This window comes from Triticum aestivum, chromosome 4B (assembly GCF_018294505.1).
Source record: "Triticum aestivum cultivar Chinese Spring chromosome 4B, IWGSC CS RefSeq v2.1, whole genome shotgun sequence".
Taxonomy (NCBI): domain Eukaryota; kingdom Viridiplantae; phylum Streptophyta; class Magnoliopsida; order Poales; family Poaceae; genus Triticum; species Triticum aestivum.
In genome coordinates, this window is record NC_057804.1 from 84,954,787 (window position 1) to 85,098,965 (window position 144,179).

At 46.3% G+C, this 144,179-nt stretch overlaps 3 protein-coding genes, 2 long non-coding RNA genes and 1 pseudogene across 13 annotated transcripts in view; 2 read left to right on the plus strand and 4 right to left on the minus strand.

Annotated features, from left to right (window-relative positions):
- Positions 1–582, minus strand: part of LOC123091161 (uncharacterized) — a 7,189-nt gene extending 6,607 nt beyond the window's left edge. For all 3 annotated transcript variants that reach the window (XR_006442933.1, XR_006442932.1, XR_006442931.1), the window contains exon 1: positions 1–582. This exon is cut by the window's left edge. This is a non-coding gene — a long non-coding RNA (uncharacterized lncRNA).
- A 41,037-nt stretch (positions 583–41,619) lies between these two features.
- LOC123094521 (uncharacterized) lies at positions 41,620–42,470 on the minus strand. The gene is made up of 3 exons (XR_006445863.1): positions 42,412–42,470; positions 42,204–42,272; positions 41,620–41,681 (listed from the first exon to the last, which is right to left on the minus strand). It is a non-coding gene; the product is annotated as an uncharacterized lncRNA (long non-coding RNA).
- A 14,064-nt stretch (positions 42,471–56,534) lies between these two features.
- Positions 56,535–61,103, plus strand: LOC123091162 (chaperone protein ClpC3, chloroplastic). The gene is made up of 11 exons (XM_044512573.1): positions 56,535–56,649; positions 56,867–56,984; positions 57,241–57,357; positions 57,746–58,149; positions 58,248–58,376; positions 58,466–58,651; positions 58,824–59,039; positions 59,134–59,351; positions 59,418–59,493; positions 59,604–59,693; positions 59,805–61,103. The coding sequence occupies exons 2-11, from the start codon at positions 56,897–56,899 to the stop codon at positions 60,846–60,848; spliced, it is 2,568 nt and encodes an 855-aa protein (XP_044368508.1). The 5' UTR covers positions 56,535–56,649; positions 56,867–56,896; the 3' UTR covers positions 60,849–61,103.
- Positions 61,104–67,762: 6,659 nt separating this feature from the next.
- LOC123091163 (chaperone protein ClpC2, chloroplastic) lies at positions 67,763–73,454 on the plus strand. 3 transcript variants are annotated; one of them, XM_044512576.1, is made up of 11 exons: positions 67,763–67,873; positions 67,956–67,971; positions 68,182–68,833; positions 69,720–69,835; positions 69,937–70,065; positions 70,161–70,346; positions 71,125–71,340; positions 71,429–71,646; positions 71,780–71,855; positions 71,953–72,042; positions 72,126–73,454. In XM_044512576.1, exons 3-11 carry the CDS (start codon positions 68,224–68,226, stop codon positions 73,305–73,307), a joined length of 2,823 nt encoding a protein of 940 aa, XP_044368511.1. In that variant the 5' UTR covers positions 67,763–67,873; positions 67,956–67,971; positions 68,182–68,223; the 3' UTR covers positions 73,308–73,454. The 3 variants fall into 3 exon arrangements, with proteins under 3 accessions (XP_044368511.1, XP_044368509.1, XP_044368510.1); XM_044512574.1 differs by having other exon boundaries at positions 67,779–67,971; XM_044512575.1 differs by lacking the exon at positions 67,763–67,873 and having other exon boundaries at positions 67,956–68,079.
- On the minus strand, positions 70,155–80,865 carry LOC123091164 (endonuclease III homolog 1, chloroplastic). 5 transcript variants are annotated; one of them, XR_006442934.1, is made up of 14 exons: positions 80,597–80,865; positions 79,499–79,623; positions 79,116–79,224; positions 78,278–78,402; positions 77,915–78,023; positions 77,572–77,619; positions 76,545–76,663; positions 76,025–76,091; positions 74,913–75,004; positions 74,418–74,555; positions 74,236–74,340; positions 74,067–74,150; positions 73,677–73,892; positions 70,155–70,323 (listed from the first exon to the last, which is right to left on the minus strand). XR_006442934.1 is itself a non-coding variant. In XM_044512578.1 (13 exons), exons 1-13 carry the CDS (start codon positions 80,721–80,723, stop codon positions 73,752–73,754), a joined length of 1,383 nt encoding a protein of 460 aa, XP_044368513.1. In that variant the 5' UTR covers positions 80,724–80,865; the 3' UTR covers positions 73,501–73,751. The 5 variants fall into 5 exon arrangements, 4 of the variants coding, with proteins under 4 accessions (XP_044368513.1, XP_044368512.1, XP_044368515.1 ...); XM_044512578.1 differs by lacking the exon at positions 70,155–70,323 and having other exon boundaries at positions 73,501–73,892; positions 76,545–76,657; XM_044512577.1 differs by lacking the exon at positions 70,155–70,323 and having other exon boundaries at positions 73,501–73,892.
- Positions 80,866–82,514: 1,649 nt separating this feature from the next.
- Positions 82,515–86,756, minus strand: LOC123091166 (eukaryotic translation initiation factor 3 subunit B-like; annotated as a pseudogene).
- Positions 86,757–144,179: the final 57,423 nt, after the last annotated feature.

Genomic DNA, 144,179 nt, shown 5'->3' on the forward strand with positions numbered 1-144,179 from the left:
CGCACGCAGAAAGAATTGCTAGTTCGCAAACGAGATGGAGAACCCCGGCGAGAGGAGACGACCAAAGAACATGCGAGCGAGCGAGCGCACGCATCGGGACAACGGCGAGGACGAGCAAAATTGAATCGGATGCGACTCTACACGGACGACGGCGAGGACGAGCGAAATCGAATCGGACGCGACTCTGCACAGACGAGGGCGAGGGACGAGCGAAATCAAACCAGGCGCGGCCCCAAACAGGCGACCGCGAGGACGAGAAAAACCAAACCACGCGCGACCTGTGAACCAAAGAACCGAGCACGAGCAAAATCAAATCGGGCGCTCGCTCTAAGCCTAAGCGGACGGACGACGAACCGAGGAGGAGTGAACCCAAACCAGACGCGAGGAGGTGACCTGGGGCCCCGGACGAAGAGAGGAGGAGCCACGGCCAGAGCGCGGGGAGGAAGGAAAGGGCGCCGCCAGGGAAGAGGCGGTGTCGCCGGTCGGGTCCTCGCCGGAGACGGCTTCGACGGGCGGCGGGAAGCAAAGGGGAGTGTGGAGCTGGTGGTGGTGGGCGGGGGTTGGGGTTGGATCCGGACCGGGTGCCGGGTGGGCAGGACAGGAGAGGTCGGTCGGTCGGCAACGCGGGGCGTCGATATTTTATTACCGTTGGGAGCCTCGGACTAGGATTGGCATTTGGGTGCTCGAGGGCGCTAATTTTTTTTAAAATAATACACTTCTTTTATGAATTTTCAGAAATATTACATTGGATATAAAAATAAATAAATAATACACCTAGTCAGCCCACAGCAGGCCAACTGGGCCTAATCAGCCAACAGCAGGCCGATTAGTAGCATTTCGGTCTAGGGGTAGCCGACAGGCCTCTACACCTTAGGCAGGGGGTCCAGTCGGCTTAATGGGAAGTTGATTGGGACTAATCGCGAAATCACTAATTAAGGAGTATTCCTTGCGGAGATCACTCCAACCTCCCCAGATTGCGACAAGTGGCGCGCTGCATGTGCGCCACTTGTCGCAACCTGGGAGTTTTCCCTTTTTTCGTAGATCCATTTATTCAAAATGTTTTATCTCTTAAACGTGCGCCCAAATCTCGAACCGCTTTCGCCATTGGATTCCTCGCGTCGAAATCTTCAAAACTAGATCCCATGTTGATAGGTTTTAACAAACTTTTTTTTCACGAAAAAACCGGACGAAAAAACCGACGAAAAAACTGAACCGGGAACACGGGTTTATTTCCCTTTCCGGAAGAGGCACGCCCGTGCCTCTGACGAAATCACAACCGTGCCTCTCGCGGAAACAAAACTGTGCCTCTCACAAAAGAAAAAAAACAGAAAAAGCATTTTTTTCCTTTTCCGAAAGAGGCACGTCCGTGCCTTTCGCGAAAGCACAACCGTGCCTCTGGCGGAAGCAAAACCGTGCCTCTCGCGAAAGAAAAAAAACAGAAAACGCGTTTTTTTTCCTTTTCGAAAGAGGCACGCCCGTGCCTCTCGCGAAAGCACAACCGTACCTCTGGCGGAAGCAAAATCGTGCCTCTCGCGAAAGAAAAAAAAACAAAAACGTGTTTTTCCCTTTCCGGAAGAGGCACGCCCGTGCCTCTCGCGAAAGCACAACCGTGCCTCTGGCGGAAGAAAAACCGTGCCTCTGGCGGAAGAAAAAATAATAGAAAACGCGTTTTTTCCCTTTCCGAAAGAGGCACGCCAGTGCCTCTCGCGAAAGCACAACCGTGCCTCTGGCGGAAGCAAAACCGTGCCTCTCGCGAAAGAAAAGAAAAACAAAAAACACATTTTTTTTCGTTTCCAAGAGGCACGGCCGTGCCTCTCGCGAAAGCACAACCGTGCCTCTCGCGAACGCACAACCGTGCCTCTCGCGAAAACAAAATCATGACTCTCGCGAAAAAAATGTGTTTTTTTGCGCAAAAAAAAAATTTTGAATTTTTTTTGGTCGAAAAGCTAGGGAAGACCGGTAAAAAAACCGGAAAAAAACTTTTAAAAAGCCGAAAACGCGTGCGTAAAAATAAAAAAACAAAATCCGGATGGAGCGTCCAGAGCGCGACACGTGGCGAATGGCTGTGAGCGCGCCAAGTGGCACTGATCGTTGCGAGGCTCCCGAAGGAGCGCTCGTTAATTAGTTGCTCCCGACTAATCGGCCTTCCGTAAGCCGATAGGTGCATGGCCAATGCAATCTTACGTGGGTTCAAGTCCTGCGCTGGTTAGCGTGGCTTGTGAGGCTAGCTAGCTGGCAATACCGTATGGTGCATGCGGCGACGGGGTAGAGTGCCTGAGCGCGGCTACCCGTGCGTGGCCTGATGTCGTTGTTGACTAGGCCCGATCGCTCCTCGCGGCTACTTTTCGCCGGTCGATCGAATGCGTACGTAGCGTACACAGGTACACTGGCTAAGTACTACGACCTGCGGATTGCTTTCCGGCAAGACGTCCAAATACACAAGTCACGCTTGATCGAATCTTCTAGGAGACAACACACACGTACGTAACAAGCTAGCTACCGAAGCCTGTTGTATCGATCTTGACGCTAGCTAGTTGATTCATCGGTATTGCCAGCTAATGGTGTCACGTCTAAACCGGCTAGCTCTAAACCGTATGTATTATGGAATCGGTATTACCAGCTAGCTTACCATAAACCGACTGGACCCCTGCCTACGGTTGAGATACTAATCGGCCTGTTGTTGGCTGATTAGGCGCAGTCGGCCTGTTATGGGCTGGCTAGGCCCAGTCGGCCAGCAGAGGGCCGATGATGTATTATTTTTGAAAAATTTGTATCCAGCATAATATACATGATCATGAACTTAATACTTTAGATGCATGCTGGATAGCGGTCGATGTGTGGAGTAATAGTAGTAGATGCAGGCAGGAGTCGGTCTACTTGTCACGGACGTGATGCCTATATACATGATCATGCCTAGATAATCTCATAATTATTCACTTTTCTATCAATTGCTCGACAGTAATTTGTTCACCCACCGTAATAATCATGCTATCTTGAGAGAAGCCACAAGTGAAACCTATGACCCCCGGGTCTATCTCTTATCATATAAGCTTTCAATCTACTTTTATTTGCATCTTTATTTTTCCAATCTATATCATAAAATACCAAAATTATATTTATCTTATCATATTATCTCTATCAGATCTCACTTTCGCAAGTGGCCTTGAAGGGATTGACAACCCCTTTATTGTGTTGGTTGCGAGTTCTTGTTTTGTTTGTGTAGGTGCATGGGGCTTGTGAGGAGCCTCCTACTGGATTGATACCTTGGTTCTCAAAAACTGAAGGAAATACTTACGCTACTATGCTGCATCACCCTTTCCTCTTCAAGGAAAACCAACGCAAGATCAAGATGTAGCAAGAAGGATTTCTGGCGCCGTTGCCGGGAAGGTCTTCGCTCAAGTCAAGACATACCAAGTACCCATCACAAAATCATCTTCCTCGCATTTACATTATTTGTCATTTGCCTCTCGTTTTCCTCTCCCCCACTTCATCCTTGTCGTTTTATTCGCCCTCTCTTTCCCAATCTCCCCTTCTTTTCGCTTGCCTTTTTGTTTGCTTGTGTGTTGGATTGCTTGTCGCAATGGCGCAAGACAATACCAAATTGTGTGATTTCTCCAATTACTCCTCTTAATGATGTTGAGTCTTGTGAAATCAATGCTGCTTTGCTAAATCTTGTTATGAAAATTAATTTTCCGGCCTTCCTAGTGAAGATGCCGCTACCCATCTAAACAACTTTGTTGATTCGTGTGAGATGCAAAAAAAGAAAGATACAGATAATGATATTGTTAAATTGAAGTTATTTCCGTTTTCACTTAGAGATCGTGCTAAAATTTGGTTTTTGTCTTTGCCTAAAAATAGTATTGATTCGTGGAATAAGTGCAAAGATGTCTTTATCTTTAAGTATTTTCCACCCGCTAAGATCATCTCTCTTAGGAACGATATTATGAATTTTAAATAACTTGATCATGAGCATGTTGCCCAATCTTGGGAAAGAATGAAATTGATGATTCGCAATTGCCCTACTCATGGTTTGAATTTATGGATGATCATACAAAAAATTTATGCCAGATTGAATTTTGCTTCTGGAAATTTTTTAGATTCGGCCGCGGGAGGCACGTTTATAGAAATCACCTTAGGAGAAGCTACTAAACTCCCTGATAATATTATGGCTAATTATTCTCAATGGCACACCGAAAGATCTACTAGTAAAAAAGTGCATGCTATAGAAGAAATTAATGTTTTGAGTGGAAAGATGGATGAACTTATGAAATTATTTGCTACTAAGAGTGATCCTATTGATCCCAATGATATGCCTTTGTCTACTTTGATTGAGAATAATAATGAATCTATGGATGTGAATTTTGTTGGTACGAATAATTTTGCTAACAATGCTTATAGAGGAAACTTTAATTATAGACCGTTCCCTAGTAATTCCTCTAATAATTATGGAAATTCCTACAATAATTCTTATGGTAATTTTAATAAGATGCCCTCTGATTTTGAAAATAGTGTGAAAGAATTTATGGTCTCTCAAAAGAATTTTAATGCCTTGCTTGAAGAAAAAATGCTTAAAGTTGATGATTTGGCTAGGAACGTTCATAGACTTTCGCTTGATGATGATTCTTTGAAACTTAGATCTACTCCTATTGAGCATGATATCAGTGAGTCTCTCAAAGCTATGAGAATTTCCATTGATGAGTGCAAAGAAATAACTACTAGATTGCGTCCTAAGAAAGATTGCTTTGTTAAAGCGTGTTCTTCTAGTTTCCATGAAAATAATGATGAAGGTCTAAAAGTTATAGATGTGTCACCTATTAAATCTTTGTTTTGCAATATGAATCTTAATAACGATGGGACTGGAGATGAGTCAACTTTAGTTAAAAGGCGTCCCAATGATTCAGATTTAAATCTTAATGCTAAATTTGGTAAAAGTAGGATTGGAGAGGTCAAGACTTTAAATAGCATTGAACCCACTATCTTGGATTTCAAGGAATTTAATTATGATAATTGTTCTTTAGTAGATTGTATTTCCTTGTTGCAATCCGTGTTGAATTCTCCTCATGCTTATAGTCAAAATAAAGCCTTTACCAAACATATTGTTGATGCTTTGATACAATCTTATGATGAAAAACTTAATTTGGAAGTTTCTATACCTAGAAAACTTAATGATGAGTGGGAACCTACTATAAAGATTAAAATTAAAGATTATGAGTGTTTTGCTTTGTGTGATTTGGGTGCTAGTGTTTCCACAATTCTGAAAACTTTATGTGATATTCTAGGTTTCCATGAACTTGATGATTGGTCTTTAAATTTGCACCTTGCGGATTCCACCATTAAAAAGTATATGGGAAGGATCAATTATGTTTTTATTATTGCAAATAGGAACTATGTGCCCGTAGATTTTATCGTTCTTGACATTGATTGCAATTTTTCATGTCCTATTATTCTTGGTAGACCTTTCCTTAGAACGATTGGTGCGATTATTGATATGAAGGAAGGGAATATTAGATTCCAATTTCCATTAAGAAAAGGCATGGAGCACTTTACAAGAAAGAAAGTCAAATTACCTTATGAATCTATTATGCGAGCTACTTATCAATCAAATGCCAAAGATGGCAATATTTAGATCTATCCTCGCGTTTATGCCTAGCTTGGGGCGTTAAACAATAGCGCTAGTTGGGAGGCAACCCAATTTTATTTTAGTTTCTTTGTTTTTTCTCCTATTGTGTAATAAATATTCAATCTACTCTCTGGTTAGATGAGTTTTCTTGTTTTAATTAGTGTTTATGCCAAGTAGAACCTATAGGATAACCTATGGTAAGAGTTAATTTGATTCTGCTGAAAAATAGAAACTTTGCGCTCACGAGAAAAAATTCAATAAATCACAGAAACGTGATTTTGCGTTGATTCTTTTTGTTGTAGATCAATAGACAAATTTCCTAGGATGTTCTATTTTGGTAGGATTTTTGGATTTCCAGAAGTATTCGAAAGTTACAGATTTCTTCCGACTGTTCTGTTTTTGACAAATTCTGTTTTTCGTGTGTTGTTTGCTTATTTTGATGCATCTATGGCTAGTATGTAGGGGTATGAACCATAGAGAAGTTGGAATACAGAAGTTTTAACACCAATATAAATAAAGAATGAGTTCATTACAGTACCTTATGTGGTGGTTTTTCTTTCTTGCACTAACGGAGCTTATGAGATTTCCTGTTGAGTTTTGTGTTGTGAAGTTTTCAAGTTTTGGGTAAAGATTTGATGGATTATGGAATAAAGGGTGGCAAAAGCCTAAGCTTGGGGATGCTCATGGCACCCCAAGGCAATATCCAAGGACAACCAAAAACCTAAGCTTGGGGATGCCCCGGAAGGCATCCCCTCTTTCGTCTTCGTCTATTTGTAACTTTACTTGGAGCTATATTTTTATTCGCCACATCATATGTGTTTTGCTTGGAGCGTCGTGTATGATATTAGTCTTTGATTTTTAGTTTACCACAATCATCCTTTCTGTACACACCTATTGGGAGAGAAATACTTGATTTGAAATTTGTTAGAATACTCTATGTGCTTCACTTATATCTTTTGAGCTAGATAATTTTTGCTCTAGTACTTCACTTATATCTTTTAGAGCACGGTGGTGGCTTAATTTTGTAGAAATTGTTAGTCTCTCATGCTTCACTTATATTATTTTGAGAGTCTTTTGGAACAGCATGGTATTTGCTATGGTTATAAAATTGGTCCTAGAATGGTGGGCATCCAAGTTGGGTATAATAAAAACTATCATAGGAAGTGAATTGAATACTATGATCAACTTGATGCTTAATAATTGTTTTGAGATGTGAAGGTGGTAATATTAGAGTCATGATAGTTGATGTAACTGTGAATTTAAGAAATACTTGTGTTGAGGTTTGCAAGTCCCATAGCATGCACGTATGGTAACCGTTGTGTGACAAATTTGAAGCATGAGGTGTTATTTGATTGTCAACCTTATGAGTGGCAGTCGGGGACGAGCGATGGTCTTTTCCTACCAATCTATCCCCCTAGGAGCATGCGCGTAGTGCTTGGTTTTTGATGACTTGTAGATTTTTGCAATAAGTATGTGAGTACTTTATGACTAATGTTGATTCCATGGATTATACGCACTCTTACCTTACCATCATTGCTAGCCTCTTCGGTACCGTGCATTGCCCTTTCTCACCTTGAGAGTTGGTGCAAACTTCACCGGTGCATCCAAACCCCGTGATACTATACGCTCTATCGCACATAAACCTCCTTATATCTTCCTCAAAACAGCCACCATACCTACCTATTATGGCATTTCCATAGCCATCCTGAGATATATTGCCATGCAACTTTCCACCGTTTCGTTCATCATGACACACATCATCATTGTCATATTGCCTTGCATGATCATGTAGTTGACATCATATTTGTGGCAAAGCCACCATGCATAATTTTTCGTACATGTCACTCTTGATTCATTGCCCATCCCGGTACACCACTGGAGGCATTCATATAGAGTCATACTTTGTTCTAGTATCGAGTTGTAATTCATGAGTTGTAAATAAATATAAGTGTGATGATGATCATTATTAGAGCATTGTACCTCATAAAAAAGGCCAAAAAGAAAAAAAAAGGCAAAAGAAAAAAAAGGAAGGCCCAAAAAAAGAAAAAAGAAAGGGGACAATGTTACTATCTTTTTCCACACTTGTGCTTCAAAGTAGCACCATGTTCTTCATATAGAGAGTCTCATTTGTTATCTCTTTCATATACTAGTGGGAATTTTTCATTATAGAACTTGACTTCTATATTCCAACGATGGGCTTCCTCAAAATGCCCTAGGTCTTCATGAGCAAGCAAGTTGGATGCACACCCACTTAGTTTCTTTTGTTGAGCTTTCATACATTTATAGCTCTAGTGCATCCATTGCATGGCAATCCCTACTCCTCATGTTGACATCAATTGATGGGCATCTCCATAGCCCATTGATTAGCCTTGTCAATATGAGACTTTCTCCCTTTTTGTCTTCTCCACATACCCTCATCATCATATTCTATTCCACCCATAGTGATATATCCATGGCTCACGCTCATGTATTGCGTGAAGGTTGAAAAAAGTTTGAGATTACTAAAGTATGAAACAATTGCTTGGATCATCGTCGGGGTTGTGCATGATGAGAGCATTCTTGTGTTACGAAAATGAAGCATGACCAAACTATATGATTTTGTAGGGATGAACTTTCCTTTGCCATGTTATTTTGAGAAGACATGATTGCTTAAGTTAGTATGCTTGAAATATTATTATCCTTTTGTCAATATGAACTTTTATTTTGAATCATTTGGATCTGAACATTCATGCCACAATAAAGAGAAATACATTGAAAAATATGCTAGGTAGTATTCCACATCAAAAATTCTGTTTTTATCATTTACCTACTCGAGGACGAGCAGGAATTAAGCTTGGGGATGCTTGATACGTCTCCAACGTATCTATAATTTTTTATTATTCCATGCTATTATATTACCCTTTTTGGATGTTTATGGGCTTTACTTTACACTTCTATATCATTTTTTAGACTAACCTACTAACCGGAGGCCCAGCCCGAATTGCTGTTTTTTTGCCTATTTCACTATTTCGAAGAAAAGGAATATCAAACCGAGTCCAAACGGAATGAAACCTTCGGGAGCGATCTTTTTGGAACAAACGTGATCCAGAGGACTTGGAGTGCAAGTCAAGAAACAAGCGAGGCGGAAACGAGGGTGCCTGGCGCGACCCCTACAGGTGGGTGCGCCCCCCACCCTCGTGGGCCCCTCGAGCATCCACCGACATACTCCTTCCTCCTATATATACCCATGTACCCCGAAAACATCAGGAGAGCCACCGAAAAACTATTTCCACCATTGTAACCTTCTGTATTCACAAGATCCCATCTTGGAGCCATCGCCGACGCTCCGCCGGAGGGGGAATCCACCACGGAGGGCCTCTACATCAACTCCAAGGCCTCTCCGATGAGTTGTGAGTAGATTACCACAGACCTTCGGGTCCATAGTTATTAGCTAGATGGCTTCTTCTCTATCTTTGATTCTCAATACAAAGTTCTCCTTCCTCTTCTTGGAGATCTATTCGATGTAACTCTTTTTGCGGTGTGTTTGTCAAGATCCGATGAATTGTGGGTTTATGATCAAGTTTATCTTTGAGAAATATTTGAATCTCCTCTGAATTCTTTTATGTGTGATTAAGTTATTTGTGCAAGTCTCTTCGAATTATCGATTTGGTTTGGCCTACTAGATTGATCTTTCTTGCCATGGGAGAAGTGCTTAGCTTTGGGTTCACTCTTGCGGTGTCCTTCCCCATTGACAGCAGGGGCAGCAAGGCACGTATTGTATTGTTACCATCGAGGATAAAAAGATGGGGTTTATATCATATTGCATGAGTTTATACCTCTACATCATGTCATCTTTCTTAAAGCGTTACTCTGTCTTCATGAACTTAATACTCTAGATGCATGTTGGATAGCGGTCGATGTGTGAAGTAATAGTAGTAGATGCAGTCAGGAGTCGGTCTACTTGTCATGGACGTGATGCCTATATACATGATCATGCCTAGATAATCTCATAATTATTCGCTTTTCTATCAATTGCTCGACAGTAATTTGTTCATCCATCGTAATAATTATGCTATCTTGAGAGAAGCCACTAGTGAAACCTATGGCCCCCGGGTCTTTCTCTTATCATATAAGCTTTCAATCTACTTTTATTTGCATCTTTACTTTTCCAATCTATATCATAAAATACCAAAAATATATTTATCTTAACATATTATCTCTATCAGATCTCACTTTCGCAAGTGGCCTTTAAGGGATTGACAACTCCTTTATTGCGTTGGTTGCGAGTTCTTGTTTTGTTTGTGTAGGTGCGTGAGACTTGTGAGGAGCCTCCTACTAGATTGATACCTTGGTTCTCAAAAAATGATGGAAATACTTACGCTACTGTGCTGCATCACCCTTTCCTCTTCAAGAAATACTTACGCTACTGTGCTGCATCACCCTTTCCTCCACCACTACTCTCCTTCTTGGGTTATGATCCCTTCTCTCATAATTGGTTTCTCTTCCTCTAGTGTTCTTTCCAGTGGTCGAGGTAGGATTTTCTCAAGTCCTAGTCTTTGAGGGAGGGGGTATGGAAGGAAAATTAAAAAATTGCTAGTGCATATGTGTATATACAAGCAAACACATCATGTTGGGGAGGGCCCTATCCAATGCTGGCCACCATGTCTCTGCCAATAGTTGTTTCTCCCTATCAATTCTCTATTCCTATTCTCTCTTGATCGTTCTCTCAATCCCTGGACTCCTTAGTCGCTCTGTATGCCAAGAAGAACCACACTTGGCGCATGTGTGTTGACTACCAACCCCTGAACAAGGCGTGCGCCAAGGATCCTTTCGCGCTGCTATGTATCGACCAAGTGATCGATTCCATGGCCAGTTGCGAGCGTTTGCATTTTCTGGATGCATATTTAGGCTATCATTAGATAAAAATGAAGTAGTCGGACGATATCAAGACTTCCTTTATCATCATCCTGCCCTATGGAACTTTTTGCTACATTTTCATGTTATTTGATCTGAAAACGCTGGTGTGACTTACTAGTGGTATATTTGGAAATCTTTACACTACCAGGTCAGCAGGAACGTCCACACTTATATCGACGACATCGTGGTAGGTCCAAGTGCAGGGATGATCTCTTGGCGGATTTGGCGGAAACCTTCGCAGACCTCAAGCGGATCAATTTGAAGCTTGACTCATAGAAATGTGTCATCAGACTACCTGCAAGGAAGCTCCTTGGTTTTGTCATTTATGGATGCGAGATCGAGGCCAACCCAGAGAAGATCGAAGCAATCCTGAAGATGGCCACACAAAAGAATCTGAAGGACGTGCAGTGATTCACCAGGTGCATTGCAACCCTCAGTCGGTTCATCTCCAAGCTTGGAGAGAAGGGTCTGCCACTCTACTAGCTCCTCAAGAAATTCGATTCTCTCAAGTGGACTGATTGGGCGTAATCGTCCTTCAATGACCTCAAGCGCTTGCTCTTCACGCCACCAATGCTCTCCGACCGGGCCAAGAGGGATCCCATGATCCTTTACATCGCCGTCCACCAACCGTGTGACCGAGTGTTGTCCTGGTGGTCATCGTCTACTACGAAAGTGAATTTCTCTCCGAGTCCAAGCTGACATATCCACATTACCAGAAACTTGTCTATGGCATGTTTATGTCATCAAAGAAGCTACTCCATTACTTACAAGCCCACTCGATCATCGTGGTCAGCAGTACCCCCTTGTCAGACATCATCGGCAATAGGGACACCACTTGTCGGGTGGCGAAGTGGGCCATCGAGCTAGGGGTGCACAATGTTGGAAATATGCCCTAGAGGCAATAATAAAAGGATTATTATTATATTTCCTTGTTCATGATAATTGTCTTTTACTCATGCTATAATTGTGTTATCCGGAAATCATAATACATGTGTGAATACATAGGCCACAACATGTCCCTAGTAAGCCTCTAGTAGACTAGCTCGTTGATCAACTGATAGTCATGGTTTCCTGACTATGGACATTGGATGTCATTGATAACGGGATCACATCATTAGGAGAATGATGTGATGGACAAGACCCAATCCTAAGCATATCACAAGATCGTGTAGTTCGTTTGCTAGAGCTTTTCCAATGTCAAGTATCTTTTCCTTAGACCATGAGATCGTGTAACTCCCGGATACCGTAGGAGTGCTTTGGATGTACCAAACGTCACAACGTAACTGGGTGACTATAAAGGTATACTACGGGTATCTCTGAAAGTGTCTGTTGGGTTGACATGGATCGAGACTGGGATTTGTCACTCCGTATGACGGAGAGGTATCTCTGGGCCCACTCGGTAATGCATCATCATAATGAGCTCAAAGTGACCAAGTGTCTGGTCATGGGATCATGTATTACGGTATGAGTAAAGTGACTTGCCGGTAACAAGACTGAACGAGGTATTGGGATACCGCGATCGAATCTCGAGCAAGTAACATACCGATTGACAAAGGGAATTGTATACGGGGTTGCTTGAATCCTCGACATCGTGGTTCATCCGATGAGATCATCGAGGAGCATGTGGGAGCCAACATGGGTATCCAGATCCCGCTGATGGTTATTGACCGGAGAGCCGTCTCGGTCATGTCTACGTGTCTCCCGAACCCGTAGGGTCTACACACTTAAGGTTCGATGACGCTAGGGTTGTAGAGATATTAGTATGCAGCAAACTGAAAGTTGTTCGGAGTCCCGGATGAGATCCGGGACGTCACGAGGAGTTTCGGAATGGTCCGGATGTAAAGAATTATATATGGGAAGTCGAGTTTCGGCCATCGGGAAAGTTTCGGGGGTCACCGGTATTGTACCGGGACCACCGAAAGGGTCCCGGGGGTCCACTGGGTGGGGACACCTATCCCGGAGGGCCCCATGGGCTAAAGTGGGAGGGGAACCAGCCCCTAGTGGGCTGGTGCGCCCCCCCCCCTGGGCCCTCCTGCGCCTAGGGTTGGGAACCCTAAGGGAGGGGGCGCCTCCACTTGCCTTGGGGGGCAAGGCACCCCGCTTGGCCGCCCCCCCCCCCTAGGAGATCCCATCTCCTAGGGGCCCCCCTGGGGACCCTATATATAGAGGGGCGAGGGAGGGCAGCCGCACCCTTGCACTTGGCGCCTCCCTTCCCCCTTGCTACACCTCTCCCTCCCGCAAACGCTTGGCGAAGCCCTGCCGGGATCCCTGCTGCATCCACCACCACGCCGTCGTGCTGCTGGATCTTCATCAACCTCTCCTTCCCCCTTGCTGGATCAAGAAGGAGGAGACGTCACGCTGACTGTACGTGTGTTGAACGCGGAGGTGCCGTCCGTTCGGCGCTAGGATCTTCAGTGATTTGGATCACGACGAGGACGACTCCCTCAACCCCGTTCTCTTGAACGCTTCCGCTCGATCTACAAGCGTATGTAGATGCACTCCTCTCTCTCTCGTTGCTAGATGAACTCATAGATTGTTCTTGGTGAAACTGTAGAAAAATTTTATTTTCTGCAACGTTCCCCAACAGTGGCATCATGAGCTAGATCTATGCGTAGTTCTCTTTGCACGAGTAGAACACAAATCTGTTGTGGGCGTAGATGTTGTCAACTTTCTTGCCACTACTAATCTTATTTTGCTTCAGCGGTATTGTGGGATGAAGTGGCCCGGACCGTGTTGGGGAACGTAGTAATTTCAAAAAAAATCCTACGCACACGCAAGATCATGGTGATGGTATAGCAACAAGAGGGGAGAGTGATTTCCACGTACCCTCGTAGACCGCAAACGGAAGCGTTAACACAACGCGGTTGATGTAGTCGTACGTCTTCACGATCCGACCAATCCAAGCACCGAACGTACGGCACCTTCGAGTTCAGCACACGTTCAGCTCGATGACGATCCCCGGGCTCCGATCCAGCAAAGCTTCGGGGGTGAGTTCCGTCAGCACGACGGCGTGGTGACGATGATAATGTTCTACCGGCGCAGGGCTTCGCCTAAACCCTGCGACGATATGACCGAGGTGGAATATGGTGGAGGGGGGCACCGCACACGGCTAAGGAACGATCCGTAGATCAACTTGTGTGTTATGGGGTGCCCCCCTGCCCCCGTATATAAAGGAGGGAGGGGGAGGTGCGGCCGGCCCCCTTGGGGTGCGCCTGGAGGAGTCCTACTCCCACCGGGAGTAGGACTCCCCCTCTTGCCTTGGTGGAGAAGGAAAGGGGGGAGGGGAAAGAGGAAAGGGGGGCGCCGCCCCCCCCCCTTCCTTGTCCTATTCGGACAAGGGGGGGGAGGGGGGGCGCGGCCTGCTCTGGCCAGCCCTCCTCTTCTCCCTCATGGCCCACTAAGGCCCATTAACCCCCGGGAGGGTTCCGGTAACCCCCCGGTGTTCCGGTAAAATCCCGATTTCACCCGGAACCTTTCCGATGTCCAAACATAGGCTTCCAATATATCAATCTTTATGTCTCGACCATTTCGAGACTCCTCGTCATGTCCGTGATCACATCCGGAACTCCGAACAAACTTCGGTACATCAAAACTTATAAAGTCATAATAAAACGGTCATCGTAATGTTAAGCGTGCGGACCCTATGGGTTCGAGAACTATGTAGACATGACCTAGAACTATTCTCGGTCAATAACCAATAGCGGAACCTGGATGCCCATATTGGTTCCTACATATTCTACGAAGATCTTTATCGGTCAAACCGCATAACAACATACATTGTTCCCTTTGTCATTGGCATGTTACTTGCCTGAGATTTGATCGTCGATATCCAATACCTAGTTCAATCTCGTTACCAGCAAGTCTCTTTACTCGTTCCGTAATGCATCATCCCGTAACCAACTCATTCGGTCACATTGCTTGCAAGGCTTATAATGATGTGCATTACCGAGAGGGCCCAGAGATACCTCTCCGACAATCGGAGTGACAAAACATAATCTCGAAATACGCCAACTCAACATGTACCTTTGGAGACACCTGTAGTACTCCTTTATAATCACCCAGTTACGTTGTGACGTTTGGTAGTACCCAAAGTGTTCCTCCGATAAACGGGAGTTGCATAATTCTCATAGTTACAGGAACATGTATAAGTCATGAAGAAAGCAATAGCAATATACTAAACGATCAAGTGCTAGGCTAACGGAATGGGTCATGTCAATCACATCATTCTCCTAATGATGTGATCCCATTAATCAAATGACAACACATGTCTATGGTTAGGAAACATAACCATCTTTGATTAGTGAGCTAGTCAAGTAGAGGCATACTAGTGACTATATGTTTGTCTATGTATTCACACATGTATCATGTTTCCGGTTAATACAATTCTAGCATGAATAATAAACATTTATCATGATATGAGGAAATAAATAATAACTTTATTATTGCCTCTAGGGCATATTTCCTTCAGTCTCCCACTTGCACTAGAATCAATAATCTAGATTACATAGTAATTGAAAGGATCGATATGGTTGACTAGAGGGGGGGTGAATAGGCAACTAACAATTTTTAGACTATTCTTTAACAATTTAAACCTTGCAATGAAATAGGTTGTCTAGATGTGCAACTATGTGGACAACCTATATGATGCAAAGACAATAAGCACACAAGCAAGCAATGGATATAGCACAAGTAAGCTTGCAAAAGTAAAGGGATAAGATAACCAAGAGTGGAGCCGGTGGAGACGAGGATGTGTTACCGAAGTTCCTTCCTTTTAAAGGGAAGTACGTCTCCGTTAGAGCGGTGTGGAGGCACAATGCTCCCCAAGAAGCCACTAGGGCCACCGTAATCTCCTCACGCCCTCACACAATGCGAGGTGCCGTGATTCCACTATTGGAGCCCTTGAAGGCGGCAACCGGACCTTTACAAACAAGATTGGGGCTATCTCCACAACACTTGGAGGCTCCCAACAATACCGCGAAGCTTCACCACAATGGAGTATGGCTTCGAGGTGACCTCAACCCTCTAGGGTGCTCAACACCCAAGAGTAACAAGATCCGCAAGGGATAAGTGGGGGGAATCAAATATCCTGTGGTGGAAGTGTAGATCGGGCACTTGTCACCCAATCCCGAGCAAATAAACAAGTTTGATTGGCTAGGGAGAGAGATCGAGTGGAAATGGAGCTTGGAGCAACAATGGAGCTTGGAGATGGAAGAGGTAGTCAACTAGAGGTAGAAGACACCCCTTATATAGTCGTGGACAAATTCCAACCGTTATCCACATGTTCAGCCCGCGACCCACGGTACTACCGCTCCAGGGGCGCGGTACTACCGTGAGGCTGTGCGGTACTTCCGTGGCTAACCACAGTACTACCGCGACAGCAACACAGGCCGGAACTAGCCTGATAAGGGGGCAGTACTACCGCTTGCGCGGTACTACCGCACCCACCTGCGGTACTACCGCAAGGCAGGAAAGTCACGGCCTGGGAAGGGCGCGGATGAAATAAATTACATCCGTGCCTACTTCCGCTGAACCGGAGGAGGTACAAAAATCCGACGCGGTACTACCGCCCGCGAGGCGCGGTACTACCGTGCGGGCGCGGATGTAAAAAATTACATCCGCGCCTACTACCGCGGTACTGCGGTACTAGGTAGGAGGGCCACGGTACTACGACTCCTAGGGAGCGGTACTACCGTGGGCCTCCGCGGTACTACCGCGCTGGACGAGCGGTACTACCATGGAGGGCGCGGATGTAAAAAATTACATCCGCCCCTACTACCGCACCGGAGCGGCATAAGTCCAGGGAGCCGCGGTACTACCGCTCCAGATGAGCGGTACTACCGTGACACCCAGCGGTACTACCGCATGTATCTTGCGGTACTACCGCAAGCACAACAGTAGTCGTCAGATTTTCGCACAACCACGATAACAAAGGGAAGCTTCAAAAAGCAGGGAAAGGAGGAACAAGTGTACGTGTTGATTCCACCCAAAACTTTCTAACGCAGACCCCCTCTTAATAGTACGGCTCTCCTACGACTCAAATCCACCAAAGAGAAATGTAGAACAACACCGACTTCAATAGTCTCCGAGGGGCACCGAATCGTCTCGTGCCTAGATATGAATAACCTGAGAAACTCAATGCACACGATTAGTCCGCAAAAGCATTGTCATCAATCACCAAAACCCTGAGGGAAAAATATGCCCTTACAATCTCCCCCTTTTTGGTGGATTGATGACAACGCTGGATTTGCATAAAGATAAGATAATTTAGAGCAGGGAAAACCCCACCTCTCTAAAATATAGACGGGCTCCCCCTAGATGTGTGCACTTTAGATGAAAGCTTTGGACTGCATAGCACACAGACTAGGATCAACACTCCCCCTATATTTTAGAGACTAAGACATGATAATAAGCAAAGCATAGCATAATTAGTACAATATAACACAAGCTTGCTAGGATAGATAGAGTGCATATGTCTTACACCATACGAAGAAAAGCTACCGAGGTTCAACCGAGAAAGCAGCAAACACATGACACAAACGAGAAAGCAGCAAACACACGACACACTCGCAAATCCCTACACTCTCTCCCCCTTTGGCCTCGAGACGCCAAAAAGGCAGAGAGGACACCTACACGCAAGAGGTGGCTCAAGCAGAGAACTCGTCCCAATCCTCTCCATCGGTCCCCTCGGCAGTAGGGATGGTCTCCTCGACATCCTCCTCGGACTCTGTCCACCTATAGCCCTGCTTCTCCATCCACTCGGCTTCTGGAGTGATGTGCTCCTCAGATCCGCTAGACACTGCCTCACCATAGAGCTGCAAGATCTTGTTGTCCCGGCGACGACTCTCCTTGGACGCGACATGAGTCCTGTACTGCCCCTTGGCTTGCATGCAGAAAAGAGTCTTCATCTTGTCCTTCAGCTTCTTGGCCCATGATGGCATAGAGGCACTCTGGGAAGGTCTAGCAGCACGACCCTCAGCAACATCCTCGACGCCAGCATCCTCCTCATCAACAGAAGTCCTAGCAGCAGTCGCCTCGGCACGAGTAGCGGTGTTGGCCCAGTTGGGTTTGATACGCAGGCAGATGGGCTCATGGCGAACCCAGTCAGGAGCAAGAAACTCGGCATCAGGAAACATCTTCTCCCAAGTCTTCGAAATCAGTAGAAACAGATAGGGCCCATAGATAGGCACCTTGCGGTTGAACACTACAAACCGGAGCTCACACCACATGATGTGTGAGACATCAAGTGGCTGAGACTGAGACGAACGAGCATCCTCGCAGATGAGCATCATGTCCACCATATAGGCGTGAACCTTGTCTTTGTCACCGATGCGAGGGAACAAGGAGTTGCGGAAGATGCGATACATGATATCCAGGAAGGGGTTGAGCACAAAAGTTTTCTTCCCATTTGTGAGAGCCTTCTCAACCATGAATGGGGCAAGTCTGTCCTTGCTGGCAGAATCAGCATTCGCATGGGGGCGAACACCCACTGGAGAGTCAAGTCCATCATCAGGAACCTGGAGAAGATCCATGAACTCCTTCCAGGTAGCAGACAGCTTACGGCCATTGGTCATCCAGGTCATCCTCCGTTCCTCATTGGAGTGGAAGTAGACTGAGGCAAAGAACTGACAGATAAGCTCAGGGTCATAGTCGAGGTGGAAGGTTATCACATGCTCAATCCCAAACTGTTCCACCAAGTCCAGAGACTCTCCAAAGTAGTCACGGAACTTGTCCTTCCTCATGTGATGCATATCAATCCACTTCACCTCCACATAGGTATTCTGCTTGTTCTTGATGACATCCAGATAGATGTTGGTCTGTTGCTTGTTCCAGAACAGCTCACAGCCTCTGAAAGTGGCACGTGGGTGCACATAAGGGTGAAGCTGCCTGAGACGGACATAATCAGCTTGGGCAATCTCATCCATGCCCTTAGTGGGCTCCTTGTGCTTGCTAGCTATGTGCTTGACATTGCGCTTAGAGGCAGATGAGCCTTCTGGCACTTCTCCTGGGTTGCGCAGACGTTTGGAGCCAGTGTCACGACTGGGGTTGGACCGGCGAGAGCCACCACCTGAGACACGCACGCAAAACACCAAAGACACGAAGAGATCAATGCAAAGGCCACGAGAAAGCACAAGAAACACATAGAAGGCATACGAGAATGTTGGCATGCGATAGATGTGAGCCACGGTAAAACTACCACTGCTGGCGGTACTAAAATGTTAGTACTGATCCAAACGCGGTAGTACCGTGCAAGGACACGGTAGTACCGTGGTTGGAGCGGTACTAAAATTTTAGTACCGCACAGAACGCGGTAGTACCGCACCCGAAGGGCGGTAGTATCGTGCACGCGGTAGTACCGCGCCAGACGAGCGGTAGTACCGCGTCGCGTCAGATCCAACTGGCGGTTTGAATCTAAAAAGAACCGCGAAACAATGGCGGTGCTACGGTGATCCGATCTAGCGCAAGACAACAATACAAGTATACATCCTATGCAATACCACGCTCCATCATCCTACTCTTGCAGATATTAAGCCTAAGAATCTCAAGAACACACAAGCTTCCCCCAAAACCTAGAAACACCAAGCACAAGCAACACGGAGAGGGAGTGGGGAAAAACCTTGGTCCATAGCAAGAGCACGAGGTGGGGAACGATCCCACTGGTCGGAATCACGGGAGGGCAGTCGGTGGAGGAGATCCGGCGAAGAACGTCGGCTCCGTTCTTGAGCGAGGGAGAGAAGGAGGCGACATGGAGAGATAGGACAGCGAATGGGTATGGGGAGTTAACCTCCCCCTGTCCGTCCTTATCCCCACGCGCTCGAACCGGCGCGGTAGTACCGTGTATCATCGCGGTAGTACCGCTCGGGCGGAAGTACCGCGCCGACGCGGTAGTACCGCTCAACCAGGCGGCAGTAAAAAATTACTGCCGCGTGGTGACGGTAGTACCGTGCTCCCGCGAGCGGTAGTACCGTGGCTGGCTGCGGTACAACCGTAGCTGGCCGCGGTAGTACCGTGAGCTCAAGTCACCGCACGAAACAACACGAGAAGAAAAATGCCTTTGCACGGAACTTTCCACACTCAAGAAACCACACGAACACGCACAAACCAGAGACAAAAGACAACAAGAAACCACCAAGCGACAAAGCCTCTCAAGGAGAGAGGGCGGTGGCCGAAGCCACCTATGTTTGAGTTGGATGGTATGGCACCGCGAAGAATTATCCTTGGGCCCATGACCAAAACTCGTCCTTGAGGCACAAGTACCATAAAAATGGCTAATGTGAAAGAGGTGATCGATTTATGCATAATGGGGGGAGGGAGAGTTCATTGAGAGAACAACACTCCCCCTATGTCCATGCCTACACCTAAACTAGACAACACGATAAGTGTGGTGGGGGGTGCACGGGTTCAAGTCACATTGCTCAAATCAATGATATTTAGCTCATGCCTTAACTCGCGAAATCTTGCTTCATCCAAGGGCTTCGTGAAAATATCTGCAAGGTTATCATGAGTGTTGACATACTTGAGCTCGATCTCTCCTCGCCTAATGTGATCCCAGATGAAGTGATACCGAATCTCAATGTGCTTCGTCTTGAAGTGTTGTACCGGGTTGAGAGAAATCTTGATGGCACTTTCATTGTCACACCAAAGAGGCACTTTGTCACAAATGACACCGTACTCCTTTAAAGTTTGCCTCATCCATAGGAGTTGAGCACAACAACTACCGGCCGCCACATACTCTGCTTCGATGGACGAGAGAGACACACAACTTTGCTTCTTGGAGGACCAACTTACCAAAGAGCAACCAAGAAATTGGCACCCTCCGGAAGTGGACTTCCTATCCACTTTGTCCCCCGCCCAATCGGAATCCGTGAAACCTTCAAGCTTGAAATTTGCTCCTCTTGGGTACCATAAGCCAAAGTTTGGGGTATGAGCCAAATATCGAAAGATTCTCTTGACTGCCACATAGTGACTTTCCTTTGGTGCGGCTTGAAACCGTGCACACATCCCCACACTCAACATGATATCCGGTCTAGATGCACAAAGGTAAAGCAAGGAGCCAATCATGGAGCGATATACCTTTTGATCCACCGCTTTACCATTGGGATCGATGTCAAGTTGGCACTTGGTAGGCATTGGTGTAGGAGCCGGCTTGACATCACTTAGCTTGAATCTTTTAAGCATGTCTTGAGTGTATTTGGCTTGGTTGATGAAGGTTCCTTCTCTTCTTTGTTTGATGTCAAAGCCAAGGAAGAACTTCAACTCTCCCATCGAAGACATCTTGAACTTGGAGGTCATGAGAGCGGCAAATTCCTCATTGAAAGCTTTGTTAGGAGAACCAAAGATAATATCATCAACATATAGTTGGCATACAAACAACTCCCCTTTGACCTTCTTAGTAACAAGAGTGGGATCGATTTGTCCTACTTCAAATCCACGATCCTGTAACAACTCGGTAAGGTGGTCATACCACGCACGTGGGGCTTGTTTAAGGCCATAGAGTGCCTTATCGAGTTGATACACATGATCCGGGAAGTAGGGGTCCTCGAACCCAGGGGGTTGCTTGACATAAACCAACTCATTAATGGGACCGTTAAGAAAAGCACTTTTCACATCCATTTGTTGCAACTTAAAGTTGTGATGGGAAGCATAAGCAATCAACAAACGAATGGATTCAAGACGAGCAACGGGAGCAAAGGTTTCACCGTAGTCGATACCCTTGACTTGGGAGTAGCCTTGTGCTACCAATCTTGCCTTGTTGCGAATGATGTTCCCATGAGCATCTTGCTTGTTCTTGAAGATCCACTTTGTTCCAATGACGTTGTGGTTCCCCGAAGGTCTTGGCACCAATCTCCACACCTTGTTGTATTCGAAGTTGTTGAGTTCTTCATGCATGGCATTGAGCCAATCCGAGTCTTCGAGCGCCTCATAGACCTTTTGGGGTTCAACACAAGAGACAAACCCATGATGTTCACAATAGTTAGCTAATTGTCTACGAGTGCTTACCCCCTTTCTGAGGCTTCCAACCACGTTTTCCATGAGATGGCCTTGTGTGGTGAGTTTGGAAGCAATCTTCGCGGCACGACGCTCTAATTGTTCCTCGGATGTGGAAGGAGGAAGGTTAACTTGATCATCTTGAGCGTCGTCTTGAGCTTGCTCATGATCTTGAACTTGCTCGAGGGGGAGAACTTGACCTTGGGCATCATCTAGAGGTTCACCACCATCTTGAGGTTGATCTTGCCCTTGGTCTTGTTCATGAGGGTGAGGGCCTTCACTTTGTTCTTCGGAAGCGTGTGGGTCTTGGGGAGGTGATGGCTCCACTTGAGTGGAGCATTGTCCTTCTCCTTCGGCCACAAGGGGTTCCTCAATGGGTAGGATATGACCAATACCCATTCTTCTTATGGCTTGGGGAGGAATTTCATCACCTACATCACAAGTACCACTTTGCTCCACTTGGGAGCCGTTATTTTCATCAAACTCTATGTTACACGTTTCCTCAATGAGTCCATTGGACTTGTTGAGAACACGGTAAGCATGAGAGTTTGTAGCATAACCAACAAATATGCCCTCCTGAGCTCTAGCTTCAAATTTAGACAAACGAACACCTTTCTTGAGAATGAAACACTTACACCTGAACACCCGGAAGTACTTGAGATTGGGCTTGTTCCCGGTGAGTATCTCATACGGAGTCTTGTTCAAGCCCTTGCGGAGATAGAGCCGATTGGATGCATGACAAGCTGTGTTGATGGCTTCGGCCCAGAAGTTGTATGGAGACTTGAACTCCGCCATCATGGTCCTTGCCGCATCCATCAACATCTGGTTCTTCCTCTCCGCAACACCATTTTGTTGAGGGGTATATGGTGCAGAATATTGATGCTTGATCCCTTCATCACTAAGAAACTCATCCAAGGTGTAGTTCTTGAACTCGGTGCCGTTGTCACTTCTTATTGTCAAGATCTTTGCATTGTGTTGACGTTGAGCTTCATTTGCAAAGTCGGTGACGGTTTGTTGAGTCTCACTCTTCCTCTTGAAGAAGTATACCCAAGTGTATCTTGAATAATCATCCACTATCACCAAGCAATACTTTCTACCCCCAAGACTATCAAAGGATGGAGGCCCAAAGAGGTCCATGTGCAAGAGCTCCAAGGGTCTCTTCGAGTAGATGATAGTCGTGGGAGGGTGAGCCGTCTCATGAAGCTTTCCTTCGATACAAGCACTGCAAGCACGATCTTTGGCAAAACTAAAATTTGTTAGTCCATGAACGTGGTCCCCCTTGAGAAGACTTTGCAGAGATCTCATATTGACGTGGGCTAAACAGCGATGCCAAAGCCATCCCACATCAACTTTAGCCATTAGGCATGTCGCGGTCTTAGTGGGTTGCTCCGAAAAGTTAACCACATAGAGACCGTTCTCGACATGCCCAACAAAGGCTACTTTAAGAGTCTTGCTCCACAAGAGGGCCACGGTATCAATATCAAAGAAGGTGGCAAAACCCATGAGTGCGAGTTGACGAACGGAAAGTAAATTGAACGCAAGGGACTCGACAAGCATGACTTTCTCGATCGTTAGATCATGAGAAATGACAACCTTGCCAAGACCCAATACCTTAGAATTTGAGGCATCACCCCATTCGACATTGGTGGGCATAGATGGGATCTTGTGCAAGTCCACCACCAATTCCTTGCTTCCGGTCATATGATTTGTTGCTCCACTATCGAGCAACCATGATCCCCCACCGGAAGCAAACACCTACAAGAGATCAATGCTTGGTTTTAGGTACCCATTGAGTAATGGGTCCTTTGATGTTAGTAACAAGGGTCTTAGGAACCCAAATAGACCATTCAATGTACTCATAAGGAGAACCAACAAATTTAGCATAAACATGTCCATCACTAGCACGGCATAACACATAAGAGGGGTTAAAGTCGCCGGCTTTGTTGTGAGAGATGGCGTTGCTCTCTTTGGCTTCACCCTTCTTCCCATTGTTCTTCTTCTCCTTAGGAGCACCTTCTCCCTCCTTCACAAAGGTTTGCGTGAGCGGAGGAGGTCGATCGGTCTTGCTCTTCTTTGCCTTGTTCTTCTTCTTGTTCTTGGACTTGGGTGAGAACCCAACTCCCTCCTTACCCACAACTTCCTTTTGATTGCTCAAAAGGTCATTTAGGTTCTTCTCGCCTTGTATGCAAGACACAAGACCTTTCTCGAGTTGTTCCTTCAACTTGGCATTCTCCTCCACAAGATGCACATGCTCACAACAAGGGTTAGTAGAATTTGCATTATCAATTAAGACCATGTGAGGAAATGTGGCCTTTTCCTTGGTTAGCTTGACTTGGAGTTGAGCATGAGACTCCTCGAGGGTAGCATGAGCACCTTTCAAGACCTTGTGGGCCTTGTCAAGTACATCAAACTCCTCCGTGAGTCTAACATGATCAACCCCAAGTTTAGCCTTCTCGGAAGCTAGAACACGAGACACAACAAGAGCATGATCGAGATCTTTCTTTAGTTTAGCATGACCATCGTTGTGTGACTCCTCAAGAGCCAAACGATGCCCACGCTCTTCCTCAAGAGCATTAGAGAGATCCGATATCTCATCGGCATAGTCACGACTATGACTTTCCATCTTAAAGATGGTTTCTTCATAAGCCTCGATCATGTCATTGGCTTCACCAAGTTGTTCCAAGAGAGCAACAAAGTGCTTCTTGGATTTGCCCTTGAGCTTACTCATAAAGGAATCAAATTCATTGATCTCCTCATTAGACCCCTTACCATTATCAAAGTCATCCGTTGAAGGAGGGTTAGGGATAATGGTGGTTTTGATGTTGGGGGTTACCTTGTTGGTGGCCTTAGCCATGAGGCACTTGGCGGTGATGTTCTCGTTAGGTGCATCGAAGAGAGACACCCGAGGAGTGGTGACAATGGCAACGGATGCCATGGCCATTGTTTCCCCATCTTCATCATCATCGTCATCCTCACGGTATTCTTCTTGAACCACCAACCCGCGAGAAGGAGTCTTCTTGGTGAGGTTGTTCTTGTTGGGGAAGGACTTGGCTTTGTCTTTTTGGATGAACTTGCCACCATTGTCTTCCCGCTTCTCGTATGGACAATCCGCAACGAAATGGCTAACATTGCCACAGTTGAAACAAGTCCTAACTCGTTGCTTCCCCTTGAGGCCACTTGAGTTGTTCTTGTTGAAGTTGGGTCTTGCACTCTTCTTACTCCAAAACTGTCTTGAGGCAAGTGCCACGTGCTCATGATAATCATACTTCGTGTCCTCGGGGTTGCTCTCCTCATCTTCCTCTTCTTCTTCTTCTTCCACACTAACTTTGGCCTTCAAGGCAAGATTGGGCTTCTTTGCCCTTTGAGAACGGAGCACCACATTGTCGGCGGTCTTATCCAAGATGTTAATAGCAACAAACTCATCCAACACTTCACCAGAGGTCATGGAGTGGAAGTCCGGTCTTTGGCGGATGACGGAGGACATGGCCTTGTTGTAGGGCATCATGGCTTTGAGGAACTTGCGCTTGATCCAATTGTCATCCGTGTCCTTGCTCCCATGATCTCGGAGTGCGACCGCAAGTTTGGTCACTCTTCGAAAGAGCTCATGAGGTTCTTCATCCTCTTTCATTGCAAACTCATCGGCTTCATCTTGCACCACTTCATAGTTGGAGAGTTGAATGCTAGCACTTCCTCGATACATACGCTCGACACACTTCCATGCTTCTTTAGCCATGACATGAGGTCGAAGATGAGGGAGATCTTCGGGAAGGATTGCATCTTGGATGATGAAGAGAGCACTCTCATTGAATTGATTGTCCACTTCTTATCGAGGGCTGAAGTTGCTTGGATCATGAGGATAGAAACCTTCTTCAATAATTCTCCAAAGGTTAGTATTCACATGTTTTAAATGACGCTTGAAGCGATAAATCCAAGAATCATAATCTTCATTTTTCACATATTTAGGAGGAGGACCGGCATGATTCAAATAAGTAGAGGGGATCGGTCCTCTATACACCGGGGGTTCCACATGGGCAAAGATGCCGGTGCCATTTCTACCACTAGTAGACGGACTCTTTTCACTATTAGCTTCCCCCTTGTCGGGGTTAGCATCCGTCACCTTGTTAGTGAGATCACCCACTTTCATCGGCGAGGTAGATAGTTTGAGTCCCTCTAGAAATTCAGAAAACATGCTTTTGACCTCAGCCGTCATGGAGGTTTTCAATGTGTCTAAAGCCACATTGAATTCCTCACGAGAGACCGAGGTTCCCCCTTCGGCCGAAGATGAGACGGGATTCACACCGGAGTGCTCCTCCGCACCGTCGTTGGTTTCAACCATACTCTTCGGACGGCAAAGTCCTTAATAAAGAAACCTGGCTCTGATACCAATTGAAAGGATCGATATGGTTGACTAGAGGGGGGTGAATAGGCAACTAACAATTTTTAGACTATTCTTTAACAATTTAAACCTTGCAATGAAATAGGTTGTCTAGATGTGCAACTATGTGGACAACCTATATGATGCAAAGACAATAAGCACACAAGCAAGCAATGGATATAGCACAAGTAAGCTTGCAAAAGTAAAGGGATAAGATAACCAAGAGTGGAGCCGGTGGAGACGAGGATGTGTTACCGAAGTTCCTTCCTTTTAAAGGGAAGTACGTCTCCGTTAGAGCGGTGTGGAGGCACAATGCTCCCCAAGAAGCCACTAGGGCCACCGTAATCTCCTCACGCCCTCACACAATGCGAGATGCTGTGATTCCACTATTGGAGCCCTTGAAGGCGGCAACCGGACCTTTACAAACAAGATTGGGGCTATCTCCACAACACTTGGAGGCTCCCAACAATACTGCGAAGCTTCACCACAATGGAGTATGGCTTCGAGGTGACCTCAACCGTCTAGGGTGCTCAACACCCAAGAGTAACAAGATCCGCAAGGGATAAGTGGGGGGAATCAAATATCCTGTGGTGGAAGTGTAGATCGGGCACTTGTCACCCAATCCCGAGCAAATCAACAAGTTTGATTGGCTAGGGAGAGAGATCGAGTGGAAATGGAGCTTGGAGCAACAATGGAGCTTGGAGATGGAAGACGTAGAGGTAGAAGACACCCCTTATATAGTCGTGGACAAATTCCAACCGTTATCCACATGTTCAGCCCGCGACCCACGGTACTACCGCTCCAGGGGCGCGGTACTACCGTGAGGCTGTGCGGTACTTCCGTGGCTAACCACAGTACTACCGCGACAGCAACACAGGCTGGAACTAGCCTGATAAGGGGGCAGTACTACCGCTTGCGCGGTACTACCGCACCCACCTACGGTACTACCGCAAGGCAGGAAAGTCACGGTCTGGGAAGGGCGCGGATGAAATAAATTACATCCGTGCCTACTTCCGCTGAACCGGAGGAGGTACAAAAATCCGACGCGGTACTACCGCCCGCGAGGCGCGGTACTACCGTGCGGGCGCGGATGTAAAAAATTACATCCGCGCCTACTACCGCGGTACTGCGGTACTAGGTAGGAGGGCCACGGTACTACGACTCCTAGGGAGCGGTACTACCATGGGCCTCCGCGGTACTACCGCGCTGGACGAGCGGTACTACCGTGGAGGGCGCGGATGTAAAAAATTACATCCGCCCCTACTACCGCACCGGAGCGGCACAAGTCCAGGGAGCCGCGGTACTACCACTCCAGATGAGCGGTACTACCGTGACACCCAGCGGTACTACCGCATGTACTTGCGGTACTACCGCAAGCACAGCAGTAGTCGTCAGATTTCCGCACAACCACGATAACAAAGGGAAGCTCCAAAAAGCAGGGAAAGGAGGAACAAGTGTACGTGTTGATTCCACCCAAACCTTTCCAACGCGGACCCCCTCTTAATAGTACGGCTCTCCTACGACTCAAATCCACCAAAGAGAAACGTAGAACAACGCCGACTTCAATAGTCTCCGAGGGGCACCGAATCGTCTCGTGCCTAGATATGAATAACCTGAGAAACTCAATGCACACGATTAGTCTGCAAAAGCATTGTCATCAATCACCAAAACCCTGAGGGAAAAATATGCCCTTACAGTAATGATTCTAACACCCATGGAGTCTTGGTGCTGATCATGTTTTGCTCGTGAGAGTGGCTTAGTCAACGGGTCTGCAACATTCAGATCCGTATGTATCTTGCAAATCTCTATGTCTCCCACTTGGACTTGGTCCCGAATGGAATTGAAGCGTCTCTTGATGTGCTTGGTCCTCTTGTGAAATCTGGATTCCTTTGCCAAGGCAATTGCACCAGTATTGTCACAGAAGATTTTCATTGGTCCCGATGCACTAGGTATGACACCTAGATCGGAAATGAACTCCTTCATCCAGACTCCTTCATTTGCTACTTCCGAAGCAGCTATGTACTCCGCTTCACATGTAGATCCCGCCACGACGCTTTGTTTAGAACTACACCAACTTACAGCTCCACCGTTTAATAAAAATATGTATCAGGTTTGCGATTTAGAATCGTCCGGATCAGTGTCAAAGCTTGCATCGACGTAACCATTTACGACTAGCTCTTTGTCACCTCCATATAAGAGAAACATATCCTTAGTCCTTTTCAGGTATTTCAGGATGTTCTTGACCGCTGTCCAGTGATCCACTCCTGGATTACTTTGGTACCTTCCTGCCAAGCTTATTGCTAAGCATACGTCAGGTCTGGTACACAGCATTGCATACATGATAGAGCCTATGGCTGAAGCATAGGGAACATCTTTCATTTTCTCTCTATCTTCTGCTGTGGTCGGGCATTGAGTTTGACTCAACTTCACACCTTGTAGTACGGGCAAGAACCCTTTCTTTGCCTGATCCATTTTGAACCTTTTCAAAATTTTATCAAGGTATGTGCTTTGTGAAAGTCCTATTAAGCGTCTTGATCTATCTCTATAGATCTTGATGCCCAATATGTAAGCAGCTTCACTGAGGTCTTTCATTGAAAAACTTTTATTCAAGTATCCCTTTATGCTATCCAGAAATTCTATATCATTTCCAGTTAATAATATGTCATCTACATATAATATCAGAAATGCTACAGAGCTCCCACTCACTTTCTTGTAAATACAGGCTTCTCCAAAAGTCTGTATAAAACCATATGCTTTGATCACACTATCAAAGCGTTTATTCCAACTCCGAGATGCTTGCACCAGTCCATAAATGGAATGCTGGAGCTTGCACACTTTGTTAGCACCTTTTGGATCAACAAAACCTTCTGGCTGCATCATATACAACTCTTCTTCCAGAAATCCATTCAAGAATGCAGTTTTGACATCCATTTGCCAAATTTCATAATCATGAAATGCAGCAATAGCTAACATGATTCGGACAGACTTAAGAATCGCTACGGGTGAGAAAGTCTCATCGTAGTCAACTCCTTGAACTTGTCGAAAACCTTTCGCAACAAGTCGAGCTTTGTAGACAGTTACATTACCATCAGCGTCAGTCTTCTTCTTAAAGATCCATTTGTTCTCAATGGCCTGCCGATCATCGGGCAAGTCAACCAAAGTCCATACTTTGTTTTCATACATGGATCCCATCTCAGATTTCATGGCCTCTAGCCATTTTGCGGAATCTGGGCTCATCATCGCTTCCTCATAGTTCGTAAGTTCATCATGGTCAAGCAACATGACTTCTAGAATTGGATTACCGTACCACTCTGGTGCGGATCTTACTCTGGTAGACCTACGAGGTTCAATAGAAACTTGATCTGAAGTTTCATGATCAATATCATTAGCTTCCTCACTAATTGGTGTAGTTGTCACAGGAACCGGTTCTTGTGGTGAACTACTTTCCAATAAGGGAGTAGATACAGTTATCTCATCAAGTTCTACTTTCCTCCCACTCACTTCTTTCGAGAGAAACTCCTTCTCTAGAAAGGATCCGATTTTAGCAACGAAAATCTTGCCCTCAGATCTATGATAGAGGGTGTACCCAATAGTCTCTTTTGGGTATCCTATGAAGACACATTTCTCCGATTTGGGTTCGAGCTTATTTGGTTGAAGTTTCTTCACATAAGCATCGCAGCCCCAAACTTTAAGAAACGACAACTTTGGTTTCTTGCCAAACCACAGTTCATAAGGCGTCGTCTCAACGGATTTTGATGGTGCCCTATTTAACGTGAATGCGGCCGTCTCTAAAGCATAACCCCAAAACGATAGCGGTAAATCAGTAAGAGACATCATAGATCGCACCACATCTAGTAAAGTACGATTACGATGTTCAGACACACCATTTCGTTGTGGTGTTCCGGGTGGCGTGAGTTGCGAAACTATTCCATATTGTTTTAAGTGTAGACCAAACTCGTAACTCAAATATTCTCCTCCACGATCAGATCGTAGAAATTTTATTTTCTTGTTACGATGATTTTCCACTTCACTCTGAAATTCTTTGAACTTTTCAAATGTTTCAGACTTGTATTTCATCAAGTAGATATACCCATATCTGCTCAAATCATCTGTGAAGGTGAGAAAATAGCGATACCCGCCGCGAGCCTCAACATTCATTGGACCACAAACATCAGTATGTATGATTTCCAACAAATGAGTTGCTTGCTCCATAGTTCCGGAGAACGGCGTTTTAGTCGTCTTGCCCATGAGGCACAGTTCGCAAGTACCAAGTGATTCATAATCAAGTGATTCCAAAAGCCCATCAGTATGGAGTTTCTTCATGCGCTTTACACCGATATGACCTAAACGGCAGTGCCACAAATAAGTTGCACTATCGTTATCAACTCTGCATCTTTTGGTTTCAACACTATGAATATGTGTATTACTACTATCGAGATTCAATAAAAATAGACCACTCTTCAAGGGTGCATGACCATAAAAGATATTACTCATATAAATAGAACAACCATTATTCTCTGATTTAAATGAATAACCGTCTCGCATCAAACAAGATCCAGATATAATGTTCATGCTTAACGCTGGCACCAAATAACAATTATTTAGGTCTAAAACTAATCCCGATGGTAGATGTAGAGGTAGCGTGCCGACCGCGATCACATCGACTTTGGAACCATTTCCCACGCGCATCGTCACCTCGTCCTTAGCCAATCATCGCTTAATTCGTAGTCCCTGTTTCGAGTTGCAAATATTAGCAACAGAACCAGTATCAAATACCCAGGTACTACTGCGAGCATTAGTAAGGTACACATCAATAACATGTATATCACATATACCTTTGTTTACTTTGCCATCCTTCTTATCCGCCAAATACTTGGGGCAGTTCCGCTTCCAGTGTCCAGTCTGCTTGCAGTAGAAGCACTCAGTTTCAGGCTTTGGTCCAGACTTGGGTTTTTCTCTTGAGCAGCAACTTGTTTGCTGTTTTTCTTGAAGTTCCCCTTCTTCTTCCCTTTGCCCTTTTTCTTGAAACTGGTGGTCTTGTTAACCATCAACACTTGATGCTCCTTCTTGATTTCTACCTCCGCGGTTTTTAGCATTGCGAAGAGCTCGGGAATAGTCTTGTTCATCCCTTGCATATTATAGTTCATCACGAAGCTCTTGTAGCTTGGTGGCAGTGATTGAAGAATTCTGTCAATGACACTATCATCAGGAAGATTAACTCCCAGTTGAATCAAGTGATTATTATACCCAGACATTTTGAGTATATGTTCACTGACAGAACTATTCTCCTCCATCTTGCAGCTATAGAACTTATTGGAGACTTCATATCTCTCAATCCGGGCATTTGCTTGAAATATTAACTTCAACTCCTGGAACATCTCATATGCTCCATGACGTTCAAAACGTCATTGAAGACCCGGTTCTAAGCCGTAAAGCATGGCACACTGAACTATCGAGTAGTCATCAGCTTTGCTCTGCCAGACGTTCTTAACGTCATCAGTTGCATCAGCAGTAGGCCTGGCACCCAGCGGTGCTTCCAGGACGTAACTTTTCTGTGCAGCAATGAGGATAATCCTCAGGTTACGGACCCAGTCCGTGTAATTGCTACCATCATCTTTCAACTTTGCTTTCTCAAGGAACGCATTAAAATTCAATGGAACAACAGCACGAGCCATCTATCTACAACAAACATAGACAAGCAAGATACTATCAGGTACTAAGTTCATGATAAATTTAAGTTCAATTAATCATATTACTTAAGAACTCCCACTTAGACAGACATCTCTCTAGTCATCTAAGTGATCACGTGATCCAAATCAACTAAACCATGTCCGATCATCACGTGAGATGGAGTAGTTTCAATGGTGAACATCACTATGTTGATCATATCTACTATATGATTCACGCTCGACCTTTCGGTCTCCGTGTTCCGAGGCCATATATGTATATGCTAGGCTTGTCAAGTTTAACCTGAGTATTCCGCGTGTGCAACTGTTTTGCACCCGTTGTATTTGAACGTAGAGCCTATCACACCCGATCATCACGTGGTGTCTCAGCACGAAGAACTTTCGCAACGGTGCATACTCAGGGAGAACACTTCTTGATAATTAGTGAGAGATCATCTTAAAATGCTACCGTCAATCAAAGCAAGATAAGATGCAAAAAGGATAAACATCACATGCAATCAATATAAGTGATATGATATGGCCATCATCATCTTGTGCTTGTGATCTCCATCTTTGAAGCACCGTCGTGATCACCATCGTCACCGGCGCGACACCTTGATCTCCATCGTAGCATCATTGTCGTTACGCCATCTATTGCTTCTATGACTATCGCTACCGCTTAGTGATAAAGTAAAGCAATTACAGGGCGTTTGCATTTCATACAATAAAGCGACAACCATATGGCTCCTGCCAGTTGCCGATAACTTCGATTACAAAACATGATCATCTCATACAATAAAATATAGCATCACATCTTGACCATATCACATCACAACATGCCCAACAAAAACAAGTTAGACGTCCTCTACTTTGTTGTTGCAAATTTTACGTGGCTGCTACGGGCTTAGCAAGAACCGTTCTTACCTACGCATCAAAACCACAATGATAGTTCGTCAAGTTAGTGCTGTTTTAACCTTCGCAAGGACCGGGCGTAGCCACACTCGATTTAGCTAAAGTGAGAGAGACAGATACCCGCCAGCCACCTTTAAGCACAAGTGCTCGTAACGGTGAAACCAGTCTCGCGTAAGCGTACGCGTAATGTCGGTCCGGGCCGCTTCATCTCACAATACCGCCGAACCAAAGTATGACATGCTGGTAAGCAGTATGACTTGTATCGCCCACAACTCACTTGTGTTCTACTCGTGCATATAACATCAACGCATAAAACCTAGGCTCGGATGCCACTGTTGGGGAACGTAGTAATTTCAAAAAAATTCCTACGCACACGCAAGATCATGGTGATGGTATAGCAACGAGAGGGGAGAGTGATGTCCACGTACCCTCGTAGACCGTAAACGGAAGCGTTAACACAACGCGGTTGATGTAGTCGTACATCTTCACGATCCGACCGATCCAAGCACCGAACGTACGGCACCTCCGAGTTCAGCACACGTTCAGCTCGATGACGATCCCCGGGCTCCGATCCAGCAAAGCTTCAGGGATGAGTTCCGTCAGCACGACGGCGTGGTGATGATGATAATGTTCTATCGGCGCAGGGCTTCGCCTAAACTCTGCGACGATATGACCGAGGTGGAATATGGTGGAGGGGGGCATCGCACACGGCTAAGGAACGATCCGTAGATCAACTTGTGTGTTATGGGGTGCCCCCCTGCCCCCGTATATAAAGGAGGGAGGGGGAGGTGTGGCCGGCCCCCTTGGGGTGCGCCTGGAGGAGTCCTACTCCCACCGGGAGTAGGACTCCCCCCTCTTGCCTTGGTGGAGAAGGAAAGGGGGGAGGGGAAAGAGGAAAGGGGGGCGCCGCCCCCCCCCTTCCTTGTCCTATTCGGACTAGGGGGGAGGGGGTGCGCGGCCTGCCCTGGCCGGCCCTCCTCTTCTCCCTCATGGCCCACTAAGGCCCATTAACCCCCGGGAGGGTTCCGGTAACCCCCCGGTGTTCCGGTAAAATCCCGATTTCACCCGGAACCTTTCCGATGTCCAAACATAGGCTTCCAATATATCAATCTTTATGTCTCGACCATTTCGAGACTCCTCGTCATGTCCGTGATCACATCCGGAACTCCAAACAAACTTCGGTACATCAAAACTTATAAACTCATAATAAAACGGTCATCGTAACGTTAAGCGTGCGGACCCTACGGGTTCGAGAACTATGTAGACATGACCTAGAACTATTCTCGGTCAATAACCAATAGTGGAACCTGGATGCCCATATTGGTTCCTATTCTACGAAGATCTTTATCGGGCAAACCGCATAACAACATACGTTGTTCCCTTTGTCATCGGTATGTTACTTGCCCGAGATTTGATCGTCGATATCCAATACCTAGTTCAATCTCGTTACCGGCAAGTCTCTTTACTCGTTCTGTAATGCATCATCCCGTAACCAACTCATTTGGTCACATTGCTTGCAAGGCTTATAATGATGTGCATTACCGAGAGGGCCCAGAGATACCTCTCCGACAATCGGAGTGACAAAACCTAATCTCGAAATACGCCAACTCAACATGTACCTTTGGAGACACCTGTAGTACTCCTTTATAATCACCCAGTTACGTTGTGACGTTTGGTAGTACCCAAAGTGTTCCTCCGGTAAACGGGAGTTGCATAATTCTCATAGTTACAGGAACATGTATAAGTCATGAAGAAAGCAATAGCAATATACTAAACGATCAAGTGCTAGGCTAACGGAATGGGTCATGTCAATCACATCATTCTCCTAATGATGTGATCCCATTAATCAAATGACAACACATGTCTATGGTTAGGAAACATAACCATCTTTGATTAATGAGCTAGTCAAGTAGAGGCATACTAGTGACTATATGTTTGTCTATGTATTCACACATGTATCATGTTTCCGGTTAATACAATTCTAGCATGAACAATAAACATTTATCATGATATGAGGAAATAAATAATAACTTTATTATTGCCTCTAGGGCATATTTCCTTCAGACCGACCTTACACGTACGCTTACGTGAGACAGGTTCCACCGACTGACATGCACTAGTTGCATAAGGTGGCTAGCGGGTGTCTGTCTCTCCCACTTTAGTTGGAGCGGATTCAATGAAAAGTGTCCTTATGAAGGGTAAATAGAAGTTGACAAATCACGTTGTGGCTTTTTCGTAGGTAAGAAAACGTTCTTGCTAGAACCCTATTGCAGCCACGTAAAAGATGCAACAACAATTAGAGGACGTCTAACTTGTTTTTGCAGCAATTGCTTTGTGATGTGATATGGCCAAAAGTTGTGACAAATGATGAATGATATATTGTGATGTATGAGATCATGTTCTTGTAATAGGAATCACTACTTGCATGTCGATGAGTATGACAACCGGCAGGAGCCATAGGAGTTATCTTAATTATTGTATGACCTGCGTGTCAATGATTTAACGCCATGTAATTACTTTACTTTATTGCTAAACCGTTAGCTATACTAGTAGAAGTAATAGTTGGCGAGTAACTTCATGGAGACACGATGATGGAGATCATGATGATGGAGATCATGGTGTCATGCCGGTGAGGAAGATGATCATGGAGCCCCGAAGATGGAGATCAAAGGAGCTATATGATATTGGCCATATCATGTGACTACTATTTGATTGCATGTGATGTTTATCATGTTTTTGCATCTTGTTTACTTAGAACGACGGTAGTAAATAAGACGATCCCTCATAATAATTTCAAGAAAGTGTTCCCCCTAACTGTGCGCCGTTGCGATAGTTCATTGTTTCGAAGCACCACGTGATAATCGGGTGTGATAGATTCTAACATTCACATACAACGGGTGTAAGACAAATTTACACATGCAAAACACTTAGGTTAACTTGACGAGCCTATCATGTACAGACATGGCCTCGGAACACAAGAGACCGAAAGGTCGAACATGAGTCGTATGAAAGATACGATCAACATGGAGATGTTCACCGATGATGATTAGTCCGTCTCACATGATGATCGGACACGGCCTAGTCGACTCGGATCATGTAACACTTAGATGACTAGAGGGATGTCTAATCTGAGTGGGAGTTCATTAAATAATTTGATTAGATGAACTTAATTATCATGAACTTAGTCTAAAATCTTTGCAAAAATGTCTTGTAGATCAAATGGCCAACACTCATGTCAACATGAACTTCAACGCGTTCCTAGAGAAAACCAAGCTGAAAGATGATGGCAGCAACTATACAGACTGGGTCCGGAACCTAAGGATCATCCTCATAGCTGCCAATAAAACATATGTCCTAGAAGGACCGCTAGGTGAAGCACCCATCCCAGAGAACCAAGACGTTATGAACGCTTGGCAGTCACGTGCTGATGATTACTCCCTCGTTTAGTGCGGCATGCTTTACAGCTTAGAACCGGGGCTCCAAAAGCGTTTTGAGCAACACGGAGCATATGAGATGTTCGAGGAGCTGAAAATGGTTTTCCAAGCTCATGCCCGGGTCGAGAGATATGAAGTCTCCGACAAGTTCTATAGTTGTAAGATGGAGGAAAATAGTTCTGTCAGTGAGCACATACTCAAAATGTCTGGGTTGCACAACCGCCTGTCCCAGCTGGACATTAACCTCCCGGACGAGGCGGTCATTGACAGAATCCTTCAGTCGCTCCCACCGAGCTACCAGAGCTTTGTGATGAACTACAATATGCAGGGGATGGTGAAAACTATTCCTGAAGTATTTTCAATGCTGAAGTTAGCAGAGGTAGAAATCAAAAAGGAACATCAAGTGTTGATGGTCAATAAAACCACCAAGTTCAAAAAAGGCAAGGGTAAGAAGAACTTCAAGAAGGACGGCAAGGATGTTTCCGCACCAGGTAAGCCAGTTGCTGGGAAGAAGTCAAAGAATGGACCCAAACCTAAGACTGAGTGCTTTTATTGCAAAGAGAAGGGTCACTGGAAGCGGAACTGCCCCAAATACTTAGCGGACAAGAAGGCCGGCAACACTAAAGGTATATGTGATATACATGTAATTGATGTGTACCTTACCAGTGCTCGTAGTAGCTCCTGGATATTTGATACCGGTGCCGTTGCTCATATTTGTAACTCAAAGCAGGAGCTGGGGAATAAGCGGAGACTGGCGAAGGACGAGGTGATGATGCGCGTCGGGAATGGTTCCAAGGTCGATGTGATCGCCGTCCGCACGCTACCTCTACATTTACCTACGGGATTAGTTTTAAACCTCAATAATTGTTATTTAGTGCCAAGTTTGAGCATGAACATTATATCTGGATCTCGTTTAATACGAGATGGTTACTCATTTAAATCCGAGAATAATGGTTGTTCTATTTATATGAGAGATATGTTTTATGGTCATGCCCCGATGGTCAATGGTTTATTCTTAATGAATCTCGAACGTGATGTTACACATATTCATAGTGTGAATACCAAAAGATGTAAAGTTGATAACGATAGTCCCACATACTTGTGGCACTGCCGTCTTGGTCACATTGGTGTCAAGCGCATGAAGAAGGTCCATGCTGATGGACTTTTAGAGTCTCTCGATTATGAATAATTTGACACATGCGAACCATGCCTCATGGGCAAAATGACCAAGACTTCGTTCTATGGAACAATGGAGCGAGCAACCAACTTATTGGAAATCATACATACTGATGTGTGCGGTCCAATGAGCGTTGAGGCTCGCGGAGGATATCGTTATGTTCTCACTCTCACTGACGACTTGAGTAGATATGGGTATGTCTACTTGATGAAACACAAGTCTGAGACCTTTGAAAAGTTTAAGGAATTTTAGAATGAGGTAGAGAATCAACGTGACCGAAAGATAAAGTTCCTACGATCAGATCGTGGAGGAGAATATTTAAGTCATGAATTTGGTACGCACTTAAGAAAATGTGGAATCGTTTCACAACTCACGCCGCCTGGAACACCTTAGCGTAACGGTGTGTCCGAAAGTCGTAATCGCACTCTATTGGATATGGTGTGATCTATGATGTTTCTTACCGACTTACCGCTATCATTTTGGGGATACACTCTAGAGACAGCTACATTCACTTTAAATAGGGCTCCGTCTAAATCCGTTGAGATGACACCGTATGAATTATGGTTTGGGAAGAAACCTAAGCTGTCGTTTCTAAAAGTTTGGGGATGCGATGCTTATGTCAAGAAACTTCAACCTGAAAAGCTCGAACCCAAGTCGGAAAAATGCGTCTTCATAGGATACCCTAAGGAAACCATTGGGTATACCTTCTACCTTAGATCCGAGGGCAAGATCTTTGTTGCCAAGAATGGATCCTTTATGGAAAAAGAGTTTCTCTCGAAAGGAGTAAGTGGGAGGAAAGTAGAACTCGATGAAGTACTACCTCTTGAACCGGAAAGTAGTGCAGCTCAGGAAAATGTTCCTGTGGTGCCTACACCGATTGGAGAGGAAATTAATGATGATGATCAAGGTACTTCGGATCAAGTTGCTACTGAACTTCGTTAGTCCACAAGGACACGTTCCACACCAGAGTGGTATGGCAACCCTGTCCTGGAAATCATGTTGTTAGACAACGGTGAACCTTCGAACTATGAAGAAGCGATGGCGGGCCCAGATTCCAACAAATGGCTTGAAGCCATGCAATCCGAGATAGAATCCATGTATGAAAACAAAGTATGGACTTTGACAGACTTGCCCGATGATCGGCGAGCGATAGAAAACAAATGGATATTTAAGAAGACGGACGCGGATGGTAATGTTACCATCTGTAAAGCTCGACTTGTCGCTAAGGGTTATCGGCAAGTTCAAGGGGTTGACTACGATGAGACTTTCTCTCCCATAGCGAAGCTGAAGTCCGTCTGAATCATGTTAGCAATTGCCGCATACTATGATTATGAGATATGGCAATGGACGTCAAAACAGCATTCCTTAACGGTCATCCTAAGGAAGAACTATATATGATGCAGCCAGAAGGTTTTGTCGACCCTGAGAATGCTAACAAGGTGTGCAAGCTCTAGCGATCCATTTATGGGCTGGTGCACGCATCTCGGAGTTGGAACATTCGCTTTGATGAGATGATCAAAGCGTTTGGGTTTATGCAGACTTATGGAGAAGCCTGCGTTTACAAGAAAGTGAGTGGGAGCTCTGTAGCATTTCTCATATTATATGTAGATGACATACTTTTGATGGGAAATGATATAGAACTTTTGGACAGCATTAAGGCCTACTTGAATAAGTGTTTTTCAATGAAGGACCTTGGAGAAGCTGCTTACATATTAGGCATCAAGATCTATAGGGATAGATCGAGACGCCTCATAGGTCTTTCACAAAGCACATACCTTGATAAGATATTGAAGAAGTTCAGTATGAATCAGTCCAAGAAAGGGTTCTTGCCTGTATTGCAAGGTGTGAGATTGAGCTCGGCTCAATGCCCGACCATGGCAGAAGATAAAGAAGAGATGAGTGTCATCCCCTATGCCTCAGCCATAGGGTCTATTATGTATGCCATGCTGTGTACCAGACCTGATGTAAACCTTGCCGTAAGTTTGGTAGGAAGGTACCAAAGTAATCCCGGCAAGGAACACTGGACAGCGGTCAAGAATATCCTGAAGTACCTGAAAAGGACAAAGGACATGTTTCTCGTCTATGGAGGTGACGAAGAGCTCGTCGTAAAGGGTTACGTTGACGCTAGCTTCGACACAGATCTGGATGACTCTAAGTCACAAACCGGATACGTGTATATGTTGAATCGTGGAGCAGTAAGCTGGTGCAATTGCAAGCAGAGTGTCGTGGCGGGATCTACATGTGAAGCGGAGTACATGGCAGCCTCGGAGGCAGCGCATGAAGCAGTATGGATGAAGGAGTTCATCACCGACCTAGGAGTCATACCCAATGCGTCGGGGCCGATCTCTCTCTTTTGTGACAACACTGGAGCTATTGCCCTTGCCAAGGAGCCCAGGTTTCACAAGAAGACCAGGCACATCAAGCGTCGTTTCAACTCCATCCGTGAAAATGTTCAAGATGGAGACATAGATATTTGCAAAGTACATACGGATCTGAATATCGCAGATCCGTTGACTAAACCTCTTCCGTGAGCAAAACATGATCAACACCAGAACTCTATGGGTGTTCGATTCATCACAATGTAACTAGATTATTGACTCTAGTGCAAGTGGGAGACTGTTGGAAATATGCCCTAGAGGCAATAATAAAAGGATTATTATTATATTTCCTTGTTCATGATAATTGTCTTTTATTCATCCTATAATTGTGTTATCCGGAAATCGTAATACATGTGTGAATACATAGACCACAACATGTCCCTAGTAAGCCTCTAGTAGACTAGCTCGTTGATCAACTGATAGTCATGGTTTCCTGACTATGGACATTGGATGTCATTGATAACGGGATCACATCATTAGGAGAATGATGTGATGGACAAGACCCAATCCTAAGCACAGCACAAGATCGTGTAGTTCGTTTGCTAGAGCTTTTCCAATGTCAAGTATCTTTTCCTTAGACCATGAGATCGTGTAACTCCCGGATACCGTAGGAGTGCTTTGGGTGACCAAACGTCACAACGTAACTGGGTGACTATAAAGGTATACTACGGGTATCTCCGAAAGTGTCTGTTGGGTTGACACGGATCGAGACTGGGATTTGTCACTCCGTATGACGGAGAGGTATCTCTGGGCCCACTCGGTAATGCATCATCATAATGAGCTCAAAATGACCAAGTGTCTGCTCACAGGATCATGCATTACGGTACGAGTAAAGTGACTTGCCGGTAATAAGATTGAACGAGGTATTGGGATACCGACGATCGAATCTCGGGCAAGTAACATACCGATTGACAAAGGGAATTGTATACGGGGTTGCTTGAATCCTCGACATCGTGGTTCATCCGATGAGATCATCGAGGAGCATGTGGGAGCCAACATGGGTATCCAGATCCCGCTGTTGGTTATTGATCGGAGAGCCGTCTCGGTCATGTCTACGTGTCTCCTGAACCCGTAGGGTCTACACACTTAAGGTTCGGTGACGCTAGGATTGTAGAGATATTAGTATGCAGCAAACCGAAAGTTGTTCGGAGTCCCGGATGAGATCCCGGACGTCACGAGGAGTTCCGGAATGGTCCGGATGTAAAGAATTATATATGGGAAGTCGAGTTTCGGCCATCGGGAAAGTTTCGGGGGTCACCGGTATTGTACCGGGACCACCGGAAGGGTCCCGGGGGTCCACCGGGTGGGGCCACCTATCCCGGAGGTCCCCATGGGCTGAAGTGGGAGGGGAACCAGCCCCTGGTGGGCTGGTGCGCCCCCCCCCCTTGGGTCCCCCTGCGCCTAGGGTTGGGAACCCTAGGGGAGGGGGCGCCTCCACTCACTACAAGAAATATGTCAACTTGTGACCACAACTATTGGTCACTGAAAGGTCACAAATTTCCATTTGCGACCTTTTTGTGACCAAAAACAGAAGGTCAAAAGCTGGCCCTCATAAACTGACTATAGCGACCTTCTCTGTGAGAAGGTCGTGAACGTTTACGACCAAAATATTCCTACTGTGGCGTTTTGGTCACTAGCAACCTCCCCAGGCCACGTAGGCATCCAGCGTGGCAAGCTGATATGGCACAAGATTCAGCCCGGTCCAATTCGATTTTCTACATGGGCCGAGCCCAACAATCCGGCCTTTTTACTGTATATTTTCTCTATTAATTTTCTCTAGCTACATGGGCCTGGCCCAACAATTTGGCCTTTTATTTCTAGATGTGGCCTTTTACAGCGTAAGATCTTTTACTTTTTGCTATTTTATTTTCCACTATTTTACATTTGTCCCAAATATCATAATATCATACACTAGTCCCACACGTCAGAAATTTCAAATGTGCTCAAATTATTTTGATAAGTGGGTCGCATGAGTCATGTTTCCATTGCACACATTTTCAAATCACATACATAATTACTATTTCATATGAAACAGAAATTGTAATTCTGAAACATACATGAAATTCACAAACAGAGAGAAGATACATTAAATCACATACATAATTACTATTTCGTTCACAAACAAAGAGAAGATACATTAAATTCCCAGATAACGCAGCTATTATTACAGAACTTGCTATATAAGAATGTCTTGGAGCTTCTTTGAACATCTTTGGTCTTGAATTTACTCAAAATATCTGCCAACAAGAAAACAGAAAACAACAGGTGAGCTATTTAGTAGTAAGATCAAGTCTGGAAAGAAACATGCATGAAAATTAAGAAGAGCTAGAGTATGGATGCCCAAACAGTTTTCGTGCACGTCATGCCAAGTTAGGCAACACGTAGAATGCATATGGGCCATAAAAATGATCAAATGAGGAAGGGATGAAGCCAAACAATGGTTCCTCCTTGCAATGATCACATTTAGATAACAACGACCTACTACAGTTCATGTTACAACAACACTAGTTCATGTGAGAAACACACAGGGTCCAAAGTACAAACCAAAAACAATCTGACTTGGAATATGATGTCCACCTTATAGTACTACATCATCATCAGGATTAAAACAACACATTTATAGTCAGAGTGTTGGATGAGACAAATATCAATTGAAAAAAAGACAAGGTAGCATCAAATCAGGTTATAGTTTGTGGGAATCAATGCACACAGCATGAACGACAAGGTAGCATCAAATCAGATGATGATTGCATACATACAAATCATGTGCTGGCAGAAAAAAATCCAAGCAGGAGCTCATCTTCCCTCTCTGTTTGGTAACTAACAACCTAAATAAAATAAAATAAAAACATGACTTGTTCATACAGATCCCTCTAAAATTCCTTGGGACAAGTGCATCACATATTCATCAACTTAGCAGCAGAAGTAGTGAGCACGGGAAGAGGGGGAGGGAGATGGAGGAGCTACCTGCCGCGGTCGCAATGGAAGCAGAGGAGCAGACCCCTCCTGCCCCTCCCCCACGAGCAGGACAGGGCTGCCGGCTGGGCACGCCCCTACTCCTCCGCCTCCTTGATCAGGAGACCCCCTTCCCCTACTGCTGCTTGGCGCGCCGCATCACTAGTCACCTCCTCATGCAAGAAGTACACAATAAATAGACAGACGGTCAGTGAGGTACATTTTCACAGCAACATAAGCTTAAAATTAACACAAATACACACATCAAATGAAGTCACTAAGATACTTAAGTCCACCACATGGTGTATAATTATGTGGTATATAATTGCAACACATGAACCAAATGAGGAATAACATCATCACCAAGAGTTTCTGATGATAAGCATAGCTCCATAGTGACTAAAGCATGCAGAACACAATATTCAAAGCAGAAGCAAGCAGGTAGTATGAGCTACCTACTGGCAAAGTATAAAACCTGAATCATATAGTACACATGAATCAAGAAAACAAGAACTAACAATGAGAACTGCATACTAATGCACCAGATGATCAACATCAAGTGTGGTATATTCACATAAGTTTGCTTATTTGTTTTTGCTTGGAAACTAAGACTGAGTTACCGGCTAGCTAGTGGAGTGACATGTTTGTAATGGCAGTTTGGTACTAATTGCCCCTCAACCCATACTGCTTGCTGTTATACATACACAAGAGACAACAAGCTGTTCAAGTGTTCACTCTAGGAATGCTTTCTAAATAATTGTATAAACGAAGGCTACTTATCACCGACGAACTATAAGGTTTACAGTGCACTAGAGGAAAATTGGTGATTATCATTTTGTAATTAGATTGTAATAACCATCGAGTTTCCAGTAACAATCAAAGATGAAAGCTTGGAAACTCTTCTCTAACTACTGGATTAACAGAGCTTGCAAGCATTCCGTCGAACAGAAGACTGAAGCAAGAAAGTGACCAATCAAGCAGAAATGCATCATTATTCTGAATCCCATATCATCAGTTTGCACAAGTTGCAGCACCATGCAGCAATTTCCACTCCAATCCAGGAAGAGCACTACTACTTGCAGATAACCAGAGTTCAACAAAGATACACGTAACATCAGTTTGCCAAACATGGCAGTGTTCGGTTCAGAAAGATACAGTACAAATGGCCAAACATAGATGCGTTCAGTTTCAGAAGAATCTGAAAGCCAGATCTCATCTGGAAGCCAAACTTGCATTGTTACAAACACATGGCAGAGATTAGTACAAGCACTTACTAATCAGGTCGGACTGAAGAAATCACTAGCAGCGGAAATGCATCATTCTAAATCTTCTCAGTTTGCAAAACAAGATTCAGCAAGCAATCAACCATTATCAACAAGCAGTAGCACTACTTCTTGCAGACGCAACAAGCAGTAGCATTAGTAAGATCATGTAGTACCACAACTGCAACATTTTCTAGATAGATAATCAGTTTGCAAAAGCAACACGTTCAGTTCTTACATCCAACCAGCCAACAAAGCGTTGGCAATCACTCAGCACACGCACTACGGCTACCACTACTTTCAGATAGAGACAAGCAGAGTCAACAGCGACCATATATGAAAATCAACCAGAATTTTACCTGCCCCTGGTGGCGCCGGAGATGGATGCTTCTGCTGCTGGCCTTCACCGCCCCTGACGCTGCTGCTCATGGACGGAAACCGTATCGCGTCAGGGAAGAGGATGGAAGGGAATGCAATGGAAGAAGAAATCGAAAAGGAGAGGAGATGAGAGGGGGCTGACCGTCGGGGTTCTCCATGGCGTCGGCGTCGGGGCAGCCTTCCTGTCCATGCCATGGCGGCCCGGAGCGCGAGCGACGATGACGTGCTGGATGGATCTGGTAGCGAGAGGAGACAAGGTGAGGAAGAGAGGATCTGATTGGGATAGGAGACGAGGTGAGGAAGAGAGGGGACCAACCTTAGTTGCCGGAGACACGCCGACGACGCGGTGGACCAAACCCTATCCACGGGAGACGGTCGCGCGTGGCCGCTGGAGCACGCGAGCACCGGATCTGGGCGGAGCGCGAGGCCGCCGCCGCGCCTCCCCCGCCGCGGGGCCGGGTGCGGGTCACCTCCCACGAAAGGAGACAGAGCGGAGCCGGCGCGGACATGGATGGGACTCGGACACGCTCGCGGTCGGTGGTGGCGACCATGTCCACGACGGCCAGTGAAGGGGTGGGTGGCGGCGAGGGGAGGGATCTGGATCGGGAGCGACGATTCTGGCCGGAGGCGAGGGAGGAGTGGAGGGGGGGAAGGGGAGGGTGCAGACGAGGGGAGAGGTGGACGGCGAATGGCGGGAGCAGGTGGTCGTCCACGAAGGTGGCGGCGACGGTCCAATGGAGGGAAAGGGGAGAGGGGTTAGGGTTTGGGCTACAGGGAGAGGAGTGGTGTGCGGGGGAGAGGAGAAGAGGGGGAGGAGTGGTGTGCCCGCGAGGGGGGAGGAGTGGGTGAGTGGTGACATTTTGCCAATGACAGGTGGGCCCGCGAGGAATTAGGCCCACATGTCAGTGTCCTCAACAACATGTGGTGTAGGTGAGTGGAGCTGCTTTCGGGTGGGTGTGGGTGGGGAGAGGGTGAGGGGTGTGGGCCGTTGGATCTGGCAGGATCCGACGGTCTCTAATGCTTGATCCACGTGACATGCCCATTGACCAATCAGAATGAAGTGCAGGCTTTGATGATGTTATGACCATCTAAAATGGTCGTAATCAATTTTCCATTTTCCGAGTGCCTGAAATGAGTTTTTTTTGTGAAGGATCTACCATATATTTGTTGCAAAATTGGACCTAATCAATTTTATAAAATGCTAGGACATATTTAATGCACAATTGACAAAATGGTTGTGTGTCAAAAGTTTTGATCCACCTCTGGTGAAAAAGACAAATTCCCGCCGATTCAGCTGGAAGCGGGTCAAATTTGAACTGTAGATGCCTTATAGTTTGCTTTTTATTTTTTCCAAAAATCATTTCTAGTTACATAAGTATCTATTTAATCAGAGAAATACCAAAAAGATTCCAAGATTCAACCACTAGCTAGGAACGGTCAAGCCCGCCGTTTTGACCACATTTTGAAACAGGCATAAAAAATTCAAAAAAAATCAAAAAATGGAAAACCCTACGGATTCTGTCATTATATGTGACCAAGTTTCCAAGAAAAATAATAAACTTATAATACGGTAATTATTTTAAAAAAGTGTTCTCAGAAATGAGCTATCATGCGTGAAGATTCATGGCTTTCTAGCCAAATGATCAATCTTATGGCCACGTTCATGGCATAGTTTGTTCAAATAATCTCATATTGTGCACAAGGGTGCATATTTGGAATGGCAAACAATGTTGCCTAAGGAAGTTTTCATTTTCTTTGGACGAAAAAACCATTTTTCATTTTCCGAGTGCCCAAAAGGAGGTTTTTTTGTGAAGGACCTCCCAAATAATTGTTGCAAAATTGGACCAAATCAATTTTCTAAAATACTAGGACATATATAATGCACAATTGACCAAATGGTTGGGTGAAAAAAGTTTTGATCCACCTCTCGTGAAAAAGACAAATTGTCGTCGATTCAGCTGGAAACGGGTCAAATTTGAACTGTAGCTGCCTCATAGTTTGCTCTTTATTTTTTCCAAAAATCATTTCTAGGTAGATAAGTATCTATTTAATCATAGAAACACCAAAAAATCCAAGATTCAACGACTAGCTAGGAACGGTCAAGCCCGCGGTTTTGACCGCATTTTGAAACGGGCATAAAAAAATCAAAAAAAATCAAAAAATTGGAAAACCTTCGCATTGTGTCATTATATGTGACCAAGTTTCCAGGAAAAATAATAAACTTGTAATACGGTAATTATTTTAAAAAAGTGTTCTCAGAAATGAGCTATCATGCGTGAAGATTCATGTATTTCAACCCAAACGATCAATCTTATGGCCACATTCATGGCATAGTTTGTTCAAATGATCTCATATTGTGCACAAGGGTGCATCTTGGAATTCCAAACAATGTTGCCAAAGGGAGTTTTCATTTTCTTTGCATGGAAAATTCATTTTCCATTTTTCGAGTGCTCGAAATGAGGTTTTTTTGTGAAGGACCTACCATATATTTGTTGCAAAATTGTACCAAATCATTTTTATAAAATACTAGTACATATTTAATGCACAATTTAAAAATGGTTTGGTGTCAAAAGTTTTGATCCACCTCTGGTGAAAAAGACAAATTCCCGTCGATTCACTTGGAAGCGGGTCAAATTTGAACTGCAGCTGCCTCATAGTTTGCTATTTATTTTTTCCAAAAATCATTTCTAGGTACATAAGTATCTATTTAATCAGAGAAACACCAAAAAAATTCCAATATTCAACCACTAGCTAGGAACGGTCAAGCCCGCCGTTTTGACCGCATTTTGAAACGGGCATAAAAAATTGAAAAAAATTCAAAAAATTGGAAAACCTTCGCATTGTGTCATTATATGTGAACAAGTTTCCAGGAAAAATAATAAAATTGTAATACACTAATTATTTTAAAAAAGTGTTCTCAGAAATGAGCGATGAAGTGTGAAGATTCATGGCTTTCAAGCCAAATGATCAATCTTATGGCCATATTCATGGCATAGTTTGTTCAAATGATCTCATATTATGCACAAGGGTGCATATTGGAATAGCAAACAATGTTGCCTAAGGAAGTTTTCATTTTCGTTGGACGAAAAAACCATTTTCCATTTTTCGAGTGCCCGAAAGGAGGTTTTTTTGTGAAGGAACTACCAAATAATTGTTGCAAAATTGGACCAAATCATTTTTATAAAATACTAGGCCATATTTAATGCACAATTGACAAAATGGTCTGGTGTAAAAAAAATTGATCCACCTCTCGTGAAAAAGACAAATTTCTGTCGATTCAGTTGGAAGCGGGTCAAATTTGAACTGCAGCTGCCTCATAGTTTGCTATTTATTTTTTCCAAAAATAATTTCTAGTTACATAAGGACCTATTTAATCATAAATACATGGTTTGGTGGCGATACGTCGAGGTTTGGGCGGTGGTCGAGGGCCCCAACTCTAGAGCGCGTAAACTCGCATGCCCGCCGCGTGGTCACCGCGTGACCGTGGTGTTGCCATGTGTTCTGGGCGGCCTAGGCATGTCTAGTGGGTTGGGCACTCCCCAGGTTGGTGCTAGGAAGAAAATTACAACATAAGATTCTCACGAGGAGACCAATCGATGCTCAAACATGAATTAGCAGCCAAGTGTTTGATTAGCGGTACGGGAAATGTACATGGCTAATGGGCGTGAGTTTTAGCTGAGGATGATCAGTTACTAAGAAGACCGTCTTCACAAATTTTCAGCTCAAAGGAGGAGCCTAGGTGGTACTTGCTTTGCAAACCACCACACTGGACATAAATACGAATGTTGAAGCTCGGCTCAAAATAATAAATGGATTGAGCTGGCATTTGGTGGAGGATGGTTATTTGGTGATAGGAAAGCACTGTAGAAAATGGATACTATTTGGACATGCCAAAGTGGTACTTCCTTCACAAACTGTTACTCTGAACAGAATAGGAAAATGAATATTTTTGAATTAGTTTTGAACTAGGCAAGGAAGGTTTTTACATATTTGACGAAGATATGACCCAAAGAATTTATGAGATTTTTTGGGAATTTTGGGAATGACAGAAATATAGGTTGCTTCACAACCTAGGGCAAAAACTGCCACATGGACATGACACATAGGCAAAACTGATAAGGTGGCGCCTAGTCATAGAAACCCACCACAATTTACAAGGCTATGACCATCTATATTGGTCGTTAACAACTAGAAATAATGCAGCGGACTAGCGCTGTTTGCTTTATGACCATTTCGTATAAGGAAATTACGACCTTTCTGATCAAAATGGTCACAATGGTTTAGGGTTTGGAGCCCCCCGGACAGCTTTTGACCAATTGGTCTGAAATGGTCATAGATCTATGACCAATTCTTTCAGGGTCACTGACAGAAGGTCACAAGTTGATATATTTCTTGTAGTCACTTGCCTTGGGGGGCAAGGCACCCCCCTTGGCCGCCGCCCCCCTAGGAGATCCCATCTCCTAGGGCCGGCGCCCCCCTGGGGACCCTATATATAGAGGGGGGATGGAGGGCAGCCGCACCCTTGCACTTGGCGCCTCCCTTCCCCCTTGCTACATCTCTCCCTCCCGCAAACGCTTGGTGAAGCCCTGCCGGGATCCCTGCTGCATCCACCACCACGCCGTCGTGCTGCTGGATCTTCATCAACCTCTCCTTCCCCCTTGTTGGATCAAGAAGGAGGAGACATCACGCTGACCGTACGTGTGTTGAACATGGAGGTGCCGTCCGTTCGGCGCTAGGATCTCCGGTGATTTGGATCACGACGAGTACGACTCCCTCAACCCCGTTCTCTTGAACGCTTCCGCTCGATCTACAAGGGTATGTAGATGCACTCCTCTCTCTCTCGTTGCTAGATGAACTCCTAGATTGATCTTGGTGAAACCATAGAAATTTTTTATTTTCTGCAACGTTCCCCAACACACAACATCATCTTTGAACCACGAAAGGCTATCTAGTTGCAAGCTCTAGTATAAAGGGACGTTAATTTGTCATGTGAGTGCACTTGATCATCTTTTTTTGTCTCTGCATATTATTCATGTGCAAGACGCTCTGTTCATGTAAACAGAATTGGATAACTAACTACATAATATTTCCGACCATCTCACAATTATTTCATGCATCTAATTCGCTCGAAATTGATATGATGGGTTCTAGATAACTAAATTTAATTAGTGCATCGACATTGCAAAAGCATTAGAAAGTGCAGTTTTTATGTGACAGAATCGATAAGTTTTAATTCTGGTATTGCATCATTTCGTCGTGACATGCAGCCTCCATGCTTTAGTGTTTTCCTTTCTTTCAGGCTGTCTAGAGGAGCTATGACAAAAGCCAACTTGCTTGAACTGAATCATCCGTAAGCCTCCCTAAATTACGTACATACATCTATAAAAAGAATTGTTGATCTACCTCCTTGTAGAAATACATAAGTACTCCCTTCGTCCGAAAATACTTGTCGGCGAAATGGATGTATCTAGACATATTTTAGTTCTAGATACATCCATTTTTATTCATTTCTCCGACAAGTATTTTTGGACGGAGGGAGTATATGGTAACACTTACATGCTCATACTGTAGGGTTAGAGGTCAGAACCTCATACCAAATCTTTTATCTTGTGTGCTTCTAAAGTTATGGATTTCATATAATCAGTTACTCAGTTATATAATACTTCATCGGTTCTAAATATTTGTCTTTTTAGAGATTTCAAATAGACTACCACATACGGATGTATATAGACATATTTTAGAGTGTAGATTCGCTTATTTTGCTTTGTATGTAGTCATTTGTTGAAATCTGTAGAAAGACAAATATTTAGGATCGGAGGAAGTACAATCTTCCATAATAGTTTTTGTGAACTGAATTTAATCAGCTTCCTTTGATATATTTTTACCGAAAAAGGGTTTCCCCCCGCTTTGTATTTCAAAGCAACGAACACCATACACATAGCATTGTTGGGGCAAGCAGCACATCAAGCCCAAAAGAAAAGAAGAAATAAATGCCAACAACGGCAGCTCGACAAAGCATGGATGAACCGCCACCGCTGCGCCCTCCGGAGACAAACCACCACCGCCCGAGGCCCCGATCTGCCGTGTACCAAGCGGCACCTTCAAGAAGGAATGCGACACCGACGACGCTGCGCCCGGACGAGTCCTAGGGTTTCCCCGGTACGCGGAGGGAAGTGGAGGATGGCTACCACTGACACCCTCCAAGAAGGAATGGTGGCACCCGTCGGTGTCACCGTATCGGAGCCGGCCGAACCGGCAAGGATTTCTCCCGCACACCAACCCCACCGCCCAACCGAAGCCGACCAGCCAAACCACCACCCAACACCATGCGCCATCGCGGTTGCGCCGCCACCCAAGCTGTCTCACTACGAGCACCAACACGAGGCCAAGAAGACCGGAGAGAAGAGCCAGACAGGAGTAGCAACACAAAGGCCGAGCGGGAGGGAACCACCTCCGCCGCCGTCGTGCGAGAGGCCCGTGCCTCCGGCACAGTCGCGGTTGCCGTCCAGACACGGCAGCGGGGCAAACCAGGCCACCCTGGCCCGGCTAGGCCCGCAACAGGCCCGCTAAGCCCCGTCGGCCATGCTGCAGCAGGCTGGCGCCGGCGCCGCCAGCACCACGCCGCTCAGCGCTGTTCCCCCGCCTCCCGGAAGTCTCGCCACGGATCCGCCCCGCTGGCGGCCCGCCCAGGCCCAGATGGGGCCCGTAGGGCCCAGATCTGGGCCGAGCGCCGCCGCCAGGACCCACCGCTGCACCACCCCGCCGCCAACGGTGCCGCCGCCGTCCAGCCGCCCGCCCGCGCCGCGCCAGGGAACCCCGTCGCCACCCGGTCCATCGCTGCCTAGGAGCACCCCCCGGTGCAGCTCCGCCCCGCGCAGGAGAGCCACCGGGAGGGGAAGGTCAGGGGGCCGCCGCCACCAGCAACCCCGGGGCCAGGGCGACCGCGGGCGCCAGCGACGGCGGCAGGAGGAAGAGGAGAGGTGGGGACTGGAGGAGGGAGGCGGCGATGCGCGACCGATCGCCCGCGGAGGCGACGCGGTCGAGAGAGCTCGAGGGGGCACCTCTTGCCCAAATCACACCCTTCTCCGTTGATATATTCAACGACAAACACACACTCAATGACGATTTGATAGTCAGCGAATGCAGAACAAACTCCACAACCAAATCGATTGCTAATCACTGTTGTATATAGTCTGTTGGTAAGCTAAAACCAGACTAGGCTTCTCCTGAATGGGTTTTGCAAACTGATACACACAACACATCCGCAACAAAAGTGTTGATATTGTATAGTACTCAGCACAAAAATATTCCCAAAGCGGAAAAAGAAGCATTCCGCATGTCACATATATCAAAATATTAAACGAAGTCTTGACAGCACTTAAAATATTAACATCGCTTAATTAGCATTATTAAAAAAAGGATTTCCCCAGCTTTATATATAAAGCAACCATCACCGAACAAGGCGATACAAACACATCCCACACCTGATGTTTGCTTGGAGTTTGTTGGGATCGCTTAGCATTATTTCCGACATTGATGATATGACTGAAACCTACGCATTCAGAAGCAAGTACAAATATGAGAACATCGTCATTGCTTCCACTCACTTACACCGAACCTTACAAGCATTCAAAGTCAGTGGCCATGGAAGCTCACAAGGATAGGCCACGACACTTATGTCGGCATTCTTCTTGCACTTGTACTCCGCCACCTCCATGGTCTCAAGATCGACCGAGAACATCCACGCCTTTGTTGCCGCGGCGACGACTACAGACCCCTTGTCGGCCGCAACAATCTCCAGGGCATCGCTACCACCTCCAAAGTACTCCTCTTTGTATCCTACTAGCCCACTTGTAGCCTCTGTCAACTGGATGCTCTTTTCAAGCACCGAGTTCTCCATATTATAAAACAGCGCCACAAAGATCCGTAGAGTGCTGCCATGCAAGCAAACAACACGAATCTTGTCGTACTGACTGCTATGATCAACAAGACGGAAGACCGACCCTCGAGCGACGTCGGGCACACTGTAGACTTCGGTGTATCCATCAAAAAGCAGCAAGGCTCGATCATCATGTCTGATACCCCAATACGGAAAATGCGTCGTGCGTCCCAAAAAATAGAGAGACTCTGGGCCACGAAGATCAGGAGACGACTGTCCATGGTACTCCTTCTTAAGGTACCACCCTGGCGGACGGTTCAAGACCAATCTGCCACAATGAGTGTAGTAGTAGAACACGCAGACCCTCGCCCTGCCAATCTCCTCGCACACGCGGTCATGCCTTTGGTAAAGCAGGCAGACCACCTCGAACGTGGACCGGTTATAGCTCTTCTCCTCCCACGAGCCCACGTTGATCGCTCCGTGCCCGTAGAGGAAGGCGCCGAAGTAGCGCTCGTGCTTCATCTCCTCCATGCGCGGGATGAGCTGGTAGCGGCGCGTGGCCGGCTCGCAGAGCACCAGGTCGGGGAAGCAGCGCCGCATCCACCCCGTCTTCCTCTTGGCGAGGAGCAGGACGGATCGGGAGCTGTCCAGGAGCTCCCACTGCCCGCCACCGCCGGGGAGAAAGTCGAGGGAGAAGTGGCGGCGGTCCACGGCGGCCACCGCCAGCGGCGAAGGAGTGAAGATGGGGCCGCGGGCCGGCGCGTCGCGGTTGTTGCGGTAGCTGCCTACGACAAGGGGGTGTAGTAGTCGTCGACGGGGGATGATGACCTGAACGACGATTCGGCGCCACCGCCTGCACGTGGCGGCGGCGCGGACGAACCAGAGGGGCCAGCCGAGGCGCTCGAAGATGAGCCTGAGGAGCTTGTCGGGGACGTGGTGCACGGTCGTCGTCGTCGGAGCCACCGGCGCCGGCCGTGAGTTCTTGTTGGGCGCCATGCTTGGGATCGAGTTTTTTAAGATGTACGAGTTGATCAATCGGCAGAGATTCCGACGAGGCCGATTGGTGCTCCAATTATGTAGGAGTATCTGATCTGATTGGAGTTTGACCAGGTTTATTTATGGGCGTCCGTTCATGGATCCGGTCTTGACGCGCGCGCGGGGGACAGGCGTATGTGCTTTGAGATTCGTATATGCGCACGCGTGGATCTTTCAGAGCCTGTCTTCTTTTTCTTTTGTTGAGATTCATCTTTCAGAGTCGGTCTAGTAGTTGTTGATGAAAGGAAAGCCTATTCCCGCAAAAAAAAAAATATGAATGGAAGCCTTGGCCTGCAGGATTATGTTTCCTTACCGTACACTAGAAGAACACCCGTGCGTTGCAACGGGCCACATTAACTTTAAAAGTTCAATATTAATATTCTCATATATATCAAATGACATTGGCGACCTTTTTTATCATCAATTCCTCACACACACTCTCTGCCTCCCTCTTCCTCACTCTCTCCCCCTCTCCCTCTCTCTCTCTCTAACACACACATATCCATCTTATTGGGTACGGGACCATAATCCATCTATTTCACACACACAAGCTAGTACATAACAATATGGATTATGTGTATTATATTTGCCACCACAACTGAGGGAATTAATTTCATGTAAATCGGCCAGCCACAGCTCCAAGAATACGCGGAGGAGGTGGCCCGGGTCGGCGTCGGCGCCGTCCGGCACGGGCCACGGGCCCGCTTCCAAGCGCGTCTGCGCGTCGGCCACCCACGCCGTGTCCTTCAAGTGCCACTTCCACCGCACCAACTCACAGGGTCACGGCCATGGCCAGGGCCAGGGAAGCCGCCCTTCTTTGCCCCCTTCACCGGCCGCGGCCAACGCGGTGCCGCGGCACCCGGCCTCGCCGTCCTCGTCCTCCAGCACCGTCGCGACCCAGTGACGCAGCCCAAGCATCGGCCTCGAGAATCAAGAACGCTCGACAACGTAGAGGGAAGGAAAGATCATATACATGTCATAAGAAAGGGAGTTTATTTACTGCTCCCTCGATGTATTGTTTCCTTTGTTTGGAGATTGATTACCATCCGTGAGTTAAGGTAAGGTTTACGTGATTGAGCGATTTTTTGAAAATCAATTATTTGTTTTCTAATTAATGTAACTGAGTGATTTAAGGTAAGGTTAATTAATTTAGATTTGATCTTTAGAGATTGTTCGTGATTGATTCTACATTACTAAATAACTTGCGCCAGTATGAAAAGTTCTGCTCTGTTTAGATTTCTTTCGTTGTGTGAGAGGGTGACGCGAAAATAAACCGATGAAGTGAGGGAAGGGAACGAAAAAAATCTACGAAAAAACCAGCGAAGGTGGGAGGAGGTACCAAAAAAACCATGGAAGGTGGGAGGAGACTACCAACTGTTTCATTAGGAGTAGAAATTATTAGAGATTAGAGATTATTTGTTTCCTGAAAATCTATTATTTGTTTCCTAAAGCAAATTGCATTAATGAGAGAGATTTCGTAGATTTGGTTAAGGTAGGAAAGAATCTATTATTTGTTTGCTAAAGCAAATTGCATTAATGGGAGGGATCCGTTGATTTGGTTAAGGTAGGAAAGAATCTATTATTTGTTTGCTAAAGCAAATTGCATTAATAGAAAAGATCCGTTGATTTGGCTAAGGTAGGAAAGAATCCATTATTTGTTTCCTAAAGAAAATTGCATTAATGAGAGAGATTTGTTGATTTGGCTAAGGTAGGCGGTTTTTGCGGTTCGTGGCGGCTTAGTGTGAGGTGGGACGAGGTACCAAAAAAAACCATGGGAGGTGGGACGAAAAAAACCTAGGAGGTGGGAGTTGTCCCTGGTTAACCTACGAAATTTCGTAGATTTTTTTAGGACGAAAAAAAACCGTGGAAGGTGGGACTAAAAAAAAACCTGGAAGCGAGACTACCAACTACTCCCTTAGGAATAGAGATTTTTCTTATGTGTAGGAAGAAAAATAGAGCAATGTTGGATACACCATTGATAGGTAATTGAATTGCAGGTAGAAAGTATACCAATAATTTTACATATACATTTTGACCGAAGAAAATTATGCTTCCAAAAGGGTGGAAATTTGTTTCCAACAACAATCACTTGTACTTCCAATGTGAACAAAATCTGAATCACGTGTGGCTACTACACATATGGTATCCTTCAACCCGGCCAAATGCAAGACCGCTGGAGCACAGCCGACGTAGCACGCATGAGAGCATCGCTACCACGCAGCCACATTGAAAAGGGACCTCATGAGTCTATAGCATGCAGCCCCAATTACAGGCTTCAACGAGCAGAGCACGACCATACCACTTCAAGCAGCAACTACAAAATGTCTGACGAGGAGTAGCAGAGGAAACGAAGATCTGCACACCGGCGAAATTACAGTGCCACACCGGCCAGATTGGGGATGCAGCGCGACGAACGGATCACAAGGAGCGTTGTGGGGGCATGAAGCACACATGCACATGCTTAGCCATCAAGGCGACATGGTGTGTGCGTTCTTGCCGGAGGACTTGCTGGTCGAACGTAGATGCGGTGGTGCGATAAGAGCGAGGTTGAAGCGAGGAGGATCCAGATGGCAGGTGTGGCAGAGAGGGTGGCGAGGTAGTTGATTAGGGTTTGATGGTGGATGTGAGGATGATTCGGAGGGGTTATATAGTACAGCCAGGCGTTGTTGGATGCATGGCTCCAAAACGATTGGTGAGATGCTGGTCTGACGAAAGCCATGTATTAGACGTCTCACAGGAATAGTTTTCCTTTATATTTATAGCCTTACCATACCTGGATTGATTTATTGCCATATAATTACCATATTCGAAATTTCCTGAGTTATGACCTTACCATACCTGGATGGATTTATTACTATAATAATCATATTTGAGATTTCTAAGTTTATAGCCTTATCATACGTGGATTAATTGTGATTGATTACCATAAATACATTGGGTGTTGCCGGTTAGACGAGAAAAGAGGAAAACCGGTGAGAGGGTGGTGGTGGGAGGTGGGACGAAGAAAAATCAGACGAAAAAAAGCCAGACGAAAATAAATCGTGGAGACTATTCACCAACTCAGATTTCCTTCTCTTTCGCTGAACTCGGGAAATCCTTCCTGCATGTGACGCACGGCCTTAACTGCCCTGCAATCTCCACGATTATCTTCCCTACATACACGTGATTGTTTCCTTCTCATTTGTTAACAAATTGGCTAGCACCATTATATATCGGGAGCAAGAAAATCGCCCGAGATATCGCTCCGTTTTATTGAATTGATTGTGTCTAGTTACCTTAAGTTAATTGATTGCGTTTGGAAAGAATTGATTGTCATGCATGATTGCGTTTGGAAAGAATTGATTGTCATGCATGAATCGGGGACGTAAGGGGGGAAACGGAACCTGACTGCGTGCGGTGAATGGGGTGGGGTAGGGGTGGGGATGGTGTGATGAAAAAAACCGGTTGAAAAAAAACCATGGTAGGTGGGACGAAAAAAAACCATGATAGGTGGGACGAAAAAAAACCTGGAAGCGAGACTACCAACTGCTCCATTAGAAGTAGAGATTGCACAATCTTTCAGCGCCTTGTTTGCCGGACACGTGCGATACAGAAGACAGAAAGGGAGGGAGAGGATAGGGTCGCAGGCGCGGCTGGTGTCGGCGGGCAGGACGGCCGGCCGGAATTTGTTGAGGATCGCCTGGCCGGTTTAGGAAGGTGAGAGACAGCTCCATCGATCGGCCGGAATTTGTTGCTTGGGTCCTGTTTAGCTAGGTCGTTTTGATCCTTGCATGCACGCTGTATCATCCTGTTGCTTCTGGTGTTTTACACTTGAATACGTACACACACTTGTGATATCATCTCGTCAGCATATAGTATCTGTGGATGCGCTGGTTTTTGACCAGTTGAACTAATCATCATCTTGCATTGACAGATTTTCTGAACGTAATCTCAAGTCGCAACCATGGCCTTACAGTGCTACACCCCTCTGGTGAAGCCCCAACTGGCCCAAGTCTACATCACCCCTTCCCTTAACACGATACAGATTCCAGGTTTGCCTCGCACGAATATGCTCCTTCCATGAGTAACCGATGGTCATTTTCTGATTGATCGAGAGTTCGACACACTGGATGTTGCTAGCTCCTTTCATGCCAGCTGTGTCCAAATTTTAGTGTACGTTCGAGGAGTAGCATAATTTAGGGATTTTAAGTGTTAGAACTTCTTGTAATATCATCATATAGCACGTGTGAAAGCAACTGTGGATGCACCGGTTTATGACTAGTTGATCTAATTATCTTGCATTGACAGGTTCTCTGAATATACACGAAATAATGGCCTTACAGAGTCAGTGCTACGCCCCTCTGCTCAAGCCTAAACTGGCCCAAGTCTCGGCCAGCCCTTCCCTAAGCGCGATACAGATTGCAGGTTTAACTTTTTTTTTGTGCCACCATTTCAAATCAATGTATGTTTGAGTGGTAGCGAATTTTAGGGATCGTTTTTTTTTTCGTGTCATTGTTTCAAATGGAAATTTAAACCTCTTAATAATGGTAACTGTTGTTTACTTGAAACTATGTGTACGCTTAGGTGAACAAAGTTGAGCTATAAATTTGCCATGTTTCAGAATACTATATGGTTTACTACGTTGTCCCGGCAGTCTTTCTTCCTCAAAAGGAAGAAAAAATTCCAGGATTCTGCACAAATTATTTTGGTGTCTAGATGTGATCTGATCATCGGAATGCATGAACTGTACTGAACTCTTCCAAGGACACATCTGAATGTTGCTTATCCTGATCTAATTATCTGCAACCCACAGGTTATGGAGCTGCACTCGCAGTGGTGGCAGGAACGACCTTGCTCGGGCCACCTTCTCTTCGATCACCCCACATAACCAGGAGGCGTCCCTCCGTGGTTTCGATGGCTCACCGCCACAATGCTAAGATGCCAGGCCTACGAGTAGCACACGCTCCCGCGGTTACTCCTGGCCTCGGCTTCAGCTCAACAGAGCAAGGTTTGAGGATGTCATCGTCGAGAGGGAAAAAGGATGATCGTTTCGTCACCAGAGCAATGCTTGAGGGTTTCACTGAGCACGCGTTAGATGTCATGGCCGTCGCACAAGAGGAGACACGGCTTTTTTTAGGCCAGCACAACCTTGCAAATGTAGCACGTATCGTCGCACACACCATTGTTATAGTTGCTGTGGGCTATGCGCTTGATGAGGTAAATAAAGTGCATTTAGATTTTAGAGTCATACTTATGTATGTCTAGCTGTGAGTTCATGCTTCATTTGTGTCGTAAAAATTTGTCTTGCATCATAGATCTTCCGTAGGATTTTTCAAGCCACGCGTGGTCAAGCCGTTGGTGCTCGTGTTGTGGCAGGAAGCAGTGAAGCTAAGATGCCGACACTCGAGCAGTATGGGACGAATCTTACAAAATTAGCACAGGAGGTACTATAAACTAGATTGAATATGCATTGCAAATTAATTTCAACAGAAAATAAGAATGTTGAAAGAGAAGGCATGCCATTTTAATACAGGGGAAGCTAGCACCTGTTGTCGGAAGGGAAAAGGAGATCGAGAGCGTCACGCAAATCTTGGGCAAAATGAAGAAGAAGAATCCCTGTCTGATTGGAGAGCCCGGTGTTGGGAAAACGGTGATAGTCGAAGGGCTTGCGCTACGTATCACTGCCGGGGATGTTCCTGAAACAATTCAAGGGAAAACGGTTCGTGTGCTCGCTCCGATGACATCTCTTCTCTTTTGGCTAAAATTTTGACCTGTCTCGTACTTAAAATGTTCTGAACTTGAATTTCTGTAGTTTTAGCAGTCCTGCACGTTTTGTGTGAGATGAAGACTTAGTTAGCTGCTCTTGTCATAAATATGAACTATCATGGCAGGTTATCAGCCTTGACATGGGGCCCCTAGTTGCCGGTACCAAATACCGTGGAGAGTTCGAAGAAAGGCTGAAGAACTTGATGGAAGAACTCAAACAGAATGGCGAGGTAATACTGTTCCTCGATGAAGTTCACACCCTGGTAGGAGCAGGAGCAGCAGAAGGTGCTATCGACGCGGCCAACATTCTGAAGCCAGCACTGGCAAGAGGTGAAATTCAGGTACACCCAAAAATGTTCTACTCCATAGTTGGTCAATTGGTCATGCCGACATCGTCGCTGATGAAAAATTGCTCGCTGTAACTTTGGTTGTCAGTGTATCGGAGCCACCACATTCGACGAATACGCCAAGCACATTGAGAAAGACCCTGCGCTGGAGAGGCGGTTCCAGCCTGTGAAAGTTCTAGAGCCCACGGTTGATGAAGCCATAGGAATTCTCAGAGGGCTCCAGGAGGGGTACGAGGACCACCACAAACTCCGATATACCGACGAGGCGCTGATCGCCGCTGCTCGGCTCTCGCAGAGATACATCAGGTTTCGATGGTTTCAGTATATTTCCGTTCCGTTTGGTCTTTTTTGAACACTGCCTTCTGTTTGCAGTAACCGTTTCCTCCCGGATAAAGCCATCGACTTGATTGATGAAGCGGGATCTCAAGTCAGGATACGTCATGGCAAGGTAAACATTTTCTCTCATATGAATATATGATGCACCTAAATGTAATCCTGCACGCAGTTTAGTTTTCATGATCCGAGAATCTGAATTTCAAACTATACTGACACTGACAGGTACCTGAGGAAGTCAAGGATCTCTGCAAGAAGCGCGAGGAAATCATCAAACGGAGGGACGACGCCGTCCGTTGCCAGAATTTCGAGCTGGTAATCGCCTTCTCTTCCGATCAATCAATCAATCAGCCAAAAGAGCTTATTTCTTGTTATATGATTCCACATTTCGTTTACAATTTCCATTATGATGCTATATGATTACAGGCAAAAGAGCTTCACATGGAAGAGCTGGAGCTCACGTCCCAGATCACGTCTGCCGTGCCGATGGTCACCGAGGCGGACATCCAGCGCGTCGTCTCCTCGTCGACCGGCATCCCCGTGGAGAGGGTCTCCGCGGACGAGTCGGCCGGGCTGCTAACGATGGAGGAGACCCTGCACCGGCGCGTCGTCGGCCAGGACGAGGCCGTGAAGGCCGTGAGCCGCGCCATGCGCCGCTCGCGCGCCGGCCTTCGCGACCCCAGCCGGCCGATCGCCAGCTTCGTGTTCGCCGGCCCGACGGGCGTGGGCAAGACGGAGGTCGTCAAGGCGCTCGCCGCGTGCAACTACGGCTCGGAGGAGGCCATGGTCCGGCTGGACATGAGCGAGTTCAGCGAGCGGCACGCGGTGGCGAAGCTGGTCGGGGCGTCCCCGGGCTACGTCGGGTACGAGGAGGGCGGGCAGCTGACGGAGGCGGTGCGCCGGCGGCCGTACGCGGTGGTGCTGTTCGACGAGGTCGAGAAGGCGCACAGGGACGTGTACAACATGCTGCTGCAGGTGCTGGAGGACGGCAGGCTGACGGACGGCAAGGGGAGGACGGTGGACTTCCGGAACACCATCATCATCATGACGTCTAACGCCGGCAGCGGCGGCGACGGGGAGATGACGGGCGTGATGGTCGAGAAGGGGATGAAGGAGAAGCACGGGTTCCCGCCGGAGTTCCTGAACCGGCTCGACGAGGTGATCGTGTTCCGGGAGCTCACCAAGCCGGAGATGAAGGAGATCGCCTCCAAGATGCTGGAGGAGGTCGTCCGCCGGATGAGGGAGAAGGGGATGGAGCTGCGGGTGACGGAGAGGTTCAAGGAGCTGGTGGCCGAGGAAGGCTACGACCGCAGCTACGGCGCGCGGCCGCTGCGGAGGGCCATCACCAGGCTGCTGGAGGACAAGCTCGTGGACATGATGCTCGCCGGGGAGGCCAAGGAAGGGGATTCGCTGACTCTAGATGCTGACGCCGAAGGGAACGTGGTCGTCCACAACCGACGGGCTGGCTGACCAGTGTGTTTCCACTATGTAAGACAATAAGTTCTGGGGAACCAGCACACCCCTTTAGGGGTGACTTATCTCATTATATATAATGGTTGTGTTACAATATGTACCATATACGTACATAGGTACAAAAGCTATACATAGTCTAACACCCTCCCTCAATCTTAGCCACTTTCTAAAGAACTGAGAAGGGTAAGATTGCGCCTACAAGCCTTAAACTGTGGCAGCGGTAAAGGCTTAGTGAAGATGTCTGCAAGTTGATCCTTAGATGAGATAAACTTGATCTGGAGTTGCTTCTGTGATACACGTTCCCGTACAAAGTGATAGTCAACTTCAATGTGTTTCATTCGGGCATGAAATACTGGATTTGCAGAAAGGTATGTAGCACCGATGTTATCACACCAAAGAATAGGAGGCTGTGGTTGAGACAAACCCAACTCCTTAAGCAAAGACTGCACCCAAATAATCTCTGCAGTAGCATTAGCCACAGCCTTGTACTCAGCTTCAGTACTGCTACGTGACATAGTAGCCTGTTTCCGAGCACTCCAGGCGATCAAATTAGAGCCAAAGAATACTGCATAACCCCCCGTGAATCGCCTGTCATCTGGGCTACCAGCCCAATCTGCATCAGAGAAGGCCGAAAGGACCTGAGAGGAAGTCGGCCGAATATGCATACCAAATGTCAGGGTGAACTGAACATAACGAAGAATGCATTTAACAGCAGCCCAATGAGTATCTCTGGGAGCCTGAAGATACTGACAAACCCTGTTAACAGCATAAGAGATATCTGGTCTCGTGATCGTCAAGTACTGAAGTCCACCAACAATGCTCCTGTACTCTGTGGCATCCGCAGGAGACAAAAGCTCACCATTAACAGCTGTTATCTTGTCGGTAGACGACATGGGTGTGGTGGTCGGTTTGCACTTCAGCATGCCAGCTCTCTGTAACAACTCCAAGGAGTACTTCTTCTGCGTAAGGACAAGACCAGTAGCACGAGAAGTGACCTCAACTCCAAGAAAGTAGTGAAGCTTCCCAAGATTTTTGACCGCAAAATCAGCACCAAGAGAGCAGACAAGAGCATCAGCAGCATACTGAGAAGAGCTGACAAGGATAATATCATCGACATATACCAAAAGATACATAGTGACTTCTGGCTTCTGTAGAAGAAATAACGAAGTGTCAGCAGTAGACGGCACAAACCCATGAGCACGAAGGGCAGAGGCAAGGCGGGCATGCCAGGCACGAGGAGCTTGCTTCAAACCATATAGTGCTTTGGAAAGACGACAGATATAGTCAGGACGATCAGGATCAGAGAAACCAGGCGGTTGTTTCATATAAACCTCTTCCTCCAAAAATCCATGTAGAAAAGCATTCTGCACATCAAGTTGACGAAGTGACCAACCACGAGAAACAGCAATGGAGAGAAGAAGCCGAATAGTGGTAGGCTTGACGACAGGACTGAAGGTGTCCTCATAGTCAAGACCATGACGCTGCCGAAAACCGCGAGCAACAAGTCGCACTTTGTAACGCTCAATAGATCCATCCGAATGCTTCTTCACTTTGAATACCCATTTTGAGTCAATAACATTTACCCGTGGTGGTGGAGGAACGAGAGTCCATGTCTTGTTACGAAGAAGAGCATGAAACTCCTGCTCCATAGCCTCTCGCCAATGTGGAATGCGCAGGGCAGCCTGATATGAGCGAGGCTCAGAAGATGGATCCGCAACAGCAGCAGCCAAACAAGCAGCCAACCAAGCAACCGTACCATCCTTACGTTCCTTAGGTTTGAAAATGCCACTGCGACTGCGTGTATGTGGTCGGGACATAGGAACCACCGAGGTCGACGGAGCAGCCTGCAACGGGCTGGAGGACGGCGACGTTGACGAGTCAGCCGGTGACGAGGAGCCAGTCACGGTAGCCTCGGACTCGGTTGGCGAAGAAGGCCGACCCACCGGCGAAACCGGCAGAGCAGACGAAGCAGCTGGCGACTCCGGCATCACAGACCGGGCCGATGGCGAGCTCTGCATAGTGGGCCGTGGCGCGGCCGGTGTCGCGGGCCGGTCCGCTGATGAAGGCGACGTGAGGACCCGAGCCGCGGGCGAAGACGGCGTGACGGGCCGAGCCGCAGGCAAAGACGGCGTGACGGGCCGAGCCGCGGGCGACTCGGCGGCCGCTGGCGAAACGGACCGAGCAGTGGAGATGCTCGGCGCGACGGGCTCGTCGGGTGACCATGCATGGGCACGCGAATCGATGCCATGCAACATAGGGCGATCGACGTGCCCACCAGAAGACGACGATGATGATGGTGAATCCTCCAACAGCTCCAAACGAGCTCCACGTCCGGTTCCTGCACCATGGTTAGGTAACAGCAAAGGAGAGTATGCAACATCATCAAATTGGTCAGAAGCAACAGAGGATGAATGCAGGGATGGTGGTTCGACAGTGGACACAGGAAGGTTGGCAAAGGGAAAAACATGCTCATCAAACACGACGTCCCGAGATATATAGACACGATTAGTGGGAACATGAAGACATTTGTAACCTTTATGAAGAGAGCTATAGCCAAGAAAAACACACTTCTTAGAACGAAACTCAAACTTGCGCTTGTTATATGGACGAAGATGCGGCCAGCAAGCACACCCAAATACCTTGAGAAAGGTATAATCAGGTTGTTCATTAAGGAGAACCTCAATGGGAGTCTTCATGTTTAAAACACGAGTAGGAGTACGGTTGATGAGAAAGCATGCAGTGGTGAAAGCATCACTCCAAAACCGAAACGGAACAGATGCATGGGCCAAAAGAGTAAGACCAGCTTCAACAATATGACGATGCTTACGTTCGACTGAACCATTCTGCTGATGTGTATGTGGACATGCTAAACGATGAGCTATCCCAAGCGACTGAAAGAAAGAGTTGAGGTTGCGATACTCGCCCCCCCCCCCCAGTCTGACTGGACATGAACAATTTTGTGCTTGAGAAGACGTTCAACATGTTTTTGAAACTGAACAAAAATATCAAACACATCAGATTTGCGTTTAATAAGGTAAAGCCAGGTAAAGCGACTATAAGCATCAACGAAACTGATATAGTAATTATGACCACTGACAGAAGTCTGAGCAGGACCCCATACATCTGAAAACACAAGTTCTAAAGGATGTTTCACCTCACGACTGAACTCCGAAAAAGGAAGTTGATGACTCTTCCCCTGCTGACAAGCATCACACACTGCTACATCTTTATGACTAGACAAACTAGGAAGCTCATGACGACGCAAAATATGACGGACAATAGGTGTGGCCGGGTGACCAAGACGAGCATGCCACTGTGACGGAGAGACCCGAACTCCACTGAAAACACGAGCGACACCAGGATGCTCCAGACGGTAGAGGCCCTGGCACAACCGCCCACTAAGAAGAATGTCCCTCGTGCCCCGATCCTTAATAAAAAGATCAAAAGGGTGAAATTCACAAAGCACATTATTATCACGTGTGAGTTTAGGAACTGAAAGAAGATTACGGGTCACAGATGGAACTCGAAGAACATTGCGAAGCTGAAGACTCCTATTGGCATGTCTAGTGAGAAGAGATGCTTGACCAATATGAGAGATGTGCATACCTGCTCCATTGGTGGTGTGGATCTTGTCGGAGCCATGATAGGGTTCACGAGTGTGAAGCTTCCCCGTCTCGCTGGTTAGATGCTCTGTCGCCCCAGAGTCCATGTACCAGTGTGGATCGATGGAGTAGGACTGAGTGTGTCCCTGTTGCTTCTGCGGCGCGGGACGATCAGCCATGGCGACCTGACGGGCATTGTTGCGTGTATCTTTGTCGTCATTGCCAAGACCAAGGAAGCTTTGCTGGAAGCGCTTATGACACTTGGAGGCCCAGTGCCCATCGCGGCCACAAAGCTGACACACACGTGGACCGCCAGCCCCCGGTAAGGTCGCAGTAGGTGGGGGGGCCGAGGCGGGCGACGGTGGCAGCCCCAAGGGAGATCGGGGTGATGAAGAAGAGCGGCCACCCTTGGTGGCGGCGTTGGCCGAGAGGGAGCCAGTGCCCCTGGTGCGGCGAGTCTCGACCCGTTGCTCAGTGAGAAGGAGCCGAGAGAAAACCTCGTGTGCCAGCATGGGTGTCGAGTTGCCCCGCTCGTTGATGATCTCGACTAAGGCATCATACTCCTCATCAAGACCATTGACAATAAACGAGTTGAACTCGGAGTCGGTGAGGGGTTGTCCAATGGAGGCCAATGTGTCAGCGAGGCCCTTGACCTTGTTGTATAACTCAGTGGCAGTGGAGTCAAGCTTCTGACACTCTCCAAGCTGACGACGGAGTGCAGAGACACGAGCCTGAGACTGCGCTGCAAAGGTGCGCTCAAGGATGGTCCAGGCCTCATGAGACGTCTTCATGAAGACAACAAGGCCGGCAACTGCCGGCGAGAGCGACCCCTGGATGGAGGAGAGGTTCGCCTGGTCCTGCCCCGTCCAGACGCGATGGGCCGGATTGTAGACCGGACCATGCACGCTGTCTACCAGCGCGGGTGGGCAGGGAAGCGATCCGTCGACGTAGCCTAGCAGGTAGTGACTCCCCAAGAGCGGGAGAACCTGCGCACGCCAGAAGATGTAGTTGTCGGCGGAGAGCTTGATGGTGATGAGATGACCGAAGTGAAACGGCGGCGGCGAAGACAATCCCATCGAGGAGGCTGCCTGGGGTGCAAACACCATGGAGGCAGCCGGAGGCACCGAAGCCGATGCGGGAGGAGGCGGGACCGCAGCCAGGGCGGGCGCCGCAAAGCTCGCGGCCGGTGCGGACGCCGCAAGGCCCGCGGCCGGGGCGGACGCCGCCAACCCCGCCAGCGGGGCAGTGTGATCCGCTTGTGGCAGGAGCGGCGGGACGACGCCTGCGGAGTCCGCAGCGGACGGCGGCGCCGCGGTGTGGACCACGAGGTCACGCCCAAGCGAGGGCGCCAGCGGCGTGGAGAAGACGGAGCCGATGCTCCTTGTCCCGATCGGAGCCGGAACAGAGACGGCATCGAGCGGGAGGTTGAGCAGAGCCACAAGAGAGGCCGGGAGGAAACCCGCAGCAGTGGAACCGGCGGTGGCGGCGCTCGACATGGCGGCGGCGCGATCGGTGGCGCGGCGGCGGCGGTGAAGGCGGCAGCGGCTGCGGCGGCGGTGCGGGTATTAGGGTTTAGAAGCGGAAGCGATCGTAACCTAGCGTGATACCATGTAAGACAATAAGTTTTGGGGAACCAGCACACCCCTCTAGGAGTGGCTTATCTCATTATATATAATGATTGTGTTACAATATGTACCATATACGTACATAGGTACAGAAGCTATACATAGTCTAACACACTATTGCTATCAACAATTGTCAATGTCTTTCTTTTGTGACCGGCCTTTGGTTGAATGATGCGGGGATGCCTGTGTGGCTGAGTATTTTGTGATGCTTCCATAGTCACGGGTCTTTTAGGGGAAAAGTCATTTTTATTGATCAAATTCCACAGACAGTGGGATACAAACTGGATCATGCGGCTGGCCAAGCCATACATAACGCCTCTAAACTAAAGTATTAGCAAACTTTGCTAAACTATGAGCTTCGCAATTCACAGCTCACCCTTCAAAAGTGAAGTTACATGAAAAAAAGTTGATCTAGATCTGATTTCGCTTATGATTTCATGGGTAGATTCGAACAAGTTGATCCGGGTCTTTTTTGAAACACCAACTACACGTCGCGCACATATATACTAAAGACCAAGAGTTACAAAGGTTCAAGCTTGCGAGGTACTCCCTCCGTCCGGGTTTATTAGGCCTAAAGACAACTTCTCTTAGACCAAGACACATAATAATTTGCTCACATAAATTCTTCAATTCCACTCTCAATGCACTCTCTCACATGCATGCAGCCAATGAAAAAGCACGCATGAAGTGTATTAATTTCCCATTCATGGCACCAACAACAATGGCTTTCAAGGCAACCAATGAAATGGTTGCACGCATGCACCTTTCCAAAGCGAGGCCTTATAAAAAGGGACATGCTTATGATGCTAAGAGGCCTAATAAACCCGGACGGAGGGAGTAGCTTGCAGCTCAAAGGAGGGTGGGCCAACATGCAAAAAAGCTCATGGGCTGTTGTTTTAAGGCCCGGGAGTAGACGGATAATGTGTAAAACTTCATGGGTTGGACAGGTCACGGCCCATTCGGCCTTGCTGAAGCTCCGCAGAGGTGAGAATGACACCTCACTATCAACAAAAACTTCGCCTTCAGTTGTTGAGGGGCTCGCTGGCCATGCCTGGTTAGGTGATGTTCATGGAGCCCTCGGTTCAGCTGTGCTTGTGAAATACGTATAGCTTTGGTGCCCCCTCCACCGTGTGAAACTATCCACTACTCTCGACCGCCTCTCTTGGAGATTGACGTGTGATGGATGCTGCTCGATCAGTTCCTGCTACCGAGTGTTGTTCAGCGGCTCCACCACTTTCCTGCATTGACCTTGACATGAAAACTTGGGCACCCTTCCCGGGTGGTTCTTCATTACATGCTGGACCTTGGCGATATTGGCACGACACGGTCTGCCGCACAATGATTATTGCGCCCTCTGCGACCAAGCGTCGGAGACCATGCAACACCTCATTGGGCGCCGCCTGATGACGGGGATTTTCTCCTCTCATGGGCCTCAATCACCTATGCATCGCCTACCGGCCATCGGAAAGGCCTCGCGTCACTGGTGAACCTCATGGGTACTCACGATAAAGGACTGTCTTAACCAGCATACATTATCGTGTTGGTTTTTAGGAATTGCTATATGTGTGCTCCGAAGGACTTTCATAAAAAAAAAGTTTGCATTTGCCATTGCCCCCTAACGAACGTTCGCTGAATAGCATATAACCGATTAAAAAAAACTGATGTCCGCGGTGCAGTGGTGTCCGTCTCAAAGTCTCTGGCCCACAACTGGCCGCGGGTCCCCTTCCATGGAAGCGCGCCACCCTCGGCGGAACTCTCCCTCTCGTAGGCAACTGGGTACCTGATTCTGATTGTGGTGCGGTGGACGTGATCTCTTTCTGTACTTGTGTGTTTCTAATCAGCCCAGCCCTAATCGATCCCCCTGGCCATTGTTCCAGGATCGGAGTCCCTCTGGTACGTGAACAACAGATCGATTTAATCCCATCAATCCATGATTCCATGCATGGCCCCGTTACGTTCTTCTTCCTGTCCTTGATGAAGATCGATCCCGCGGATCACGCCGTTAATTTTCTTACCAAGATTCCAAATCCTGTTCTTGGCTGCGAAACAATGCCGATGATCGTCAATTTTCTGTCTGTTAACCTTGGTCTTCTTCTTCCGCAGGTCGCCGGAAGCTACCTATCTATCTAGAAATCTGCCGCCGCCATGGAGAGTGCCTTGCTGAGGCCACCCGCTCTGGGACTGGGATCGCCCGCCGGGCTTGGAGGCGGCACGGCCAGCTGGAGGTCCCGGAGCGCCACGAGGCCTCCCTCCGTCGTCCCGGCGCTTCCGAAGCCGGCACGCTGGCGCCCCGTCAAGATGTCAGCGATCGCCGGCCACCGGCGAGAGCGAGACTTACACACCCATCCGGTCACGCTCACGCCCGCGTCGGTGTTCGTCGGCGGCGGCGGCTTCGGACCATCGTCGTTGTCGTCGCGCGGATCGTCGTCGAGGGGCCGGCGTCGCCTCGTCGCCAGGGCCATGTTCGAGAGCTTCACCGAGAAGGCCATCAGGGTGATCATGCTGGCGCAGGAGGAGTCGCGGCGCCTCGGGCATCACACGGTCGGCAGCGAGCAGATCCTCCTGGGCCTCGTCGGCGAGGGCACCGGCATCGCCGCCAAGGTGCTCAGGTCCGCGGGGCTGAACCTCAAGGACGCCCGCGCCGAGGTGGAGAAGGTCCTCGGGAGGGGCCCTGGCCTCATCCCCATCGAGATCCCCTTCACCGCGTCCGCCAAGAAGGTGATCGAGTCCTCAACTGAGGAATCGCGCCAGCTAGGTATGTTATGCCCCGTTGCAAGTTCATCCAAAGAAGATGTTCTTGCGGTCGTCTTAGGTTATCTTCTTTTTACTAGTGAAGTTCTTCTCTTGATTTAATGATGATGCACAGCAATTTATCAGCACAAACAATTTTGTTACGAACTTATTTGTTTCGTCCACACATGGTTTTTCATCTGCAGTAAATTCCACCAAAATTGCAGATATGTTTCAGTAGGCGTAAGAATATTTGTATTTGGGTCAAAAATTGTAGGCGTAAGAAGATGGCTCTTGCTTGCGGTCGTCTTCGGTTATCCTTTTGTTATTTAGTAAAGTTCTTCTCTTGATCTAATGCTGATGCACAGCAATTTATCAGCACAAACAATTTTATTCGGGGCTGTTTTGTTTTGTCCACACATATGGTTCTCATTTTCAGTGTAATTTCAACAAAATTGCAGATATGTTTCGGTAGACATAAGAATATTTGTATTGCGTTCCAAATTTGCATCGCCGTGGAAATATTTCAGTGAACGTTAATTTCAGCAGAATTTAAACAGAACTCAAAATTTCATCCAAATTTGGTTGTATTTCAGTCAAAGTCAAGGGAGAATTTTTGTCATTCAGCCAAACTGAACCAAAATAACAATGTTGGTGATTTCAGCGATGATCGACATCGAGAATATGAATCATGGCCAGACATTCCATAGATGCAAAGTACAGTATGGTTAACTGTATTCTCTCATGATAGAATATCATTGGCGCATTATTAAGAATCAGGAATACTTATTTAGTTCTCTTATTATCATTGTTCTTTGTTGCTATTGTTGCTACTGCACATTATATATTTTCTTTAAGAACTTAGACAACCGGTTATTTTTCTCGCACTAAATCGCCTTAAAACTGTCCAGGGCATAACTACATTGGAACGGAACACTTGCTTCTTGGGTTGATCCGTGAGGAAGATGGTGCGGCAGCCATTGTACTTAAGAACTTTCAGGCTGATCTCGGCGACATTCGCAATGAGGTAGATTTACACTGAGAACTGTTAACCAAACGGTCAGTTTTTTTTACTTCCATTCTCAGTTGGCAAACTCACAGCTATGAGTTATGTGTTGCTTCTTTTAGGTTATCAAAATGATCACTGACATGTCTGAAGATCAAACTGTCGGTGCCGGCGTTGGGGGAGGAAGCAGTGGGGCCAAGATGCCTACACTCGAGGAGTATGGGACTAATCTAACAAAATTAGCACAGGAGGTACTGAACTAGGCCCATCATGTCATAATAATAGCAGTAGTTCAGAATGCAAGGAAATAGAGTAAATAACTTGTGAATCTTGATATTTTCTGTAGGGGAAGCTCGATCCCGTCGTCGGAAGGAACAAGCAGATCGAGCGCGTGCTGCAGATTTTGGGGAGACGAACAAAGAACAATCCCTGCCTAATTGGAGAACCCGGTGTTGGAAAGACGGCTATCGCGGAAGGCCTTGCGCAGCGCATTGCCACCGGGGATGTGCCTGAAACAGTTGAAGGGAAAACGGTTTGTGTTCATCACATCTCTTGTGTTAAATATGCTTTTATGTGCTGTTGAACTTTGAACCATCTATTTTATGTCATGTTGAACTTGGAACTATGTATGTACTGCCCTGTTGAACTTGGAACTATGTATGTACTGTCATTCACTGTTTATGTCAAGCATTTGGACCTATCTTCTAAATTGTTGTGATTTATGTCATGTACGAGACCATATTTGAGACTACATGCTATTTCTTATTGTTTCGAATTTTGTGTTATGTTATCGTAAAAATATATTGTTGTCATTCTATCACCATTTGTGTTTCCTGATGCTTTTCTAGAATATTTAATTATTTTATTGCTATACATTCATTCATAGTCAGATTTCATTTTTGAGTGATGTAGAACAAGGTATAACCTGGTAATGTAGCTATGCAATTCCAAAGTTTGTCATCCAAACAAGATTCTGTATTGAAATCTTAGAGGCATTTCAAGGGCCAATTCGTTGGACAACCAAACATGTGAATTCGTATTCGTCTCATTTCAGTTTCCACACTGATTTGGAATTCAGGCCAATTCAATACGGAGCTCTCCAATGGAGACATCCAAACGGAGCCTATATGATATTGGCTCTGTGTACCTTTCCTTTTAGCTCTATATATGTCTGGTACACAAAGCGAAGTCAGATATGAGGCATGATCATCATTGGCCATGTTTTCTTTTGTTTGAGCCGTCCTGGATTTTGTTTGACATCACTAGGTGAGATGAATAATGGATCTTCTTCTTGTAACCTGTCATGGTAGGTTATCACCCTTGACATGGGACTTCTTGTTGCCGGGACCAAATACCGTGGAGAGTTCGAAGAAAGGTTGAAGAAACTGATGGAAGAGATCAAGCAGAATGGAGACATAATACTTTTCCTTGATGAAGTCCACACTCTGGTGGGAGCAGGAGCAGCAGAAGGTGCTATTGACGCTGCTAACATTCTGAAGCCAGCACTGGCGAGAGGCGAACTTCAGGTACAGATATGTACACTTTTCATGCAGTGACTAGTATAGTCTGATTCAAGGAAAATGTGATAACTCATAAATCAAACATTTTTGTTAGTGTCTTGGGGCCACTACAATCGACGAATACAGGAAGCACATTGAGAAAGACCCTGCGCTGGAGAGGCGCTTCCAACCAGTGAAAGTTCCGGAGCCCACAGTTGATGAGACCATAGGAATCCTCAAGGGGCTCCGGGAGCGATACGAGATCCACCACAAACTCCGATATAGCGACGAAGCGCTGATCGCCGCTGCCCAGCTCTCATACCAATACATCAGGTTTGTGAATTCCAAGAGCGCTTGTACCATCACATACTGAGTAGTTGGTCAGATCTGCTTGCAAACTTCAGTGTTGGATAGGAGTAGTTCCCAGCATACAACGAAGTTTCCTGACAGACTATTTTGTTTGCAGTGATCGTTTCCTCCCAGACAAAGCAATCGACCTGGTTGATGAGGCAGGATCTCTTGTCAGGCTACGCCATGCCAAGGTAGTACAAGATGTTCTTGAATGATGATGCGCCTAAACATTTTTCCAAGTTGTTGCGTCTACAAGATCTGAATCTGAATTTTGGGCTATGATGACAGCTACCTGACGAAGCTAAAGATCTCGACAAGAAGCTCAAGGAAATCACCAGACAGAAGAACGACGCCATCCGCTCCCAGGAATTCGAGATGGTAATCTTTTCGACTATGATTCAACAAGAGTCAACCTGAAATGCACATCTTATAGGAGAACGTTAATTCTCTGAATGATGTAGGCCGGAGAGCTTCGCAGGGAAGAGCTTGAGCTCAAGACCCAGATCATGTCGCTGGTGGACAAGAGCAAGGAGGTGAGCAAGGCGGAGATGGAGTCGGGAGCATCGGCTGGCCCGATGGTGATGGAGGCGGACATCCAGCGCATCGTCGCGTCGTGGACCAGCGTCCCCGTGGAGAAGGTCTCCGTGGACGAGTCCAGCCGGCTCCTCAAGATGGAGGAGACCCTGCACGGGCGCGTCATCGGCCAGGACGAGGCCGTCAGGGCCATAGGCCGCGCCATCCGCCGCGCGCGCGTCGGGCTCAGGAACCCCAACCGGCCCGTGGCCAGCTTCATATTCGCCGGCCCGACGGGCGTGGGCAAGTCGGAGCTGGCCAAGGCGCTGGCAACCAGCTATTACGGCTCGGAGGAGGCCATGGTCCGGCTGGACATGAGCGAGTTCATGGAGCGGCACACGGTGGCCAAGCTCATTGGCTCCCCTCCCGGCTACGTTGGGTATACGGAGGGCGGGCAGCTGACGGAGGCTGTCCGGCGGCGGCCCTACACCGTGGTCCTCCTAGACGAGATCGAGAAGGCGCACCCGGACGTGTTCAACCTGATGCTGCAGATCATGGAGGACGGCCGGCTCACAGACAGCAGGGGGCGGACGGTGGACTTCAAGAACACGCTCATCATCATGACCTCCAACGTCGGCAGCAGCGTGATCGAGAAGGGCGGGAAGCAGCTGGGCTTCGACCACGACGACGGTGAGGCCCGCAGCAGCTACGGCAGGATCAAGAGCCTGGTGGACGAGGAGATGAAGCAGTACTTCCGGCCAGAGTTCCTGAACCGGCTCGACGAGATGATCGTGTTCCGGCAGCTGACCAAGATGGAGGTCAAGGAGATCGCCGTTATCATGCTTGCGGAGGTGACCGGCCGGATGAAGGCCAAGGGGATCGAGCTGATGGTGACAGAGAACTTCAAGGATCTGGTCGTGGAGGAAGGCTACGACCCCAGCTACGGCGCCCGACCGCTGAGAAGGGCCATCATGAGGCTGCTCGAGGACAAGCTCGCGGACAAGATGCTCGCCGAGGATGTCAAGGAGGGAGACTATGTGATCATCGACGCCGACCCGATGGGTAACGTCGCCGTCCTTAGCAGGCACAGCGACTCGCCGGAGGACCAGCCGCTGGCGTTTCCTGCCTAGCTAGTACAGTTTAATCAAGCAGTTCATTTTTTGTTTTTATATATTTTGTACTATATAGGGGATAAAGCAGATGCATAGTTAAGTTTCAGATGCCGGCCATGTTTACCATTTTGGTAAGCGGTGAATGAAAGAGAGATCTCCTGATTACTGATGCTCGGCAAACACTGGCCATTTGGCAAGCAATACAAGACAATGGGATCAAACTTCGATGATTTTCCTTCGATCACCGGAAAATCATATTGCAACTTGACAGGGTCGATAATATATTACTTCTATACAAAATGATGATACTACTATAGTTCTCCAATGGCACTGCCAAAGGAGGCTATCCAAATAATATAGGCCAACCAAAAGAACCCAGGAAAGTACCTGTACTATATACCTTCCATACCACCACATCAGTAGCTCACGCATGTTAAGAAGGTACAGAGGGCAACCCGCCGATTAGGTTGGACCTAGACCTCGCCTCTTTTGCTTCGGATTGGGACTTGACGCTTCCTTAAAAGCTGATGGGCAAATGGTGTTTATGCCACAGCTGCCGCATTTGGGCCTCAGCGGAGTACAGATTGTCTGACCAAATCCGACCTACATGAGATTTTCAGTTCCAACGTAAGACAAGCATTTCTGGGAACTACGAAGGTATAATCCAAACTTGTTCTGCTCGATCCCCACCAAAAAAAGAAGAGCCTGTAGTTACTTGGAAATAGGAAAGAAAACATTCCCTGTAACCAAAGTTGAACCAATTCAGTGGAGCATTACCAGTAGCGGGTTTATTGGCTCCCACTCATCCTTGGGCAGCCACTTCTCAAGAGACATCCTTGTCTGTTCTGGTGTAGTAGTTTTCTGTGAAAAAATAAATAAAAAACCAATGGTAAATATAACTTGTTTCCAAGCAGAAAGAGTAGACAATACGAACTTAACAAACAACCTGCTTTGTTCCTTCTCGGAAAACCCATCCAAGACGGTTGGAAATGCGATGCACATGAGTGTCCACACAGATTCCTTGAGTATTCTTCCATGCGATGCTCATCACCTGTTTCGTGAAAATAGCTATGAAGAAACTTAAGTTTAAATTCCAACTATGGATTATATGATTAGTAGATAAATTACCAGATGAGCCATTTTAGGGCCAACTCCTTTCAGAGCAAGCAGATCAGTCAAAGTATCTGGAATATCTCCTCCAAATCGCTCAAGGCAAATTCTGGAAGCTTCTTTTATGAATTGGGCCTTCCTCTGATAGAATCCAACCTGATTAAATTATGCACAGTACTGTATAAATAGTTGACCTCAATAGCTTAACGTAAGCGGTGCAAAGATGACAGTAGAAGCTAACAAAACCGTTAAGGCGCTTGCCTCCGACTAGCTAATTTAGCAACAATTGCAATTACCCACACGAGATGGTAACAAAGTCTAAAGCAGGGTTATACGGGTCTAGTCTGTTATCTATTGGCATTATGCCAATGATGTGACAATAAAAGTAGATGATCAAATTCTATTTTCATGTTCATAGCTTCAGATACTAATAAAGTAACAGTTACCGTTTAAACTAAATCAGGAAGGTGCCATTACTTTTGATCCTAATTAAGCAAAAGGCTGGCAACTTACAGGTTTGATAAGATTTGCCAGTGTGGCCTCATCTGTTCTGACGATAGCATCAGGGTCAAGTAAACCGTTCTCACCGAGACGCTCCACAGCAGCTGATAACAATTCAGTCCAAAATACAATCAGCATTCGTCTGAAAGAGAAACGCTACTAAGTACAGTTACAGCTAGGGAAAATAATTAAGTAGAGTCAGACTTTTTCATGACAAGATTACCTCAATTCAGTGGAATATGTAGTCATGTAAATATTGTAATTTATTTTGGTTCTTTAATAGAAAATATACCGTAGGGGGCTCCCCTACTGTTCAGTGGTTAAAAAATCAATTCAGTGGACAAACAACTTGAAAATCCACCTCAAGTTCGGAAATCTGAACCGCCATTCACTAATCTATATTAACACCATATAAAAGATTCCTACTAAATTCAAATTCATATTGCAGTAAAAAAAACAAATTTGTATAGAATAATAAAAGAGCTCACAGGTGTAAGCAACTAAGCATGCTCAAATCTTCCACAGGGCCCCTCTTCAACCAACAGTATAGCACATTTATTAATGGACCATAATGGTTAGATCCATGCAAGTATTTTATACCAACAAGGGATGAGCAAACCAGACAAACAATACAATCATTGTTTTCTGTTAATTGCTTACAAACTCATGTTTCTAACAATTGTCAAAACAGGGTGAAATTACATGTTTCTGGAAAGATGGGGAGAGGATAAGAGACTAGTGTGTATTCCAGCAATGCTTTGGACTTGCTGTTGAACATCTATGTAAGAACGCCGTCACATTTGAACGATTTTCAGCAGAACATGGATTAGTACCAGCTTCAGCATTCACAGGCTATCACTAATAGGCATGAAATGATAAGTTGAGTCAAGTTCCACAATGTACTATACTCCGAGCAGTAATTGCAAGAGAATTAAGTCTCAGATGCATATGCTGAGGTCATAATTTCACAGCCGTGGAAACTGAACTGAGTGATTTGAACTGTCGAGCGTTTTCAACAATCGATTCTAAGTGAACCACTGATTCAGTTACTTTCAGTTCCATACAAAATTGGAAGATACATATAGTAATAACCAATTGCCAAAAAAAAAAATCCTAAGGCATACCATGCGTAACTTCATCTTTTGTCTGGCTTGACATCATTGTTGATATAAGAACTGCAAACCTTCTTTCCTGCACAGGAAGAAATGTAGCTTATGGTTTGTTAACTAATGAGGATCAATAGTGTTGCATAGCATCATTCGATGCAACTGGAGCCAGTGGAAAACAAATATTAGATCCACCTAAAAAAAATAGCAGATCAATGTGCAAAACTTTGTTTACAACAAATATGCAGTAATACGGTATCAACCGAAAATTAGTGGATCAATAGGCCCAAATCCATGGCCAATCTGCAATCCATTAGCCATGAACCCATGTACAGACTGCATTTTCTGCCTAGCTAGTAAACATTTCAAATGGTAACATAGCACAAGGAAATTAGGGGAATTTGCAAATTACATAAAACCCACACTCTCCCTATGTATGACATATTAAGCCAAAGAGGATCACATCCTCGTGTACTGTTCATAGTAAATGGACTTTGTAAACTACAATTTTGAATCTGAACAACTCTCTGACGAATACCTTGGGTGGAAGAAGAGAACCAGCCTTTTCACAGCCCTTTGTATCTACGGGGGCCTGGCCAGATAACCTAATGTTTTTAATACCTGCAAGAACTGCTTCCCAATTTTCTGGAGCTGCAACTACACACATTACTATGTTAGCTTCTTGATCAGCAAATGGACATGAGGATCAACACATTTACATGTAGGAGCAAAAACTCTTAATAGAGTAGTCAAAATATCTGGTTTTGACACAATTGCTTCGCATGGTGCAACATTTAACTATTCAAGTGGTACTGGTACGTATGTAATGATCTGAAGTCAGGAAAAGTGGACCGAATGTATTCAAGAGCCTAAGTTGAAAGAATTTGAACTCCGTGAAAAATTAGGCATCCCAATAAAGATGTCTGCGGGAATCAAAAGGCCAGAATGTACGAGCAACATGTATGGTTAAATTGATCCCACAAAAGAATGTAAGCACTACATGGACAAAATTATGTAATTCACTATCAAAAATTGAGGAAATATTGTGGATACTGATTATATAGGTTTGACTTGATATCAGGTTATGTTTGAAGCAGAAGCTGCGTCTGTCTATTTTAAAGATCATCATTTTGGTAACATGGGCCATCTGGAACACTAGAAATGATTTATTTCTAAAGGTCTTCAGCCAAATCTATGCAGATGCAGGAATAGATTTAAGGAGGAAATGAGATTGCTTATTCACACAGCTAAAAGGAAAGCATACTCAGGGCTGCGACCTTGGGTTGAGGCATTCATCTGACTTGGTGCATTCTAGTAAAGGGCTCTGCCTTGTGTTAGTTTTATTTTATTTTATGTTTCCTGTACATCCTTCTAAACTTAAAATATAAATACATGCAGGAAGGAAATCTACTGTCTTCCTCAAAAAAAAATCAGGTTGCAAGAACAGAAATCATCTATAGTAAGAATAACAGCGACATCATCTCAAAAAAAAGAATAACATCAATATAATTTGGACAAATATGACATAATTTATCTTTCCTGTTAATCTTCTGACGTCTAATTACCTTCCACTTTCACAACAGATGAAACTCTGATCTTTTTCTCCAACCTGACTGAAGACGTGAAAGGGTAAGCTTTTCATAGGACATAAGGGCAAAATTTACACCTACAGTAAAATGACACATGCAGATTTACAACAAGATTAACCATATGCAGGAAACCCAAAAGGGGGATTACTGCACAGAATAATGATAACAAGCCACGCTTGACGAAACAAATGCAAACATGCAACAATTGACTCTTAACATTCATAATAGTCCTCAATTTAAGCACATGGTACATGTGGAGCAATTGATTGACGAACAATGATTATGGATCAAACCATTTAGATGAAACATCGAAACTTACCTGGTGAACTGTTCTTATTTGATGATGCTGGTACCCTCTTCGTAGATACTGATGTTTTTGCCTCGGTCTTTACATATCGAAAATCATCGATGTCAGGAACAGCACCAACCTGCATATGTGTAATATTTTCTTCAGCGGGACCTGAATTGGACCAAAAAACCAATAGTAGAAAAGGAAGCACTGCTAAACTGAGAGCACGAATGCACTGAAAGGGTTAAAGTGCAGCTGTACAATTACATCTCAGCATAACCGAATAGTCAAGCGCACAGTAATTTAAACCAAGTCCAGGAAGAAGAATTAGTGATGCACAATGCTTCATTTTTAATAGGAAGAGAAACATTATTATAGTTAGTCAGCATATACCTGCTTCTTAGGATGCTCCTCCTTTACCTCAAGCACCCGGTTCAGCCTTTTCCTCTCCACAGAATTCATTTCAGATTTGGAGTAGTCAAAAGAAACACTGGGTTCACACTTCACTTCCTTTACACCTGAAAAGGCACCAGTCATGCTTTAGACAAAACAAGTACTCCCTCCGTTCCTAAATATAAGTCTTTGTAGAGATTTCACTATAAACTACATACGGATCTATATAGATGCATTTTAAGTGTGGATCCGTTCATTTTGCTCCGTATGTAGTCCACCTAGTGAAATCTCTACAAAGACTTACATTTAGGAACGGAGGGAGTAATAGTAAACACACTATGAAAACAAGAATGCGGAATTTAACAGTCATAGATATGACTGAATGGAAAGTATCGAGTCGTAGCTGAAGTGAACCGATGCATAACAAAATTTTGGTCATCTTATTTATGAAAGGAAAAAAGAAAATATTTTGGATCGTATTTATGTCTTGAAATTAGAAGGTTCAGGCAACATGAACATACAGAAATAAGTGAGATAACTCATCTAAAAAATGTTTTCCTTAAGGGGGTTACTGCACAGAATAATGTACAAGCCACGCTTGAAGAAACAAACACAAACATGCAACAACTGACTCTTAACATTCATAATAGTCCTTGAGCAATGCCAAAATATAAGCGGATGGTACATGTAGAGCAATTTATTGACGAACTATGATAGAATTTAGCATTCATAATAGTCCTTAAGCAATGCAAAATAAAAGCACATGGTACATGTAGAGCAATTGATTGACGAACTATGATTATCGATCAAACCATTTAGAGGAAACATCAAAACTTACCTGGTGAACTGTTCTTATTTGATGATGCTGATACCCTCTTTGCAGTTACTGACGTTTCTGCCTCAGTCTTTACATATCGAAAATCTTCAATGTCAGGAACAATACTAACCTGCATATGTGTAAATATTTTTCTTCAGTGGGACATGAATTGGACCAAAAACCAATAGTAGAAAAGGAAGCACTGCTAAACTGACAGCACGAACGCACAAATGCACTGAAAGGGTTAAACTGCAGTTGTGCAATTACAATCTCAGAATAATTGAACACTCAAGCGGACAGTAATTTAAACCAAGAATTTGAGAAATCCAGAAAGAAATCGAAAGATGCACAATGCTTCCTTTTTAATATGAAGAAAAACGTTATTATAGTTAGTCAGCAGATACCTGCTTCTTAGGAAGCTCCTCCTTTACTTCAAGCACCCGGTTCAGCCTTTTCCTCTTGACAGAATTCATTTCAGACTTGGAGTAGTCAAAAGAAACACCGGGTTCAAACTTCACTTCCCTTACAGCTGAAAATGCATCAATTCATGCTTTACAGAAAACGAATAATGATACCAAAGAAACTTCGGAATTAAGACATGTAGATTTTAACAGTCGTAGATATGACTAAGAATGGAAAGCACTGAGTCGTGGTTGAAGTGAATTGGTGCGTAGTTAGGCTGAAAAAATGTTAGTGATCATACTTGAGCTTTTCTTCTTATCAATAAGAAGATAAATGACAAGCAAACTTCTTCCATTTTATGGAAGGAAAAAATAATCAATTTTGGATCGCGTTTATGCGTTGAAATTAAAGCTTCAGCCTTGAGGCAACATGGACATACATAAACAAGTGAGACAACACATCGGAAAAATTGTTTTCCTTACATTCAACAAACAAGCACATGATAGCTAAAAGACTATGATGCATAAGAACAAGCTTTTAGTGATAAGAAAATAAAATGGTACCCGGGTGGGGTTGCTTCCATCTTTTCTAGCATTTCCAGAAAAAGCCATGCCAGGGGAGAAAGGACTGAAACTTTGCGACTTTGCAAACATATTTTACACAAATTAAAAGCGTATGGCATCTTTTTAACATATTTTGGATCGTATTTATGTCTTCAAATTAAAAGGTTCAGGCAACATGAAAATACAGAATTAACTCATCTACGCAATGTCTTCCTTACATTCTTTTTTAAGGAACCTTACATTCAACAAACAAGCACATGATTACTAAAAGTGTATGACCCACGGGAATATCACCGAATCTTCAAGAGAGCACACTGATTTCACATAATTTGTCAAGCGAAATAAACAATTCCGGCCGCTGAGCTTTTAGTGATAAAAAAAATGTTTTGGGCGGGTGGGGTCGCTTCCAACTTTAGTACTAGCATTTCAAGAAATAACCAACTGAATGTACAAGTATTTCCATAATACTAGCAGCAAATGGGGTATGGAAATACACAGGCACAAAACTGAATTTAAAAGGGGGGAAAGGAGGCGAACTTTGAACTGGGTTGAGCTCCGGGCGGGATGCGCGGATGAGCCTGGAGGCGGGGCGCGAGCTGGACATGGAGGAGATCGACGAGAAGAGGCCAATGCGGTGCGGGAGGAGATGGAATTGGAAGCGCATGGCCGGCTGGTGCGCGCCACTGCGTTAGGGTTTTATGAGCAACGGGAGGGAGGGACAGGGGTCGTGTTCCAACTTTTCCCCTGTCTTGGTTTTGGTGGGTGGGGTCTTCCCCTGCGGGCTGCGGCGAGTGGCGCTCCACGGCGATGCGTGGCTTCCTTTTTGCGGCGGCCAGGTTTGTCTCGTGGGATACTGCATCGCCTCTCGTAATCGCTTGTTTGTTGGCCTTTGACTGGAATCCTATCGTGTTAAGTGATTAAACTAATTACAAATAATAAAGTGTTACTCCCATGTATCTAGACGAATCTAAGACAAGAATTTTGGGACGGAGGGAGTACATCAAAGGTGGACAGTGGTATCCCAAGCCCACTAAGATTCAAGTCCTAGTGCTTGCATTTATTCTGAATTTATTTCAGGATTTCCGGCGATACATTTTCAGTGGTAGGAGACGTGACTTCGTAAAATCTAAAGATGATATGTCGGCTCAGTCTCTTCAAGGTGTTCATAGGGATAGGGTGTGTGTGGGTGCGTTCATAGGGATGAGCGTAGCCTATTCCGTCTAAAGTCGGACGGCCTCGTCCCCTCAAAGCGTATCCACACACTCAAGAAGGATCCGGCAGCGCCCACGGTCGTCGGGCACGTCCTCGTCCACCTTGAAGGTGGAGTGCTCCCCTTGGACGAGGAGGGACAGAGGCCGCCCCTGCTCATCGTTGTGACGGGCGATGAGTTCACCACGCAAATGGAGAAGGTGATGTGGCGGTCCCTGGCCGGCCGAGGTATGGCAGTCATCCCATCCTTGCAACCGCGACATCCACGGATGCATCCGCGTTAAGAAGGAGGTGTCGTCCCCTCCGCTCAATCGCGACGTCCAGATCGAACGCCACATGAAGGAGGAGCCACTATTGTTGCCAGCGGGGCAACCAATGGTGGTGGTCGGCCCTCCCCGTCGTCGTCTAAGACACCCCCGCACCTCTACTACTACCTCGAGGGCGTGGGTCCGCCTCCTCGTCCAAAGTCGTGGCCAAGGCGTGCATGAAGCGTTCGTGAAGAACTAGGTGGCGTTGGCACGGTGCTTGCGGAGGCTTGGGCCATCGACCGGTCCAAGACCACCGATTAGACGGACGTCCGTCAATGACACCGACTCAATGACCAGCTCCTAAAAGGTGGGTCCGACGGAGTCCGCCCGTGCCTCTTCATCCGAGTCGCCGAAGACAAGTGATGCAAAGGAGTGAAGGATGCGACAGAGCATCTGCACCACGAGCGCACGACGGTGGCCGGGTAAGGATGCTTCAACGCCAATAACGACGGGGATGTCGGTGGCCATGCTTAGGAAGTCACCTTCAGGTACCTGGCCTAGTTTAGTTAGCTTTTAGTTTGAACTTGTTAAATTCTGTTTGGTTGTAAATATAGTTGTTTGTGCTTGTTTCAATGGGTTGGAAATTGCACAGGTTTCACTAGTCAAATCAAAGACCTAAAATTAGTGACCGGGTCCGTTGGGAGTAGTGGAAGATTTTTAGAGCCAACCACAATACATTATATTTTTAGTTAGACAACCACAATAATACATTGTCTCTAGATATTGTATATCTATAAAATGATGATGCATTTCAACGTTGTGTTATGATTGTTATGATTCCAACATTGGGGTGCTTGGTTGCTTAACCATCTGATTAATTTCATCTCTTCCTGTCTGCCTGATGTGCAAAATCCGACGATAATAAAGAACTAAGAGAAGTGATTCCAGTACAGCTAGCCCACAAAAAATGTAACCACATCTGCAAACAGGGATTATGATGACCAGCATTCCAACCACATTTGCAAATCGATCTCCATAAACATGATCAATGAATTTATTAAAAGTGCACTACTAGAAAGATCAACTATGCGCTTGATCTAAGGAGAGCCTACCATGCAAAACCACAGCAATCCACACGACAGGCAGAAAACAAACACTCAGCAGCATTCACTCCTGGTCCAGGTCAAAGGCAACGGTTTCTTCTGTGACATCAACCAGCTCCTCCGCCTCAATCTCCTTGTATTCCGCCTCTTCTTCCTTGTCGCTGTCCTCCCCGCCCCTAAGCTGCATCCTGAATGCTCGCTCATCCTCGTGCAGTTGCTTCCACTTGGCGACCCATGCTTCCCACACCTCTTGAAGCCGCATCCGTCTCTTGCGCTCCTCCTCGTCCAAAAGGTGGTGCACGTCCTGATCCTCTTGTTCGTACTTCTTGCTGTACCGCTTGAGGTTCTTTGAGATGTCCTCCTCCTTCTCGGGAGTAAGCAGCGACGGAGGCCTTGGGCGCCATTGGAACTGTACCATCCATCATGCAAAGGGCAAAGCATTACTACAGAGGGATTCAAACAACAAACGAGGGATGGATGGAAGCTCTACCTGATAGAAGTGATCCTTTAAAACCTTGTAAATATGCTTGCCATTGAAGGACCAGATTTGGAAACCATTTTCCATCTCATGAACCGAGGTAACTGCAGTTGCGAGATATCTGAACAAGCAGGTTCCAAAACCACCTTAGTTCATCCGTGGTAAACCAAACAGATTTTGGCTCTACTGAATTACAAGGGAATCATAGTAAATGAAACACACTATTATTACTATTGGTTAATTTCAACTACTAAGTCCATGCAATTTGAGGGTGAGTGTTGTTTTAACAGGTGAAGACAATTAAAAATTTCAACTGAGCATCTACGTTCGAGTGTTCAGGGTGTGATAATTCCTGTAACCTATTCAGTACTCCCTCCGTCCGGAAATACTTGTCATCAAAATGAATAAAAGGGGATGTATCTAGATGTATTTTAGTTCTAGATACATCTCTTTTTGTCCATTTTGATGACAAGTATTTTCGGACGGAGGGAGTATATGCTTATTATATTGCTTTAACATTTGCTTTGTAAATATCACCAGATAGCGACGAGAAGAAAATTTTCAATTAAGTGATAGGCTCACCTTCCAGTAGGATCCCACATGATGTCAGTCGCCATAAAATGTTCTCCTGTCGCCAGGGTCTCAAGATCATCAACGTTGAAGAACTCCAGCTGGCCATTGAAACCCCTCAGCCCTGCCAGAACAATGAAACGCCCAGCAGGAGACCAGAACAATGCATTGGCTTGCTTGCCCTTGAGTGTGGTGAGCTTGGACACACGACTAACATTATTGTTGACTGCTTTCATGGTGTAGAAACTTATATCGGGCTTAGGCCCATCACCATGAATAACAGCAAAGCGGTGACCTTTAGGCTCCCATGCAAAGGCAATTATCTTGTCATTCTTGTTGTCCAATTCAAAGACCTCAATTGGGATGTCTCGTTCCTTGATTCTGAACAGCTCAAACCCAGTGTAAATGCTCTTCTTTGTTTTTGTGTACCTGTCTACCTGGACAGCCAGATATTCTCCATTGTTTTGCCAGTACATTTTGCAGTCGCTCACACTGAAAAGGTTTTTCTGCCGAATCTCCTCTTTGCCCGGAATTTGCACAAGACTCACCTTTCAACACAGAACACATATTTTAGCATTCGATGCTAACTGAATAAACATCTTAAAAGAGGTAGCAGTAGCAATTTTTTACTTACCCTGGCAGGCTGATTTCCACCACCCAATTCAGGCACAAAGAGTGATATGATAGGATCAGTGGGAGACCAACTGAAGTCAACCACATTTTCTACCTTCAAGGACTTCTTATCAATAAGAGCGAATGTCTCAGTATCATAGACAGATATAACATTCTTTCCTAGCCTAGCAAAATACTTATCATCTCTTCCACCACCCCACCTTCAAAAAAAAACACATAAATAAAAACATCCTAAGCATCAAGCCATGACAACCTAATAAGATGTGCATTCACTTCAAAGCACAGAAGTAGTGGGTTCACCTGAAGATAGGCCATGAAATACCAGACACACCCATATTTCCACCAGTAGTGAAATCATCAGCACTTCCCTTGAACTCCCGCCTTACTTTTCCAGTCCGTACATCAAAGATATTTAGTACAACCCTCTACAAGTATAACATTTGCAAGTCAGATAGGAGACAAGATATGAACAGAAAGAAGTCTTGTAACATTCACTTACATGTGTGTCTATGGGGTTGCTGGGCTCATGGCTGCTGTAAGAAATCAAATATTTCTCACCGGGAGAGAAATCGATGAGTTTCAACTGTGACAGGTAGCTGTCAGCTAAAAGGACATTGTGTATTGCATATATTTACTGTTAGCACAAACCAGTACCTGTGGATGAAGAAAGCGCATTAGACGAACAAACTTATCATCACCACCCCACACCTGCGCGCCCTGCCTATGCACGGTCGCCAAGTGTGTTCCAAGAGGGGACCATTGAATATAGCTATCCGTCCAGTACTGTCAAAGAAGAAGATACAGGATATTTATGAAAATTAGTTCTTATAGGATATATGATAGGCCTCCATGACCTTTAGTTTCCATTTTCCAAAAAAATTAAAAGCAAAAGGTAAATAAGAAAATGAAGTACCTGCTTTTGGTACACAAGCTCAGGCGTTGCCCGTCTAGCGTCATTCCAGTACACTTCCGTGAAAGTACCAGCACGGATCACAAACTGATCTCTGGCCTTATCATCACTTAGCCACTTCAGAAGATTTTCCTGCAACACATACACATATAACATTCAAGTTACATAAAACCTCTAGTAATGTAAAGAAACAAACAAGTGTGTGTATGGTGGTGGGGGGTAGAGAATACGCACTCCAGGAGTGTATGGCTTGATTTCAGCAGGCGCCCACTCATCAGGAACTTTCATGTACTTCTCAAAGTCATCAAACATATTAACAGAAAATATGTGAGATTTGTCCAGTTTGTAGCCACATGTTTTTTCCATAGCAAACTCAGCTTCCTGGCACATTGTCAAATAATCCTCTTTCAATCAACAAAGAGGGTCATGAATAATCCCAGTAACAGAATGCAAAATAATTTATGAAAGCAAAAGTGGAGTTAAATTTGGATGGGCACTTAATTAAATTTGGTCATAACAGTAGAACACTATAACAGACTAGCAATAATCCAGTAAAACTAAAAGTACAAAGTCTTGCTTCGAACAATCGTCTTTCTACAGAAAAATCCCAACAATTACACAGTAGAACAAACTCTACCAAACAAAGGTGTTTCCATGCATGTTTGCACTCTGCTGATTATCTTCTTCAGATCCACGTACAAAAGTTAAGCAGGATAGTGAGTTCAAATGGAATAGGGATGACCTATTTCATCGTAGGAATGCACATGACTTACAAAGGTAACAGAATCAAGCCATTGCCTCATTCCATCATGCAGATATGTATGTATAAATAAACCTAACTTACAAGAAGCAACATACCTGTGGAGTATTGAACTCAATGAAGCAGTAGCCCTGGGTCTTCTTCGTCTCTGGGTCTGTAGGCATCCAAAGCCCACCTTCCTTGATCACACCAAGCTGACCATATATCTTGCGCAAAACATTCTCCAGCTTCTCGTACTTCTCCGGGGGGACAACGGCAGATTGTCCACCACAATAATGTTTGCAAAACCTATCTCGAGCTCTGGAATGTCTTCATTCTGAAGTAAATCCTCGTCGTCGCTGCAAATCATGATTGAATTGCGACATGAATAACAAAATCAACAGATACGCGACTCCTACCTACTTTGACCGCCTGTAGGAAGGAGGTGGCGGGGCTGGTAAGGGAAGATGATGGATGATACCTGAGGATATTGAAGTCCTCGCCGGGCGGGAGGGTGATGGAGTCGACGTCGACGGAGTCGAGGTCGATCCCCAGCTCCCGCGCGCGCGCATCTATGGCTTCCATCGAGATTGCTAACGCCATCTTCCACGGAGTTTGGGGGCACCCGCAGGTGAGCGGCGGAGCACAGGCGAGGGCGCGGGGGGCGCGGAGCGCAGGCGAGGTCGAGGGCGAGGGAGCGGCGGAGCGCAGGCAAGGTCGAGGGCGAGGGAGCGGCGGAGCGTAGGCGAGAGGTGGCGGAGGCGCTGCAGAGCTCTAGGGTTCAGGATTCGGGGGATGGATTCGGCCGGGGGTTCGGGGCACTGCTATGTGAGGAGAGCCGGCCCAGTAGCACGCGTGACCGGCACGTCACGTGCCGTCGTGGGCCGTGTCGTGCCAGCCACGTTTTAAGCGTGGGTCGGCCCGTGCCGGCCCAGATGGCCAGGTCCGTTCGGGAGTGCTCCACGGCCGCTAACCCCCGGGGCTATCGATTCGCTCGATACTGAGCATTTTTTCGGAAATCCAATTCGCCTCCCACGTGCGAAAAATGATTTTTGAAATTTCAAAACAATCTCAACTAAAATCGATGTGTTCATAGTCACATTCAAATGTTACCTGCAAATTGTTAGATAAAAATGTTAAGTATTTTGACCTGTGCAAAAAAAAAAATGAACATCAAATGTTACACCCAACTTTGTTGTTTCACCGATGAAAACGCTGCTCCGTTTCGCATAAAAATTATCAAATATGCCTGTGACACTAACACAAACATCTACAAAAAAAATCATGATTTTTAAATTATTTTAAAAAAATACTGTTCATACAAGAGCAAATGCACCCAGGAGCCAAAACATCCTCCACGCATTTTTCGTCCATATTTTTTTATAATCATAGGGAGGCCTCTCCCCCCGACTCCATTACTCAAATGAAACCCAACATGTTATACAACAACTCACTCAGAGGAACAGTTCAAGAGATAAAACGACTACAGCTATAAAAGACGGTTATGAAACCTACAAGCATAAACGGCAACGTGAGAGTTAAAGATAGACAAGCAACACCATGCCCTACAAGCAACTTTCATGTGACGTCATAAATGATCTCACGACATGATCTTCTGGTCTTCAAGGTGTGGCGCAGATGCCGCCTGAGGAGACCAACACACAACATGGGTATGTACACAACTGGGTACGTAGACACTGGACTGGTTTATGGTGGACTTGCTCCCAGCGCTTCTCTTCTTGATTGGCAACATGAAGTTGGCGGCCTCGTCGGAGATCTTGAACTTGCTACAAGGGTCACCAGGGGTGAGGATCCAGTGTAATATTGAGGTGGCGTACTCAACCACCTGAGATCATCAGAGGTTGCCAGATGAAATTTGTCAGGGTTTCTGAAAAGTCCATCAACCTCACTCTGCTTTGTTTTGGAGATAGGATCGCCCAGAACCTGATGGTTCTTAAGATCAATCTCCAAATATGAGTAACAGATGTCCATTTGGCGTTGTCAAAAATCATAGAGTTCCTATATTTTCGCAAGCACCAAATTATAGCAGAACTAATAGTATTCAAAGCTACTTTCTTATTATTTGCAGTCCAAAATATAGTTATAGATTCAAAATCACTCCCAATAGGGAGTTTAAAGTAATATCCAATAAAAGACCAAATATTCGTAGCAACCACACAACCAAAAAACATATGAGAGAAAGATCCATCTTCCATGCAAAAAAAAAACAGTCTAGTGGTTTTATTATGTGTCTCTTCCTAAGATTGTCCCTAGTCATTAGCTTATCATGGGGGAACAACCAAAGGAAGACATGGATTTTTAAAGGAACTTTAAGGTTTTACACAACAGGGACAAAAACTGGTTGAACTCCTCTGAAGCTAATCACATGATACAAGGAGCTGGTGGAGTAATGCCCCTTGTTTTTTGATCCCTCTATAAACTAATACTCCCTCCGTTCCTAAATATAAGTCTTTGTAGGGATTTCAATAAGTGGACTACATACGAAGCAAAATGAATGAATTTACACTTAAAATGCATCTATATACATCCGTATGTGATTTATAGTGGAATCTCTACAAAGACTTATATTTAGGAACGGAGGGAGTATAAAACATTTTAGATCACTAAAGTAGTAACTGCCAAACCAAAGAGTCAGGATCTTCATTAAAAAAATCGTCCATTATGGCTGGACTCGTTCGGTTGTGGCATAGGAAAAGGGATGGCATGCTGTGTAAATGGTTGGGCCCGGTAAATTGTGAGGGCAGACATGTTGTGAAGATGTATTGGTTGTTCTATTTCATTGTGAATAATATCATGTCGGAGACAAAAGGCAATACCATGAAAGAGATTCATTCTTCCATAAACTGCTACATATAAGTGATTCGGGGAAAAGTGTCCTTCTTTATCAATGCATTTGTAGACAGCGTGTATCGAATTTGTAATGAAAATGGATATCAGGGCAGCTCAAAAGTGCACGAGATCCAGATGTTGGTGTGTCCTCATTGAAAAGGATTTGCAATTGCCTCCTCTTCTATTAAATTTGCCAACAAAAGTACTTTCTATGTTTATAAAACAATATGATATATGGAAATAAAGCGAGTTAGCTTTCATTAGTTGATGCCATTAGCTGAGAGAAACATACATGCATCCAGATGATGTGACGTAATAACACCTATATAGCAAATTCATGTCCTTATCTGTTAGCAGGATTACAATATCGCAGTGCATAACAATCGGTTCTTGTCAAGGTTTGCAAGTCCCGACTGGCTTTGTTAGTAGGGATTACATGTCCAATTCTGCACAATAGTAACACCAAATACTGTAGGAGTAGGGTTTTTTTCAAGCAAACGGAAAGCAGTAAACCCGCAGTGTTAAGGGCGCAGTGTAAAGCACTAGAAAGAATATGAGGTATTTGTGAACATGTGATCGATTAAATTAAAAATAATTATTTTACTGTACCAGTATACAAAAGAATAGGAAATATTTATTTTTTGAAGCATGGTACTCCCTTCGTTCGAAAAAACTTGTCCCTCAAAGTGATGTATCTAGTTAGTGCTAGATACATCCATTTGAAGGACAAACTTTTTCAAACGAAGGAAGTATAATATAATGTGATCATCGTATCAGATAGAGTTGAAGGAGCCGAGAGCCAAAGAGTTAACGAATAGGCCCTGAGCCCACCTAATCCGCATGGCGCGAAACACACACACGAATTTATAGACTTAATGTTAATATGAAAAATATAAATTCCTCATGAACAACGTCAAATCGCATGAAAAATGTGTAATTAGCATGTTATTATGCCATCAAGGATCCTTGTCTTATTTTTCATAAAAAAATAAAAAGAGGTCCAAGTGGATTGTAAAATTCCTACACTTTTTCTTTGATACTGAAATAAAAGGAAATTCTCTTTCATTTTTTCTGTTGTTACATTCCCTTCAACCAAAGGCTCAAATAATAGCATAAGAAAATTTTCTATTATTATATGCTTCCTTCACTTTTCCATTAACCAAAGGAGACCTTACAAGACACTCATATGACATAAAATTTTAGAATGTTATTATGCCACTAAGGATTTTAACCTCATTCTTTGTGCATAGAAATTTAAAACAAAGATCTGAGTGGATGTTTGAATTTCTGCACTTTTTTAAAAAAACTAAGATCGATTTACTTTTTCCCTTCACTTTTCTGTCGCCCCATTATTTTTAAACCAGTGTGAAAGGATCGATATAGCTGACTAGAGGGGGGTGAATAGGCAACTAACAATTTTTTGCTTTTCTTTACCAAATTAAACTTTGCATCAAAGTAGGTTGTCTAGATATGCAACTAGGTGAGCAACCTATATGATGCAACAACGAGATGCACAGAAGCAAGCAAAGGATATAACACAATATAGCTTGCACAAGTAAAGGTGAGACATAACCAAAAGTGGAACTGATGGAGACGAGGATGTGTTATCGAAGTTCCTTCCTTTTGAGGGGAAGTACGTCTCCGTTAGAGCGGTGTGGAGGCACAATGTGTAACACCCACGATGCGGCTATATCTCCCACGTGTCGAAGCACGACTTAGAGGCATAACCGCATTGTGGTTTTATCGCAAGAAGGGTCATCTTCACACAATCCCATGTAATGAACAAGAATGGGATAAAGAGTTGGCTTACAATCGCCACTTCACACAATGAACATATAATAAAGCATACATCATTCAGAGTACACACATATAGTCCGACTACGGACGAAGCCAAAAGAAAAGAAGATAACCCAGCTGCTAGATACCCGATCATCCCAACTGGGCTCCACTACTGATCAACATGAAACGAAACATAGCAACGATCCATATCTTCATTTAGCTCCCATCTGAGCTCGGTTGCATCATCTGCACTGGTATCATCGGCACCTGCAACTGTTGTGATAGAATCTGGTGAGTCACGAGGACTCAGCAATCTCAAAACCCGCGAGATCAAGACTATATAAGCTTATGGGTAGGAAGGGATAAAGTGGAGAGGTTGCAGCAGCGACTAGCATGTATGGTGGCTAACATACGCAAATAAGAGCGAGAAGAGAGCAAATGGAACGGTCGTGTAGCTAGCAATGATCAAGAAGTGATCCTGAACTCCTACTTATGTCAAACATAACCCAAAACCGTGTTCACTTCCCGAACTCCGCCGAAAAGAGACCATCACGGCTACACACGCTGTTGATGTATTTTAAAGAGGTCAAGTGTCAAGTTATCTACAACCGGACATTAACAAATTCCCATCTGCCTCATAACCGCGGGCATGGCTTTCGAAAGATAATATACCCTGCAGGGGTGTCCCAACTTAGCCCATCACAAGCTCTCACGGTCAACGAAGGATATACCTTCTCCCGGGAAGACCCGATCAGCCTCGGAATCCCGGTTCGCAAGACATTTCGACAATGGTAAAACAAGACCAGCAAAGCCGCCCGATGTGCCGACAAATCCCGATAGGAGCTGCACATATCTCATTCTCAGGGCACACTGGATGAGACATCCTACGAGTAAAACCAACCCTCAAGTTTCCCCGAGGTGGCCCCGCAGTCTACTCAGTTCGGACCAACACTCGAAGGAGCACTGGCCCGGCGGGGGTTAAAATAAAGATGACCCTTGAGTCTGCAGAACCCAAGGGAAAAATGCTTAGGTGGCAAATGTTAAAACCAAGGTTGGGCCTTGCTGGAGGAGTTTTATTCAAAGCGAACTATCAAGGGGGTCCCATAAATCACCCAACCGCGTAAGGAACGCAAAATCTGGGAACATAACACCGGTATGACGGAAACTAGGGCGGCAAGAGTGGAACAAAACACCAGGCATAAGGCCGAGTCTTCCACCCTTTACCAAGTATATAGATGCATTAATTAAATAAGAGATATTGTGATATCCCAAAATAATCCTGTCCATCATGGAGCAATCTTCAACTTCACCTGCAACTAACAATGCTATAAGAGAGGCTGAGCAAAAGCGGTAACATAGCCATGCAACGGTTTGCTAGGAAGGGTGAAAAAGTTAGAGGCTGACATGGTAACTTGGGAGACATGGTAAACAAGTGATAGATAGCGTAGCATAGCGATAGAACGAAGCAACTAGCAAGCAAAGATAGAAGTGATATCGAGGGTAATGGTCATCTTGCCTTAGATCCCGCAAGGAAGAAGAACGAGTCCATGAAGAAGACAAACGAACATAGTCGAACGAATCATCACAACTCCGGAGCGAAACCGAAGCTAACGAGAGAAGCAAACCGGAAATAAGCAAACAACATGGTAAACACATAAACATAATCATGGCATGATGCACAATCAAGTATGATGCATGTTCGGTTTAAAGAGGCATGGCATGGCAAAGTGCAACAAATAATACTACAAGTTAAGTGGAGCTCAATATGCAACGAGTTGCATATTGACGAAACACCACATCAAATTATTTAGTTTACTCTCGGTTAAGATACTCAACAATTATTAAATGTTAATTAACATGGCAAGGGGTGAAGCATAATTAAACTAACTATTTAGGCAAGTTTAAATGAGGCCGGAAATAACAAACAACAATTCTGGAAAATCCCCATATGTCATTTAGCAATTTAATGCAAACACAGTTTTAACCATTTAAATGTTGTTATCATGATGCGGATGACATATACAAGTTTTATGCAATTTTTATGAAAACATTAACATGAGCATGATACGAGGCATTTGTCGCCATGGCGGAAGGAAAAAGGTGCCACGGCGGTGAAACGGAAATGGTGCCACGGCAACATTCTGGTCCCGATAACTCATGGAGGTACCGGTGCAAAAGGAAGTGTGACAGTGAGCGAGTCATGCAAGATGGTGGGGTGATCCCGGTTACCGGGTTCCCACGAGTCGACGGCATAGCAAACGAGGAGGAACGTGCACGAAACAAACGGGCACGATGCAAACATACGGTTCATCTCATACAACACTCAAGCATTCGATCACGGTCGGTCATCTCGGTGGTTATACCTTTGAAGCGTGCGTTTCGGGCGGAACGAGTTCGTCGAGGGAAGTAGTGGAAGTAGTTGTACACGGCGACGGTAGTTGTACACGTTTGGAGAGGAACTTCACGGTTCGTTGTGTAGTCGTACACGGGTCCTTGCCGAAGATGGTCGCACACGCACGTAGATGAACCATTCATCGACCTCCTGGTACTTGGCGAAAATCTTGAAGATGGCCTTGGCATTCCTGGCGGATGAAGACCGCGATGCGAGGTGGACAGCAGCAGGAAGCGGTCACGGGGCTCAATGCAGCGGTGGAAGCAGATTTGGCCGGAGGGGACGGCTCAGGCAGGAGCTCCATAGCACGAGGAGGAGGCCGACGGAGATGCAACAGAGATGGGCGCAGGCGTCGCACTTGCCGACACTGGTCGCGGGAGGTCGCCGGGGTTCCGTTCCTGCCAGTAGAGGGGCCGAAGCAAGGCAAGGAGGGCGACGGGGACGGCGTGGAGGTGAGGTGCGGGTGAGCAGGGCGCCTCGTCCTGGATGAAGCAGAGGATGCAGGGCCCTAGCAACCAGTCGACGCCGCGGGGAATCTGGCTTCGGCGGCACTTGGTAGAGGGAGGAGGCAGAGATGAGGCATAGGGCGCCGAGGAAGACGGAGGAAGATGGAGGGCGGCGTTGGAGGGAGGAGACCCAGCGCGAGGCACACGCGTGACGAGCGACGGTCGCGGCAGCGGCATCCATGGGAATCAGGCACGGCGCACGGGAGGAGGAGGCGAGGCAGAGGAGGGGCATGGGCGCAGGCGACGGAGGGCCGCCAGAGGTGGGAACGGGGCTCTGTTGGCGGGATCCGGCCGTGAATGGGCAAACGGCAGCGCGAGGGGAGAAGGCGCTTGAGGAGATGGGGATCGGGCGCTGCGGGTGCGAGGCGGCGCTCAAAGGGAGCGAGAGGAGGAAGAGAGTGAACAGAGGGGATCGGGCTAGGGTTAAAGGGATTAGATGGGCTGTGGGGATGGATGGGCCGGCCTGGGCTGGCTCTCTTCTCTCTCCCTCTAATTTTCTAGCAGAAAAGAAATAGAGAGAGGAAAAGAAAGAGAGGGTTAGGGAAAGATTTGCGCATGGGGATAATTTTCCCGGACTCGCAAAAAATATGCTCGTTCCAAGAAAAATAGAAAGGCCATGATTGAAAGATTTAAATTCAAACTCATTTGAATTTAATTCAAATGGGTTTGAACTAGGACTTGATAAAAGGAAGGTCCAAAATGTTCGGATTTTTGGTGGAGCTCCGGAAAATGATGAAAGAAATTATGGACAAGGTTGGAGACCAAGAATTGAGATAACAACGGCATGGGATATATTGCAAGTGGGTTATGGTTAATTCCAAATAAATGGAATAATTTTATTATAGCTCCCTAATAATATTGAGAGGCTTTAATATGTTATACAGAGAAATCACAAGTGAATTCCCTTGATTTAAATGGATCGAAAAATCCATACAATTTATTTAGAAGAGTTATAAAATTAATGACATGATGGCATGATGCAATGCAAAAGATGCAACAAACAAAACAAATCACATGACGAAACTCGGAGTAGCTGGAAGTCTTGTGGAGCGTCGGTCTCGGGGCGTCACAACACTCCACCACTATAAGAGGATCTCGTCCTGAGATCTAGGATGGCACCAGAGGGAAGCGGAAGGGCAAGAGAGGGGGTAAAACTAAGTTGCTTCTTTGACGAACGAGTGAAACCACGAACCTTGAGAGGTTGAAAAGTTGAAAGAACACAATGGAGTTGAACACAATTGAGAGCACTACGATAGAAAATAGAAACAAGGAACACCATGTGAACCTTGGAGGCTGCAAAGCTATGAATGACGAGTACAATGGACAAAAAGGAATCGGAACCACTCTGGTTGAAACGAGATAAACAAGGAACAAAGAACAGATTTGGACAGCACTCCGGTTGAAAAGAGATGCAAGACTTGATAAGATGAAAAGAACTTGAAGAGGTGACGCAACACTCCGGTTAAATGGATAAGCAAGAAAATAACATGAACTTGACAAAATGACGTGATGGGTGAAGAGCACAACATCACAATGCCTCCGGAAGAAATGAAAAAATGGAATGGAATGAACGAAGGAAAACTTGATCTTGAAAGAGCATGCTAACAGGAATTGCTAGAACGGAGTTGTTGGATTATCAACAACGAAAGGATAAGCTTGTTGTGGGCTTATGGCAAACATCTCAAAATGATGAGGTGACAACCGGCCACTAAAGGAAGCCATTGATTTGAGTGAGAGCACCAAGGCGATGAAAAACTTCTTTCACCAAGAGGATAGGAGAAAACTTGGATCATTGATAAGCACCATAATAGCAACATTCCTTAGGGGAGGCTTTAGGTGAAACATGACACAAGATAAATCCAACGAAGAGATTGATGGATTTAAAATACCTCGTTCTTGACAACATGTGAATCGTGAAACATGAATGGAAATTGTCAAGAATGATATAACACCACCTCAAAAGATAAGGTAGAAAGAATTTCACTTCGAAATGCAAGATGAAGAATACTTGAACTCCCCAAAACAAAACATGTGTTGAGCACCATGTTTAATTTTGAGTATAGCTTGGCGGGTCATAACTTCGAGAGAAATCTTGAAGAACAATTGAAGAATGAAAAGAATCCTTGATGAACCACCATGTAGAGCCTCCATGGAGAACTCCGGTAATAAAAGGATGATAAAAGAAAGGGAAGTTGAAAACACAAGGTGAAGCCTTGCGGTGATTTAGATGAAGCTTCGCGACGAGATAACCGAGAGAACTTGGAACTCCGGAAAAGAAAAGATGAAGCACTAGAGCCGAGAATTACTTCATCATGAACAATCTCCGGAAGAAGGAATTAATCACTTGGATGAAACAAGAATAAGAATTATGTCATGCCTATCCTTCACCAATTTAAATTGATGACAAGCAACGGATTTGGCATACTACTTATTCTCGTAGAAAGAATTAAGAGAGATATAGCGCCAACTTGAGGAAGGTCTTCAACAACCACCGGTAGGATTGAAACAACAAAAGAACGAATGAATTGATACGATAACGAAGGAAGAGAAATCTTGAACGAACCACCGTAAGAATAGAAAATGAAAGTAGCGAAGGCACAATTCAACGAAAAGAATTGGAAAACGAATGAAGATACTTGAGGGGATTTAGATACATGAGAACGAATAGATCATGAACTGATTTGAGGGTATACTTGAACTATCCACTGGTGAGATTTGGAGAACAAGAGCTGAAGGCTGAGAATGAGTAATTATGACATGATGGCCTTCGGAGGAAAGAAATGGAAACAACTCATGAAATTCTCCGGACGGGTGAAAAGAATTCTCACAATCGAAAGCAATTATGAGAGGATGGTATAAAGCTAGAACCACGCATCTTTGGAAGAACGGGTAAGGATTTAAGAGGAATTCTTCTTCGGTCTTCAAAATCCGAGAATGACGACGAGAAATACCACCATGAATTGTTGAGATATTCCGGGATGAAAATTAGAAAGGTTGAACCAATGATGAAAAGAATTTGAAAGATCTTGGAGAAGGACATATGACTGATGAGAATTCATTCTTACATCAAACTTCAAAATGAATTTGGGAATAGCTCCGGGAAAATTAGAAGAGTCAGGTAAGATCCTGGAAAAGACCTGTGGGTTAGGGCCCACTCAAAAGGAAAACATCGTTGAATGATTGATTGAAAGGGGGGATTGCGCCGTAAAATTAAATGACTTGAATGAGATAATAATCTCCAAATAGCTTGAACTGATTGAGAATGGAAACACAAATCTTCCGAGATATCTTGAGCACTCCGAATAAGAATAGAGAGAGGTGAACAATTACGAGGTGCACCGGTATGATAAAACATTTGAAACAAGGAAAGGATATGATCGACAAAGCTCAAATTGAATCCACCAGAGAAGAAAAGAATGAAAAATGATGAACTCAAAGCTCCGTTAGTATCTTCCTGAGAATCACTGGATAAGAACATTGACGGAAAATAATGGAGAGACTTCCCATCAATAAAAGGATACTTGATTAAGAAACCTGAGTCCTTGAAGAAAAAGGGTGGGAGGGCGGGAAAACAAAGGCAACTTGGGGCAGATGGAATGGATATCGTTGAGAAAACTTAGAATTAATCTTGCGGATGTTGAGATGATCGGATCCACTTGAAGAGAAGCACGCCGGTTGGAAGAGAATTAATCATGAGAACCTCAATGATCAAGAAGGATTAGCACTCCCATAGAAATATGAGAACACCATTTAGGGAAGGTATGGATTCAACACTTGACTTCGAAGCAACTCGAATACCACAACTAAAACAAAACAAATTATTTGGCTTGCAGAATAAGCCAGAAACAAACATATGATAGAGATTTCGTCCGAAGTTTTCGTGGTGGGGCCCACACGAGCTCGAGTGTACAACACCATCATGTACAAGGCAGTGCACATGACATACGAAGTGTCCCCGAACCAGCATAGCCAAGGGTTCTTTAAGACACAACGAGACCACTGTAAAAATGACCGTGGAAAGGCGGACCACTAGACGTCAAACCCCAAACTCATATCATGCATCTGTCGAAAAGATATTCTAGGAGCTACTTGAATTCCCACCTATAAAACTCCCGAAACTTTCTGGTTATGCAATCTAGTATTGGGGATACAAGGGAAGCAATATATATCTCACCCAAAACTAACAATCCCTACATCCAAGCTGTATCCATCCGTCAACACATAACCAAGAAACCTTCGGAAATCGTGTACCTCAACCTTCGAAAAGCATCCGTTATACGAGTTACGGCAATACTCCCGAACTCCCGCCCCAGTACTGGGTGACGTCGAGGTTATCTCACCAACAACTGCATAAAAGAGATTTTCGATGTCGGCAAAACTCAGGTATTCCAGAACTGCAACGATAAAATTGTGACGACTCCACCTCGGAGCTCAACTCCCCGGGTCAATGCCACATAAAAGACAGGAGGCGCCAAGAACAATGTTCTCGTCACAAAACCATCGGAACGATTCCAAGATACCCGCGTGATCCTAAAATTTTTCTTAGTGAAATTTGAGGAGAGGAAAGTCAAAACATCTACGTCAGGAGACTTCACCAGAGCGACGAAGGGACTGAGGAGTAAAAAGAATCCTACTCTCCGATATATATAATCCTAAGACTCAAAACATTTTTTTCTAGACTCAACAACGCCAGCAATCAATCAAGCAGGGGGCTCCTAAGTCAGGGATGGCTCTGATTACCAACTTGTAACACCCACGATACGGCTATATCTCCCACGTGTCGAAGCACGACTTAGAGGCATAACCGCATTGTGGTTTTATCGCAAGAAGGGTCATTTTCACACAATCCCATGTAATGAACAAGAATGGGATAAAGAGTTGGCTTACAATCGCCACTTCACACAATGAACATATAATAAAGCATACATCATTCAGAGTACACACATATAGTCCGACTACGGACGAAGACAAAAGAAAAGAAGATAACCCAACTGCTAGATCCCCGATCGTCCCAACTGGGCTCCACTACTGATCAACATGAAACGAAACATAGCAACGATCCAGATCTTCATTTAGCTCCCATCTGAGCTCGGTTGCATCATCTGCACTGGTATCATCGGCACCTGCAACTGTTGTGATAGAATCTGGTGAGTCACGAGGACTCAGCAATCTCAAAACCCGCGAGATCAAGACTATATAAGCTTATGGGTAGGAAGGGGTAAAGTGGAGAGGTTGCAGCAGCTACTAGCATATATGGTGGCTAACATACGCAAATAAGGGCGAGAAGAGAGCAAATGGAACGATCGTGAAGCTAGCAATGATCAAGAAGTGATCCTGAACTCCTACTTACGTCAAACATAACCCAAAACCGTGTTCACTTCCCGGACTCCACCGAAAAGAGACCATCACGGCTACATACGTTGTTGATGTATTTTAAAGAGGTCAAGTGACAAGTTATCTACAACCGGACATTAACAAATTCCCATCTGCCTCATAACCGCGGGCACGGCTTTCGAAAGATAATATACCCTGCAGGGGTGTCCCAACTTAGCCCATCACAAGCTCTCACGGTCAATGAAGGATATACCTTCTCCCGGGAAGACTCGATCAGCCTCGGAATCCCGGTTCGCAAGACATTTCGACAATGGTAAAACAAGACCAGCAAAGCCGCCCGATGTGCCGACAAATCCTGATAGGAGCTGCACCTATCTCGTTCTCAGGGCACACCGGATGAGACATCCTACGAGTAAAACCAGCCCTCAAGTTTCCCCGAGGTGGCCCCGCAGTCTACTCAGTTCGGACCAACACTCGAAGGAGCACTGGCCCGGGGGGGGGGGGGTTAAAATAAAGATGACCCTTGAGTCTGCAGAACCCAAGGGAAAAATGCTTAGGTGGCAAATGTTAAAACCAAGGTTGGGCCTTGCTGGAGGAGTTTTATTCAAAGCGAACTGTCAAGGGGGTCCCATAAATCACCCAACCGCGTAAGGAACGCAAAATCCGGGAACATAACACCGATATGACGGAAACTAGGGCGGCAAGAGTGGAACAAAACACCAGGCATAAGGCCGAGTCTTCCACCCTTTACCAAGTATATAGATGCATTAATTAAATAAGAGATATTGTGATATCCCAAAATAATCCTGTCCATCATGGAGCAATCTTCAACTTCACCTGCAACTAACAACGCTATAAGAGAGGCTGAGCAAAAGCGGTAACATAGCCAAGCAACGGTTTGCTAGGAAGGGTGAAAAAGTTAGAGGCTGACATGGCAACTTGGGAGGCATGGTAAACAAGTGATAGGTAGCGCAGCATAGCGATAGAACGAAGCAACTAGCAAGCAAAGATAGAAGTGATATCGAGGGTAATGGTCATATTGCCTTAGATCCCGCAAGGAAGAAGAACGAGTCCATGAAGAAGACAAACGAACGTAGTCGGACGAATCATCACAACTCTGGAGCGAAACCGAAGCTAACGAGAGAAGCAAACCGGAAATAAGCAAACAACATGGTAAACACACAAACATAATCATGGCATGATGCACAATCAAGTATGATGCATGTCCGGCTTAAAGAGGCATGGCATGGCAAAGTGCAACAAACAATACTACAAGTTAAGTGGAGCTCAATATGCAACGAGTTGCATATTGACGAAACACCACATCAAATTATTTAGTTTACTCTCAGTTAAGATACTCAACAATTATTAAATGTTAATTAACATGGCAAGGGGTGAAGCATAAGTAAGCTAACTATTTAGGCAAGTTTAAATGAGGCCGGAAATAACAAACAACAATTCCGGAAAATCCCCATATGTCATTTAGCAATTTAATGCAAACACAGTTTTAACCATTTAAATGTTGTTATCATGATGCGGATGACATATACAAGTTTTATGCAATTTTTATGAAAACATTAACATGAGCATGATACGAGGCATTTGTCGCCATGGCGGAAGGAAAAAGGTGCCACGGCGGTGAAACGGAAATGGTGCCACGGCAACATTCCGGTCCCGATAACTCATGGAGGTACCGGTGTAAAAGGAAGTGTGACAGTGAGCGAGTCATGCAAGATGGTGGGGTGATCCCGGTTACCGGGTTCCCACGGGTCGACGACATGGCAAACGAGGAGGAACGCGCACGAAACAAACGGGCACGATGCAAACATACGGTTCATCTCATACAACACTCAAGCATTCGATCACGGTCAGTCATCTCGGTGGTTATACCTTTGAAGCGTGCGTTTCGGGCGGAACGAGTTCGTCGAGGGAAGTAGTGGAAGTAGTTGTACATGGCGACGGTAGTGGTACACGTTTGGAGAGGAACTTCACGGTTCGTTGTTTAGTCGTACACGGGTCCTTGCCGAAGATGGTCGCACACGCACGTAGATGAACCATTCATCGACCTCCTGGTACTTGGCGAAAATCTTGAAGATGGCCTTGGCATTCCTGGCGGATGAAGACCGCGATGCGAGGTGGACAGCAGCAGGAAGCGGTCACGGGGCTCAATGCAGCGGTGGAAGCAGATTTGGCCGGAGGGGACGGCTCAGGCAGGAGCTCCATAGCACGAGGAGGAGGCCGACAGAGATGCAACAGAGATGGGCGCAGGCGTCGCACTTGCCGACACTTGTCGCGGGAGGTCGCCGGGGTTCCGTTCCTGCCAGTAGAGGGGCCGAAGCAAGGCAAGGAGGGCGACGGGGACGGCATGGAGGCGAGGTGCGGGCAAGCAGGGCGCCTCATCCTGGATGAAGCAGAGGATGCAGGGCCCTGGCAACCAGTCGACGCCGTGGGGCATCTGGCTGCGGCGGCGCTTGGCAGAGGTAGGAGGCAGAGATGAGGCATAGGGCGCCGAGGAAGACGAAGGAAGATGGAGGGCGGCACTGGAGGGAGGAGACCCAGCGCGAGGCACACGCGTGCTGGAGACGAGCGACGGTCGTGGCAGCGGCGTCCATGGGAATCAGGCACGGCGCGCGGGAGGAGGAGGTGAGGCAGAGGAGGGGCACGGGCGCAGGCGACGGAGGGCCGCCGGAGGTGTGAACGGGGCTCTGTTGGCGGGATCCGGCCGTGAACGGGCAAACGACAGCGCGAGGGGATAAGGCGCTTGGGGAGATGGGGATCGGGCGCTGCGGGTGCGAGGCGGCGCTCAAAGGGAGCGAGGGGAGGAAGAGAGTGAACAGAGGGGATCGGGCTAGGGTTAAAGGGATTAGATGGGCTGTGGGGATGGATGGGCCGGCCTGGGCTGGCTCTCTTCTCTCTCCTCTAATTTTCTAGCAGAAAAGAAATAGAGAGAGGAAAAGAAAGAGAGGGTTAGGGAAAGATTTGCGCATGGGGATAATTTTCCCGGAGTCGCAAAAAATATGCTCGTTCCAAGAAAAATAGAAAGGCCATGATTGAAAGATTTAAATTCAAACTCATTTGAATTTAATTCAAATGGGTTTGAACTAGGACTTGATAAAAGGAAGGTCCAAAATGTTCGGATTTTTGGTGGAGCTCCGGAAAATGATGAAAGAAATTATGGACAAGGTTGGAGACCAATAATTGAGATAACAACGGCATGAGATATATTGCAAGTGGGTTATGGTTAATTCCAAATAAATGGAATAATTTTATTATAGCTCCCTAATAATATTGAGAGGCTTTAATATGTTATAAAGAGAAATCACAAGTGAATTCCCTCGATTTAAATGGATCAAAAAATCCATACAATTTATTTAGAAGAGTTATAAAATTAATGACATGATGGCATGATGCAATGCAAAAGATGCAACAAACAAAACAAATTACACGACGAAACTCGGAGTAGTTGGAAGTCTTCTGGAGCGTCGGTCTCGGGGCGTCACACAATGCTCCCCAAGAAGCCACTAGGGCCACCGTATTCTCCTCATGCCCTCACACAATGCGAGATGCCGTGGTTCCACTATTGGTGCCCTTGGAGGCGGTGACCGAACCTTTACAAACAAGCTTGGGGCAATCTCCACAACTTAATTGGAGGCTCCCAACGACACCACGAAGCTTCACCACAATGGACTATGGCTCCGTGGTGACCTCAACCGTCTAGGGTGCTCAAACACCCAAGAGTAACAAGATCCGCAAGGGATTAGTGGGGGGAATCAAATTTCTCTTGGTAGAAGTGTAGATCGAGGCCTTCTCAACCAATCCCTAGAGAATCAACAAGTTTGATTGGATAGGGAGAGAGATCGGGCGAAAATGGTGTTGGGGAACGTAGTAATTTCAAAAAAAATCCTACACACACACAAGATCATGGTGATGCATAGCAATGAGAGGGGAGAGTGTCGTCCACGTACCCTCGTAGACCGTAAGCGAAAGCGTTATGACAACGCGGTTGATGTTGTCATACGTCTTCACGACCGACCGATCCTAGTACCGAACGTACAGCACCTCCGCGATCTGCACACATTCAGCTCGGTGACGTCCCACGAACTCACGATCCAGTAGAGCTTTGAGGGAGAGTTCCGTCAGCACGACGGCATGATGATGGTGTTGATGAAGCAACTGACGCAGGGCTTCGCCTAAGCACTGCTACGATGTGATCGAGGTGGATTATGGTGGAGGGGGCACCGCACACGGCTAAAAGATCAGTGATCAACTTGTGTGTCTTGGGGTGCCCCCTACCCCCGTATATAAAGGAGCTAGGGGGGAGGCGGCCGGCCAGGAGGAGGGCGCGCCAAGGGAGGAGTCCTACTCCCACCGGGAGTAGGACTCCTCCTTTCCTAGTAGGAGTAGGAGAAGGGGAAGGAGGAGAGAGGGGGGAAAGAAAGGCCCCCCTCCTTGTCCAATTTGGACTAGAGGGGAAGGGGGCGCGCGACTCTGCCTTGGCCACCCCTCCTCTTCTCCACTGGGGCCCAATAGGCCCATTACACTCCCCGGGGGGTTCCGGTAACCCCTCGGTACTCCGGTATATGCCCGAACTTGCCCGGAACACTTCCGAAGTCCAAACATAGTCATCCAATATATTGATCTTTATGTCTCGACCATTTTGAGACTCCTCGTCATGTCCGTGATCATATCCGGGACTTCGAACTACCTTCGGTATATCAAAACACATAAACTCATAATACTGATCGTCACGAATGTTAAGCGTGTGGACCCTAGGGGTTCGAGAATGTTGGGATCTATGGTAGGGTGCATCGACTGCAAATTTAAATTCCTACGCGTAGAACATCCAGGAACATGCTACATGAGATGGATCACAGATCATTACCACTAGACGCGCAGTGCCGTGCAACGGGAGTAGAGTTGAGGCAGCGCGTCCGCGTGGATCGTCTCCTCCTCGTTCGATCTCCCTTAAACAGCCGGTCGTCCGATCCCACGTACAAGTTCGCCGGAGCGGCGCAAGTGCACTGCCTCTAACGGTATCCGCGCGTGCAGGAGGAACACCGTGCGGCAGACTGCTAGGTCCGATCACACAGTCGGCGGCGAGTGGAGGTGGCTATTCGCAACACATGCAAACTGTAGTCACAGCGCCGAAGCGATCAACCGCATGAGTGTGCCGCACCTCCACTTTATATAGGCGTCCGTTGCAGGCTCAACACTTGGGCCTCGTACGGACCCTAAAGCCCAAAGTCTACTCGGTCACGTTCCTAGTCTAGTTCGGATCACATCCGACCAGTGTCCTACGAACCGACCTCGTAGGTTCCTTCCCTTAAGCGCGCGACCCCTTAGGTTCAAGTCGGCTTGGTCACAGTTCGGATCACCTCCGAACTGCACGGTTGGTAGCAGCCTCTAGCAAGGCATGCCGACCACTAAGCAGACTATGAAGCTGGTTAGGCGAACCTGTACAACGTGTCACACTTCTGTTCCCTTTGCCGCACGATATATGTCGTCGGGCTCAAGGCGAGTCTGTCATCCTTGTGCTAGCCCGACCTCTTTATCGTTCCAGTGATTCCGACCACCATCCGGATTATCTCATAATCCTAGTCGCATGGCCATGCTTATCCTGGTCGGATCACACGAGGGGCCCAGAGTATATCTCTCCTAATCGGAGGGGCAAATCCCATCTTGCTCGACCATGTCTCGCAGCATGGGACTGGACATACCGAAACCTACCTTTGTAACTACCCAGTCATGGAGTAGCGTTTGGTCGGCCCAAAACAAGTCTGTCACCATCCCAAGTACATGCGTCAGCTCAGGTCTTAGGACATAGAACGTATGTTGTACTAGAGACTCACAGATGACATATCGCTGCATCTCATAGTTGGGTCTGTCCGACTCGGACCTTATCTCGACTCGGATCCGACTACGTCGAATCCGACCAGACCTTTCCAAGTCCATATTATCCGGTTAGCATCCAATGCTCCATGGCTAGTGAGACCAAGCCATCGACCGTGTCATATGCTAGTCTAGTCAGTTGCGCGTACACACAGCCCTTTCGACTAGGGACATTTTAGGACAGTCATCATACAATGCATAGTCCCACAAACAAGTCACGTACTTGCTGATACACATCATTGATAATGTCCAAGGACTATCTTTATTCATAAACACATAGGAAATATCATCATACATGATTGCCTCTAGGGCATATCTCCAATAGAGAACTATGTAGACATGACCAGGACTCATTTCCGGTCAACAACCAATAGCGGAACCTGGATGCTCATATTGGATCCTACATATTCTATGAAGATCTTTATCGGTCAAACCGCATAACAACATACATTGTTCCCTTTGTCATCGGTATGTTACTTGCCCGAGATTCGATTGTCAGTATCTCAATACCTAGTTCAATCTCGTTACCGGCAAGTCTCTTTACTTGTTCCGTAATGCATCATCCCATAACTAACTCACTAGTCACATTGCTTGCAAGGCTTATAGTGATGTGCATTACTGAGAGGGCCCAGAGATACCTCTCCGACAATCGGAGTGACAAATCCTAATCTTGATCTATGCCAACTCAACAAGTACCATCGGAGACACCTGTAGAGCACCATTGTAATCACCGAGTTACGTTGTGATGTTTGGTAGCACACAAAGTGTTCCTCCGGTATTCGGGAGTTGCATAATCTCATAGTCATAGGAACATGTATGAGTCATGAAGAAAGCAATAGCAACATACTAAACGATCAAGTGTTAAGCTAACGGAATTGGTCAAGTCAATCACATCATTCTCAAATGATGTGATCCCGTTAATCAAATGACAATTCATGTCTATGGCTAGGAAACTTAACCATCTTTGATTCAACGAGCTAGTCAAGTAGAGGCATACTAGTGACACTATTTGTCTATGTATTCACACATGTACTAAGTTTTCGGTTAATACAATTCTAGCATGAATAATAAACACTTATCATGAAATAAGGAAATAAATAATAACTTTATTATTGCCTCTAGGGCATATTTCCTTCAGTCTCCTACTTGCACTAGAGTCAATAATCTAGTTCACATCACCATGTGATTTAACACAAATATTCACATCTATATGTGATTAACACCCATAGCTCACATCGTCATGTGACCAACACCCAAAGGGTTTACTAGAGTCAATAATCTAGTTCACATTGCTATGTGATTAACACCCAAAGAGTACTAAGGTGTGATCATGTTTTGCTCATGAGATAAGTTTAGTCAACGGGTCTGTCACTTTCAGAGTCGTATGTATTTTGCAAAAATTCTATGTCTACAATGCTCTGCACAGAGCTACTCTAGCTAGTTGATCCCACTTTCAATATGTATCCAGATTGAGACTTAGAGTCATCTGGATCGGTGTAAAAGCTTGCATCGATGTAACTTTTTACGACGAACTGTTTATCACCTCCATCACCGAGAAACATTTCCTTAGTCCTACACTAAGGATAATTTTGACCGCTGTCTATTGATCTACTCCTAGATCACTATTGTACCCGCTTGCCAAAATCATGGCAAGGTACACAATAGGTCTGGTACACAGCATAGCATACTTTATAGAACATATGACCTGAGGCATAGGGAATGACTTTCATTCTCTTTCTATCTTCTGCCGTGGTCGGGCTTTGAGTCTTACTCAACTTTACACCTTGTAATACTAGCAAGAACTCCTTCTTTGACTGATCTATTTTGAACTCTTTCAAAATCTTATCAAGGTATGTACGCATTAAAAAATCTTATTAGGCGTCTTGATCTATCTGTAGATCTTGATGCCCAATATGTAAGCAGCTTCACCGAGGTCTTTCCTTGAAAAACTCTTATTCAAGTATCCCTTTATGCTATCCAGAAATTCTATATCATTTCCAATCAACAATATGTCATCCACATATAGTATTAGAAATGCTACAGAGCTGCCACTCACTTTCTTGTAAATATAGGCTTCTCCAAAAGTCCGTATAAAACCATATGCTTTGATCACACTATCAAAGCGTTTATTCCAACTCCGAGGGGCTTGCACCAGTCCATAAATGGATCGCTGGAGCTTGCACACTTTGTTAGCACCCTTTGGATCAACAAAACCTTCTGGTTGCATCATATACAACTCTTCTTCTAGAAATCCATTCAGGAATGCAGTTTTGACATCCATTTGTCAGATTTCATAAAATGTGGCAATTGCTAACATGATTAGGACATACTTAAGCATCATTACGAGTGAGAAAATCTCATCGTATTCAACACCTTGAACTTGTTGAAAACCTTTCGCAACAAGTCGAGCTTTGTAGATAGTAACACTACTATCAGTGTCCGTCTTCCCCTTGAAGATCCATTTATTTAACATGGCTTGCTGAGCATCGAGCAAGTCAACCAAAGTCCATACTTTGTTCTGATACATGGATCCTATCTCAGATTTTATGGCCTCAAGCCATTTCGCGGAATCTGGGCTCATCATCGCTTCCTCATCGTTCGTAGGTTCATCATGGTCTAGTAACATGACTTCCGGAATAGGATTACCGTACCACTCTGGTGCGGATCTTACTCTGGAAGACCTACGAGGTTTGGTAGTAACTTGATCTGAAGTTTCATGATCATCATCATCAACTTCCTCACTAATTGGTGTAGGAATCACTGGAACTGATTTCTGTGATGAACTACTTTCCAATAAGGGAGAAGGTACAATTACCTCATCAGGTTATACTTTTCTCCCACTCACTTCTTTCAAGAGAAACTCCTTCTCTAGAAAGGATCCATTCTTAGCAACGATCTTGCCTTCGGATCTGTGATAGAAGGTGTACCCAACAGTTTCCTTTGGGTATCCTATGAAGACACATTTTTCCGATTTGGGTTCGAGCTTATCAGATTGAAGCTTTTTCACATAAGCATCGCAACCCCAAACTTTTAAGAAACGACAACTTTGGTTTCTTGCCAAACCACAGTTCATAAGGCGTCATCTCAACGGATTTTGATGGTGCCCTATTTGAAGTGAATGCAGCTGTCTCTAATGCATAACCCCAAAACAATAGTGGTAAAATCGGTAAGAGACATCATAGATCACACCATATCCAATAAAGTGTCGTTACGACATTCGGACACACCATTACGCTGTAGTGTTCCATGTGGCGTGAGCTGTGAAACTATTCCACATTGTTTTAAATGAAGGCCAAACTCGTAACTCAAATATTCTCCTCCACGATCAGACCGTAGAAACTTTATTTTCTTGTTACGATGATTCTCCACTTCACTCTGAAATACTTTGAACTTTTCAAATGTTTCAGACTTGAGTTTCATTAAGTAGATATACCCATATCTGCTCAAATCATATGTGAGGGTCAGAAAATAATGATACCTGCCACGAGCATCAACACTCATCGGACCGCATTCATCGGTATGTATTATTTCCAATAAGTCACTAGCTCGTTCCATTGTTCGGGAGAACGGAGTTTTAGTCATCTTGCCCATAAGGCATGGTTCACAAGCATCAAATGATTCATAATCAAGTGATTCCAAAAGTCCATCTTTATGGAGTTTCTTCATGCGCTTTACATCGCTATGACCCAAACGGTAGTGCCACAAATATGTTGCACTATCATTATCAACTTTGCATCTTTTGGCATCAATATTATGAATATGTGTATCACTATGATCAAGATTCAATAAACCATACACCTTGGGTGTATGACCATAGAAGGTTTTATTCATGTAAACATAATAACAATTTATTCTTTGTCTTAGATGAATAATCGTATCGCAATAAACATGATCTAATCATATTTATGCTCAATGCAAACACCAAATAACATTTATTTAGGTTCAACACTAATCTCGAAAGTATAGGGAGTGTGCGATGATGATCATATCAATCTTGGAACCACTTCCAACACACATCGTCACTTCACTCTCAACTAGTCTCTATTTATTCTGTAACTCTTGTTTCCAGTTACTAATCTTAGCAACCGAACAAGTATCAAATACCCAGGGGCTACTATAAACACTAGTAAGGTACACATCAATAACCTGTATATCAAATATACCCTTGTTCACTTTGCCATCCTTCTTATCCACCAAATATCCAGGGTATTTCCGCTTCCAGTGACCATTTACTCTGCAGTAGAAGCACTCAGTTTTAGGCTTTGGTACAGCTTTGGGCTTCTTCATGGGAGTGACAACTTGCTTGTCATTCTACTTGAAGTTCCCTTTCTTTCCCTTTGCCCTTTTCTTGAAACTAGTGGTCTTGTCGATCATCAACACTTTGATGTTCTTTCTTGATTTCTACCTTCATCGGTTTCAACATCACGAAGAGCTCGGGAATCGTTTTTGTCATCCCTTGCATACTATAGTTCATCACGAAGTTCCAGTAACTTAGTGATGGTGACTAGAGAACTCTGTCAATCACTATCTTATCTAGAAGATTAACTCCCACTTGATTCAAGTGATTGTAGTACCCAGAAATTCTGAGCACATGCTCACTAGTTGAGCAATTCTCCTCCATCTTTTTAGCTATAGAACTTGTTGGAGACTTCATATCTCTCAACTCGGGTATTTGCTTGAAATATGAACTTCAATTCCTGGAACATCTCATATGGTCCATGACGTTCAAAACGTCTTTGAAGTCCCGATTCTAAGCCATAAAGCATGGTGCACTAAACTATCAAGTAGTCATCATTTTGAGCTAGCCAAACGTTCATAACGTCTGCGTCTGCTCTTGCAATAGGTCTGTCACCTAGCGGTGCATCAAGGACATAATTCTTCTGTGCAACAATGAGGACAAACCTCAGACCACGGACACAATCCGCATCATTGCTACTATCATCTTTCAACTTAGTTTTCTCTAGGAACACATATAAAAACATAGGGAAGCAACAACACGAGCTATTGATCTACAACATTATTTGCAAAATACTATCAGGACTAAGTTCATGATAAATTAAAGTTCAATTAATCATATTACTTAAGAACTCTCGCTTAGACAGACATCCCTCTAACCATCTAAGTGATTACGTGATCCAAATGAACTAAACCAATTTCGATCATCACGTGAAATGGAGTAGTTTTCAATGGTGAACATCACTATGTTGATCATATCTACTATATGATTCACGCTCGACCTTTCGGTCTCAGTGTTCCGAGGCCATATCTGCATATGCTAGGCTCGTCAAGTTTAACCTGAGTATTTCTACGTGTACAAAACTGGCTTGCACCCATTGTAGGTGAACGATGAGCTTATCACACCCGATCATCACATGGTGTCTCGGCACGACGAACTTTAGCAACGGTGCATACTCAGGGAGAACACTTATACCTTGAAATTTAGTGAGAGATCATCTTATAATGCTACCGTCAATCAAAGAAAAATAAGATGCGTAAAAGATAAATATCATATGCAATCAATATAAGTGATATGATATGGCCATCATCATCTTGTGCCTTTGATCTCCATCTCCAAAGCACCGTCATGATCACCATCATCACCGGCACGACACCTTGATCTCCATCATAGCATCGTTGTCGTCTCGCCAACTATTGTTTCTACGACTATCGCTACCGCTTACTGATAAAGTAAAAACAATTACATGGCGATTTCATTGCATACAATAAAGCGACAACCATATGGCTCCTACCACTTGCCGATAACTCTGTTACAAAACATGATCATCTCATACAATAAAATTTAGCATCATGTCTTGACCATATCACATCACAACATGCCCTGCAAAAACAAGTTAGACATCCTCTACTTTGTTGTTGCAAGTTTTACGTGGCTGCTACGGGCTGAGCAAGAACCGTTCTTACCTACGCATCAAAACCACACCGATATTTCGTCAAGTTAGTGTTGTTTTAACCTTCAACAAGGACCGGGCGTAGCCACACTCGATTCAACTAAAGTTGGAGAAACTGACACCCGCCAGCCACCTGTGTGCGAAGCACGTCGGTAAAACCAGTCTCGCGTAAGCGTACCGTAATGTTGGTCCGGGCCGCTTCATCCAACAATACCGCCGAATCAAAGTATGACATGCTGGTAAGCAGTATGACTTGTATCGCCCACAACTCACTTGTGTTCTACTCGTGCATATAACATCTACGCATAAACCTGGCTCTGATACCACTGTTGGGGAACGTAGTAATTTCAAAAAAAATCCTATGCACACGCAAGATCATGGTGATGCATAGCAATGGGAGGGGAGAGTGTTGTCCATGTATCCTCGTAGACCGTAAGCGAAAGCGTTATGACAACACGGTTGATGTAGTCGTACATCTTCACGATCGACCGATCCTAATACTGAACGTATGACACCTCCGCGATCTGCACATGTTCAGCTCGGTGACGCCCCACGAACTCACGATCCAGTAGAGCATCGAGGGAGAGTTCTGTCAGCATGACAGCGTGATGACGGTGTTGATGAAGCGACCGACGCAGGGCTTCGCCTAAGCACCACTACGATATGACCGAGGTGGATTATGGTGGAGGGGGCACCGCACACGGCTAAAAGATCAATGATCAACTTGTGTGTCTTGGGATGCCCCCTGCCCCCGTATATAAAGGAGCTAGGGGGAGGCGGCCGACCAGGAGGAGGGGGCGCCAAGGGGGGAGTCCTACTCCCACCGGAAGTAGGACTCCTTCTTTCCTAGTAGGAGTAGGAGAAGGGGGAAGGAGGAGAGAGGGGGGAAGGAAAGGGGGGCACCCCCTCCTTGTCCAATTCAGACTAGAGGGGAAGGGGGCGTGCGGCCCTGCCTTGGCCGCCCCTCATCTTCTCCACTAGGTCCCAATAGGCCCATTACACGGGGGGGGGGGGGGGGGGGGTTCGGTAACCCCCTGGTACTCCGGTATATGCCCGAAGTTTCCCGGAACACTTCCGAAGTCCAAACATAGTCATCCAATATATCGATCTTTATGTCTCGACCATTTCAAGACTCCTCGTCATGTCCATGATCATATCCGGGATTCCGAACTACCTTCGGTACATTAAAACACATAAACTCATAATACCGATCGTCACCGAACGTTAAGCGTGCGGACCCTACGGGTTCGAGAACTATGTAGACATGACCGAGAATCATTTTTGGTCAATAACCAATAGCGGAACCTGGATGCTCATATTGGCTCCTACATATTCTACGAAGATCTTTATTGGTCAAACCGCATAACAACATACGTTGTTCCCTTTGTCATCGGTATGTTACTTGCCCGAGATTCGATCGTCGGTATCTCAATACCTAGTTCAATCTCGTTACCGGCAAGTCTCTTTACTCGTTTCGTAATGCATCATCCCGTAACTAACTCATTAGTCAGATTACTCGCAAGGCTTATAGTGATGTGCATTACCGAGAGGGCCCAGAGATACCTCTTTGACAATCGGAGTGACAAATCCTAATCTCGATCTATGCCAACTCAAAAAGTACCATCGGAGACACCTGTAGAGCACCTTTATAATCACCCAGTTATGTTGTGACGTCTGGTAGCACACAAAGTGTTCCTCCGATAATCGGGAGTTGCATAATCTCATAGTCACAGGAACATGTATGAGTCATTAAGAAAGCAATAGCAACATACTAAACGATCAGGTGCTAAGCTAACGGAATGGGTCAAGTCAATCACATCATTCTCTAATGATGTGACCCTATTAATAAAATGACAACTCATGTCTATGGCTAGGAAACTTAACCATCTTTGATTCAACGAGCTAGTCAAGTAGAGGCATACTAGTGACACTCTGTTTGTCTATGTATTCACACATGTACTAAGTTTCTGGTTAATACAATTCTAGCATGAATAATAAACATTTATCATGAAATAAGGAAATAAATAGTAACTTTATTATTGCCTCTAGGGCATATTTCCTTTAAATGGAGTTTAAAGCATCAATGGAGCTTAGGGATGTAAGAGATGGGCTACTTGGAAAAGAAGACACCCCTTTTATAGTGGAAGAGCAAATCCAACCGTTATTCACCAACTCAGCCTGCGATGCGCGGTACTACCGCACCTTACGAGCGGTACTACCGCACGGACCTGTGGTACTACTGCTGGGGACTGTGGTACTACCGCTGGCTCGGTAGGGGCCAGGATTAGACCTATTGTGCACAGACAGGGAGCGGTAGAACCGCTGGCGTGGTACTACCGCAAGGCAGGGATAGTTAAGCCAGAGAAGGCACGGATATAAAAAATTACATCCGTGACTACTTCCTCTAAGTTTAGGTCTGTGCAAAAATCCGACACGGTACTACCGCAAGCTTAGCGCGGTACTGACGTGTAGGGCGCGGATGTAAAAAATTACATCCGCCCCTACTTCCGTTCATGTGGCTATGCCTAGCCAGGGCTTGCGGTACTACCGCGCGGAGGCACGGTACTACTGCGTTGGGTGGGATGTAAAAAATTACATCCGCCCCTACTACCGCTCGGGCAGCAGCGTCTGACCTGAAGCCTACGGTACTACCGCTCCCAAGGAGCGGTACTACCATGAGCACTCACGGTACTACCGCGCAAGATGTCTGTACTATTGCAAGGGCATGCAGTAGTACCGCTCTGTGGAGCAGTACTACCACCTGCCTCAGAACAACAACATTAGGAGTCCTTCATTTTTCCTAGACATGGAAAGACGGAGGATTCTCCAAAGAGCCAAAGGAAAGCGGGTGCAGAAAGGAATAGACGTGTACGTGAGATTCCACCCAAACCTTTCCAACGCGGACCCCCTCTTAATAGTACGGCTTTCCTACGACTCAAATCCACTGAAAAGATACGTAGAGAAACACCGTCTTCAATAGTCTTCGAGGGGCACCAAATCGTCTTATGTTTAGACAAGATATATCTGAAACGCTCAAAGCACACGATTAGTCCGCAAACGCATTGTCATCAATCACCAAAACTACTAAGGGATAATGTGACCTTACAATCTCCCCCTTTTTGGTGGATTGATGACAAAACAGGATTTGCATATAAAGATATAGAACAAAACAGCGGCAAACCCACCATCTAAAAAATATAGATGGGCTCACCCTAGATGTGTGCACTCTAGAGAGGTGCTTGGGACTGCACGGCACACATACTAGGATCAACACTCCCCCTATATTTTATAGACAAGGCATCTCTTGCAACAATATAACTAACACTAAGCAAATAGGCAAGATAATGAGAGTGAGCACAAGATAACATAGGCTCACAAATTACTTAAGCGACTAAGACAATAAGATAGAGTGCATATGTCTTACACCATATGATAGATAACTTGGTCTTACGAGTATAAACCAAACCAAAGCAAATGGAAACAAATGAGGTTCAACAGACCGAAAGCAAAGCGACAAGGCTAAACACACGACACAAGACGCGCAAATCCTACACTCTCTCCCCTTTGGCATCGAGACACCAAAAAGGCAGAGAAGACACCTACGACACAGGTGGTAGCTCAGGCTGAAAACAACTCCTCGTCGGACTCGGCAGCATGAATAGGCTCCTCCTCTGACTCCGTCCACTGATAGCCCTGCTTGGCTATCCAGGCATCCTCTGGAGTGATGACTTCCTTTGAGCCACTGGTGATCTCCTCGCCAAATGTCCTCAATATCTTCCTGTCGCACTGGCGACTCCTCTTGGAGTCAACATGGGCCTTGTACTGCCCCTTAGTCTACATGCAGAATAGCTTCTTCATCTTCGTCTTCAGCTTCTTAGCCCAAGAGGGATCAGAAGAGGGAGGAATGTATCCTTCAGAATTGTCCTCATCAGCTTCCTCCTCCTCGATCTCATCCTCATCCACATGCATCCTGGCAGCCTCGGCCTCAGCACTGATGGTGGTGTTAGCCCATTGGCTCTTGACACAGAGCTTGATGGGATCATGACGAATCTAGCCGAGGGCCTCGAACTCATCATCGGAATAGAGCTTATCCCAGGTCTTGGAGATCAAGTGGAACAGGTAAGGTCCATAGATGGGCACCTTACGGTTGAACACCGCAAACTGAAGCTCCCACCACATGATATGTGAGACATCAAGTGGTTGTGTCTGAGAATGACGCGCCTCCTCACACATGAGCATCATATCCACAAGATAGGCATGCACCTTGTCCTTGTCATCGATGCGCGGGAAGAGGGTGTTGCGGAAGATCCGATGCATGATGTCAAGGAAAGAGTTCAGCACCCACGCCTTCTTCTTATTGGGAAGCGTCTTCTCAACAAAGAAGGGCTGCAGCTTGTTCTTGTTGGCTGGCTCTGGATTATCGTGAGGGCGAACTCCAACGGGCGTGTCGAGCCCCTCATCAGGAACCTGAAGCAAGTCCATGAAGTCCTTCCATGTAGCAGTCATTTGCTTCCCATTGGTCATCCAGGTTATGGTCCGTGCCTCATCAAAATTGAAATGGACCGAAGCGAAGAACTGAGCCACAATCTCGGGATCAAAGTCCATGTGAAAGGTGAGCATGTGCTCAATGCCAAACTGCTCCACCAGGTCGAAAGCCTCACCAAAATAGTCACGGTGCTTATCCTGCCTCATGTGAGTCATGTCAATCCAATGCACGTCCACGGTGATGTTCTGCTTAGCCTTGATCACATCCAGATAGATAAGGTTCTGCTGCTTGGTCTAGAACAGATCATTCCCTCTGAAGTTGACACGGGGATTCACATAGGGGTTGTGTTGGGGAACGTAGTAATTTCAAAAAATTTCCTACGCACACGCAAGATCATGGTGATGCATAGCAACGAGAGGGGAGAGTGTGTCCATGTACCCTTGTAGACCGAAAGAGGAAGCGTTATGACAACGCGGTTGATGTAGTCGTACGTCTTCATGATCCGACCGATCCAAGTACCGAACGTACGGCACCTCCGTGTTCTGCACATGTTCAGCTCGATGACGATCCCCGGACTCCGATCCAGCAGGGTGTCGGGGATGAGTTCCGTCAGCACGACGGCGTGGTGACGATGATGATGCTCTACCGGCGCAGGGCTTCGCCTAAACTCCGCGACAATACGACCGATGTGGAATATGGTGGAGGGGGGCACCGCACACGGCTAAGGAACGATCCGTAGATCAACTTGTGTGTTCTAGGGTGCCCCCTGCCCCCGTATATAAAGGAGAAAGGGGGGGTTCGGCTGGCCCTAGGAGGAGGCGCGCCGGAGGAGTCCTACTCCCACCGGGAGTAGGACTCCCCCCTTTTTTCCTAGTTGGATTAGGACTTGGGGGGGGGGAACAGGAAAGGGGGGCGCCGCCCCCCCTTCCTTGTTCTATTCGGACTAGGGGGGAGGTGGTGCGCGGCCTGCCCTTGCCGGCCCTCCTCTTCTCCCTCATGGCCCACTAAGGCCCATTAACCCCCGGGAGGGTTCCGGTAACCCCCCGGTGTTTCGGTAAAATCCCGATTTCACCCGGAACTATTCCGAAGTCCAAACATAGGCTTCCAATATATCAATCTTTATGTCTCGAACATTTCGAGACTCCTTGTCATGTCCGTGATCACATCCGGGACTCCGAACAAACTTCGGTACATCAAAACTCATAAAACTGTCATCGTAACGTTAAGCGTGCGGACCCTACGGGTTCGAGAACTATGTAGACATGACCTAGAACTATTCTCGGTCAATAACCAATAGTGGAACCTGGATGTTCATATTGGTTCCTACATTTTCTACGAAGATCTTTATCAGTCAAACCGCATAACAACATACGTTGTTCCCTTTGTCATCGGTATGTTACTTGCCCGAGATTCGATCGTCGGTATCCAATACCTAGTTTACTCTCATTACTGGCAAGTCTCTTTACTGGTTCCATAATACATCATTTCATAAATAACTCATTAGTTACAATGCTTGCAAGGCTTAGGTGATGAGTATTACCGAGAAGGCCCAGAGATACCTCTCCGACAATCGGAGTGACAAAACCTAATCTCATATTATGCCAACTCAACATATACTTTTGGAGACACCTGTAGAGTACCTTTATAATCACCCAGTTACGTTGTGACGTTTGGTAGCACACAAAATGTTCCTCCGGTAAACGGGAGTTGCATAATCTCATAGTTGCAGGAACTTTGTATAAGTCATGAAGAAAGCAATAGCAACATACTAAACGATCAAGTGCTAAGCTAACGGAATGGGTCAAGTCAATCACATCATTCTCCTAATGATGTGATCCCATTAATCAAATGACAACACATGTCTATGGTTAGGAAACATAACCATCTTTGATCAATGAGCTAGTCAAGTAGAGGCATACTAGTGACATTATGTTTGTCTATGTATTCACACATGTATCATGTTTCCGGTTAATACAATTCTAGCATGAATAATAAACATTTATCATGATATGAGGAAATAAATAATAACTTTATTATTGCCTCTAGGGCATATTTCCTTCAGTCTCCCACTTGCACTAGAGTCAATAATCTAGATTACACAATAATGATTCTAACACCCATGGAGTCTTGGTGCTGATCATGTTTTTCTCGTGAGAGAGGCTTAGTCAACGGGTCTGCAACATTCAGATCCGTATGTATCTTGCAAATCTCTATGTCTCCCACTTGGACTTGGTCCCGAATGGAATTGAAGCGTCTCTTGATGTGCTTGGTCCTCTTGTGAAATCTGGATTCCTTTGCTAAGGCAATTGCACCAGTATTGTCACAGAAGATCTTCATTGGTCCCGATGCACTAGGTATAACACCTAGATCGGAAATGAACTCCTTCATCCAGACTCCTTCATTTGCTGCTTCCGAAGCAGCTATGTACTCCGCTTCACATGTAGATCCCGCCATGATGCTTTGTTTAGAACTGCACCAACTTACAGCTCCACCGTTTAATAAAAATACGTATCCGGTTTGCGATTTAGAATCGTCCGGATCAGTGTCAAAGCTTGCATCGACGTAACCCTTTACGACAAGCTCTTTGTCACCTCCATAAACGAGAAACATATCCTTAGTCCTTTTTAGGTATTTCAGGATATTCTTGACCGCTGTCCAGTGATCCACTCCTGGATTACTCTGGTACCTCCCGCAAGGCACACATCAGGTCTGGTACACAGCATTGCATACATGATAGAGCCTATGGATGAAGCATAGGGAACTCCTTTCATTTTCTCTCTATCTTCTGCAGTGGTCGGGCATTGAGTCTGACTCAATCTTACACCTTGTAATACAAGCAAAAACCCTTTCTTTGCCTGATCCATATTGAACTTTTTCAAGACTTTATCAAGGTATGTGCATTGTGAAAGTCCAATCAAGCGTCTTGATCTATCTCTATAGATCTTGATGCCCAATATGTAAGCAGCTTCACCGAGGTCCTTCATTGAAAAACTTTTATTCAAGTATCCTTTTATGCTATCCAGAAATTCTATTTCATTTCCAATCAACAATATGTCGTCCACATATAATATTAGAAATGCTATAGAGCTCCCACTCACTTTCTTGTAAATACAGGCTTCTCCAAAAGTCTGTATAAAACCATATGCTTTGATCACACTATCAAAGCGTTTATTCCAACTCCGAGAGGCTTGCACCAGACCATAGATTGATCGTTGGAGCTTGCACACTTTGTTAGCTCCCTTAGGATCGACAAAACCTTCCGGTTGCATCATATACAACTCTTCTTCCAGAAATCCATTCAGAAATGCAGTTTTGACATCCATCTGCCATATTTCATAATCATAAAATGCGGCAATTGCTAACATGATTCGGACAGACTTAAGCATCGCTACGGGTGAGAAGGTCTCATCGTAGTCAACTCCTTGAACTTGTCGAAAACCCTTTGCAACAAGTCAAGCTTTGTAAACAGTAACATTACCGTCAGCGTCAGTCTTCTTCTTGAAAATCCATTTATTCTCTATTGCTTGCCGACCATCGGGCAAGTCAACCAAAGTCCACACTTTGTTCTCATACATGGATCCCATCTCAGATTTCATGGCTTCAAGCCATTTTGCGGAATCTGGGCTCACCATCGCTTCTTCATAGTTCGTAGGTTCACCATGATCTAGTAGCATGACTTCTAGAATAGGATTACCGTACCACTCTGGTGCGGATTTTACTCTGGTTGATCTACGAAGTTCAGTAACAACTTGATCTGAAGTTTCATGATCATCATCATTAACTTCCTCACTAACTGGTGTAGGTGTCACAGGAACCAATTTCTGTGATGAACTACTTTCCAATAAGGGAGCTGGTACTGTTACCTCATCAAGTTCTACTTTCCTCCCACTCACTTCTTTTGAGAGAAACTCCTTCTCTAGAAAGGATCCATTCTTGGCAACGAATGTCTTGCCTTCGGATCTGTGATAGAAGGTGTACCCAATTGTCTCCTTTGGGTATCCTATGAAGACACATTTTTCCGATTTGGGTTCAAGCTTATCAGGTTGAAGCTTTTTCACATAAGCATCGCAACCCCAAACTTTCAAAAACGACAACTTTGGTTTCTTGCCAAACCATAGTTCATAAGGTGTCGTCTCAATGGATTTTGATGGTGCCCTATTTAACGTGAATGCGACCGTCTCTAAAGCATAACCCCAAAACGATAGCGGTAAATCGGTAAGAGACATCATAGATCGCACCATATCTAGTAAAGTATGATTACGACGTTCGGACACACCATTACGCTGTGGTGTTCCAGGTGGCGTGAGTTGCGAAACTATTCCGCATTGTTTCAAATGTAGACCAAACTCGTAACTCAAATATTCTCCTCCACGATCAGATCGTAGAAACTTTATTTTCTTGTTACGATGATTTTCAACTTCACTCTGAAATTCTTTGAACTTTTCAAAAGTTTCAGATTTATGCTTCATTAAGTAGATATACCCGTATCTGCTTAAATCATCTGTGAAGGTGAGAAAATAACGATATCCGCCACGAGCTTCCACATTCATCGGACCACATACATCTGTATGTATGATTTCCAACAAATCTGTTGCTCTCTCCATAGAACCGGAGAACGGTGTTTTAGTCATCTTGCCCATGAGGCACGGTTCGCAAGTACCAAGTGATTCATAATCAAGTGGTTCCAAAAGTCCATCTGTATGGAGTTTCTTCATGCGCTTTACACCGATATGACCTAAACGGCAGTGCCACAAATAAGTTGCACTATCATTATCAACTCTGCATCTTTTGGCTTCGACATTATGAATATGTGTATCACTACTGTCGAGATTTAATAAGAATAGACCACTCTTCAAGGGTGCATGACCATAAAAGATATTACTCATATAAATAGAACAACCATTATTCTCTGATTTAAATGAATAACCTTCTCGCATCAAACAAGATCCAGATATAATGTTCATGCTCAACGCTGGCACCAAATAACAATTATTTAGGTCTAAAACTAATCCCGAAGGTAGATGTAGAGGTAGCGTGCCGACCGCGATCACATTGACTTTGGAACCGTTTCCCACGCGCATCGTCACCTCGTCCTTGGCCAGTGCTCGCTTATTTCGTAGTCCTTGTTTCGAGTTGCAAATATTAGCAACAGAACCAGTATCAAATACCCAGGTGCTACTGCGAGGTCTAGTAAGGTACACATCAAAAACATGTATATCACATATACCTTTGTTCACCTTGCCATCCTTCTTATCCGCCAAATACTTGGGGCAGTTCTGCTTCCAGTGACCAGCTTGCTTGCAGTAGAAGCACTCAGTTTCAGGCTTAGGTCCAGACTTGGGTTTCTTCTCTTGAGCAGCAACTTGCTTGCTGTTCTTCTTAAAGTTCCCCTTCTTCTTCCCTTTGCCCTTTTTCTTGAAACTAGTGGTCTTGTTGACCATCAACACTTGATGCTCCTTCTTGATTTCTACCTCCGCAGCTTTTGGCATTGCGAAGAGCTCGGGAAGTGTCTTGTTCATCCCTTGCATATTATAGTTCATCACGAAGCTCTTGTAGCTTGGTGGCAGTGATTGGAGAATTTTGTCAATGACACTATCATCCGGAAGATTAACTCCTAGTTGAATCAAGTGATTATTATACCCAGACATTTTGAGTATATGCTCACTGACAGAACTATTCTCCTCCATCTTGCAGCTATAGAACTTATTGGAGACTTCATATCTCTCAATCCGGGCATTTGCTTGAAATATTAACTTCAACTCCTGGAACATCTCATATGCTCCATGACGTTCAAAACGTCGTTGAAGACCCGGTTCTAAGCCGTAAAGCATGGCACACTAAACTATAGAGTAGTCATCAGCTTTGCTCTGCCAGACGTTCACAACTTCTGGCGTTGCTCCTGCAGTAGGCCTGGCACCCAGCGGTGCTTCCAGGACGTAATTCTTCTGTGCAGCAATGAGGATAATCCTCAAGTTACGGACCCAGTCCGTGTAATTGCTACCATCATCTTTCAACTTTGCTTTCTCAAGGAACGCATTAAAATTCAACGGAACAACAACACGAGCCATCTATCTACAACAAACATAGATAAGCAAAATACTATTAGGTACTAAGTTCATGATAAATTTAAGTTCAATTAATCATATTATTTAAGAACTCCCACTTAGACAGACATCTCTCTAGTCATCTAAGTGAACACGTGATCCAAATCAACTAAACCATAACCGATCATCACGTGAGATGGAGTAGTTTTCAATGGTGAACATCACTATGTTGATCATATCTACTATATGATTCACGCTCGACCTTTCGGTCTCCGTGCTCCCAGGCCATATCTGCATATGCTAGGCTCGTCAAGTTTAACCTGAGTATTCTGTGTGTGCAAAACTGGCTTGCACCCGTTGTAGATGGACGTAGAGCTTATCACACCCGATCATCACGTGGTGTCTGGGCACTACGAACTTTTGGCAACGGTGCATACTCAGGGAGAACACTTCTTGATAATTTTTAGTGAGAGATCATCTTAAAATACTACCGTCAATCAAAGCAAGATAAGATGCATAAAGGATAAACATCACATGCAATCAATGTAAGTGATATGATATGGCCATCATCATCTTGTGCTTGTGATCTCCATCTCCGAAGCACCATCATGATCACCATCATCACCGGCGCGACACCTTGATCTCCATCGTAGCATCGTTGTCGTCTCGCCAACTATTGCTTCTACGACTATCGCTACCGCTTAGTGATAAAGTAAAGCAATTACATGGCGTTTGCATTTTATACAATAAAGCGACAACCATATGGCTCCTGCCAGTTGCCGATAACTCGGTTACAAAACATGATCATCTCATACAATAAAATATAGCATCACGTCTTAACCATATCATATCACAACATGCCCTGCAAAAACAAGTTAGACGTCCTCTACTTTGTTGTTGCAAGTTTTACGTGGCTGCTACGGGCTGAGCAAGAACCGTTCTTACCTACGCATCAAAACCACAACGATAGTTTGTCAAGTTGGTGCTGTTTTAACCTTCGCAAGGACCGGGCGTAGCCATACTCGGTTCAACTAAAGTGAGAGAGACACACACCCGCCAGTCACCTTTAAGCAATGAGTGCTCGCAGCGGTGAAACCAGTCTCGCGTAAGCGTACGCGTAATGTCGGTCTGGGCCGCTTCATCTCACAATACCGCTGAACCAAAGTATGACATGCTGGTAAGCAGTATGACTTGTATCGCCCACAACTCACTTGTGTTCTACTCGTGCATATAACATCAACGCATAAAACCTGGCTCTGATACCACTGTTGGGGAACGTAGTAATTTCAAAAAAATTCCTACGCACACACAAGATCATGGTGATGCATAGCAACGAGAGGGGAGAGTGTGTCCACATACCCTCGTAGACCGAAAGCGGAAGCGTTATGACAACGCGGTTGATGTAGTCGTACGTCTTCACGATCCGACCGATCCAAGTACCGAACGTACGGCACCTCCATGTTCTGCACACGTTCAGCTCGATGACGATCCCCGGACTCCGATCCAGCAGGGTGTCGGGGATGAGTTTCGTTAGCACGACGGCGTGGTGACGATGATGATGCTCTACCGGCGCAGGGCTTTGCCTAAACTCCGCGACGATATGACCGAGGTGGAATATGGTGGAGGGGGGCACCGCACACGGCTAAGGAACGATCCGTAGATCAACTTGTGTTTTCTAGGGTGCCCCCTGCCCCCGTATATAAAGGAGCAAGGGGGGGTGCGGCCGGCCCTAGGAGGAGGCGCGCCGGAGGAGTCCTACTCCCACCGGGAGTAGGACTCCCCCCTTTTCCTAGTTGGATTAGGGCTTGGGGCGAGGGAAAGAGGAAAGGGGGGCGCCGCCCCCCCTTCCTTGTCCTATTCGGACTAGGGGGGGAGGTGGCGCGCGGCCTGCCCTGGCCGGCCCTCCTCTTCTCCCTCATGGCCCACTAAGGCCCATTAACCCTCGGAAGGGTTCCGGTAACCCCCCGGTGTTCCGGTAAAATCCCGATTTCACCCGGAACTATTCCGAAGTCCAAACATAGGCTTCCAATATATCAATCTTTATGTCTCGACCATTTCGAGACTCCTCGTCATGTCCGTGATCACATCCAGGACTCCAAACAAACTTCGGTACATCAAAACTCATAAAACTGTCATCGTAACGTTAAGCGTGCGGACCCTACAAGTTCGAGAACTATGTAGACATGACCTAGAACTATTCTCGGTCAATAACCAATAGTGGAACCTGGATGTTCATATTGGTTCCTACATTTTCTACGAAGATCTTTATCGGTCAAACCGCATAACAACATACGTTATTCCCTTTGTCATCGGTATGTTACTTGCCCGAGATTCGATCGTCTGTATCCAATACCTAGTTTAATCTCGTTACTGGCAAGTCTCTTTACTCGTTCCGTAATACATCATTTCATAACTAACTCATTAGTTACAATGCTTGCAAGGCTTAGGTGATGAGTATTACCGAGAAGGCCCAGAGATACCTCTCCGACAATCGGAGTGACAAAACCTAATCTCGTATTATGCCAACTCAACATATACTTTTGGAGACACCTGTAGAGTACCTTTATAATCACCCAGTTACGTTGTGACGTTTGGTAGCACACAAAATGTTCCTCCGGTAAATGGGAGTTGCGTAATCTCATAGTTGCAGGAACTTTGTATAAGTCATGAAGAAAGAAATAGCAACATACTAAACGATCAAGTGCTAAGCTAACGAAATGGGTCAAGTCAATCACATCATTCTCCTAATGATGTGATCCCATTAATCAAATGACAAGACATGTCTATGGTTAGGAAACATAACCATCTTTGATCAATGAGCTAGTCAAGTAGAGGCATACTAGTGACATTATGTTTGTCTATGTATTCACACATGTATCATGTTTCCGGTTAATACAATTCTAGCATGAATAATAAACATTTATCATGATATGAGGAAATAAATAATAACTTTATTATTGCCTCTAGGGCATATTTCCTTCAGGTTGATCTTCCTTTGAACAATGAACTCAACCAAAGGTATCTCATCCATGCCCATGGTGGGCTCCTTGAGCTTGGTGGCGGTGTGCTTGGTTCTGCATTGGGAGGGATTGGAGCCCTCTGGAGCTTCATCTTGGTTGCGCACGCGCTTGGAGCCTGTGTCACGGCTGGGATTCAAGCAACGAACATTGGAATTAGAACCACCACCTGAGACACACAACACAAAAACACGCAAAAGAAGCAAGAAGGATCAATGCAAAGACCAGGGCCAAAGCCAAAGAAACAAGCAAGAACGAGAGTTGGAATGACAAAACAGCAGAATTTGCACATCCACGGTAGTACCGGACCGGCGCACGGATGTAAAAAATTACATCCGCTCCCGCCGCAGTAGTTCCGTGCCGGGGTGGCATGGTAGTACCACGCCTGGAGCGGAAGTAATTTTTTACTTCCGCACCCCGGTAGTACCGCTCCAAGGGAGCGGTAGTACCGCGCGAGGCAGATCGCGCGCGAGGATGCGGTAGTACCGCTCAAGAGGAGCGGTAGTACCACACGGATTCAAACGCGTGGATCTGGATCAGGAACAGCCGTGAAACTAGATCTCTACTACCGTTGATCAAACTAAACTGATATGTCATACCAAATAGCATGCTTGTTGCACTAGCGCTCGCCTACAATTCCCTCTTGCATAATGTAGCCAAAAATCACATGAACAAGAGAAGCATCTCCCCAAGACCTAGAAGCACACGAATGGAACAAAAAAGAGAAGGACTTGGGGAAATACCGGGGTCCATGGCAAGAGGACGAGGTGGGGAACGATCCCATTGGTCGGAATGCGAGGAGAGCGGTCGGAGACGGAGATCCGGCAAGGGCCGTCGGCGTCGTTCTTGGGCAGGAGAGAGAGATAGACGGGGTGGGGAAAAGAGATGAATGGGTATGGAGGAGTTGGAACTCCCCCTGCCCCGCTCTTAACCCCCACCCGCTCGCGATGGTGCGGTAGTGCCACGGGTCATCGCAGTAGTACCGCCCGGGCAGAAGTACCGCTCTTCTACCAGTAGTAAAATTTATTGCCACGATGGAAGCAATAGTACCATGCGCCTAGGATGCAACTGTGCATGCACAGAGCAAACCACTCCCGAAGTAGTACCGTGGCTAGCCACGGTAGTACACTACAAAAAAAGACACATTCGTGACATTTTGGGCCGAACGAAATTTTTTTGTGTCATACTTATGACACTTCTATGACGATAATTGTGACAAAACCCGGTATCATCATAGATGTGGTGAGCTCCTACTTCTATGACAAAAATCATGACAGAAAATGGGCTTTTTGTCCTGGGCGGGCCGAAGACGCAGCTGCATGACATTCTTTGGGCCGTCCATGACGGAAAAAATCGTGGTAGAAGCGAGGGTGAGGAAAATTTCGGGGAGTTCCCGGTTACGGTGGGTGGTAGGGGGCCGAGCGATGCGTGTTTCTCTCGTACACGTACGCGCGTGTGTGCGAGGCATTGGCTCTAACTGAACCCGAGCGAGGCATTGGGCTCTAACTAAACCCGAGCGATTGCACTGCAGGCTACGCGTTACTGAACCCGAGCGATCGATCGATGGCTGTTAACTGAACCCGATCGAGCGATTCCTTCGCTACTGCTTCTAACTGAAGCCGATCGATGCTGCCTCTGGATAAACAGTGAGCGTTGCGGGGGGGGGGGGGGGGGGGATGAATAGTGAGCGGTGGGGGTGGATGAACAGGACCCCGTGGTGTTGCCTCTGGATGAACGGGATCCTGATCGATTGAGCCGGTTGGGGCTGGATGAAGAGGACCCCGTGGAGGGCTGGATGAACAGGACGACCCCGTGGAGGGCTGGATGAACAGTAGATGGTGGAGGGGTGGATGAACAGGAGCCGTGGAGGGGTGGTTGAACAATAGCCGGTGGAGTAGCACGCGGTGGAGGCTAGATGAACAGGAGCCCGTGGATGAACAGTCGCAGGTGGAGGCTGGAGGAGGTCGACGGTGGATGAACAGTAGCCCGTGGAGGCTGGAGGAGGTCGATGGTGGAGATGAACAGTATCCCGTGGAGTCCCGTTTTGCGGTACGCGACACCCCTCCTGATGAACAGGACCCCCGTTTTGACCGTAGCGCTCCAACACAAGTCTGTTTCGTCCGTTTTGCGGTATACCACACCCCTCTCGATCAACAGGACCGCCGTTTCGACCGCAGGAGGTCCGTTTCCTCCATTTTACGGTACACCAGACCCCTCCCGATGAACAGTATCCCGTTTCGAATGTGGCCGGTCGAACACAAGGCCGTTTCCTCTGTTTTGCGGTACGCCAGGCCTCGTTTCCATCGCCTGTTCCGTCCAAGCCTCCCGATGAACACGACGACGCATTTCGTTCCGACCTAGTCGGTTGGCTCCCGATGAACACGATGATGATGCTGTTCCTCCATTCTGACCCAGCCATGTACACGAGCCATGGCCGTACGTATGCGCGAGTAGGCGTTCGAGACCCCGCCCATATGTACACATACGTGGTCGTATTTTCTTTCTTGCACACTGGCCGCTGTACGTACGTGTACATGCTATGTGCGCGCCTCTACTACGACACGTACGCGCCTCTACATCCACCAGTATGTACATACACATTTGTGACCAGAATGACAATGCTACATACGCTTCGACCAGGTGGGTCCCGACTATCAGGCACTTCCTTGCATGCGAAGATGTAGCTGTTGGGTCCCAACAGTCAGGGGAGCGAATCATTTTTTTTGCCCGGACGCACTTCCTTGCGTGCGAAGATGTAGCTGGTGGGTCCCAGTAGTCGGGGGGAAACATTTTTTTCACGAAATACAGTGGCCCATCCGGTGGGTCCCTGTTGTCAGGTGGAGGTATCATTATTTTCCGCGTAATAAGGAGGAACTTCCTTGCTGCGGGCGTGGACCCAACTATCAGGCTCTCCACGTACAGTCCACGTCCGATGGAAGTCGTTCCTTGACCACGTTGACCACGCCGCGCCGAGAGCACCATGGCGGTGGATGACGGCGAGGCTAGGAAGGGGACGACGCGGAGCCGGGGAAGACGCGACAGTGGACGCCCACGCGGAGAGGAGTACGAGGGTTCACTGGTTCGGCTGCGGTGTGAGGCTGCCGTCGCCGCAGAATAGCAGGGGGTGTGGGTGAGTAGAGGGATGGCCTGGCCAGCGGTGGGAGTAGTATGGGGGCGCTGAGGCCTCCGTGGCAGCACAGCCGGCCACGGGAGGTAGGAGCAGGCGGCACGACCTGCGCTGCTTTGGGCGGCTGGAGTAAGAAGACCAGAGGTTGAAGAAGCACTATGGCCGTTGGATGGACATCATACGGTCACTGGAGTATTGACTAAGTTAACAAAGCCCTCCGTCCCCGTCAACTTAGTAGGCCCACAAGTCAGCCACCCACTATGGTGGGTCCCAGCTAGCAAGGGGGTATTCATTTTTTTGTGCGTAATAAGGAGACACTTCCTTGCGTGCGAAGATATAGCTGGTGGGTCCGACCTGTCAACGGGGGGAATGTTTTTTTTGCGAAATATAGAGGCCCTTCCGGTGGGTCCCAGATGTCAGCTGGAGGAATCTTTATTTTGCGCGTAATAAGGAGGCATTTCCTTCTGTGCGTCCGTGGACCCAGCTGTCAGCCTCTCCACGTACAGTCCACGTCCGATGGAAGTCGTTCCATGACCACGTTGACCACGCCGCGCTGGGAGCACCAGGGCGGTGGACGACGGCGAGGCCTAGGAAGGGGACGACACAGAGCCAGGGAAGACGCGACAGTGGATGCCCACGCGAAGAGGAGTACGAGGGTTCACTGGTTCGGCTGTGGTGTGAGGCTGCCATCGCTGCAGGGCCTGGCTAGCGGTAGGAGTAGTAGGGGCGGTGAGGCCTCAACGACAGCACAGCCGACCACTGGAGGCAGGAGCAGGCGGTCTCACCGGTGCTGGTTTGGGCGGCTGGTGCAAGAAGAGCAGCACTTGAAGAAGCAGCAGGACCGTTCGATTCAAATCCAACGGTTACTGTTGCTACAATAGTTTGTTGACTAAGTTGACAAGCCCTATGTACGCGTCAACTTAGTAGGCCCACAGGTTAGCCTCCCAACCGGTGTGCCCCAGATCTCTGTGGGAGGAATCATTTTTTCATGTAATAAGGAGGCAGTTGATTGCGTGCGGCCAGGCCAGCGGAGGGAGTAGGGTGGGCCGGGGAAACCTGCGCGGCTTCACAGCGGGCCACAAGAGGAGGGAGCACGCAGTCCCGTTGGCGCTAGTTTAGGCGGCTGGAGCAGGAAGATGAGAGATTGAAGAAGCACGTCGGTCGTTGGATGGACATCCAACAGTCACTGCTGCTAGAATCATGTGTTGACTGACAAAGCCTTGCGTAAACAAGTCAACCTCGAAATCTGTGGCGTGTACAACCCATTTGCTATTATTTTTATAATTTTTACTCATTTTCTAATTCATATGGAAATTATTGCAGCCCGTTTTCCATTTTTTGAATTGCTGCCCATTTTCTGGTCAGTACCAGGGTTAAAACAATTAACTAAATATGTGTGAAATTTTGAAAATCCGCAAATTTTTGCTGGGGAACAAAATATTCTTAATCCAAAAATTAGTAGCCATACTAAAACAAATTTAAAAATAAATAGTACTATGTCATGTTAAATCCAATGAAATACTATAAAATATCAGTGAAGAACAAAAACAAAAAAGAAACTAATATCCCATTTGCTATAATTTTTTTGGAATTTTCAACCCCTTTGATATTACTTTTAACAGACACTGACCATACTCTTTGGCCAGGCCGGAATGCATCCCTCCTCGTCTTGAAAGATTTGCAGCCCACTAAGTCGAAGAAAACAAATAGGCCCAGCTTGGGTATTCTTCAAAAAGAAATACTGGGCTACCTATTTTCCCAAAGAAAAACCTGCTGGGCTGGCCATGTTGTTAGACGGGCCACAGAGACCGCACAACCCAGTTTATAGCCTGCTCCTCCGAATTACTACTCAAAAGAAAGTTGTGCAATTCTGTCATTAATTGACTATACATTAAAAATGATGTGGGTCCCGGATATCAGCAGGGTGGATTAGAGTAAAAAACGAGGGGTGCATCTAAGTAGTAAAAGAGGCGCTTGCTTGTGTTCGGGAGTGGACCTGGTGGGTCCGTACTGTCATACTCACAACTACAGTTCTCTCCCGATTCACTATGTTGATAGGGACTGTTTCGAAAAAAAACTATGTTGACAGGGCCGGACGGCGGCGCCGCGGCGAGCACACCAAGGCGGAGGATAAAGTGCTGTCGCCAATGTGCTGGGCTGAGTTGGAGGTACTTATTGAAAAATAAAAATAGACCGGAACTATTTATGACGTTGACTACGATTTGCAATGGTCCGCTGGTTGCAGGAAGAAAATGCTGGGATAAAGAAGACTGGTCGCTATCTTTGCCTAAGACTAATATCAACTGAATGTAATGACACTATCCTTCTGTTAAATCATGAATTTAAAGAACTAGTGCATGAGCATTTAACTTTATTTATTTATTTACTTATTTATGTTTAGGGGACCATGAGCATGTACCTGGGCCGGATTCATGTGAGAGCCTCCCTTCCAGTTAATTATGGGCTCCTCTATTGGGCCTTCATTAGTGGGCTGCATGTTATCAACAAGTGGAAAATGTGTTCCGTACGAAAAATATTATGCGTTACGTATGATACGGGGCACTAAGGATCGAACCGTGCAACGACTTCCAAAACATTATGTTTGTCATTCTAACAACACATGTATGCAACCAACAGACGAAATATACTACTGATTGTACATTGCAAACAACAGCAGCAGCAACCAGGGCTGGGGGTGCAACAGAAGCAGTAAGCAGGCCAGAAGAGTGAAGACGCAGCTCTCTCTTCCAAACCAAACATCAGCCATTATTACAAAAGGGCTACCAAAAAAGAACAAGTGTATGCATCAAACTAAATAAAGATCCTACTACACCAAGTGTATGCATCAAACTAATTGGCTAGGTTAGATGTTACTATTTATTAAGCTGTGGAGATTGGCTGACGGCTTGAACCAGATGGGTGCCTGACGGTGGAAACTCCAGCCAGCAGGTCGAAGTCTGATACTTGCGGCCCCTCTCTCCTACTTTGGGCTGCAGAGCGTGGCGGCACATATCAGGGTATGGTGCATGCAGAGACGCATGGTACGTTGTGTACACACAATTTTGCCTAATGAACGAAACCGCGCTGCCATCATGATCCTTGCCATCGGTTATTGATACGTCTCCAATGTATCTATAATTTATGAAGTATTCATGCTATTATATTATCTGTTTTAGATGTTTAATGGGCTTTACTATGCACTTTTATATTATTTTCGGGACTAACCTATTAACCTAGAGCCCAGTCCCAGTTTCTGTTATTTCCTTGCATTTGAGTTATACAGAAAAGGAATACCAAACGGAGTCCAATCGAGTGCCAATTGTTGATGATTTTTTATGGACCAAAAGAAGCCCATGGAGTAAAAGAGTTGGGCTAGAAGAGTCATGGGCTGTCCACGAGGGTGGGGGGCGCGCCCACCCCCACTGGGCGTGGGTCCCATGATCAAAAATTCAAAATCAAATCAAAATAATTGCAAACAAAAAATCCCCCAGGATTGATGTTAGTTGGAGGCACCCGTTGTTTCGGGCAAGCCATGGATTGATGATTGTTGGTGGAGGGGGAGTAAAAACTTTACCATTCTTTTTGGGAACCGCCTATAATGTATGTAGTATAGAAGATATTGGGAACTCTTGGTTGTTATTTTGACAATGAAAGCATACTTCTCAAAGTTGTTTATCTCTATTTCAAAATCAAGCTCTGGCACCTCTGCAAATCCCTGCCTTCCTCTGCGAAGAGTCTATCTTTTACTTTTATGCAAGAGTCAGTAGTATTCCTTCTCATTCCAACCTACTCTTTAGTTGGCAAGCATCATGTGATGGGGAAAGATCTAAGCATATATGGTCATTCAAATATATTTGATCATGAATTATTATTGTTGACAATTATCTATATGATAAGTAAGTTGGGAGGCGAAACATTAAGCCCCTATCTTTCTCTGTGTTCGATGGATGCTATTTGTTCTAAAAATATGCTTTGAGTGGTAGCAATCATGGAAGACTATATGATAGTTGAGTATGTGGGATTTGCTATATCAAAGCTCTGACATAGACTGAGGGAGTCCTGGATTAGGGGGTGTCCGGATGGCCGGACTAAGACCTTTGGCCGGACTCCCGGACTATGAAGATACAAGATTGAAGACTCCTTCCCGTGTCCGGATGGGACTTTCCTTGGCGTGGAAGGCAAGCTTGGCGATAAGATATGAAGATCTCCTCCCATTGTAACCGACTCTGTGTAACCCTAGCCCTCTCCGGTGTCTATATAAACCGGAGAGTCTTAGTCCGTAGGACGAAAAAACAATCATACCATAGGCTAGATTCTAGGGTTTAGCCACTCCGATCTCGTGGTAGATCTACTCTTGTACTACCCATATCATCAATATTAATCAAGCAGGAGTAGGGTTTTACCTCCATCGAGAGGGCCTGAACCTGGGTAAAAACATCGTGTCCCTTGTCTCCTGTTACCATCCGCCTAGACGCACAGTTCGGGACCCCCTACCCGAGATCCGCCGGTTTTGACACCGACATTGGTGCTTTCATTGAGAGTTCCTCTGTGTTGTCGCCTTTAGGCCCGATGGCTTCTTCGCTTGTCAATCGCGATGCAGTCTGGGATGAGACTTTTCTCCCCGGACAGATCTTCGTATTCGGCGGCTTCGCACTGCGGGCCAACTCATTTGGCCATTTGGAGCAGATCGAAAGCTACACCCCTGGCCATCAGGTCAGGTTTGGAAGCTTAAACTACACGGCCGACATCCGCGGGGACTTGATCTTCGACGGATTCGAGCCACGACCGGGCGCGCCGCACTGTCACGATGGGCATGATTTAGCTCTGTCATCGGACAACACCCAGAGTGTCGCTTAGGTGTCCGCTCTGACCATTAGCTCGGAGCCCACTGCGCCAGTCGGGGACGGATGGTTGGACGCCGCCCCGGAAGCTGCAACCTCTACGGCGATAGAGCCGGATACCACCCTAGTCCCTCGCAAGGCCCGTGACTCCAAGGTGCCGGACTCTGTAAATCCCGCACCTCTTCCGATTAAGCCCGATTGGGCTCCGATCATGGAGTTCACTGCCGCGGACGTCTTTCAGCACTTGCCTTTTGGCGATATCCTGAATTCATTAAAGTCTCTCTCTTTGTCAGGAGAGCCCTGGCCGAACTACAGCCAACATGGTTGGGATGCGGACGATGAAGAAATTCGAAGCCCACCCACCACCCACTTCGTAGCCACTGTCGACGATTTAACCGACATGCTCAACTTTGACTCCGGAGACATCGACGGCATGGACGCCGATGAAGGAGACGATCAAGAACCAGCACCTATAGGGAACTGGAAAGCCACCTCGTCATATGACATATACATGGTGGACACCCCTAAAGCGGGGGATGGCGAGGAGAAAACAGAGGATGATCCCTCCAAGAAGCAACCCAAGTGCCGACGTCAGCGGCGCCGCTCTAAGTCCCGCCAAAGCAAAAACGGAGATTCCGGCACCGGAGATAACAACATGCTGGACAGTGCCGAAGACAACCCCCTCCAGCAGGATTCAGTGCAGGAGGATGAAGGAGCCAACCCTCATGAGAGAGCGGACGACAAAGAGGATGAGGACGACGATTACATGCCTCCCTCCGAAGACGAGGCAAGCCTCGACGACGATGAATTCGTCGTGCCAGAGGATCCCGTCGAACAAGAGCGTTTCAAACGTAGGCTCGTAGCCACAGCAAGCAGCCTCAAGAAGAAACAGCAGCAGCTTAGAGCTGACCAAGACTTGCTAGCCGACAAATGGACCGAAGTCCTAGCGGCCGAAGAGTATAAACTAGAACGCCCATCCAAGAGCTACCCAAAGCGCAGGCTGCTACCCCAACTTGAGGAGGAAGCAACTAAACCTACATCACCAGCGTACGATGTGCCCGATCGGCCACCCCGTGGCCGCGATAGAGAGGCCTTCAGGCCCTCAACCCAAGATGCACCCCGACAGTGCTCAAAACATACCAAAGTACGGGGAGACGCAACAGACCTGCGAGACATCTTGGAGAATAAGGCAAGGTAAACAAGATTGATCTACGGATCGCATGGGCGCCCCGCTTCACGTGACGCTAGTCGTCACGCCGGACACAATAAGTATGGCCCGGCCGAATACAACAGACCAAGCTCGTCCGAGCTGTGTCGTGATATAGCCCAGTACAGGGGCGCCGCACACCCGCTATGCTTCACAGACGAAGTGATGGATCATCAAATCCCCGAGGGCTTCAAACCCGTAAATATCGAATCATACGATGGCACAACAGATCCTGCGGTATGGATCGAGGATTATCTCCTTCATATCCACATGGCCCGTGGTGATGATGTACACGCCATCAAATACCTCCCACTCAAGCTTAAAGGACCAGCTCGACATTGGCTTAACAGCCTGCCAGCAGAGTCAATTAGTTGTTGGGAGGACCTGGAATCCGCATTCCTTGACAACTTCCAGGGCACGTATGTGCGACCACCAGACGCCGATGACCTAAGCCACATAATCCAGCAGCCAGAGGAATCGGCCAGACAATTCTGGACATGGTTCCTAACCAAGAAAAACCAAATAGTCGATTGTCCAGACGCCGAGGCCCTTGCAGCCTTCAGGCACAACATCCGAGACGAATGGCTTGCCCGACACCTAGGACAGGAAAAGCCGAAATCTATGGAAGCCCTCACGACACTCATGACCCGCTTCTGTGCGGGAGAAGACAGCTGGCTCGCTCGTAGCAATAACATAACCAAGAGCCCCGGCAATTCGGATACCAAGGATAACAACGGCAGGTCACGTCGCAACAAGCATAAGCGCCGCATTCACGGTGACAATACTGAAGATACGACAGTCAATGCCGGATTCAGAGGCTCTAAACCGGGTCAGCGGAAGAAGCCATTCAAAAGAAACCCTCAGGGCCCATCCAGCTTAGACTGAATACTCGATCGCTCGTGCCAGATACATGGCACCCCCGAACAGCCAACCAATCACACCAACAGGGATTGTTGGGTGTTCAAGCAGGCAGGCAAGTTAAGTGCCGAGACCAGAGACAAGGGGCTACATAGAGATGACGAGGAGGGGCCCCGGCCGCCGAACAACAAAGGACATAAGGGATTTCCCCCGCAAGTTCGGACGGTGAACATGATATACGCAACCCACATCCCCAAAAGGGAGCGGAAGCGTGCTCTCAAGGACGTCTATGCGCTGGAGCCAGTCGCCCCAAAGTTCAACCCATGGTCCTCTTGCCCGATCACCTTCGATCGAAGGGACCATCCCACCAGCATCCGTCATGGCGGATTCGCCGCACTGGTCCTAGACCCAATTATCGACGGATTTCACCTTACCAGAGTCCTAATGGACGGCGACAGTAGCCTGAACCTGCTTTACTAGGACACAGTGCAAAAAATGGGCATCGATCCTTCAAGGATTAAACCCACAAAGACAACCTTCAAAGGTGTCATACCAGGGGTAGAGGCCAGCTGTACAGGCTCGGTTACACTCGAAGTGGTCTTCGGATCCCTGGATAACTTCCGGAGCGAGGAGTTAATCTTCGACATAGTCCCATTCCGCAGCAGCTATCACGCCCTGCTTGGACGAACCGCATTTGCAAAATTCAATGCGGTGCCGCACTATGCATATCTCAAGCTCAAGATGCCAGGACCTCACGGAGTCATCACGGTAAACGGAAACACCGAACGCTCTCTCCGAACGGAGGAGCACACGGCAGCCCTGGCGGCGGAAGTACAGAGTAGCCTCTCAAGGCAGTTCTCCAATCCAGGCGTCAAACGTCCGGACAACGTCTAGCGAGCCCGAAGTAACCTCCAACAAATCCGGTTGGCACATTCCGAGCAAGCATAGCAGTGCGGCCCAACCCCAGCCCCCGCCAAACGGCGATACTGGTACCATGCATACATAATTATGCCTTAGAGATACCATGGGCATAAGGGGAGGGGCACAACAACGGCACGCCCAGAAGGCGGCTCAACCGCACTAAGGGGCTCCCTATTTCGCCGTTTTCCTTTTTACACACTTTCAGGACCCAACTATTTGGAAGGCCTGTCCGGCAATACACTCGCCGAACCAACGATGCAACAGCCAGAGAGGGAGCAAGCCACGTCAAAAGTCCAGGTGGTCTCTGAAACGAGTTTAATACCTGTTTTACTTACAATCCCACAGCTTGCCCCTGGAGGGGAATATGTCAAATACTCCCAAATCTTGCTTACCACACTTCTTGTATCGTTCTGCTTTCGCAGCAACCCTTTTTTAATAAACAATATATAGCTCTTACCTATTATTGTACTTATCTATTTTTATATACAAATATGTTCAGTCATGACATTCTGCAACCGTACACTTTGGTGCGGACAATACACCAGGGGCTTACAACACCCCATAACATGGTGTGAGAAGACCGAACACTCTCACGAGTGCGGCACCCCGAACTTATAGCAATATGCATCGGCTCCGAATCATGTCTTTGGTCAATAGTTGGGTTTGCCCAGCTCCCATGTTTTGGTACCTTACGTTCCGCATTGTTGGCTAAGGTAGCGCTGGGAGAACTACTGCGATTGTGCCCTAGTTGAGCTGGGTTAACACCTCAGTAGAGAAAGCTAAAACTGACTGTCATGATAGTGCGAGAGACCGGTCGCTGTTCGTGAGGTTTCTTCGAGTCCTTAAAGACTTATGCCGCTTCGAGCGAGGAACCGGACTTATCCGGCCTAGGCGTGGATAGCGCCCCGAACTCGGTCTTCCGAATACTAGGGGCTTCGCCGAAATTTAAAATTATAGAATTCTATGGCTAAGTGAGAGTGATAAAGCATTATAAGTCCGACGGCCTGGTTCGTTGTGCTGAATGCCTCCCTAGATGGACCCAAGAATGGGAACAAGAGCGCTCAGGTTTATCCCGAACACCCCAGCACTCGTGGCATGGGGGTCGAAGCCGACGACTTGCATCTCTCAGATTTGATAAACGGCCGCACAGAAGGTAATATTTTAAATTAACAAGCGTTGCTTAACGCATATGAACAAAGCTTCAGCGTACAGGATAACAAATGCGAGTCTACTCAAAAATTACATCTTTGGAGCACTCATCCGCTATATGGCGGGCACCCTTCAGAACGCCATTATAATACATCTCGGGCGTATGATACTCCTTGCCCGGCGGTGGCATGTCCGTCAACAGCTTCTCCGCATCTAGCTTGCCCGAGTGCACCTTAGCACGGGCAAGGGCCCGACGGGCACCTTCAATACAAATGGAGCGCTTGACGACCTCAATCCACGGACACGCGTCCACCAGCCGCCGCACCAGACCGAAGTAGCTCCCAGGCATGACTTCTCTAGGCCACAGCTGAGCTATGAGGCCCTTCATGGCCTGTTCGGCCACCTTGTGGAGCTCGACCAACTGCTTCAGCTGGTCGCTCAGGGGCACCAGATGTTCGGCCTCAGCATACTGAGACCAGAACACTTTTTCCGTCGAGCTCCCCTCTTCGGCTCGATAGTATGCGGCGGCATCAGACACACTACGGGGCAGATCGGCGAACGCTCCTGGAGAGCTCCAGATTCGGGTAAGTAGCAGATAATTAACTTTTATATTTTTGCTTTGCATAAAGAATGCCTTACCTGCCGCTATCTTCTTCATCGCCTCGATCTCCTGAAGGGCCTTCTGGGCTTCGGCCTTAGCGGTCTTGGCACTCTCAAGAGCCAAGGCAAGCTCAGACTCTCGAGTCTTCGAGTCACGCTCCAAACTCTCGTGTTTTTCCACGAGAGCCTGGAGCTCTTGCCGCACCTCTGCCACCCGCGCCTCCTGCTTCTCTCGCTCGGTGCGCTCCAAGGCCGCACTCTTTTCGGCCTCGGAGACCGCCTCTTTCAGGGTCGCCACCTCGGTCGTGGCTCCTGCAACATTAACGTTGGTCCTATTCTTATTTTGCAACCAAGTATTTCTATATACATTTACAGGAGGTACTATGTACCCTCTTTATCCTCGAGTTGCTTCTTGGCACGGCCGAGCTCGCTCTCGGACCGCTCGAGGCTTTCCTTCAATGCATTGACCTCCGCAGTCAGTGCGGCAGAGGTTAGCAGCGCAGCCTGCATTCCCATATTGACATATTTCTATTAAACTCCTGCGTATATCTTTTTAGATCCTCAGCTCGGCTTTTCTTTCCGAACACCGAACTAAGCATCAGGGGCTACTGTCTATGCGGTAATATTTTTTATATATGTTTTTGAACACATACCTCAAAGCCCGTTAACAGGCTTGTGCAGGCTTCCGTCAGCCCGCTCTTGGCGGACTGAACCTTTTGAATCACCGCACTCATAACAGTGCGGTGTTCCTCGTCGATGGAGGCGCCGTTAAGCGCCTCCAGCAAATTGTCCGGCGCTTTCGGGTGGACAGAAGTCGCCGGTGTCGCAGGCTTGCCCTTCTTATGAAGGCGCCGCCTGTCGGACTCTAGAACAGCTGATGGTTCCGGAGCAGTGTCCGACCCGGGGCCGGACTTAGATCCCTCCGGAGCTTTACCCCCTTTGGGCCTGGAGTCCGGACGGTCGCCTTGTGGCGCCTCCAGGACCACCTCCTCCTGGTTTTGTCCCCTACGGGACTCCACCTCAGCGTCGTCTGTAGGGAGAGGGGAGGAGGCCGTCGGAAGTGAAGCGCTATTCACGTCCAACGAATTCAGAGAGCCGCTCGACGAATTGCCAAGCTGAGCTCTAGGCGGACTGCATGATTAGATTCGGCGTTAGAAGCTATCGAATAATAAAGGAGTGCAATAAGTCATTCGGGTAGCCGGACACTTACGATTTTGCCAGGGGCTTGACCCTGGATGGCCATTCCCGCCCGCCGTCTTCGGCGTCAGGGGCGTAGTCCGGCAGAAGGGTCTTCCCCTTCTTGGACCCTCCGGCTTCCCTAGTTCGGGCGGCCTTTCTTTTCTTTCCTCCCCCCATTGGAGGGGGAGAGGCATCTTCTTCTTCTTCCTCCTCCTCGTCTTCAGAGGCAGAGGGTGCGTTGGGGTTGTCGGGCAAATCTGACGTCACCGGGCACCGGTAACTCTCTCGGGTCCCCGCGGCCTTCTCCTTGGCCTTTTTCTCCGGCACCACGTGAGGTGCCGGAACCAGTAGCTTTGCTAATTGCGCGTCTGCTGGGCCTTCAGGCAAAGGAGCCGGACAGTCAAACTGTCTGGATGTCCTCTTCCAGTCCTGTCAAAGGAACGGGAGTTTAGATCCCACATAAAGTCACACTATGAAATTCGGGTATCCCGTAAGGGACTAAATGTAAGCTTACTTCGGAGGCTTGAAGTTTGGCGCAGAATCTGCGATCCTCGGTGACGGGAGGGGAGACCTCGGAACTCTTGAAAAGCACCTTCCAGGCATCCTCGTGCTTTGTTTCGAAGAGCCGGGATAGAGTCTGGTGCTGGGCCGGGTCGAACTCCCACAAATTGAAGTCCCGTCGTTGACACGGGAGGATCCGGCGGAAGAGCATGACTTGGACCATGTTGACAAGCTTGACCTTCTTGGTCACCAGGTCTCGGACGCAGGTTTGGAGTCCGGTCACCTCTTCCGGATTGCCCCACGACAGGCCCATCTCTTTCCAAGATGTGAGCCGGGTGGGGATGCCGGATCGAAATTCGGGGGCCACTGCCCACTTAGGGTCACACGGCTCGGTGATATAAAACCACCCGATTGCCACCCTTTGATGGTTTCCACGAAGGCACCCTCGAGCCAGGTGACGTTGGCTATCTTGCCCACCATGGCACCTCCGCATTCCGCTTGTCGGCCTTTCACAACCTTCGGCTTGACGCTGAAGATCTTCAGCCATAGGCCAAAGTGGGGCTGGATGCGGAAGAAGGCCTCACACACGACGATAAACGCCGAGATATTGAGGATGAAGTTCGGGCCAGATCGTGGAAGTCCAGGCCGTAGTAGAACATGAGCCCCCGGACGAACGGGTGAAGAGGAAAACCCAGTCCGCGGAGGAAATGGGGAAGAAAAACAACCCTCTCATGGGGCCTGGGGGTGGGGATGAGTTGCCCCACATCTGGAAGCCGGTGCGCGATGTCGTTAGACAAGTATCCGGCCTTCCTCAGTTTTTTGATTTGCCCCTCCGTGACGGAGGAGGCCATCCATCTACCTCCCGCTCCGGACATGGTTGGAGAAGGTTGAGGTGGGAAGTGCGGGCTTGGGCGCTGGAGCTCGAGTGTGCAGGGACGGATAAGCGGAGGAGGAAGAAGGCGTGAATGGAAAGGGCGGATTCTTATCCCCTTATATGGGCGGCCAAAACTACGAGCCCCCCACCGGCCTAATAAAACTCGCTTATCTCCCAAGCGCCGCGGTTAATGGCGCAGTTGGGTTACCCACACCCGTATTGATGAGAATCCCGGAATAAGGGGACACGATCTCTGCTTTGACAAGACGTGCCAAGGAAACCGCCTCGCTAAACGCGCTAAGGTGGAACAATAAAATGAATACAAGCCTAGCCGTGGCATGATGTCACGCTACGGAATACGTCAGCAGATCCGATTAACACAAATATTATTCTCTCTACGGTGGAATGTGGAACTTATTTTGCAGAGCCGGACACTACCCTCGTGTTCAACATCTTCTATGAAATATTCGGAGGAGGAACCCGCCTTGCAATGCCCAAAGACAACTTGCGCGCCGGACTCGTCGTCATTGGAGCCTGGTTCAGGGGCTACTGAGGGAGTCCTGGATTAGGGGGTGTCCGGATGGCCGGACTAAGACCTTTGGCCGGACTCCCGGACTATGAAGATACAAGATTGAAGACTCCGTCCCATGTCCGGATGGGACTTTCCTTGGCGTGGAAGGCAAGCTTGCCGATACGATATGAAGATCTCCTCCCATTGTAACCGACTCTGTGTAACCCTAGCCCTCTCCGGTGTCTATATAAACCGGAGAGTCTTAGTCCGTAGGACGAAAAAACAACCATACCATAGGCTAGCTTCTAGGGTTTAGCTACTCCGATCTCGTGGTAGATCTACTCTTGTACTACCCATATCATCAATATTAATCAAGCAGGAGTAGGGTTTTACCTCCATCGAGAGGGCCCGAACCTGGGTAAAAACATCATGTCCCTTGTCTCCTGTTACCATCCGCCTAGACGCACAGTTCGGGACCCCCTACCCGAGATCCGTCGGTTTTGACACCGACATAGACCCTTCCTAAAAATAAGATGAATTGAATTTGTTTGATGACTGAGAATCAAGTTTATGGTGTATGCTTTAACATGTGAATAGCTTGTTACTTGATCATGAAAAGGTTTATGAGATGAGCTATTGTTATGACATATAATGATGCTAGAAAAAGGTGACTGAAATTATCATTGATCAAAATTTTGCACCTGCTAGCATTCACACTTCATAAATTCTTTCTTTTATCATTTACCTACTCGAGGACGAGCAGGAATTAAGTTTGGGGATGCTGATACGTCTCCAACGTATCTATAATTTATGAAGTATTCATGCTATTATATTATCTGTTTTAGATGTCTAATGGGCTTTACTATGCACTTTTATATTATTTTTGGGACTAACCTATTAACCTAGAGCCCAGTGTCAGTTTCTATTTTTTCCTTGTTTTTGAGTTTTACAGAAAAGGAATACCAAATGGAGTCCAATTAACGTGCCAATTTTTGATGATTTTTTATGGACCAAAAGAATCCCCTGGAGTAAAAGAGTTGGGCTAGAAGAGTCCCAACATGTCCACGAGGGTGGGGGCGCGCCCACGCCCACTTGGCGTGGGCCCCTATATCGTGGACGACTCGGGCACCTCCTTGACGTGAGACCCACGCCAAAAAATCCTATAAATACAGAAACCTCCAGAAAATAACCTAGATCAGGAGTTCCGCTGCCGCAAGCCTCTGTAGCCACCAAAAACCAATCGGGACCCTGTTCCGGCACCCTGTTGGAGGGGGATCCCTCACCGGTGGCCATCTTCATCATCCCGGTGCTCTCCGTGACGAAGAGGGAGTAGTTCACCCTCGGGGCTGAGGGTATGTACCAGTAGATATGTGTTTGATCTCTCTCTCTCTCTCTCTCTCTCTCTCTCTCTTGTGTTCTTAATTTGGCACGATCTTGATGTATCGCGAGCTTTGCTATTATAGTTGGATCTTATGATGTTTCTCCCCCTCTACTCTCTTGTAATGGATTGAGTTTTCCCTTTGAAGTTATCTGATCGGATTGAGTCTTAAGGATTTGAGAACACTTGATGTATGTCTTGCCATGCTTATCTGTGGTGACAATGGGATATTCACGTGATTCACTTGATGTATGTTTTGGTGATCAACTTGCGGGTTCAGTGACCTTGTGAACTTATGCATAGGGGTTGGCACACGTTTTCTTCTTGACTCTCCGGTAGAAACTTTGGGGCACTCTTTGAAGTACTTTGTGTTGGTTGAATAGATGAATCTGAGATTGTGTGATGCATATCGTATAATCATGCCCACGGATACTTGAGGTGACAATGGAGTATCTAGGTGACATTAGGGTTTTGGTTGATTTGTGTCTTAAGGTGTTATTCTAGTATGAACTCTATGATAGATTGAACGGAAAGAATAGCTTCATGCTATTTTACTACGGACTCTTGAATAGATAGATCAAAAAGGATAACTTTGAGGTGGTTTCATACCCTACCATAATCTCTTTGTTTGTTCTCCGCTATTAGTTGCTTTGGAGTGACTCTTTGTTGCATGTTGAGGGATAGTTATATGATCCAATTATGTTATTATTGTTGAGAGAACTTGCACTAGTGAAAGTATGAACCTTAGGCCTTGTTTCCTACCATTGCAATACCGTTTGTGATCACTTTTACCACTTGTTACCTTGTTGTTTTAATATTTTCAGATTACAAATACCTTTATCTACCATCCATATTGCACTTGTATCACCATCTCTTCGTCGAACTAGTGCACCTATACAATTTACCATTGTATTGTGTGTGTTGGGGATACAAGAGACTCTTTTTTATTTGGTTGCAGGGTTGCTTGAGAGAGACCATCTTCATCCCACGCCTCCTACGGATTGATAAACCTTAGGTCATCCACTTGAGGGAAATTTGCTACTGTCCTACAAACCTTTGCACTTGGAGGCCCAACAACGTCTACAAGAAGAAGGTTGTGTAGTAGACATCAGTTATCTCCTGGTTAATCGGATAATTCAGTCCGACAAACAGAGAGCGTGTACCAAGGCTACTTACCAGCCTCCAGTCAAAAATTCCTGAAGGCCCAGAGAAGTTGGGATCCTGCTCAAATACTTTGCAGTGAATGTGAGTGTATTCCGCGAAACAACACGTCCGGTACGTGTGAACGATCATCAATCGTTCGCCGTCGTCTGATCGAGCCAGGAACCACCTACAACTGCCATGCCACTTTTCTTTGAAAGGTTCTGGGATTAGGAAGGGTAGGGACACCAGGCGACCTACAACATCGTATCAAGTTGGAGTCAAATAAAAAAGGGCTCTTAACGTAGTCAATCTTAAGAACATCATGTTATGAGCATGAATATTTTTCAGTAAATGTTGACAGTAATATAAGCAAGCCATCATGATATCATAGGAAAGTAACATACTGTTGTAACAACCGATTGTAGCGATGACCGGAGTAGGCCAACAATACGTCCAGCCATAGAAGGAGCCGGCAGCGTAAATGAAGCCCTTATGTTCAATGGCATCAGAGAACCATGGAGGATGTATGATCCTGTGATGGACGTGCAGATTTATCCACTTAACGCAATGACCTGTCAAATAGGCGAGACCGCGGTTGAAGAACGCAATTAACCTGAAGTCTTTATAATTCGCAGATCTTGTGGGCACTTGGAAGATTACAACCTTGAGGAAATCAAACTTGGTATCATGTTGGCTACTGTAAGAATCCGAGTATTTTGGGCCGCGGTGCCAAAGCAGTGCAGTGTTAATCGAAGGAACGGGGATCAATCGCCGGGTATAGACCTCCACGAGCATCCAGCTGCCGCGACCGTCAACGAGCACCATCCAAGACGTGTTCATGCCGACCCAGTACATATCGTTAATGTAGTTGAGGGTGACGGGGATCGGATCGCAGTCAAGGGGGTTGATGCTCGCCACCCTACGATCATTATGCTGCGTGACATGCCGTTTCTAAAGATCAGGCGGCATCAGCAAGCAAGGAGCTGGCTTAAAAAGCTCCGGCCTGAGGGCTTTGAGTAAATGGTACAGCCCCGATGAGCACGCGGCGAGCGGCATGGTATTGAGATTGTCCACACGCGAAACAATGAGCTTGATTACCTCTGTGGGGAGCGAATTCCAGCCACTCTTTCGGCGGACGCTGCTCGGTTCTGCCATTGTTAGTGCTTGGGTTTCGGACGAGGGGGGAGGCGCCTTAGCAAGGATGGAAGATTGGACGAGATTATGTGCGGACAAAGATGGAGAAGCGAATATGTGCTGCAGGAAGTGGACAGGTGATGATGACTACAACACGCGGCTTGACTTACGAGACACATACCAGCAGCGTAGGGTCATATCAATGCCAGACAACTTGCTTGAGTGATCATAGTACTGGTACTCCCTACAGTACCTACTACTATGCCCTAACTTGCTTGAGTAGAGTAGTAGAGTAGGAGTCTGCTCTACTACTAGCACCGGAGGAGTAGTATATTCTAATCTAAAATAGTTACAAACTTCAATGCCCGAGCGTGGAATGACTATGAACCGTGTTCAAAGACCGTGTCTACGTGGTGTTTGGAATTATATGCAAAAGAAATAGCAAGATGCCCGTGCATTGCATGACACACCATCATCACCAACTCGTTTTTTTCTCTACTCCTACTCCTATAAAAGACTCAGTTGGTGATGATGGAGGCGAGGAGGCGAGGAGGCGGATGGCGCAGTACTATTCGATTTGTTATAGAAAACAAAGAAGAGT

Excerpts from the sequence above, each read along its gene's own strand:
- LOC123091162 (XM_044512573.1), top strand. The coding sequence starts at position 56,897 with ATGGCCTTACAGTGCTACACCCCTCTGGTGAAGCCCCAACTGGCCCAA. Across the intron at positions 58,377-58,465 it reads TTACAAAATTAGCACAGGAG|GGGAAGCTAGCACCTGTTGT; the intron begins GTACTATAAACT and ends ATTTTAATACAG. Across the intron at positions 59,494-59,603 it reads TCAGGATACGTCATGGCAAG|GTACCTGAGGAAGTCAAGGA; the intron begins GTAAACATTTTC and ends TGACACTGACAG.
- LOC123091163 (XM_044512576.1), top strand. The coding sequence starts at position 68,224 with ATGGAGAGTGCCTTGCTGAGGCCACCCGCTCTGGGACTGGGATCGCCC. Across the intron at positions 68,834-69,719 it reads TGAGGAATCGCGCCAGCTAG|GGCATAACTACATTGGAACG; the intron begins GTATGTTATGCC and ends AAAACTGTCCAG. Across the intron at positions 69,836-69,936 it reads TCGGCGACATTCGCAATGAG|GTTATCAAAATGATCACTGA; the intron begins GTAGATTTACAC and ends TGCTTCTTTTAG.
- LOC123091164 (XM_044512577.1), bottom strand. The coding sequence starts at position 80,723 with ATGCGCTTCCAATTCCATCTCCTCCCGCACCGCATTGGCCTCTTCTCG. Across the intron at positions 79,624-80,596 it reads GGAGCTCAACCCAGTTCAAA|CTGTAAGGGAAGTGAAGTTT; the intron begins GTTCGCCTCCTT and ends ATGCATTTTCAG. Across the intron at positions 73,893-74,066 it reads AGCCAATAAACCCGCTACTG|GTCGGATTTGGTCAGACAAT; the intron begins GTAATGCTCCAC and ends AATCTCATGTAG.